This window comes from Culicoides brevitarsis, chromosome 3 (genome assembly GCF_036172545.1).
Source record: "Culicoides brevitarsis isolate CSIRO-B50_1 chromosome 3, AGI_CSIRO_Cbre_v1, whole genome shotgun sequence".
Lineage (NCBI taxonomy): Eukaryota > Metazoa > Arthropoda > Insecta > Diptera > Ceratopogonidae > Culicoides > Culicoides brevitarsis.
In genome coordinates, this window is record NC_087087.1 from 8324234 (window position 1) to 8427154 (window position 102921).

A 102921-nucleotide genomic window follows, 5' to 3' on the forward strand; every position below is an offset into this window, starting at 1 on the left:
AATAGAAAAAAAAATTAATAGACAAATATATTTTACTCATAAAATAAATTTAATTTAATTTTAAATAATTTTTTAATTTATTTTTATAATTTTTTTTTTTGTAATGTTTTGAATTGAAAAAAATATTTAAAATTATTAATTTAAAATATACAATAAAATTTATAAAAATAAAAAAATTTAAAAAATTATTATAAATAAGTTAATATTTTTTGTTTTTGAATTTTTTTCACAAATTTGTTTATTTTTATTTTTTTTTTTGAAATGAAAGTTTAAAATTTAAAAAAAAAAACGAAAAAAAATTAAAGTCTTAAGTTAATTAAAATTTTGAATTTTTTAAAAAAATATTTTCGAGTAAAAATTAAAAAATAAAATAAAGAAATTAAATTAAAAAAAATTGAGCCAAAAAATTTAAATGAATATTAAAAAATAATAATAAATGATTTAATTTAATAATTAAAAAAAAATAATTAAAAGTTGCTCTCCATATTTTATTAAAATTATTGTAAAACTAAAATTAAGATTTTTATTTTTTTTTTGTTTTTTTTAACTTTAAATTTCTATTTTAAATAAAAAAAATATGAATAAATCAAATATATGAAAAAATTCAAACCAAAAAAAAACATTAACTTTTCCAAAAAAAAAAAATAAAAAAAAATCACTCACCACGGAGACGACTAACAACAACAACGACCCCATCAAAAAAACACTCCCGAAAGAAAAAAATTGATGACAATTTTCCATTAATGCCTATATTTATAAGTGGAACATTTAATGGAGTTGTGACAATCTCGTCTCCGCTGTACATTTTCCACACACATGTATATTTTTGTTTTCATCGAGAGCACCGGGAACAACGACAAACACATCATTTTCGGCGTCATCGCAAATCACAAATGTTGAGTTTGTGTTTGTAAGCATCTCAATGTCCGTAGAGCACGTGACCGTCATAAATCACTGATTTAATGTTTTGTAAAATTGATTTTTATCAGTGCGCCGCCATACCCGCCGTACACGTCGAATGGATGCATGGTCCCTTGATTAGGTCATGAAAATCGGCTCGTTTTGTGGAAAATTATAACGACGAAAATCGATATTTTTAAAATATTCAAAAAAAAAAAGGCGATGGAAAAAAAGCCATTTTTATTTATTGCGATTGTACAAACACAGCGATGAATGCTCGCAAGACGAAACAATAGTAGTAATTATAATTTACGCGACGTGCATGCGAAAAAATTGTACAAGGAATGTAACTTGTTTGTTTGTAACGACGTCTCGTATGGCACTTTGAGCAAAATATTATTGGACATGACAGGTAACTCCCCGCGTACCTCCCACATACATGTGTGGCGTGCAAAAAGACGTATGCGCGCGATGATATATGTATTCTTGAATTCATCACAACAACATGGGCATCATCTGCGTCATTTTTATCGACAACGACGACATTCCACAATTTTTTTTCGAGTGCATTTTTCATGTGCTAAATTGTTTTTATCGCAATTTCGGGTCTAAAGATGGTCTGAAAATATTAAAAAAATTGTAAAAATTAATTTAAAATATGAATAATTAAAATTTTTTAAAAAATTATTAATTTAATTAATTAAAATTTTATTAATTTTATTTTAATTTTATTAATTTTTTTTTTTATTGATTTTATAAATTTTTTTTTATGGATTTTCTCTTATAAAATTTTTATTTTTTCATAGAATATTTTAATTTTAATTTTTTTAGTCAATATTATTTTATTTTTATTAAAAATGATTATTTAAAATTATTTATTATTTTTTTTAAATAATTTACTTTAATTTATTTTTTTTTCAAATTATTTTTTAAAAAATATTTCAAATGAAGAAAATATTTTTAATATAATTTTTTTTATTTTTATATAAAATTGATAAATTTTTTTTAAATAAATGAATCAATTGATTTAAATAAAAAATATTAAATAATTAAATTTGTAATAAAAATAAAATTAAATTAAATTTAATACAAATATTAATTAATTTTAATTTAAATTATTTTTATTTTTTATTAAAATAATTTTATTAAATTTGATAAAAATTTTATATTTAATTTTCTTATAAAATAAATTATTGGTAGCAAAAATATACCATAAAAAATATTTCTTGTTAATTCAAAATATTTTTTTTTTGATTGATACCTTCACGTGTTAATGATTACCGTTGCATGTATGGGTCACGCTTCTGTGTTGTGTGCCTAATAAAGTGCAATAAAATTTATTAGTTGTCTCTCACGAAGCGGAAGAAAATTCTCAGATAAAAAAAATATTTTTTGGTTTTGATTTATTTGCAGCCTTGAATTTTTTTTATTATCATCTTTTATTACTACGAGAGACGCGTTACACTTCCAAAAGTGAAACAAATTCCGACGTCGTACAAAAAGTTGGTCTGGGTGTAATAAATATAATTTTTGTGTGTCATCCCTTTTTCTTTATTTTCTTCCATATTATATTTTTTTTCCTGAGTTCAACTTCGTCGACACCGAAAATTTGTTTTTTTTTTGCGTACGCACGAAGTAATAACAGTAACAATAACAATAATAATATGGTTTTGACAACACAACACAAGAGAGTGCGGGGCATCATGAATAAAAAAATAGACGAGGAAAATTCCAAAATGATACACTTCTTCGTTTTTTTTCGCATATTTTTATGATATGAGCGCGCACATGTGATGGAAATGATTTGATGGTTATCAAGGGTATTCGTTACCTTTGTGAGCGGAGGAGGAATGAGAAGCGCGCAAGAAAGTAATTGGGAGGCATTATATTTATTTTTTTATGAATTTTTATTGCAAATAACATATTTAATATGAATGACATGATTTTCATCTTTTTTTTTGAGTACCTTTAAGAAATGAAAAAAGTTGAAATCGGTCTTTGTCTTTTGAAAATTTTTAATAAATCTCGCGTTGAGTTTATATTGGCTTTGGAGCCACAGGAGGTCCTCATTATTGAAATTTCTGTGCAAATTAGCTCTGCTCGAAGGCAAAATTATGATTATTGTTATTAACAAGGCAATAAAAGCCATAAAAATATTTACATTTTTAAATGTTAGGTTGGAACAATTTGGAAATATGTTTTAATTTTTTATTTTAAGAAATCTTAAAAAAATTAATTTAAATTTTTTTTTAAATAACTTAATACATTTAAGATTTTTTTTTTAATTATATTTTTAATTATTTTATTTAATAATTTTTTTTTTATTTTTTTATTTAAAAAATAAATTTTTAAATTATTTTCAAATTAATATTAAAAAAAAAATTATTTTAAAATTTACTTGAAATTTTTTGAATTGATTTGAGAATTTCATTAGATTTTGACAACTTTTGTTCATTTTTTTTTTCATTTTTTCATTATGAAAAAAAATGTGATATGAATTAGCGAAATGGCGATTTTCAAATTTTTAACCGTCAAAATTTGAATTGACTTTTTTGTTTAAAATTTTCAAAGTTTTAAATATTTTTTAATTTTTTCTAACACATTTTGGTAAATTTTAACTTTTATTCTAATTGACTCACGTAAAATGTTGAATTTTTTTAAAATAAATTATTCTAACCTCAAAATTTTTTTAAAAAATAAATTAATAAAAATTCGTTAAGATGAAATGCGAAATTTTTTGAACTTTAAATAAAATGAAATTTTAAAACAAATCAACTAATAAAATTTTTTCTTAAATATTTTCAGGTCGATGGTGTCGGAGAGACTGGAGTTCGCCCCCTGATCCGCGGGCAGTCGAACAATCTAGGCGAATTTACTCTTCTGTGTTCTTAGGTAGTCCAGGTAAGTCCATCTTCAATTACTTATTTTTTTGCATTACCATAATCCAACGACAACAATTATCTTCATATCTTACCATTTTCGCGACTAAAAATATTTGCACGTCTCGCGGTTCAGCTTTAAATCACTTTATCATACCATAAAATTACCCGGTGAAAGCCATATTCTGCTCCCCGCGAGTAAATTAAATGCTGTTACATATTTATTTGAATACCATCAAGTTATTTTCTCATGATATGATATGAGAGATGACACAAAAAAGGCTACCATATAAGTTGTTTGCATCGAGATTGGCAGAAAATAATATCAATGCCAATAATGGGTTTAATGACTATTTAGCCGCTATAGTAGATCAAACAATGTAGCTAATGATAAATTTTCATCTTAAATGAACTAAATAGTATCACAATTTTTAATTTGAAAAAGGAATAAAGCCAGATAATAATAATAAGATAAATTTATAAATGCGGCTTTGTAAGAAAAAAAAGCAAAAAAAAACGGAAAAAAACTTCTCGACCATCATCATTATTATTAATATGATATTAAAGACAAGACTGTCATTTTTCTGGTTGTTATTCTTCTGTTTTTATCCGTTTCGATTTTTTTCTGTGCTTTTTTCCTCAACTACTGGACATTTATTGTACTTATGTGATCAGCAAAAAGTGTGTGCATACAATGTTTTTTTTCTGCTTATTTATTATTTTGTTTTAATGTTCGCTGGAGGAAGGCAGAGGGAGAGAAAGAGAGCGAAAGCGAGCAAAACATATGAATAAACACAACAAAACTATAACGATATGTCTGCGCCTGTTTTGAAGGTATATAAATTACATGGTTATTATTGTGTGTGCAACTTTATCTCTCTGGCATGGCATCGCAAAGTAAGCAGAGATACAAAAAAAAAGTCCTAAATAAAAAAAATCTTATTATTATTACGATTATAAAGTATATTATTATTATTATTGTTGTTGTTGTTATTATTAAAGCAATATTAAACATGAGCAGAAATATATTTATTTAAAAAAATAAATGAAAAAAAAAACGCGGAGAGTAAAGAGATGAAACAAAACCTGTTGGCTCTGCTTCGTTTTGGATTAACTCAAATTCCTTTCAGTATGGGGCAAAAGCTAAAGGCAGAAATTGATGAAAAAATCGATACTTCGAAGATATGCAACGAAAAAAAAAATTATTTATATAAATTACTGAAAAAAAGTAATGAGATATTTTTTTTTCATCAAAAAATTTTTAAACGAATTTTTTAAATGAAAAAAAAAAAAAATCTCGTAGGTAGAAAAATTCTCCAGTTAAAAAAATCAGCATGACATGAGAATAAATTAGCTCTGTCGCGCGACGTCCTCATAATGCACTGAAAAAAAATTATTTAAAAAAATACACAAAAAAAATTGTATCACAAGGTGATATTGAGCACATGCCGACGGGACATCCATTTGCATTGGACAGATTGATCATTAATAAAAAAAATATTTTTTTTCGCAAAAAAAAAAAAAAAATTAAAAAAACCTGATTTACTTTTCAGCAGAAATTTTTTTGAAAAAATCGATAAAACTCAGATTTAATTCACCTTTAATTTGTGAGCCAAAATTTTGCCAATGATCATGAAAATTTGTTGATGATGGAAAATTAAAGGGATTAAAGTTGTTGACACACAAACAGCTTGTAGCTGGCTCCGTCGGTCGATTTTTCATGTGCCGAGGTACCCAGTAGTGATTCAGCATAAAATTTATCAATTTATCAAATTTTGCGTCACTCTCATTTTTTGATGTATTATTATCATAGTTATTTTATTCTAAAGTGGTGCTAGACATGATGATGATTATTATTATTGCTACACGCACTAAAAAGTACATTCACCGCGCGCTTCCTTGTTTATATTTACGTCGTCGCAACGCCGCGCCGGTGATGAGGATGACACCGCACCCCTCTTTGTGTTGTGTGTCCTCTGGATGTGTTATTTTTATTTATTTTCATTTTTTTTTTGAGCATTCTGTACGGAATATAGGGAAGGAACAGACACATAAAAGTGACGTCGACAATGAATTATTAGTGCTAATATATATTGTTATTATTTTTTTGCTTTAAAAACATCAACATCCTTGTTGATACTTGATGGGTTGTTGCGCTGTCAAATGAAAAATGATCCGATTGATGTGCCAAAAACACACATTTTTAAAGCCTTGTGACAAAGTTGACCCAAAACTGTCGCTTTAATTTTTTTATGATTTAAAAAAAAAGTTTTTCTAATTTAATGAAAGTTATCGAAAAATAAGATTAATTAGTTGAATCATTAAAATTGCAACAAAAGCTTTTTTTGTGCAAAAGCAAAACGTATATATCCAGCCTCAATTGGATTGGAGAAAAAGAATAAGATTTTTTTTTGTACATTTTGACATTCATGCACTTATGTACATATATGTACATGCAGCATCCATAGAAACATTCCAAAGGGCATCATCTTTTCAAGCGCGTCGTCGTCGTCAACATCATCGTCATCATCATACATGATAAATACGAAATAAAATCCAATCAGAATAGAATGCAATTGCTATATGTCATACATTTATAGATGTATGTCTTCTTACACGTACAGCCCGTACCTCTATATACACATATAGCCTATACGTGTATGGAAAAAAATCATACGTAAGAAAGAGACCTAATAAAAATAATACATGTACCCCATAAAGACAGAGATGATAAATATCGCTCTGCTTTTTTTTCCTCTGTGTACTTTTTCTGTACAGCTACGTGTATACGACATACACGTATATGTACAGAAAAAATACCATTGAGTTGTAGAAACCAGCTGTTTGAACAATAAAACTGAAAAATAACTACAAAAACAAACCATTTATATTGATAACTACTTCTCGAAATGTGTCTGTATGTCTGTCATGCTTTGTCGTACGTCACACATGTGTATCTATAGGCGTATGATACTTCATAACGTACGTACGTACAAACAAAAAGAGATGCAAAATCTATTAAACTCTATGAAATGGAAAGAGAAAGCTATAAAAGTAAGAAACTGTTATACTTGGCAAGTACGGGTAACTATGGAAACGCATGAAATGAACAATTCCCCTTACAATTTATTTTTTTGTATATGAAAGGCACACATGTAACGCTGGAGTATGCGCTTTATACAACCAAAAAATATTTTTTGCTCATTTCGAGAGTTATTTCGACGTAAAATGTTACAAAAAAGTCTTCCAAGCTCCGTCGGATGAATTTTTTTCGAAATCCGACGCATGAAATTTTTTAAAAACACGTTAATTGCTCCACACGGAGAAATTTCTGTCTGTTTAATTTTAATTTTTTTTTCTTTAAATATGTGTTTAATGTTAAAAAAAAAAACAGTTCCGATAGAGAAACTCTAATTTAACCAGACCAATTACCATTTCATTGAGCATGCATGCGATGATGGGCACAGAGGGAGGTCTAACTTTTACAAACGCACGATTTTCCGCATATACTTTAATATTTATTACATCGCGCCATCCATCCACAAACGAATAATTATTACCATTAGTACACATATTTAATTGGATTGATTAAAATATTCAAATGTTTTGCATTTAAATTAAAATATCAAAATACAATTAAAATATTTTTTTTTTCGTATTTAGAATTCGATTTTATTTTTTTTTCTTGTTGTCATTTTTCTCATACTTCAAGAGAGGAAAAAAAAATATAAACATAACATCATGATACAAATAAATGTCATGAAATGACAAGTCATTGCTTATGTTGTATTTTTCATACAATTTATATTATTTATTTATTACATGGAACAACGAGTAAACAATAAATGCTGCACTTTTTGAGGAGAAACAAAGAAATATGATGAAAAAAAAATTCTCATATATTTTTATGAAATTCATTGAATGGATGGCGGTCTCGCTTGCTTTAATGATGATAACTTTTCTGTCGATATAATATGATATGATAAGAAAAAAAAAATATATAAAATAAATAAATGAATAATTTCGAATTGATTCATAAAAGGGACCTCGATCCGTATGAGGTACGATATAAAAAAATGAAAAAAAAATCAATTTAATGCAGAAAGAGTTGCAATTCAAAAGAAAAAGCCGCCCAACCGTTTATGAATCGCTTCGTTTATAGAATTTTTGTAACAAATTATTATTATTATTATTAAAGCAGCAAGAAAAAAAATACAAGTTTAATTATTTTTTTCATTTAAAAATCATTTAAAAAATTTTATTTTATTTTATTTATTTTTTTATTAAATACTTACAAGCCAAAAACGGAAAAAATATAAATTCTCCCTTGAAGCAAAAAAAAAAAAAAAAAATACAAAACAAACTTTTACAACGAACGCCGTCCGTATATATCATTAAACGCCTGTCAAATCCAGAAATGTCTGATAATGACATCATATTGTACAAAAAAAAAAAAAAAAAATCTACGAGAATGAAAAAAAAAATTTTTTTTTTACGCGAGTTATTTTTTTTAACTTATTTTTTTTATTTCAAGGGTAAAAGTTGAAAAAAAAAAATAAAAAAAAAAAATTATTGCGGTTGAAAACGATAAATTTTCACCAAAAATAGTGATTGACATTCCATCAATCCAAGTTCATCCTAGACAAGTGACTTACTTTGAATTAAAAAAAAAATAAAAAAAAAATACGGTGACAGAATTACAAATAAACAACACACATAAACAACATTTGGATTTAAATAATTTACAAATTTGTCACACGAATTGCAAATTGCAATTTTATTCTCATAACGGCCACACTCGTACCATTATATTATTTTATTGCAAAAAGGCAATAAATAAATTGAACATTTTTTTTTTTCAATTTTTTTTTAGTCGACTCTTCGTCGTCGTCGATTTTTGTCGTTGTCGTCGTCGTCATAGAGCAGCAAAATAATATAATAACAATATTTAATAATATTAAAATTCAATAATATGATTCGTGCAAGTAATTCGCTGCTAACCGCGTGTTTTGAATTTGTTAATATTGTTTCGAAAAAAAAAAAAATAAATTTTCTGTTTTTTGAGAAGAGAGTTGCATGCGAATTGTGAAATAATAATATTATAAAATGAAATGAAATGAAGTGAAATATAAAATTGTTTATTTATTTTGCTGTATCTACATTTATTTCATGTGCAAACACCGAGCAAAAGGTGAATTTCAGCACGGCGCACTTTTCTAGTTAGTTTGGTATTTTATAACAACGTCACAGAGACGACATGCAGGTTGGAGTGCATTTTTTATTTGCATGTGTTTTTGAAAACTATACAAAATATGATTACACTTCTTCTTCTCCTCACACACAGGGCAAAAACTATTTAGCTAGAGTGTTTTCTGCCATGTGAAATTAAATGAATAAAAATTTAATCAGAAATAGGGTGATGCAAATTCTTTTGCGCCAAAGTTCAGAAATTCGCGAGACAGCCTTGTGAATTTTGTACCGCGTGATTATTTTCAGTATATTTCCAATTTAAATTCAAAAATAGTCTCGAGAATATTAACTTTACGTTTTTTTTTTCGTTTTATTTTATTTTATTTTATTTCATCAACGAGTGCGAGTAATAACTGATAAACTTGCATGTCTACCTCCAGTTCGGAGAGCGAATGTTTTTCCTTATTATTATTCCTTCGCATTACGAATGCATTAAAATTGCATTTTATTTCCCTCGCTTCACTTCAATTCATGGCTTGAGTGTTTGCTGCTGCTATCCTGATGGTTTTTTTTTTGAATTAAATAAAATGTGAGGTTTAAAGATTATTTTTTGTTGAAGGTTTGAGTTGAAAAAATTTTTTTAATAGATAAAATTTTTGATGTTTGAGAAATTTTTAATAAAATTTCAAATTTTAAGAGGATTTAAAATTATTTTTTTTTTTTAATTTTTTAATTAAATTTATATTTTTTAATTTTTATAAATATTTTTTTTTTGGCGGGAAAATTTAATTTTAATTTATTTAACGATATTTTTTTTGTTTTATTTTATTTAATAATTTTTTCTTTTATTTTATTGAAATTTTTATTTTATTAAAAAAAAAAATAAATTTCTCTTAAATTAACTTAAATTATTTCTGACAAAAATTTGAATATTTTTTATTTTTATTAACTTTTATTTAATTAAATTCAATTGTTTTAATTTTATAAAATTTTATTTAAAATAATTAATTAAAATAATTATTTTCAACATAAAAAATGTTTAACAATAATTTTAAAAAAAATGAATATTAATAAAATTTTTTCTTTATTTATATTCTAATTTCAAAACAAATTTTTAAATGTTTTTACTTCAGTTTTAAATATAATAAATTATTTTATTCAAAAATAAAATTTAAATAAATTAAAAATTAAATTAAATTTATATAATAAATTATTTATTTATAATTTTATTTTTATATTAAATATTTTAATTAAATTTAATTATTTATATTAAAATAATAATTATTAACAAAAAAAAAAAAAATATAAAAAAATTTAAAATCAAAAATTTTTCTATTAATTTATTTTTTTTTAAATTTTTATATTATTTAAAAAATATAAATAAAAAATTTATTAAATAAATTATTCATAGAAAAATTAATTTAAAATAAATTTTTTAATATTTTAAATTTAATTAAAATTTTACACAATTTTTTTTTCCTCGTTAGTGATTTTTTAAAACAAATATAATGAAAAAAAAATCTTAAAAAAATTAAACAAACAAAAGTTATTTTTGGGCAAGCCGCCATCATCGTCATCACCATCATCAACACATTTACTTACACATCAACGTGCAAAATGCAATATATCATAAACTTGTATGCGCCTAATTAAATTGATTAGACATGAATTATGAGCAAACACTTAATGAGTAATTTACACCCATGAAGACACGCAAAAAAAAAGTAACAAAGCAAGAACGAACGAGAGAGACACGATGATGACATGCCCATGTGTCGTCTTTCGGGTACACAAAAAAAAAATGGCACGCGATGTAAAAATAATAATTGTTCGTTACAGGATTCTTCGGTAGTGTGACATGAGAGGAGATATTAATTGCATCTGAAATTCGATCGGGTGTTGTAAAATTATGAATTTTTTGTGCGGTCCTCGAAATTTTTTTTTTTTTTTGCTCAAACGTGTCATGTTACGCAACGTAAATTACTATTCACGGCAAATTAGTCGCCAAGAATTTCGTGTTAAATATTTACAAATTTTCTAATTGTTCGTCGTGCAAGATTTATTGCTCGCTTGTAAGATTTTTCCTCGCAAAATTTCTCGGTAAATATTATAATAAATTAAAATCTCGTTGAAAAATTATTTTTTTTTGTTTTTCGCGAAAAATGAAGGAAATCGCGACTCATGTGTGCATTATTTATTAGCGACATTTTCTAAATCTTGAGTGATTTCTCCGGAATTCTCGAGTCCTGTCCGCAAATTTAATCGTGAAATAATCGCGCGTCGCATAATTAAAATATATCCCGCGCTAAATACAGACATCAAGATGAAAAATGTTGCATCCGTGTCAGGTCTAAACATTTGTACGACGACATTAAACATGACGTAAAATGAAAATTTTCATGCATCTTGTCTCATCGTTTATAAATAAATAAAAAAGTTACGTTTTTTTTTGTCTTCACACGAAAAGTGACACATTCAGGCAGCAACGGCAGCAGCTGATGACGACAAATAATAACAACACAGCGCAAAAAAAAATTAAAATATTAATTTTAACATGTAACGAGTGAGCTTAAGATTTATTTTCATGTCATTTTAATCACAATATTTACGTCTCACGCGTAATTACAAGAAAATTTCATTCATCATTCGTGCTGCGATGATAAATTTCGTTTAAAAATTCAACATTTTTTTTTTGTGTTTTAAACTGGAGAAATGACGCGTCAAGGGCATTAAATTGTATCGTTCGAATTATCTCTAATTGTGTGTCTGGTCAATTGTTGGTTTCTACAATTCGATTACATTCGTATAAATATTTTTTTAATTGTTATTATTTTCTGTTATAGTCAGTTATTAGACATGTGTTGTGAAGATTTTGTGTTTCTCAGTAAAAAATAAAAAAAAATTTTTTTTTAATTAATTAAAAAATTTGAATTAAAATTATTTAAAAATTTCAATTAAAATAAATTAAAAAAATTAATTAATTTAATTTAAATTTTAATTTAATAAATTTATTTTTTTTTTAATTTGAACATTAATCTAAAAATTAAAAAAATAAATAAATAATTAAATTAAAAATTTAAAATAAATAAATAATAAAATTAAATAAAAAATCATTTAAAAAATATTTTTTTTTAAAAAAAATTAAATAAATTTTTTCAAGTTTGAAAAAAAAATAATAATAAATTCAATAAAAATTTTTAATAATAATTTTCTATTAATTCAATTAATATTTAAATAATTTTTTTAAATTTATAATAATTAATTTTTTTAATTAATTTTTAATAATTTCATTAATTTATTTTAAAATTTTATTTTTAATTTTTTCATAAAATAATGAAAAATTTTAATTAATTATTTTTAAAAAAAATATTTAATTGATAAAATTTTATTATTTTTAATAAAAAATAAAAAAAAATTAACCAATAAAAAATTAATAATTTTAAAAAATGTATTTTTTCATTTTTTGTATAAAATGATAAATCATTAAAAATTAAAAAAAAATAAATTTCTTAATTTATTTATTTTTTAAAAATAAATTTTTTATTAAAAAAAATAATTTTTTATTTAATTTTATGTATCTTTAAATTTTATTAGAAAATAAATAATAAATTAAAAAAAATAAATTTAATTTATTTAAATTAAAAAAAATAAACAAATTTAAATTTAAATGAATTAAGTTTTTTAAATTAATTTTTTAATTTTTTTTTTTTTAATAAATAATATAAAAGTAAAATAAAATAAAATAAAATAAATAAAATTTTTTATTAAAAAATTAAAAAAATATTTAATTTAAAATTTAAAAAAAAAAAATCACTTCGAAACACATTTCCATCACAATCCCACATAAAAAGACAGACACTCACCATTTACATCAACGCAGCAATTAAAAAATTTTCATTTCAATCATTAAATGGAACACTACTGAACTGATAACAAAATTTATGGGGTAACAATCACTTTTCCAGTCAATTATGAACATTCACATTAAAATGCATCTTCCTCCATAAGAACTTTCAAAACCCCGAGACAGACGCATAAATCTTGAATTAAATCATGTGAGAATGAATTAAAACACCAAAAATAAAAAATCCCAGATAATCACTTGAATCATTATCGCGATTATTGTGCCTTGCCAGATAAGCCTGCCAAATTTGCGACTGCATAAATTTCTTGCAAAGGCATGCAAATTATTTATTTTTGGCAAATTTTGTTTTTTTTTTATCACTCGCGCGATGCAAAAAAGGTCTTTAAAACAGTTGCACAGAAAATTAAGCAACATTTATCCGATAAATTATGTGAGTTTTTGATGATTTTAGCGTTTTATTGCCGCGATTTCATAATAACTGCCACATAATCGAACAAAAGAATCAAGAAACATAAATCATTGTAACTTGTTATTATGTGTTAGAGACTCTCTTTGGACTTGGAGATAAACAAGTGAGCAACACAAAAAAAAATAATAGGCACGATTATCCACTTTTCTATCTTTTTTTTTCTTCAGTGGTCGACGAGAGACCTTCTCATTTTAAAAACTGATCTAATTACATCTCGAGTTATTTTTTTTTGCTTCATGTCTGTTGCTGGCGATATATTATTACACATTACGTCGTCGCGTCTTCGAGTAAAATTAACTCAATTTAGATCGAAATCCAATTCCGTTCCCTATTATTTTTATTTTTTTTTTATTGCTGTGTAAGCGACTTTTAACAGTTTTCTGATTTATCTCGAGACGAACGTAATAATTTTGAAAAAAGTTCATGTTCCGCCTTTATCTCGACTTGCGAGGAGAATTTCTTCGGAACATAAATAATGAGCGATTGGTCAAATGCTGGGCTAGATTTTCCTTTTGTCACGACGACGACAGACAAAAGCGCTCTTCACAGGAGGTATTTTTTTTATGTGTTTCAACAAAATGCATTGACCTTTGTTGTTTGCAAAGAAAAAGTAACAAACAAGAAGAAAAAAGCTAAACAACAACAACAAAAAAGAAAACCGCAAAAAAAGTCTCTCTATCCGCATGTTTTTATTATGATTGATGATCAATCAATTCATGTTTCATTTCATTTTTTGCTCTAAAGCATTTTTTTTAAAAGGATCACGGAAAATTATTATTGAGACGACGTCGTCGAGTCAAATGTCAGACACACACACACAAAATACCGACAAGACATTAAAATAAATAGACAAAAATCAATAAATTTTATGTTAATTAAATTGAACAAAAGGTCTCTCTCTCTCTTTAAAATATTGTGGGAAAAATATTTGCAACGACAATAAATCTCATTTTTGGTCAATTTTTTTTTTCGTTTGTCGTTTATGAGTGCAGAACAGAGAGAACAAACAGAACAAAGTGTGCCACTTGCTAATAAATTAGTTGGTTCGGACATAAGTGAGACACGACACACATCTTTTTTGTGAGTCATAAATAATTCGCGCTATCATTAAATGTCAAAATATTTGTTTGTTTTTGTCGTGGAAGTTGATTGAATATTCATGGGAGTTCAATGACTTTATTAGTTTGGTGAAATTAAAAGGGATTTTTTAATTAATATTAATGTTAATAAATAAAAAAAAATATTTTATTTAATTAAATTTTTATTATTTTTAAATAAAATTATTTAAATTTTTTAAATTATCATTTTTTTATTTTTTTTTATTAAAAATAATTTAATTAATTTTATTTTATTTTAATTTAAAAAATTTATTTAAATTTTTTTTTTTTTGAATTTATATAAAAAAAAAAAATATTTTGAATTTTTTTTTAAATAAATTTAATTAATTTTATTTTATTTGTTAAAATAATTTTTTAAAAATTATTAATTTTATTTAAATTTTTTTTTCTTTTTTTTTTTTAAAATAAAATTATTATAATTTTTTAAATGAATTGAATAATTTTTATGGAATTTAAATTAAAAAGTTAAAAATTAAATAAATTATTATTAATTAAAATTAAAAAATTTTTAATGGAATTAAATTCAAAAATTAAAGTTTCAATAATTTATTTGAATTTTTTTTTTAATAAATTTATATTTTTTAATTAAAAATAATTTATTGGAATTTTTTTTAATATAAATTATTTTTTTTAATTTTTTTTATAAATTTTTTTATTTTATGAAAAATTTCAATTTGAATTAAATAAAAATATAAATAAAATTAATTAAAATTTATTTTAAAATTATTTAAAATTAAATTAAAATTAAATTATAATTTTTTATTAAATATTATTTTTAATTAATTAAAACATTTTTTAAATATACATTTTTTTTAAAAAAAAATATTTTGATTCTAAATTAAATTTTTAAAATTAAATAATTTATTTTTTTTTAAAGAAATAATTAAAAAAAATACAAAAAATTATTTTGTATGATTTTTATCACAAGAAATTTTTTTAAAACTCGAAATTGTTTAAAAATTAAAATTTTAAAAAATTATTTTAAATAATTTAATAATTTTTCTTTAAAATATTCGCAGAGAAATTCAAATGACCGAATAATTAAACACAAATCCACCCGAAAATTATACAAAATAATATTTTACGACCAATAAGATTATTGTTATTATTAGCAATATTCACTGTTTTATGGGACAATATCTTCCATACAGTCACACAGTCACACACATTGCCCCATAATACGCCATTTAATGACCTGTCTCGTTTCATGTCATCATTTACTGCGGTGTACTTGTTGGTACTTATTTCCAGCGAAATTATTGTTCGTGCGGCGCACGCTAGATTTATGCACTTTAATGAGCCTTAATTATTATTTATTGTTAATTGAATTTGAAGATTTTCGCTTTTTCTTCTCCGTCTTCTTGCATGCGAATTTGTGCCGTACTCGATAATAATCTCTCTTAAATTGCGATATTTACGATTTTCTTCTGATATTCGCTAATTTCCTCTTTTGTAACATGTCGTAATTTTTGTCATTTTTTTCTGTGACAATTTAAATTAACAAAAAAAAAAGTTTCTCGTGAAGAAGACGAGAAAAAAAAGAGAGACATCGATTCTCTTTCAAGTTGTGCGCCATGTCATGTTTTTATTCATTTTTTGTGTGCGCTGTGATGCTGAGACAATACAATGCACCAAAAAAGCAAGAAAAAAAGTCGAGAGAAACAACAAAAAGTAACATCCAACAATAAACGAGTCAATTTAATGCCCACTTTTAATGCACTCTCGAACATGAAGGAAACACAATTTTACGACGTTGTACAAGGAAAAAAGGTACAAAAGTTGCGGTTGAGCCCTTGCACGACAGATATGGAGCAAGCTGTACCAATTAGACGTGAATTTCAAATGTTTTCTTAATAATAAATAAATAAATAATTGATTTTAATATAAATGTTCGTCGTCTCGTCCGGCAAAATGAAGAGAGATATGGAGATAGCAGAGAGAGAGTGGCGGCATGTTAAAAGACTTGCACAACATTGTAGAGCAAAAAAAATGTATCAGAAGCAGAACAACGAAGAAACAATTAATCGAGCAGCTACTATTACATTGCTAAATACAATCAGTTAAGCATGAATAATGCAAGCGCAGGGCAGGGATGGGTTAATTTTTTTTTTAAATTAAAAAAAATTATAAAAATATTTTAAAAATTTTGAATTTAATGCAAAAATATTTTAAGTTAAAAAAAAAAATTTTTGACTTAAGCTTGAATAAAAATAATTTTATTTTAATTATTTGACTTAATTTACATTTTTTTTGAAACATATAAAAAAAAATATTTTAAATTAAAAGAAATTAATTTATCTATTTGTTTGTTTTTTTTTATTTTATTTATTATTTAATTATTTTTTTAAAATTAATTTATTAATATTTTATTTAATTTTTTTTTATTTTTTTTTTAGAATATTTTATTTAAATTAAATTTTATATGCTTTTAATTTAAAAAAAAATATTAAAAATTATTTGAAAACTGTTTCAAATTTAAAAATAAAATTTTAATGTTTAAAAAGTCTAAAATGTTTGATTTATTTCAAGCTAAAGATTTTTTTATTTTTTTTTTTTACCAAATTTTAAGAAATAATTATTTTTTCTGAAAATTTGGTCAAAAAGCCAAAATTTTTATTTTATTTATTTTTTTTTAAATCAAAATATGAGAAAAAATATTTTATTAAAAAAAATTACATAAATTAAAAAAAAAAAAAATTAAACAATAAATAAAAATAAAAAAAACAATCAAATAAAAAAATTAATTAATTTTTTAAATAAAAATGTTTTTTTTAATTTTTTAAAAAATAAAAAAAAAAATAAATTAATGAAAAAATATTAATTAAAAATATTATTTTTCTTTTACTAAAAATTAAATTTAAATTTTTAAAATTAATTTTCATAAATGAATTTATTTTTTTTTATTTCATAAAATTTTTTTACCTTTTTTGAACAATTTCACTCCATCAAATCCCAAATAATTCCGTCACTGCACTGCACAAGGAAACAGAACCGTTAAATATTAATTTCGTTCTGTAAACGCATTTTCATTTAATTTTGACGAGATCCGTTTGTTTGTTCGTTGTCCATATATTTTCACTGACATGCCATAATTGGAAATTAATCAAATGCATGCGTAATTAGTGAAATTTTACCCCGAAAATCCCTCAAACATCGACATGATGTTGAAATGATAAGAGACGGAGATGGAAGTCGTCCATTTACAAAGCGCATGTAGGCGTAAACATTTAATTTTGCTTGTATCGACATTCGTTTTTTTTCCTCAATGGCATCAAACTACAAGACGCACAAATGCTTCCTCTTCTTCTCTGCTCTAAAACGCATACGCGAAAAATTAAAAAATGCAAGAAAAGAATATGCGCGCAACAAAAAGATAATTATTTCACTACAAATTAAATTGAATGTCGACCATCATCATCATGAGAGTTGTTATTATTTCCTTGCCTCGTAGCTTGCGAAATGCAGAGTGCAGCAAGAAAGCGAAAAATAAGATGAAGAAGAACAAAAAAAAAGAAGATTTGCGTACCATCGTTTCGTATATTAAATGGTTATTATTATGATTATTGCTACAGTGCATGCATGTTAAATTATATTTTTTTCTTGTTTTCTTGCATTTTTCTCTTTTTTTTATTTAAACGTATTTAATTTCAAAAAAAAAAAATGAAATAAAAGAATAAGGTGTATCTCAACGCACACCCGAGAGATGCGAGTGCGTGGGATTAATCATTATTGTTAAATTAGCAAGAGCAAGAAAAAATAATATTAAAAAAAAAATAAAATTATATTCAAGTGCTTGCTTGATTAGGCTTATAAGCATACCTACTTATCGCTAGAAGGTTTATGGAAATGAGCGGTCAATCACTGACTGTTTCACTGTTGGTTGCTAAAAAATAAATAAAAGTATAATAATGTGCTCGAAATATTTTTTCATTTGAAATTTGTTTGAAAATTATTTTTTTTATTTAAAAAATTTAAAATTTTTAATTATAAATTTAAATTTTGAAATTTAAAAAAAAATTAAATTTTTTTTTTAAATTCTTTTAAAGTAATTAATTATTTTAAAATAAAATTATTAAAATTTATTTTTTGAAAACTTTGAAAATTTTTTATTATTTTTTTTAAAATTAAAATTAAATTTTATTAAAAATTAATAATTAAAATTTTTTTATTGATTAATTTATTTTTTTTTTTAAAATTTAATTAATTTTTTAAATGAAATTTTAATTTTTAATTAAAATATTTAAAAAAATTTAAAAAAATAATTTTTTTTTAAAAAAATAATTTTAAAATTTAAATATTTTAAAAAATTTGTAAACATTTAAATTTTATGTTTATTAAAAAATTAATATAAATTTTTATTTTTAATTTTAATTAATTTTTTAACTTTTAATTTATTATTTTATTTTTATTGAACAATATTTTATGTTTAAAAAAAATATTTTAATAAAATAATAATTTTATTTTAAAATTTATTAATTAAAATTAATTGATTTGTATTAAATAAAATTATTTAAAAATATTTCTCAATTAAAAATATTTAAAAGTTCAGATTTTCGTGCAAATTTAAAAAATTCTCAAAATAATACATTTTTTTTAAATATTTTTTTTTCATCCAAACCAGATGCTTCCCTCTTCCATTCCCATAATTTTCCCGTAAAATACTAAAAAATATATTATTACGATTATTATGAAGAAATAAGACTGCATGCGCATAGCAAAATGCATCGCATCGTTGAATAAATAATAAAAATAATAATAAACAAAAATGCCAATTTAGCACTTCTTTATAAATAAATAGGTATATAAAGTATACACAATGAAAATAAAATATACTTTTTTGCATGGCGGAACCATTTTTGTCTGTTTAATGTTGGAAATTTTCATTACCTTAACAAAACATTAATAAAATGTATTTTTTTTTTTGCTATTTTCGCACAAATTTTGCCATTAAAAATTATAATGTTCCTAAAAGTTTTTTAATAGTTGTCACAAAAAAAAAAAAAATAAAAAAGTTGGTAATAAAAAATAAGAAATTTTACTACTTAGAAAAAAATTTTATTTAAAAAAATTAACAAACAATGATTTTTTTTCAACATAAAGCGAAATGATGGGTGATTCGAGATAATTAATTATTTAACCTGATTTAATTTAATTTTTCTTTAAACAAAGCCTTTTTAGTTGCGAGAATTAATCTTCATCATCACCTAACTGGAAATCAGCTAATCTTGATATATTTATCCGATGTTAGATCATTTTATATGCAAATATCGTGTGTTAATTGTTTCTCTCATTATTCACTTAAAAAATAAACAATAATTATATTGTCTTGAACTATTGTTGTTGAACTGTGTTGTCTTTATTATTCGCGCACTTAATTATTCGCTCCAAGAATGCGAACAATCCGGAAGTCTTTAAATTAATCGGCATCGCCGTAATAACGGGTCTGCTATATAATTTCACAATTTTTATTTTTTCTGCCAGAATTCGCAACAGAAAAAATTATTTTTTGCTCTTAACTTGGAGTGGAGAGGAGCCTAAACATCAAAAATACATTTAAGACCTATTTTACTTGAAGAAGGCAACTCAATAAAATGACAGAATTTACGAGCATTCGATTTCTATCCATACTGCTTTTCGCGCAGGAAAGATAGAGAAGGACAAGTTAATGCAAAAATGTTCATTTAAAATAATAATATTAATATAAAATACTGAACGACTTGTTAAAAGTAATATTAAATGACAATATTTTAGATAATAATACTGATTTAAGTGACATTTTGCGATATTTTGCTAGACAAACTTAGGCACCTAAATACTTACTTACTCGAAGCTGTGAGAAAATTATTTTTTTTTAAAATTGTTTCGTTAAAAAGACGTTTCAACGAAAAGTAAAAAAATGATTTTTTTTTGAGCGTGACCAAATTTTCATGCCAATTTCCTGTGGCTGCTAAAAACTTAATTATATGCAAATTTTTGTGCACATTTGCATAATTTATTCATGAATCGCATCATCGAAAGGAAATTGTATTAACACGAAACAATCATTACATTTTTACATTTGTAACGAATTTTTAATTTTTTTTTGGTTGGTTTTCAATTGAAGAAGTTTCTTTGAATTTTTTGTTACTCAATAATTTCTTGGTTTAAAAATTATTGAATTTTTGTAACAAACTTTGAAACGCTTTAACTTAAATTTCTGCTCTTCAAATCTCTTAAAGGTTTATTTCAAATTATTAAAAAAATATTTTAGAAGGTTTATGAGGAGAAAAAAGTAAAAAAAGACGAAAAAATTAATTAAAAATTAAGAAAATATGAAATGATGTTCATTGCATATTTAAGGGGTTCATATTTAACTCCTTAAGATATGCAATGAACATCAAATCATATTTTCTTAATTTTTCGAGGGCTCAAAAGTCTTTTTTTACTTTTTTCTTCTCAGAAACCTTCTGGTTGATATTCTGAACCTTTTTGAATAAACCTTTAAGTGATTTGAAGAACAAATTTCAAGTTAAAGCGTTACAAAGTTCGTATAGACTTAGGCTCTTTAAAGAGCTTAAGTTGAATTTTTAAAAAATATTTTTTAAAATCATAAAATCAACTTTTTAGATCTTAAACTTAATTTTTAAAGAAAATTTAAAGATCTCTTAGAGGAAAATTTTTACTCTTAAAGAACAATTTTGGCAGTAAAAGTCAATAAAAATGTTCAAACTCCCATTTGAGGAGTAAAATTCATCAAATTTTTAACTCAAGAGTAACTTTTCAACCACTCGACTCTTGAAAGTCCTCTTAACTCAAGAGTATCTCAACTTACAATAGACCCAACCAACATATCAATGATCAAATTCACTCCTTCATGTGATAAAGAAAGACCCGTTTTCCGAGATTAACGACATCTTGTCACACATCAACTTTCGTTCGTATCGTATATACCGAAAAGGAGACAGATGACATATTTTTGCGTTACGTTGCATATTATTACATTATTATCTCTTTTCTCAAAATATTCTGCTGCAGAAGAAAGACATAAATTTGATAACCTTTTACTGCATAACGCATAGAGAGGCGGAGAGGATCATAAACCTCAACAGCAACAAGGCAACACAGAAACAACTAACTTGCATAAAATAACACAAAGTAACCAACAATGTGTTTCTCTCTCCTCGCAAGTGATTATGTATCTTTGTTCATATTGCGTCGTCGTATCTCTCATGTGAAATGCAGAAATATGGTTAGTTAGGTGTTAAGTGAACTTCCTGGTTATAATAAATCAAATTGATAATGGTTTATTATTTGCTTACACAAGCTAACTCTTGGCAGGCAGGCAGCAACCCGACTCTCGTCTTTGGGTCATGTTTCTCCCTCGTGGCATGCGTTTGTGGTCATTGTCGTGAAAGTTATTAATTATCGTTGAAGCAGATCGTTAAGCCATGCGATGCAATAAAACGAACCAATTATCACCTGTTTGGGCTTGATGTCGACAAAAAAAAAACAAACTTTATTGGTCCAATAAAAAAATGGCAATCAACTACTTAACAGTGATGGTCTACACACCACACGAATCAACATCCATCATTTTAGTGTATCATCATCGTAAAATTGATTGACACACGCTATTTACACGTTGTCTGACTCGTTTGAATGATGAATATGTCAGAAAGTCGCCAAAACATTTGCTCACTTTTTTATTGTTATTATTATTTTGATTATCATCTTCTTCTTCTCCATTCATCTCGAGTTTGTTTTGTGTAAATCCTTTCGACACAAAAAGAGCCCCTAATTTGACTGAAAACAGTGACACGAGAATTTTACGACTTTTTTACGATCGAGAAGAGTTTAACTCGACAAGAGGAAGGAGGGAGGAACAACAAAAAGGATCACCTGTTGCTGTCTATCATGGATGCTTTTGTGATAAATGTTTTACGACGATGATTACTTAAAGAGACCAATTTTGGAGATACTGAAAACAATTTTCATGATGAGCGAGTTTACGACCAAATAAAAATAGAATGAAGAGATTACGAGGTTAACGGGAAAGAGACTTGGTTTGTGAAAGGCGACGAAACATGAAATGAACCGAAAATTTCTTATTGAGAGATTTTGAAGAAATGAACTGCTTTTGAAGAGTTAAGAATTTTCAAGAGCTGAAAATGTTCAAGAGCTAAAAAAGTTCAAGAGCTGAAAATGTTCAAGAGCTGAAAATGTTCAAGAGCTGAAAAAGTTCAAGAGCTGAAAATGTTCAAGAGCTGAAAATGTTCAAGAGCTGAAAATGTTCAAGAGCTGAAAATGTTCAAGAGCTGAAAACTTTCAAGAGCTGAAAATGTTCAAGAGCTAAAAAAATTCAAGAGCTGAAAAAGTTCAAGAGCTGAAAATGTTCAAGAGCTGAAAATGTTCAAAAGCTGAAAATGTTCAAGAGCTAAAAAAATTCAAGAGCTGAAAATGTTCAAGAGCTAAAAAAGTTTCAAGAGCTGAAAATGTTCAAGAGCTGAAAATGTTCAAGAGCTGAAAATGTTCAAGAGCTGAAAATGTTCAAGAGCTAAAAATGTTCAAGAGCTGAAAAAGTTCAAGAGCTGAAAATGTTCAAGAGCTGAAAATGTTCAAGAGCTAAAAAGGTTCAAAAGCTGAAAATGTTCAAGAGCTGAAAATGTTCAAGAGCTGAAAATGTTCAAGAGCTGAAAAGTTTCAAGAGCTGAAAATGTTCAAGAGCTGAAAATGTTCAAGAGCTGAAAATGTTCAAGAGCTAAAAAAAAGTTTAAGAGCTGAAAATGTTCAAGAGCTGAAAATGTTCAAGAGCTGAAAATGTTCAAGAGCTGAAAATGTTCAAGAGCTGAAAATGTTCAAGATCTGAAAATGTTCAAGAGCTGAAAAGTTTCTTTCAAGAGCTGAGAGTTTTAAAAGCTGAAAAAAATATTCCTTAGCTTCAAAAAATATTTCTTAAACACTTAACATGCCTTCCAGCAATTTCTCAGTTCAATTTTTCATCAAACATTTTTTTTTTGTCAACTACTGGTTTCCTTCATTGTCTCCATGCGATGTGACTCTTGACTGCCGCTTAGCTCACCCATCGTAATACAATTATTAACGTCATTATTCATACGCTTTCCTCTTTAGTTGTCGCTTGTTCTTCCTTCTGGTTAACGTTGTAACCCATAAATTTTATTGTCTTCTCTCGGTGTGTGCGTCTGTAATACAGCGAAATAATCAACATAACAATGTCTTTGCAGATATCCAACAGAGTTATCTAAGATGACATTTGTTGATTGTGTGTTGTACTTCTGTTTCTCTTTTAAATATTTTATACTTTTTATTATTTTTTTTTCTCGGTTACTTTTGGCTTGAACAATAATCAGCTTAATACGGTAGCCTCGAGAATGCACTTTATGTCAATCAAATTTAAGACTAACATCATGAAGTTGCTCTCTGGATGGACTTTAATGCCGTGCAATATCAAGATTTTTATTTTAATTCTCGTTTTTAATTAAAAATAAATTTTAAATAATAATTATTTAGACCACTAACTGGCAGTAATTTGAAGCAAAAAAAAATAGATTACCTTTTTTTTCGTTAATTACTTCAAAGGAAACGAAGAAGAATCAAGAAATACAGAAAAAAATGACTGACCAACGATTCTCGTTTTGAATTTTAAATTAAATTATATTTAGATTTTTTTGTCCATTTAAAATTTATAAACAAACGAGAACAGGTTCCATTTGAAAAAAAAAACTGAAATAATTTAAGAGATGCCTCTATTTTGATAATATTGTGTGTAAAATACCTGTTTACTACATTTTTAACATTTTTTATTTTTTTAAAATGATCACGATACAAATCAAATTTGAAATTATGAATATTTATGTCGGGCAAGTTATAATTCAAAAATTATTCATATTTTTACCGCATGAGTCTCGGATTTTTATTTTCCAAGCAGATAAGAGATCAGTTTATTGAAATTAAATTAAAATGCAATAAAAATTTGGAGGCTCTCTCATCAAATGACGATTAAAAAGTTAAATGCGTAACTAAAATAAAAAAATATTTTTTGTTTGATATCTTTCGACGATCTCCCACAGTTTTTGCCTATTAATTGCGGTTTAATTGTTAATTCGTGTTTTAAAACACTTTCATAGTGGCAGGCAATAAAGTCATGGATTTACTGCCCTTTCACCTGCGTTAAAAGCTTTTAATTTGTGCGCAAATGTTTTAATGTGTATTTGGAGCAAAATGTATCAAATTACGATATATGCAATAAATTGTGAGATTTGTCAGGTTTTTACTACTGTTTACGCTATTTTGAGTGACTCAGTTGTTTTTGTAATAAAATTGATAAAAAAATATTAAAAATGTCGAATAATAATAAAAAAAAATGTTTAAAAAAATTAATGGAGTATTTTTTATATCATTTAATTAATTATTTAAATTAATTCAAAAATTATAATAAATTAATTAAAAAAAAAAATAATAAAATAAAATAAAATTAAAAATTAAGTTAAATTAAATTAAATAATTAAATAAATAAAAAAGTATTAAATATTATAAATAAAATTAAAATTCTTCAAATTGAACAAAAAATACGAAAATTTTATTTGAATGTCAATTTATTTAATTTTTTTTTATTTTATTATTTTATTTTATATTATATTTTATTTATTTATTTATTTAATTATTTATTTAATTATTTATTTATTTATTTTATTTTATTTTTAATTAAATATAATATTTTAATAATGAAAATAATTTAATTGAAATATTAATAAAATTTTAAAAAAATAAATTAAATTTAAAATTAAAAAATAAATTTAAATTAAATAAATAAAAAAATTCTTAATATTTTTATTTATTTATTTTAATTTTTTTATTATTTATTTTTATTTATTTATTTTTTTTTTATTTAATTTTTTTTTTAATTTAAAATAAATATTTAAAAATCGTTAAAATACATTTTATCAAAAAGTTTATTTAATTTAATGTTAAAAATATTTTAAAAGCACCTGTTTCTAATATATACCGAATTAAATAAAATTTAAAAAAATCAACAAAAATTGTTAAAATGTAACAAAAAAAATCAAGTTGAATGCACTTTTACCAAAAAAAAATCTTTTCCTGTTTCTCCATAATAATTTAATTTTTTTCATGTTATTTTTTCGTTTTTTAATTTTCTCCCAAACGAACCTTGTACAAACCTTCAACTCCATCACCGAACATTTTATTATTGTTATTATTATTTAATCATTTAATCGTTCCCTGTTCAATTCAGTTTAGTTCATCATCATCGTGCCTTACAATCGAGGGCATATTTCGCCATTTTTTCTCTCTCGCTCATTCGTTCACTCTGGCTCAATTACTTGCATATGTAATAATACATAATTACAGAGTTTTACATTTATTTTTGCAATCTTGTTACAAAAACTCTTTATTTTTTTTTCTTTTTGGTTCGTAACATTATTATTATTTTTTTTTTGCAAGAACGCGAAGAACGGAAAACGATTAACTCGAAAAAAAGCCTAAAGTATGAATATTCCGCCATTTTAATGGGTTTTGGAATGGCTTTTGGAACAGCTGATGGTTTTAGTTTCATTCAAAACGAACCAGAAAAAAATACCATCATAAACTAACATTGTATCAGATAATATCCAATTTCTTTCGTTTTTTTTCTCTTCTCCGTTTTTATTTCAAGAAATTTATTTAATTTTGATCAGTTAATATCGTAATTTAGGTGATTGTTGACCAAAAAAGTGCTTGAGTTATGGCGGAGATTAAATATCAAATATTTTTCTTCTTTACAAAAATAACTGAAGAACGAGTTTTATTTAAAAATACATTTTTTTTTTGTTATAAAAGGGAACACCTACCTATATGATGTGTGTCTCCCTCGAAGTCGTCTCGTGGCTTAAATCAAAAAAACAAAAAAAAACTGCTTTTTCGATACGATCTTGAGACGACAAACGTCATTGTTTCTCGATATTTTTCGCTTTCGTTGTTTATTTGTTTGTTATTCGCCAAAAAAAAAAAATTTATCCCGAAATTTCAGATGAATATCGCATGATGGATATTGTCTACTTTCGGCGCGGCGAGATTTTTCCCGGAATTGTCATCATTATTCGGGCAAATGTTCGAAAAAGTCTATTGTTCAAATTTTTACGAAGAAATCATTTGAATTTGAATTTTGTCCCTTCGGAGAGTTTATTGGCATTAACACGCATTAAATGCCAAACGTTAATATTTTAATATGTTGTTCAAACAGAAATCTGATCTATCTATGAGTAAACATCAACATCCCTCATTGCGCACTGATTTATGCTGAATTTTAATAAGTTAAGGGGTTCTAATCTTATCTGGCGTTTCATGAACATGAAAATTTTTGGGAAAAATTGAAAGTTGTCGTTGGAAGAAACGATTAATGTTGATATCGGGTTTTAAAATTTAAACGTAGACATTTTGAATTGTGCACTGGGACAAATTTTTAAATGTTAATTGGGTTAAAAATTTTTAAATAATTTTCATTAAGCTGAAAAATTGAAATAATAACAAGTAAATGGAGTTAAATATTGCAATTTGGAATAAAAATTTTAAATGTTGCATTAGGGATAACATTTTAAAATGTGCATTGGGATTAAAGTTAAAAATTTACATTGGGGAAAAAATTTAAATTTTGCATTTGGATTAAAAAATTAAAAATTAAAATAAAAATAAGTTTATTGGTTCTAAAAATGTGCACTGAGAATAAAAATTTTAAAATGTGTATTGGGACAAATTATTTAAATGTGTATTGGGATTAAATTCAGATAAAAAAATGAATGTACATTGGGTCAAAAAAAATTTTTTGAAACAAAATTCCCAAGTCACATTCTTCATTTAATCTGAATTTAATCCCAATGCACATTTTAATAATTTGCCCCAATGAACATTTTAAAAATTTTCCAGCTGTCTTTTAAACCAAATATTTTTTAAAAAATGCGTTAAAAGTTTAAAATTGTACAGACGTTTGCATTTTAATGTCATCCTCGCCCTTTTTCGTCGTCCTGCGCGACAGTAAATGAACAACAGGTCCATTATGTTGTCGTATTGTACAATTAACTGTCATATGACGTTTTATGGTTTGTTTTGGCTGGCTGCGATCTTAAATCATGTACAGTAGCAGCAGCTACCATTAAAATCTCTCTCTCACTCGTTTTCTCCCCGTTTATAATTTTTCCATTATCCGATAATATTATGGACAATAAAATTTGCATTTTATAGCTTTTTGTCTTTGGAAGCATTTCTGAATGTGAAAAAGAAGAAAGGGGGAGTTGTCACGTGTGCTTATCTCCGCTCACATTCTTTTTTACGACGCTGAGACAAATTACGATAACTTTTGACGATGATGATGACAACAAAACATCAAAACAACGACAACCTTGACCCATTTGTTCCTTTTTTTTAATTCCATTTTATTGTTATTATTATGAGGTTTATTATTATTATTATTTTTGTCGCACTCGTCAACTCAACTCAAAATTCATTCACCCGAAACCCGGTCGATAAATTAGACGATGATAATAACAATAATCGTAAAAATGTTAAAATTTTTTTCGTCTACGCGACGTTCTAGACAAGTTGTCGTCTGGCATTCTTTTTTTTTTATTTATTTGATTGTTAATTTTTGTTTTTTTTTTGTCTTTACAGGTGATGCAAGTAATGCTAGTATTGGTAGTGGGGAAGGAACGGGGGAAGAAGACGACGATCCAAACGGTAAAAAGAACCAAAAGAAACGTGGTATATTTCCTAAAGTGGCAACAAATATCCTTAGAGCGTGGCTGTTTCAACATCTAACGGTAAGTGGATTTTTTATTTTTAATTTTATGAATTTCTAAAAAGAGTGAATTTAACATATTTAAGATTTCAGAAAAATTAAATAAAAAAAATATTTTTTATTTAAAATTAAAAAATAATTATTTTTAATAGTTGAAAAAATTATTAAAAATTGAATTTTATTAATTAAATTTATTTTAATAATTTTATTCACTTTTTTAATTAAAAAATATTTTTTTTTTTAAATAAAAAATAAATTATTTTAAAAATAAAAATTAAATTAAATTTAAAAATAATTCAATATTTAATTTAAAAATATTTTTTAATAAAAATGAAATATTTTAAATGTTATTTAAAAAAATAAAATTAAATTTTTTTATTTAAATAAATTTTTTGAATTAAAAAATAAATCGAATTAAATTTAATAAATTATTTTATTTATTAATTAAATATTTTTTAAATTAATAAATAATTCTATATTGAATTTATTTTCGTTAAATTTTTAATTCTTAAATATTATTAAAATAAATTATTTTTTTTATATAATTTTTTTAATTAAATAAAAATAAATAAAATATTTTAAATATTATTTTAAAGAAAATTAATTTTTTTTTATTGAATTAAAATTTAAAAATATTTCACTGAAAAAAAATCAAAAAATTGTATAATTATTATTCATTTTATTAAATTAAATTAAAAAATATTTTTTAATTAATTTTTATTTCATTAATTATTTCAATTTTATTCAATAAATTAAAAATAAATTAATAAAAATTTTATTTCTTAACTTTTTTATTAATTTATTATTTAAAAATGTTAAATTCACCCTTTTTTAAATTCATAAAATTTTTATTTGAAATTTTTCTCTTTGAACTGAGTACAAAATCGAGTATAAAATCGAGAAATAAATCATCGGACTGGATTATTGCCGTTACAAAAGGTGACAAGTAACATGCTCTCCATTTAATTTTAAACAAGAATTTCGACTTCAAGGGTAGCTGCGCGAGCAAAATTGCGACAAAAGACTCTTTGCAAAAAAAAAAAAATGATATATGCGAAAAACTATCTTGCTACACAGCTCGTTAAGTTAAAAGACATTCATGCGAAGTTAGGTCTATGACCATCCTCCTCTCTCGGTTCGGCAAACGAACACATTTTAATGATCTTGTTGAAACACAAAAATGATATATGGCAATTTATTTTTGCGCGAGTGTATTATTAGAACGACAAGCGACGCCGTTCTCATGCGACGACGACGACACTTCATAATGATATCTTTATTAGATTTGTACTTTTTTCTGTCGATTAACGCAAAAAAATCCGTAAAAGTAACATTTAAATGGCGTTAAACACGGGCCAAGAGCGAATAAATCAATGGCATGACACGGCGCTGCCGTACTTTGTGTGGGAGACTTGCCAATGCGTGTTATGACATCAATGCCCCAGTTATTTTTAATGCAGTAAATCATTCGCGGAGCTTTTAAAAAGTATTATTTTTTTATAGATTTGGTCCATCCAACAGGCACAAAAAAGCCATCAGACAAGAATTTTCATTAAATTTTTCCCTCCTATCGTCCCTCCGCCGCCGCACAAACGACGACGACGACATCGCAAAACGACTGACGAAATTAAATCCAGTTGAAAAAAAAAAGTATTTTTTGTCATTTCTCTGTGAAAATTCGCTCTACTCTACACGAGTGTATACAATTTCATTAAAATCTAACACCCTCCATAAATCACTCAGACGACACTATTCGTTGTTGCTGCTGCTGCTGCTCCGTTCTCGGTGTATTTACAACCAACTCGCATTTATGGGGACATGAAATTGAATCAGAAGAGTGAATTTTCATATGTGGCTCGTTCATCGTACATTTACTTACCCAAAGTCCGTGTGTGTCGTGTGTGTGTTTTTGCGAATTCCTGACGTTGTTCGAGGTGCTAGAGATGACAATTTTAACAACGCAACGCCATAATACAGAGATATTTTCCCAATTTGGGAGATTTCGTAAGGCATAAAAAAATGAAAAAAAGGGTAAACTTCCATCATAATACTCGTTTGTTGGATCATTGTCAAAATTTTGTGTGAGATTCGAACGAGATCTGAAGCGAGAAAAAATTTATTTTAATTATTTATTAAAAATTAATTAAAAAAAATATTTTTTTTAATTTTAAAAATTTTTAAATAATTTTTTTATTAATTTTTTTTTATTAAAATTAAAATAAATTTAATAAAAATATTTAAAATTAAAATAAAAATATTTAATAAAAAAATTATTTAAAATTTTTCAAAATTTAAATTTTTCGATTTTTAAATTTTAATTAAATTTTCCATAAAAAAAAATATTTTAAATTAATAAATTAAAAAAAATAGTTGAATAAATTATTTAAATTAAATTAAATGTGTAAAAATTATTTAAAAATTATTTGTAATTTTTGAAAAAAAAAATTTAAATATTTTTTTTCAGTTCTAATTTAGTTTAATATTATCAATAAATTTATTATAAGAAATTAAATAAAAATTAATCAAAACGAAAAAAAAAATATTTAAAATTTTATTTAAAAAAATTTCATAAATTTTAAAAATATTAAAAATTATTAAAATAATAATGATTTATAATTTTTTAATCATTTAACAAAAATTTTAAAAAAAATATTAATATTATTTTAATTTTTTTAATAATATTAATATAAGAAAAAAAAATTAAAAAATAAAAAAATACAAATTTACTTCATTTTACGAAAATTTTGATAAAAATTTATCAATTAAAAAAATGTTCATTTTTAATTTAATTTAAAAATTATATTAATTTAATTATTTTATTAAAAATTTTAATTTAATTAATTTTAATTTTATTTTAATATTTAATTTTATTAAATGAAAAAATTAAGGGAAATAATATTTTTTTAAATTTTAAAACTCAAATGCGAAATATGAATTTTTTACAACTCCAAGAGAGGCTTTAAATTGTTCATCATCGCATGAATGAAAACGATGGGAACATCAGACGTTCTTTCTCCGGCTCCGTTCTCTGGCATGTCATGTCACAGGGAAAAACTATTTTCATATAAAATAAAATAAAATAACAGACAAAAGCAAATATGTACATGATATTGCTAGTCGCTTGCTCTGTTATTGTACTTAAATATAATGTCTGGTATTCCATCATACGACTCTCTCTATTCTACATGCGAAATAACAAGAGCTTTGTAATAATATGGCAAAACGTGTAAAATTTTCCTATTAAACGCAAAAGACCGTATATAAATAAGTATCATGACGTGCTTTATGCCGCTCTTGCCAGAGTACAGGCGGACAACAAATGAAAATGGAGGAATTGATGAAATGTGCACCATTTTGATGTGTTTTCTACTTTCCGACTAAAGTTATATCATTACCCGGGGTAGTATTTGCGCCGAGTATTTTGTTTTGGTCGTACACATAAAATGAAACGACAACGTCTATCATGCCATGATTTTTTTTTTGTATTTTTGCACAGGCAACGCGCAGTAGGCACGTGGAGTTATTTTGGAATGTGAATACGACTTCAGGAAATTTTAAATTACGCTTTAGATAAAAATAAATTATATTTTTCCCTTTAAAAAGTGCTTATTTTTCCATTATTTTACATGCTTTTGATCATCGTTCACGTGAGCGGGTTAACGGGGAAAATTGAATTTTTGTACGAATTTTTAGCGAAAAATAATTTTGACAATAGAAAATTTGTCAATTTTTTTTTAAATTAGAGAAAAAAAAATAATGTTTGATATTTTAAAAAAAAAATATGAATTTAATTGTTAAAATTTTATTTCAAAAAAATTTTAAAAAATTTTTTGATACTTTTTATATTATTTAATTAAAAATTATTAAACAAATATAAAATATTTTTTCTTTATTTTTTTTTATTTATTTTATTATTTAATATTTATTAAATATTTAAATTAAAGAAAACAAATAGCTTAATTGTTCAAATTAATTTAATTTTAATGAAAATATTTTTTCATTATTTTTAAATAAATGAAATTACAAAAAAAAAATTTAAAATAATTTTTTTAATTAAATTAAAATATTTAAAATATGTAATTTAATAAACTAAAAAAAAAAAATTAAATTAAATAAATTTTAATTAATTTTTAAAATTATTTAAATTTTTTAAAATTAAAATTGAAGAATAACACGAAATTAATTTTTATAAAATATTAAAAAAAAATAAATTATAAAAAAATAATTTTTAATTAATTAAATAATTTTTTATTTTCTTATAAAAAAAATCTAAGAAAATTAATAAAAAAATATTTCCCGTAAAAAAAAAATAATAATGACAATAATAATAACAACAAAAAACCTTCTAAAAACGTAAAATCAGCAAAACGACAGAAAACCACTCGAAAAAATATTTATTGCTGAGATTTTCTAAAAAGCGACAACAACATGAACACACAAACACACAACTAGACGACTCAACATAAAATAATAATTCAACAAACAATAAATAAATTGCGAAAAAACAAGCTCGAGATAAATAAATATCAACGTGGATAATCATAAATATGGTTCGTTGCTCAAAATTTAATGAGCTCAATTGTGTGTGTGTGTGGATTACATTTGCTGATCGCTTATTTTTCGGATCCGTTGCAATTATTGCCCTGCAGCAAGGCGCGATTGGATACCGAAAAATTCGAAATTGCAATCGACGACGACGATGACTGTGACAGCACCGTATTAAAATGCTATAAAATGTCCGATTCTAAAAGATAAATTTGACATTCGACAAGTGATTTACAACGTTGGCAATATTTTTGTGCACAGAGAGAGAGAGCGTTTTTTTTGCCAATTTATTGTTATTAAAGGATTACAATTATTAACGATAAAAATTTCGACCGATAAATACTTCATGTTGTTATTTGCGGTGGTTTGACAATTTTCTAACAAACTAACTGAAAAATCGTGATGCGTCGGTTTTGTGGTTGGAAATGCATCGAAATAACTTTTCCCGGGCAAAATGCTGGACAATAAAAATGGATTACAAGCCAATTGATGCGAAATAGTTGCAAATCTCGTAAAGTAAGGAAAATCTCTCACATGACAGATACAAATCAACAATTCATTCGTAAAATATTCATCATATTTTTTTTTTGTTTGTGCAAAACTCCCTCCATATGTGATGAGGCGAATGATGATGGACAACGTTCTTTTGCATTGTCATGATAAAGATTACATTTTTCCGTACAAATTTATTCATGTGTGGATTTTTCTCCGTATTTTGCGAGGGATGTGAACGGAAATGTAGTCATTTTTGCGACAGGAAATGGACTTGTGGGTTGACATTTCCGATCTAGATGCTGCGTTTGAGAAATATGAGACGAGATGAGATCATGAAATTTAATTACTGAAAGGAAAAAAATAATATTATTAAAAAAGTATTGTTTTTAGGTTTAAAAAAAATAAAAAAAAATAATTAAAAAAAATTAAAATAACATTTTTTAATTTTTTCGTTCGTTTTTTTATAAAAATTTGTTGAAAAATAAATTAAAATATTTTTTTCTTAAAAATTTGTAAATTTTTGACAATAACGAGTCAAAAATTTGTAGATGTCAATTCAAAAAATGACCGTTAAAAATTTGAAAATCGTTTTTTGCTAATTCAAACTTGAAATATTAATATTTTTTTGTTAAAAAGGCGTCTAATTCAAAATTTATTTTTTTAAAATCCACAAAAAAAAAAATTTACACGAAATTTCAAACAAAGAACTCTTAAAAATTTAAAAATCGTATTGAATTATTATTTAAATTATTTTTTAATTAATTTATTTATTTTAAAAACTTTATTTAACACAATTTTTTTTAAATATTTTATTAATTAATATTTAAATAAAAAAAAATATTTTTAATAAAATAAAATTAATAATTAAAATTAAATAAATTAAATTAAATATTAAAAAATTTAAATTTTTTTATTATTAAAATAATTAAAATAAATAAAAATTTTTTAAATTTAAATTCAAAAATAAATCTTTAATTTAACTAAATAAAATTTAAATAAATTAATTTTAATTTAATTTTTTATTTCAATATGTTTTATTATTTTTTTAAACATGATCAAATAAATTTTAATAAATAAATAAATTAAATAATAATTAAATAAATAAATTTATTTAAAATTAAAATAATTAAAAAAAAAATATTTTTTAAGCTTTAAAATTATTTTCACAGAATTTAAAATTTTTCACAGAATTTTAACTTTTTTACAAAATAAAAAAAAATAACATTCCTGTTTACTCGCCATGACAGTCATTTCCCACTCTCTCTCTCGACATCCATCTACTCAAACAATAGTTTTGCATTTTTGCGCTTATCTACCAACCATCCCGACAACACAAAAACGCAAACAAACACGAACGACGGCGATGTGACATGAATACAATGAATTTTCGGGGAAAATCTAATTTTGCAAGTAACCGATCTGAAAGCTGAAACTTGTATTTTTAGTGTGAATTGCAGTTGCTGTAATTTGTAATTATCTGGATTTTGAGCTTTTGTGTGTGGAAAAGTAACAGAAATAAACAATTGAAAACAAAAGAGCGCGCGCTTGGGAAAATATTCCGCCTTTTGTTGCGTTCCCATGCTCATCTTCAAAAATTTTATCTGATAAACGCGCAAGAGAGAGAAACAAACATGTTTGTTGGGTTTTTTTCGTTACATGACTGGCATCCAAAGTTGTTTGTATCAAAAAATGTGTCCAAGCCAAATCAGTTAGAGAGGCGCGCGCGACAGGGAATCCATATCTCCCGCAATGTTAACACACCATTTACATTGCATCGCGCTACTCTCGGCCCCGATGCGATATCATCACACACACACACGGAACACTGATTATTAACGAACAATAACAAAACACACAACATAAATTGGCTGGTTACTTGTTTTACACGTCAGTCCGTGCCTTTCATTTTTTCTCGCTTGTACGGGCGATATCTGATCAATTTTTTTCCGAACAAATCTTAGAAATAACAAAAAATACAGATTTGAGAGAAGTGAAGAGAAGAAATTAAGTCACAGCTGGAAATATCTTTCGAAACGAAAAAAAAAATCGCTTTTAATTATAATTATTGCCTTGCGTTATTTTCTCCCTCCTCGAAATAACGAAAGCCCTTCATTTTCATAATTTTCCATGTTTTTCCTCATGAACGTTGCAAACATGCATGTTACTGGCAGAGAACGTTGGAGGCCCCAGGTGTTTTTCCCAGCTTAAGATAAAGCCTTTTTGAACAAATATACAAACAAACAAACAAATGTATGATGTGTGTATTTGTGTGCGTATGTACAAGTCATCATCATCAACAAACACACAAAAATAAAACCTTGAGCTTAGTTACAATAATACTTTTTTGTGCTTCATTTTTATTTTTTGTGAGGATTTTTTTTTTGTTTTAAGACGAGATTTTCGTTTTTTTATTTAGAGGAGTATATAAAAATATTTTTTGACAGATGACAGACGTCAAAATTTTACTGACAATTGAATTTTTTAAAGTTCTGAATAAAAAATTTGTAAAATAAAAAATTCTTAACGAATGGTTTTTAACAAAAAACTTTAAAATTCCTGAAAAATTGAAATTTTTTAGAATTTAATTAAAAAAGTCAATTTTGACAGATGTCAAGTGTCAAAATTTTTCAAAAACTGATTCAAATGATAAAATTTGAATAAAAATTGCAAAAATTTCTTTAAATTTGCTTTAAAAAATTATTATTTAATAAAAAAGTTTCAACTGTCATTTTTGACAGGTGTCAAAATTTTTAATTAGTTAAATTTTAAATAATTTTTTTAATTTAATTAAATTTATTACAAAATTATTTTTTAATTAAATTAAATTAATTTAATTATTTTTTTAAATTTTTATAATAAATAAAAAAAATAAATTTAATTTTTTTCAGATATTTTTCTATTCAAAAAATTATTTAAGTGTCAAAATTGACAGCTGTCAAAATTTTGTTAAAAATATTTTTCTTGAACTTTTAGAAAACTTTGAAAAATAAAATTTTTATTTTTAATAAAGCAAAATAATTCTTAAAAATTTTTTGTATTTTAAATGTCATAATTTTGACATCTGTCAAATGTCAAATTTTTTTAAATGTCAAATTAAATTAAAAATTTTTAGAAAAAATTTCTATTATTAATTTTTCGATGAAAATTTATTATTTTTAGATAAATTTTCTTATTTTAAACTTTTGAAGGTTCAAAAAAAATTTTTTTTGACAGCTGTCATCTGTCAAATAATTTTTTTTATTTTTTTTTTTCATAAAATTGCGCAAATCACGTCACTGCAAGAGACACAAAACTTTCAAATCTATCAAAAATTTCCTTAGAAAGTTTCAATCAAATGACTTAATTGCCGACATACTTTTTTTTTTGTCTTATAAATGACACTCATTAACACTTTTTTTTTCGCTTTTTCTTTTTTTTTTCTGCATATTCACACCAATTTAAATGTGTTTTTATTTATTTTTACGCGACGCCATAAATTTTCTTCTGTGACAAATTAAAATTATTCACTTTTCACTTTCGATGTGAGTGATTGCCTCACGACGACAAAGGTTTCGCTCGTTGTTGGACAGGTAAAATTTGCAATCTAACAAATCAACCGCCAGCATGACAATTTTTTTTCGTGTCTTAGTCATGTCAGTCACTCACGTGAGTCTTTCGTGTAATTTATGCATTTTTAAACCTTTTTTTCGGACATGAACGTCGAGCTTTAATGAAGACGACAACCTGCTGGGCGGCATTGCCTGATACGACGTAATAATAAACGTCCCTAAATTTTTTTTTCTTATCTGTCGCTGCGACGATTTTTCCGACACACTCTATTAAATTTTCTTATTAATGTCTTTCCACTGCCGCCGATGACGAAGAAAACTTCATTTTCGAGAGAATTGATGTCCCGCAGAACATCCTTATGCTATTTGCAGCCCATAAATGATCGTTTTACTGTTTGTTTATATGCAATAACGGCGTAATAACAGAAGCAGAAAAAAAAACAAACAAACCATTTAAAGGCCGACTTTAATTACATTTATTTTTTGTGTCGATCTCTTTTTTTGTTGGTCCCTTATGGAAAATCCTTCAGGCCATTAAAAAGGGACATTTTTCCTCATACACCCGGTATACGTCATGCGTGTGCGGCAATATGGATGAAAAATATAAAAAGAAGGACTAAAGAAGGGTGTTTAATGCTTAAAAACAGATTAAGTATGATTTTGAAACGTTTTTAAATTAAATGGGAGAAAAAAATGAACTTTTTTTTTGCTCTATGTGCTAAATATGTAAATAAATGACAAAAAACGAGAGAAAATAGAAGGAGAAGAAGAAGGAGGCTGGGTTCTTGTTCGTCGTCGTCGTTAGGCGATAAATTTAATTGAGGTACCTTTTTTGCGTTTGAAAATGTCTGAAAATGAGAACATCGAAAACGAAACTCTGAATATTTGACCGAAAATAAATTTTAAATGTGAATTTCTTGTCATTCAGGAGTTTCGTAGACCAACATAATTTTGGTCTGTGACCACTACAGTTATTCATAACAAAATAACATTGTACCAAAAGTGCATGTTAGATATTTTTAGAGGGTGCTTTTTGTTAAAATTTTCTATTTCAGATTGTTTGAATAAAAATTTAAAATTAATTAAAATTTGTTTCGAAATTTATTTTTATTAATTTCGAAATTAGTTTAAAAAATTTTTAATTAATATTTCGAATATCGAACAGTTTCGAAAATTATTTTCGAATAATTTTTAAAATTGCTTAAGATTTATTTAAATTTTTTAAAGAAGTTTAAAAAAATTTTTTTACTTTAAAAACTTTGTATAAAATTATTTCGAATTTTTAAAATATATTTTTTCGAACTTTCGTATGATTTTCGAAAAATTTCGAAATTCGAAAATTTGTAAAACATAATTTTGAATTTTGATAAAATAATTAGTATGGATTATTATTTTTTTTAAAATATTCAAAAAATATTAAAATTTTCGAAAAAATTTTCATTTTTATTTAGAATTTTCAAAAAAAAAAAAAAAATTAAATATTTTGAATTTTCGAAATTATTTATATAATTATAATAATTATTATTATTAAAATTATTTTGGAAGTGCAAAAAAATTTTTTAAATTATTTTAAAATAATTAAATATTCAAGAAAAAATATTTAACAAAATTATAAAAAAAAATTATTTGGAAAAATTCAAATTTTTTTCAAGAATGTTCGAAAATAATTTCGAAAATTTAAAATTTGTTCAAAAATGTTCGAAAACAATTTCGAAAAATTAAAATTTCTTTAAGAATATTCGAAGATTATTTCGAAAAATTGAAATTTGTTCAAGAATAATCGAAAATTATTTCGAAAATTATTCAAAATTTTTTTCAAATTGAAAAAAAAAAATATTTTTTAAAAATGAAAAAATAATTTAAAAATTCCGAAAATATTTAAAAGAATTTTTTTCTTAATATTTTTTTTTCGAAAAAAAAAACTAAACTCAGACAAGAATTCTATACATGCAACTTTGTCCATCTAATGGCGTTCTCTTGTTTTTTTTCAAAAATATTTCCTTGTCCGAAACACGAGGGATAGTCTCTTGTACTTTTACAGAAAAACAAAAAAACAAGACAAGAGAGCCGGAGAAAACATCAGAGAAAGATTTTTGGGTTAAGTAAATAATGTGGTTACAACAAAATGGCACATCATATCCTTTTCTCCGCCGCAAAATGAGCTATTTCTACGTTTGTTAGTGTCGAGTCAGCAGCAAGTCGGGTCAGTTTTCTCCCGCACTTGACCGCAACACAGGATAACTTGCAGCACAACTAACTTCACAAATTTTATTTAAAATCATCATGATGAAAAATAAAATGGTGCCAGATCATCTCTCTGCTTGTTGTTGGTTGTTTGTTTGTTATTTTTGCAACAACAACGACAGCAATTTCCTCTCGTTTCTCTGGAAAAACATACTTTTAAAATATTTACACGTAGCACATGCCTAAATAGCTGAAATAGTTAAAAAAATTGTAAATGGACGATAAAATACAAGCAAGTCACATCTGGTTCATGTCCACTTTTTGTTTTTCGGGGCACAAAATTTTAGACTGGTTAAATTTCTGACATGCCAGCTTCGTGTTCGTCGTTTTTCGAGGCAAATTGTTATTAGGGTGATGAGAATTAAAGGGATTATTTCAATTAAAACTGTTCTGGTCCGAGTTTTTATTGTGTCGTGTGACACATCTGGCCTCGTGTATCTCGACGACGCTTGTTTATTTTCGCATTTTATCTCGAGGAAATGTTTTTCCATTCAATTTATGCAAGCAATAGACATCAACGGAATTTATAAAAGTTTCCGTAACTCAATTCTGCTTCCTTTTTCATTCAAATTTCACAATTTTTTTTGCGATTGAAAATGCGTCGTGTCGAGACAGAGACTGCCATTTCCTCTGAAAATGCTTGGAATTCATAAATAAATGTCACTTTTCATATGAAAGGGATTCTTTCAAGCGTTTTGTATTTTATTTTATTTATTTATTTGTGCGAATGTTTCCTCTTTCATGTGTCTCTTTTTCCGAGGAAAATGGAACTAAAGTGACACATATTTTGTAATAAATTTCCCGTAAGAAGCTACGAAATTTATTCAGAGACACAACTTCCCCATCCTCCAATTTTCGTTTCGGGCCGTAATTGAATATGTGACTTACTTATGTTTGATCACACACGCAACGCAAAAAAGCAAAATAAATACAGATTTCATCACATTTTCTATTCAGATCACAAAAACAATCACTTTCTTTCGTTTTTTCTGTCACGTGTGTGAATCCATCCAAAAAAGTCAAAGGTGAAATATAAGATTTAATCAAAAATTTCGTTCGAATCCCTTTCGTCGCAGAATTATTTAAAATAAAACAAAAATGCGATTTGAATCACCAATATTTCATTTTTCGGGAGTTTCGAGGTAATTTATTGCTCTGGAAATCTTCCGTTCAGTGATTCATTGAATCCGTTTTCAGTCAAGGAGCAACACGAAACACAAAAAAAAAATACAATAAAGACGGAACAAATGACAAATTTTCTCGGCATAAATGACACCCAAAGGTGAAATTTAAGCTTTCAACAGCATATTGAAATGAGATTCCCCTTATTTTTGTTATTTTTATTTTGTGTTAAAATATCTGAGAGAAAAAAAAGTCGTAAAATTGTAATTTTTTGTTTAGGAAAATGAAGTGTTTTGGGATGAAATAAAAAAAATCTCATTTTTGTGGTTGAATTGCTTTATTTTTTGTTGTTGTAATTTTTTTCGAATAATTTTAACGGGATTGGAAGGGTAATGGCGTGAAAGGATTTTTTTTGTAAAGAATTAATTTTAACAAATTTATTTTTTTTTTGTTTTTTTTTCAATTTTCTAAATATTTAATAAAAATAATGATTCAAACTTGAAATTTTATTTTAAATTAATTTTTATTATTTTTTTTTCTAATTTGCTTGCTAATTGTATTTTTTATTTTTTTTAAAATTTATTTTTTTTTCAAAAAAAATTTTAAAAATAAAATTTATTAAAAAAATTATAATTTAAAAAAAAAATAAAATTTAATTAGCAAATAATAAAAAATAAATAAAATTAATTTAAAATAAAATTTCAAGTTTAAATCATAATTTTTTATCAAATATTTGAAAAAAATAAAAAAAATTTGGATAAAAAAAAATTTATTTAAAAATGAAAATAAAATAAATAAACAATAAATTTAATAAAAATATTAATTAATTAATAATTTTATTTAATTGATTTTTTAATATTTTCTATTTTTTTATTTTTTTTTTAAGTTTGAAAATGAGCATTTTTCATGAATTAAATTTACAAAAGCTACTCTCGATTAATTTTTAATTGAAATAATTCATTATTTTATCGATTAAACCCATCATGAGCACCTTTTAAGTCTCAGATTTTTCCATTTTTGACATCTTTGAGAATTTCATCGAATGTAAATGGCGGCTTTTCCTCCTCAAAATCCTTGAATTAATCAATTTAAAGAATTCAAGGTCATAATTTTGTATAAAACTCGGATTTTATTCGAATTTCTTTCAGTTTTTGTTCAGATTTTTCACTCAACCAATCAAAATGGAAGCAATTTTCCGCAAATGTGAAAAAGCTCTTGCCGTTTTCGGCATGAATTTCTTCAACACTCAAGACGAGACGAAAAATCACGCCGCTCGTCGTCACATTTTGTACACTATTGGCTGCGTTTGGAACACAATTGTCGGAATTCACTCTTGTTTCGTACTTGGCAACTCCATCCCTTACAACGTGATCATCTTGATCTACGTCACTGGCTTCGTTTTTACCGAAATTTACGTTCAATACGTCTGGTATCATCGCCTGCTTTATCGCAAGTTGAAAGCTTTCGTTATGGGCTTTTATGAGAAGCGGGGGCATCCGTATGTCGATGAGGAGGTCAAATTGGCGAACGAGAAATGCTTCAAAGTGGTTGATAAAGTCACGAAAATGATCACAGTTTATTACGGATGTTCCGTTACCGGCTTCGCTTTGTCATTTTTAACAACTCCGTACAAGATGTCAGTGCCAATGAGCGTCCCGGGTCTCGATACGGAAAAACAATCGACTTATTTTATCAATTATTTCTCGCAATCGATCCCGTTATGTTGCGTTTTTTGCTTTTTCGGATGCGATTTGACGGTTTTTGCGATTTTTATGTTTCACATCATCTACGAGTCGCGTCTAATTGGCAAGATTTGCTTGAAACTCGGCGAAAAGGAGGCTTGCGATTACATCGATCACGCTTTGAAGTACTCCCAATTCCAAATATGGCGTTCGCAGGGCTTCATTAAGGACGAATTCAAGGAGGAACGAAGATTGCTGGATAACAGAAATAATTCGCGCGATTTGATAAAGATCATCATGCATTACCACGTAAAATTGTTAGAAGCCATTAACGACGTCTCGAAATTGTATCTTTTCACGGGTTTCATGTGGGAAGTGCTGCTCGTTCTCGCGATGGTTGGAAATCTCATCATGATGCACATGAGCACGGAAATGATTGTCGTAATTGGTCCGACGCTCGTCATGGAAGTTTCGCAATATTTTATCGTTTCGTGGGTAAGTCAAGCAATTAAACAGGCAAATGAGGATATCTCGAACTCCATTTGGGCTTCGAAGTGGTATTGGTTGACGGCAGATGACAAAAGAGATGTTTTGATGATTTTGACGTTGGCGACGCAACCAAAGTCGTTTTGCATTGGCGGCTTAATTGAAGCGAATTTGGAACGTTTTACGGATATGTCAAAGTTTAATTATAATTTGGGGCTTTTTACGAATTTGTTGTTGAATTCAGCGGATTTGCATTAAATTATTTAAAAAAAAAATTTTTTTGAGCACTTGTAATTACACATTTTAATATTTTAATAAAATAAAAAGACACAAAGCACCAAAAATTAATTTTTTAAAAATTAAAAAAAAAATAATAATTTTAATTCCTTGATTTAAAATTTTTTTTTAGAATTATTCTTATTTAATTAGAAAATTTTAATTTATTTAATTAATTAAAAATTAATTTTTTAATTAATTTGTTTATTTAATTATTTATTAATTAATTAAATTATTTTTTATTTATTTTATTTTGTCATAATTTGAAAACTTTAGTTTATTATTTATAAAAAAAAACTCATAAAAATTGTCGCCACGTGAATTTCCTCCAAAGTAAAACAAAATCCATTTAAGCAAACTTCATGTTGTTCATTCACAAATCATTTTGTTCTCTCAAATGGGAAATGTCTTAAATTAAACTACAGCAACTTGCTACGAATGACGACGACGACGAACGACACGACAATATATGAATAGGAACAAGGAAGTAAAAGGTATTAAAAGCTATCAGAGAATATTGTTCTTGTCTTGTTTAGGAATTTAATTTTGTGTGTTTCTCCTCCTTTGCCGATGGAAAATTTATTTATAACAAAACATGTTTAATGCAAATTAGATGAAATATGTTGTTGTTGTTGTATTTTGTCATTTTCCTTCATTTTACTTTGTCTTCAAACCCATGAGACTTAAAAAGTAGCTTTTGTCGCATTTTGAAGAAAAAAGAATTTTTGAAATGTGCATTGGGTTGAAATTTTTTGAATGTTCTATGGAATGAAAATTTAAAATGTGCCTTGGGTCAAAAATTTAAATGTTAACTGAATGAAAATGTTAAAAATGCTTCAAAATGTTCATTGGGTTAATTAAAAATTTCAATAAAAAAAATTCAAAATATGCATTAGGTCAAAATTTTAAATTAATTTATTTAAATTTAATAAATTAAAAAATTAAAATAAATTAATTTAAAAAAAATAAAAATATGCAAATTAATTGAAAATAGGTATAAAAGAAAATTTAAAATGTTAACTGGGTCAAAATTAAAAAAAAAATTAAATTTTTAAAAAATGTGCATTGGGATGATAAAAATTTAATTGAAGAAAAATTAAAATATCTGACGTCAATTTCAAATATTTTTACATTTCTCCGAAAAAATTAGAATTCAACAAAATTTATTATCAGCGGAAAAACTAATTTGCCTTATCACACATCCAAAATCAATGACCAGATCCCGCCTGCCAGCAATGTAATTAAAATTCTAACCACCACATAATAATGCCAATGTGTCATTATTTTATTCCGAATGTCTCGTATTTTTGTTATAAATAATTTTAAATTGCCATTATTATTAGAATTCATTAGTACTGGCACACACAACTCTCGTACCGCCATGGATATGAAAAAAAAGACAATGCCTGGTTAAATAAATGTAAAACCGATTACGTGTACCATTTGTTATCAATTTTTGTTTATATTTTAATTGCATTTATTTATCTCATTAATTACGTGTCTCTGTGCCGCCGATATTGACCAAAAATAATGAGTTTCAAATCAGAAATCTATGATTTTGTGTGGGCGAGAGCAGAGCAAAGCAAAGCAAAGGCGAGTCGAGTGCATACATGCGAAAACGAGATAAGCCGATATTTTGCCTGCGTCCATTTAGAGGTTATGAGTTAATTAAACTGACTTGGCGAGCTGTACGGCGAAACTGACTGTGTTTCCTTTCTTGCTGCACGATTCCTATATTTGGGCTGCAAGTAATTTATTTTCCGTTTCAAAGAGTTTGTTCTTGTGTGTGCGAAAAGTAAATAAAGTGCTACGGATAGTATCAACAACATTAACATCATATTTCACGATGGAATTCTTTCGGTTTTTGTTCTAAGAGAGGGAATTGAAAATGTGAAAAATTCAAGTTTCGCAAAAAATTTAAAATTTTTTTGAAGTTTTTAACGAACAAAATTCAATTTTTGAAAATTTTCTCAAAAATTGGTAAATATTTTAGTAAAATTTTAGATTTTTTGAAAAAAAAAAAAAATAATAAAAATTCAAAAAAAAGTTAAAAAATTGAAAAATATGACATCTGTCAGTTTAAAAATTTGTCCGTTAAATTTAAAAAAATATAAAAAATTATAAAAATTATAAAAAAATAATTTTTATGAAAAAAATGTGGCATTTATTAATTTAAATTTATTAATTGATAATTAAATTTAAAAAAAAATTAAATAAATTGAAAAAATATAAAAAAATACATCTGTCAATTCAAAAACTGTCCGTTAAAATTAATTAACAATTTAATTATTTTAAAAAATTTTAAATTCAAATTAAATAATTATAAAAATAAAATAAAAAATTAAATTATTTTTAAGAAAATTCAACATTTTTATTAACAAAATTTTTTAAAATAAATTTTAAATAAATAGTTAAAAAATTAAAAATTTTGACAACTGTCAGTTTAAATTTTAACAGTTACATTTAAAAAAATAAAATTTTTTAAGGATTTATTTTTTTTTATTTTTTTAAAAAATAAATCTTAAAAATTTTCGAAAACTTAGCAAATAATTTTTTTTTGACATCTGTCAATTCAAAAAAATTTTCGTTAAAATCAAATTTTTTATTTTCGCAAATTTTTCATAAATTTCTTACATTGCAAAAATTCAATTCTCACAATTTTCGTATCTACCTGTGCAAACGAGTATGTTCCAACAAATCACGATATTATAATAATAATTTTAATTCAAATCATGACTAATCAATTTGCTGCAAAAGTGCATTTATAAGCGCGCTGCACAAACAAACAAACAAAATTCAACACAATAATAATACCCTGGAGGGCCAGTCAGCATATCTTGTGCATTAAAAATTTACATAGTTCATCATAATCCAATCAGTGAGTCGTAAAAAATATTTCCATACCTGTGCGAGCATTTCGGAGTAATTCAAATGCAATTATCGTTAAATTATTCATGATCTAATTGAAATTACTCTATTATGTGCCTTTGTTGGTGCTTACGAGCAGCCAGTTCGCTTGATTGGCAAGAAAATTGAAGCCTTTGATGGGAAACTTTTAAGACAGGTTTAATTTTCTGGATGAAATCCGGCAGATAATTTTTCATCACAAGCAAACGCAGCGTGAAACCACAAAATAATAATAAATGAAAACATCAAAAAAATATCGTTTCTTGTTATTTACCCTTCATCATTTTCACTTTTTTTCCTCGCAACTTTGCGTCTTAAAAGGCAGAAAAGACATCAAACAACTTTTCCTTCGTTTCAAATTTTTTCTCTTTTTCATAGATTGAAATTGCGCTCCTGTCGAGTTAAAGCAAGCAGCGCCACATACTGTTCCGATTTTTTTTTCGTCGTGAATGTTTAAATATCATTATTATGATACATTTTTTGCTCTTATCTCTCACTTGCCAGAGCAAATTTTAATCCTGTGTGTTATTTGGCACGCAGTTGGAGAGTTATTACATCGTTGGAGGTACAAAAAAAGAGGAAATGTAAAAAAATGGGCGCCATTTTGAATTTTTTTTAACGGCACATGTTGATTGAAAAATTTTTTGGGAGCTCATATTATGTCTCATTAATTGGGAAATTCATCAACAATTCATTATCAATCCATTTTGAGGAGGAAAAATGTTGGAAAAAATTTAAGGAAAGAGAAAAAAAAATAAATAAACGTTAATTTGCCAAAAAGTTTGATTTATTGACGTGTCTGGGCGATTTCGGGACATGGTAATTAATTAATTTTGGTTTTTTTTCGTTACATTGGAAAAATTAAAAAAAAAAAAAATAAATATTAGGGTAACCAATTGTCTTAAAAAAAATAAATATAAAAGAATAAAATAAAACAAATAAATAAAAATATTTTTTTAAAAAAATTTAATTATTTAAATTAAAAAATTAAAATTATTTTTTATTTAAAAAAAATAATATAAAAATTTTTAATTATTTTTCATTAAAATATAAATTAACATTTAATTATTTATTAAATTAATTTTTAATTAAAATTTTATTAAAATTTAAAAATAAATAATTAAAATTTATTTATTATTTAAATTAAATAAAATAATAAAAAATAAAAATAAATAATTTTTTTATTAAATTGAAAAGAATAAAATTTAAATTTATTTATTTTAAAGAAAAAAATAATTAATCCTTAAAAAAATATTTTTTTTTGTCCCAAAATAATACACAAAAAAATAAATTTCACTCCCAGCCAATTTTTTGTAATAATAAAAAAATAAACAAAAAAAAATATAATTAAATCAATAAACGCATCATTTTTTTGCTGCAACTCCACGCGATGCACATACACGTAGTTAGTCATTATCAGCCATTACATGTCTCTTTTTGTGCCCATCACAAAAAATAAACAAATTAAAAAGTTCACCCAATGATAAAATACAACAAAAAAAAAAGCCGAGCAAAAAAATAATATAAAATGCATTGGTTTTAATTATAATTTTTCAATTTATTCATACATTATTAATTTTCGATTACATCATCACACGATATCATGCCGTTTGCTGTAAAAAGCGCGGCGCATCCCCACAGAGAATTCCGCGTGTGTGTGTCGGTATTGACAACATGATTGCATTAATTTGATACTCTCCGTTCGTCCTCTGTGGCTGTGCCAATGGGAGTCTCACAGCACACAAAAAAAAAGTTATTATTAAGTTTATCATTTGCAGCAAGCAAGCGGTTATTTGCCGAAAATTAATAGTGTGAGTCGTTGTTGCATTCGAGGATTGTTGCAAAAGTAGGAAAATTTTTCGCCTCATCAATTATGAATATTTTCATTATTATATCAATACTAATTACTATTGGTCACGACGAGTAACGAGTTTCGTAATTTATTTTTTTAATATATTTATTTAAAAAAAATCTTCTTTAATGAAATTTAATATTTCAAAAAATTAAATTAAATATTTTTTTAAAAACTTAAATTCTTAAAATTTAAAAAATTTTTAATTTTTTTTTAATAATTTTTATTTTTTATAAAAAATAATTTTGTAATTAATTATTTAAAAAAATTTTTTTATTTAAATAAAAATAATTTTTTTAATATTTAATTTAATTTAAAAAAAATTTAAAAAATTTATTTTTTTTATAAAAAAAAAAATTAAAATAATTTTAAAATTTATTTTTAATTTATTTTATTTAACTTTAAAAATTTTTAAATAAAATAAAAAAAAAAATTTTTTTTTATTTTAAAAATTTAAAAAAATAAAATTAAATTAAATAAAAATAAATTAAATAAAATTTAATATTATTTTTTTTAATTTAAATAAAATTTAATTTAAAATTATTTTTTTTTTAATTTATTAAAATTAAATTGAATGAAATATTTTTAAAATTTTATTTTTATTTAAAATATATAAAAAAAATTTTTTCGGAAAAAAAAAAAATCAAGAAACCAACTGATAACAGATTTTTATGTAAGTTTTATGATAATGCCCCCGAAAACTCGACACAAAAGACCAATTTCTGTTCATTTTCATCCCAATGGCACTACAACAACAACAACAATAATCATAATACAAACGACAGAGGAAAAAAGGGATTTTTGGCATTGGATTACCTGTGATTTATGGCATAATTTAAGGGATTGAACCTTTTTTAGATTAAAATGGACCAAACTGGTCAATCCCGGACCATTTTACAATTCGATACGGCGTGCAAATTATTATCACTGCCATTTTTGCAACAAATCCCGACTCACAAAAAAAAAGAAATTTTTTTACACGAAAAAAAAAGTTCTTGACATCTTTTGTGAAAATGTGTGACTTGACTTTTGACAGACATGATGCGAGTTTTTAACTTTTTGAACATTCCTTCCTCTGTTTTTTTTTGCCGTACGTCGTGTTGAAGGAAAAAAAGTGTGTCAGCACTTCTGTCAACCCATCTAATAATGTGATGAGCAATTTTTTTTAATAAAACGAAGAGAAATGAGACAAGGAACGACATTTTGTTGTTTTATTATTTATTTAAAACAAATAATATTACAAGACTTGACATGACAACTGCGTAAAAATAAAAGAAGAAAAATTAAAAAAAAAATTGTATGAAAGAAATTCAACTGATTTAATTGTCACTTTTGTTTTTTTTCGCGTCTTTTGACGTTTTTTATTGTTTAAAAAAAATTAAAAATGATGCGACACGTGCTTGTGTCCATCAGACGTCAATTAAAGAGTGATAGAAGTCATTCAAGTTAATTTTTTATTTTTTTCGATTTTTTTTTTTATTTTTAGATATTTTTTTTCCATTAATTCATTAATCATCATTGAAAAAAGTGACGATTTACGAAATCTCGAGGCACTCCCCAAACTAAAAAAAAACAATTAAAGCAATAAATTACCTCGCATTAGATTTATCAGCTTAAATCCCACTGGTTGGCGAATGGCAACGACGCGACGATGATGCTCCATTGTTTATCTTTTTTTTTCGAAAAATATTCACATTCGAGTTGTGCGAACGAGTTATCATCAAACATAAGCGGGTTTATTATTACTATTTACATTTTTCTCTGTCGCTTCGTCGTCGTGCGAATGAACGAGTCACAATCGGATTACTTTTTGATTTTTCCTCATAAAATAGCGCTCGAGCACACACAAAAACGGTATTTTGACATTTATTGTTTGTCTTTCTGCTGCCATGGCCTCTCTCTCGTGACATGCGAATGTGTGAAGCACACACACAAAACTAAATATCATTTATCTCGACATTTTTCGCATTACGCGAGTTTTCTTTGTGACTTGACTCATTACTTTACAGCGAGCGACGAGATAACCGTCATCATCACACAAAAACAGAAAAGTCACCACCGAAAATTATGACGGCATTGTTTTGTGTGTGTGTAAAGAGAAAATGTAATATTTTGTTGCAACAAACAGCAAAAAAAAAACGAGGCGAAATCATCGTGATGCATCTCTCGCATCGCTGTCGCTCGTCCATTGTTCTCTTCTCGAATGAACGACAAACAAACAAATGCTCGGAATGCAAATGTTGTTTGAAAACTATTTTCGAGGAACAATGTGAACATGCAAACATCAGTTGTCAGGTTTTTAGAGGAAGAACTGAAGCGCTTTTATTTGATTTTGAGTGAATTTTTTAACCACGTGATCATTTTTGCTTTAGATCTTATAAACCGCGCGATTTTTATACCAAAAGATCTTTTCAAACTTTTCTTTGACCTAAAAGATCTTTTCAAATCACGTGATTTTTTTAGATCTAAAAGATCTTTTCAAACCACGTGACTTATAGATCCAAAAGATCTTTTCAAATCACGTGATTTTTTTTAGATCTAAAAGATCTTTGCAAACCACGTGATTTTTTAGATCCAAAAGATCTTTTCAAATCACGTGACTTTTTTAGATCTAAAAGATCTTTTCAAACCACGTGATTTTTTAGATCCAAAAGATCTTTTCAAATCACGTGATTTTTTTAGATCCAAAAGATCTTTTCAAATCACGTGATTTTTTTAGATCTAAAAGATCTTTTCAAGCCACGTGATTTTTTTTAGATCTAAAAGATCTTTTCAAACCACGTGATTTTTTTTAGATCTAAAAGATCTTTTCAAACCACGTGGCTTTTTTTAGATCCAAAAGATCTTTCTAACCTCAAAAACGATCTAAAACGCATTTTTATCTTTTCTAAAGCAAAATGCAGTTTAAAAAAAAGTAAAAAATAGTTTTCAAAATGAAATGAAATGAAATTCAGTCACATTCATATCAAAAGTCATTTATTTTGTTACTTTTTTGTGTGTTTTGTCAAGCAAGGAGCAAACTCATCGCATGACACAAGCACTCTCTGTGTGAGATTTCCATTGTTGTTTTCAGCAAAGCGACGACGACGCTCCAGAGATATAAATTCGTAAAATGGCGGAATTCGATGACGGACTAGATAAACTTTTGAATTCTCCCGTGCTCCAGCTGAATTATAAATAAAGTACACAGGAGAATCCTTTAAACGAAATGCATTTAAGGTCTCACCTCTCGAGCTTAATGGAAACTAATATAATATTATTAATGAACATGGAACAATAATCAAATACAAGTACAATTTTATGTCTCATGTTGCTTGTTTGGGGCATCTGAGCAAACAACGAACATTATTATCATTATAATAATAATAAACACAGTGAGTGGGTTGGACATCTAACAAATTCGTCCTTTAAATTATAGATTTCCTTCGTGCGTAACAAACATACAGAAGAAACTAACAAGAAAGCAATAATATTAATAGAGATCAAAATGTCACGTGACATAATGGGAGTTGCTTTACATGACAAGAAATTTTCATTATTATCGTTCATTATTTTCTTTGCTGCCTGTGCGTGTACTTTCGGATAAAGTTATCACATAAATTATTCAGAGAGTACAAGGTATTCTCATTTATGCAATGTTTTCTCCGACACTCTTCACGACGAATGATAACTAGCAAAGGTTAATTTAGGGCCCATGCAATGATATGTAAATCGCCGCTGCCGTCGCTCGAGTCACCTTACTTACAAAACTTACACGTGTTCACATCAACGCAAACACACACACGAAAAAAAAACACGGATCCGGAAACGCCTTTACACACGTTAGACGTGCTTTATTTATTTATATTTGAACGTAGATGATGAGGTGCGTTGTCATCATTAACTACTACTGAATCAACAATTTTTTTTATTGTACATTAGGCAGGAGCTTTGATTGAAAATTTTTATTAATTTTACGATTTTTCACTTATTTTTAACTTTTTTTTTATTTATTTTTGCCTTTAAAATGGAATTAAAAATTTTTATTTATTTATTTTTAATTACTTTTATTTTAAATTATTTTTCTTTAATTAATTTATTTGAAAAAAAAAATAAATAAAAAAGAATAATAAAAAAATGTTTTAAAAAATTATTTTAAATAAAATAATATATTTTGATATAAAATATTAATTTTAATAAAATAATTAGCATGCAATTTATTTTTCTAATTTTTATCAAATTATTTTAATTTTTTTTTAAAAATAATTGTTTTATTTTTTTATAAAAAAAATATTTATTAAAAAAATATTTGAGAAAAAAAAAAATTCACGTAAAAAAATATTTTAAAATTTAAAAAAAATATTTTTTTTTAAAATAAAAAAAATATTTTGCTTCGCTTTAAAAATTGTATTAAAGAAATAATAAGAAAAATATATTAAAAATATAATAAAAAATAATAAAAAAAAAAAATTAAAAAAAAATAAAAAATATTATTAAAATTAAATTATTTAATATTTAAATTTAATTTAATTTTTTTTATTTAAAATTTTACTTTAAAAAAATAATAATTTAATTTTATTATTTACCTTAAAATTAAAAAAAAATAGAAAATTTTGGAAAAATTATTTAAAATGAAGATTCACCAAAAATTTTAAAAGAAATAAAAATTGTAAAAAATTTAAAAATTTTCCCAAACTCTCTCCTGCCTCATGATTATTATTATAACTAACAACTATCATCATCATCAACGTCGTAAAACGACCAATTTTTTGTGTCAAACATTTTTTTATTATTATTATTATTTGGTGTGCGTTTTGTTTGTTTGGGCGATGCTCGACAAGCAGCAACAACAAAAAAAAAACACACACTTTTTGGAACACATAAAAATATGTCTCAAGGGCAAAACAAAGACAAAAAAGTCAAATCCTCCCATCGATTACGCCCAATATTGTTGTTCAAGAACACTGTTCTTTTTTTATTATTAGTTGTTTACCTTTCTGATTTTTTTTTTATTTACTTGAAAATTCGAACTTCCCCTCGCCATTTAAAATTTTTCAGGAAAGAATTTCTTCTCATGGCTTTTATTTTATTTTTATTGTGATTACCCTGATAAGCGATTATTTTTGCATCGAACAAAAAAAAAACTGTAAAATGCGTGATGCGTGCAATCCTTGAATGTTGAATGAATGAATAATAATGATGAGAAAAAATGGGCGTACTTCAATCATTTTCAGTACAAAAAAATATACAAAAAATTTTTGTAAGGGAGAGCGAGGTAATTATAGAGTGAAAATGTTTTATAAACAACGTTGGAGGATGGCGATTTAGTCAAGTGCGTCAAGTCACACGAAATCCGAGATCAAAATTAGAGTAATTGAGTTATAATAACATATTATTAAAATTTTGAGGGAAAAGTTTGAGCGTGTGACGATTTTTCTTGATATTTTTTTGCTATGTTTAATTTTAAAAAATTGAATAAATTTATAAAGTGAAAAAAAATAAATAAAAATATTTTTAAATAAAATTAAAAAAAAATATTTTTAAATAAAAAAAATTTAAAATAAATATTTTTAAATAAATTTTTATTTAAATAATAAATTCAAAGAAAATTAATTAAAATAAAAAAAAATAAAACTTTAAATAAAATTATTTTTTTAATTTTAATTTTAAAATTAATTTAAAAAAAAATTAATTAATTTAATTTAAAAAATTTTAAAAATTTCAAAAAATATTTTTAAAAAATTAAAAAAAAAAAAATAAAAAAATAAATTTTAAATTTAAAAATAAAAAATTTAGAAAAATATATTTTAAATTTTAAAAAAAAAAAATTAAAAATTTGAAATTTTTAATTTATAAAAAATAAATATTCAAAAAATAAAATTTATTATTAATTAATTAAATAATTTAATTATTTTATTTAATTTAAAAAATAAAATTTAAAAAAAACTTTAAATAAAAAATCAAACGACTTGCATCTAAATTTTTAATTGCTTATGTCATTTTAATGACATTTTTCTCATTACAAAAAAAAATAATAATAAAAAAAACTCGTAACCAGAGACATAATAAAAAGGGTTTCATTCCCTCTTTTGTGCGGATCCCGCCTACATCTGGCGGAAATTAATTGATGAAGAAAATGATTCTAATATTATTTGCATTCACATTTTTTTTGCCATTGAAACCGGATAAAATATCCATTAAAAATAAAAATTATTTTTTTACTCTCGTTCATTTATATTATTGTCCTCTCTTCGTTCATTTACCGGTATCGCCATTAAAAAGGGTTTTTTTTTCAGTAAAAAGGACATTTCATTTCCGGTCTTGTGATGATGATGACGTGCGTCGATGTTGTTGTCGTTCGTTCGTTTTTTTTTATGCAAAGACCCTCAGAATAAATCACGACCGAAATTTTTCTCGTTGGCTCAAAGAACTCAATTTACTTGCAATAAAGGATCAAACAAGGAAATGGGAAATAGATTTAAATCTCAACAACCATTATTTCAGTTTGGTACCTTTTTTCGTCTCTTCAAAGCTCCTCAAAAAAGCAAAAAAGTCGCAACCTTATCATTTTAATCGTTTTTGCTCCCTTTTTTGTGTGCGAAGGTAACCGCCCAATTTACAGCTGAAGCTAAAAAAAAGAGAAAAAAGAAACATTTTCAAAACATTTTAAATAAAAAAAAGAAAATCAAGATTAAGAAAATGGAAGAAAGAGAGAAAAAAGGCATAAAGCAACCAAAAATAGAAATAGAAATTGTCATTCAAATCTGTTTCCTTTATTTATATTACTTTTTTATGGACTTTGAATGTGTCTTATGTGCCATTGAATGTTCCCGCTCCCCAAAAAAAGCAAAAAAAAAATAACACTATCGCACCATTTTATGTGTTTGTTCATTGACTCTCCATGCCCGACGACATATCTCGCAGCAGCATCAACGTCATAAAAGCGATAAAAGGCGATAAAATAAAACTAAACTATTTAAAGAACAAGAAATGACGCAAAATTGTGTGGAAAATAGTTTCGAAGAAGATGTAAATAAAGTTTCTTCCGGCAATTTGCATCACTTTTCTCTTGATGTCTATAAATGACCTTACAAACTGTTTGTGGCTCATTTCACTTCACTTTTATGTGAGTGTTTACTGCCGCCGCCGCCGTCATCATTTGCATAACGACTCGATATCTTCGCGAGATATTTTTTTTTTTTGAGACAAGAAAGAAAAAGGGGATTGATGATTTTTTTTAAAAAATAAAACTTTAAGTGGAATAGACAACAATGGTTGTCAACGCAGCAAAACCACAAAACTGACTTTTATATTTTAATCAAACCGACTCTATTTTTATTCCGTAAAGCCAGCTACTTTGAACAATAGAGCACGTGGTTTCCATTGTTCATTGACGCTTCTATTGTTTATTATTTTTTTTTATATGAAAAAATTTTATTCAGTCCGTGAAATTCGATATTTACTCAATTCAATAGTTTTTTTTTGAAGAGTTGAACAATTGTGATAATTTATATTTTTTTTTTTTTTTTGCAGCATCCTTATCCATCAGAGGATCAGAAAAAACAATTAGCACAAGATACAGGTTTAACAATATTACAAGTAAATAATTGGTAAGTAGATTTTTTTCATTAATTTTATTTATTTATTTTTTTTTTGTGAAATAAAAGCTCATTGTGTCATATTTAATGATTCAAATTAATTTTGAAAATTAAAAAAAAAATATTTTTAAAAATATCGAAAATAAATAATTATTTTTTTATTGATCTTAATTATAAAAATTTTTAAATTAAATTTTATTTAAAAAAATTAAATCAAATTATTTTATTTATTTTTTTAATAATTAAAATTAAATTATTTAATTTATTAATTTAGATCCAAAAGAAAATTTTTTAAAAAAAAATATTTTTTTTTAATTAATTTATTTATTAAATAAAAATAAAATAATATAATCAAGTTTAATTCTTTAAATTAATAAATTTAAAAAAATATTTTAAATAAATATTTTTAATTAAAAATTTAATTAATTTAAATCTAATGAACTAAAATTAAATTTTTAAATAAATATTAATTATTTTTAATTTCAAAAATTAATAATTCAAAATATTTTTTTTCAATATTTAGTTTTATTTTAATTTAAAATTAATTTAATTTTGTTCAATTTAATTTAAAAAAAAATAAAAATAATTCGAATTTTAATTAATTTAATTAAATTAAATTTAATTTTAATTCATTTTATATTACTGAAATTTTTTTTCAATTATTTATAAAAAAATCAACAAAATTTAAAGCTTGAACTTTCAAAAATAATTTTAAATTTTTTTTAAATTTTTAATTATTTGATGAATAAAAATCTCATTAAATTTTATGAAAAATTTTAATATTTTATATATTAATTTTAATCAAAATACCGAAAAAATCACTTCCAAAGCGTTAATTAACTCTTCAACGTCTCAATTACGCTTTAAAAACAACATTGTTTGCCGATCTATTATTACAACAACATCCAGTTGTCTGACTCGAGGGAAAAATTATGAAAAATATCACATTCCAACTGCAATTTAATCCTTTTTTCTCTACTCCAACAAAGCATCGAGACAAAAGTCGAGGCCAAACAACGATTAATTTCACTGCAAACAAAAACAAATTTTCCGTAAGTCCATCTCCTGGACAACAATTTTCGTCATAATCGACAAAGGGGGCGAGGATGTGACGTGATACGATTAAAACAACACTAATAAACACAAAACACATGATTTCACTCACATTAGCTAATAAATCAAAAGAATATCAAATTATTAAAGGGTTAGAAATGTACAATAATTACATCAAGCACCCTTTCCTTTAATTTCGCATCTTGAGCTGCCTCCCCCTTCTTTTTAATCGTCGGATTCATCCTACAACTCTTTTAATTCATTTATGTGTCGTTCCCGCTAAATATGACGGCATTTCGAGTTATTAAAGGCACAAAAGTTGCAGATGTGACTCGGAAAAGTTTTCTCTCGCGCACTCGCTTGATATGAGAGAAAATAAAATATAAAAAATGCCAATTTAATCAAGACACATCTGTGTCAGAGTTAATATTATTTTAACACCCAAATAACAATATGAACATGGAATTTAACAGCGGCTGGCAAGTGTTACAGCTAAATTACTTTTTTTTCAGTCGTACATTGTTCTGTTGTTATTTTGCTTTGAATTGTGAATAAATATGTGTATCGAATTGAGGAACATTATTATTCAAAATATTTTTTTATTTATTTTTTTTTTGAGAAATTTTATTTAGGAAATTTCAATAAATAAGAAAAAATAAATAAAATTAAAAAAAAAATAAAATATTTTATTTTTAATAAATTTATTTTATTTTTATAAATTTATTTATTTAAATTTAAAAAATAATTTTTAATTTTTTTTTTTTAAAATAAAATAAATAAATAAATTTAAATAATTAAAAATATAATTATACAAATACTGAAAATTATAATTTTTTTTAAATAAAATAAAATTTTTAATAAAAAGTAATAAATTTTATCATTTACAAAAATTATTTAAATAATTACAAAAAATTGATGCAAATAATTATTTATTTTTTTTAATTAAAAAAAAAAAAAAAAAATTTAATCAAAATTAAAAATATTTTAAAATTTTTTTTTTTTCAAGAAAAAAAAAAAATTTTTTTTTTATAAAAAATTGTTTAAATTAATTAAGTTATTAAAAATTTTTCTCTACCAAATTTTTAAATGCAAATAATTATTTTTTTTCTTTTAATTAAAATTAATAAATTTAATTAAAATAAAAAATATTTTAAAATTAAATATTTTTTTTTCAAGAAAAAAATAAAATGAAATCTTCAAATAAAAACCATTTAAATAAATTAAATTATTAAAAATTTCTATACAAAATTTTTAAAGACTTTCCTCTAAAAAAATCGATAAAAATCATTTTTTTCCCGAAAAAAAAAATTCCATTAAAATTATCATTATTTTCCGTTTGACATGAGACTATTAACGAGCTTACCTGAAAGAAGTTGCCTTAAAAATAGAAGAGGATGAAAATATTGTCACGTATCTCATCTACTTCATTTTTTCTGCTGCTGCCTACAACTTATGTGTGAAAAAAATGTCATGTTTCCATTTTGTAATCATAAAAGTGTCTTACGTGTGATGCAATCTAGTTAAAATAAAATAAAAAAAAATGTAAGAGGCACTTTTTGGAATTAAATGAAAGACGAGCAAGCGAGGGTGACATCACTAAGGGGCAAAAATGATAAATGATCTTTTCCTGATCTTCTTTTTTTATCAATTTCGTTCTCTTGTGTTACGTTAATGATGTTGTTGCGACCAAATTACTTGTGAAAAAATGGAAACGTGAAGTAATTAACTTTAAAAAAATATTTTTTCTTTAAAAAAATTAAAATAATGCACTTTACATATGAAAAAATAAATATTTTACATATTTTTTCATTTTTTTAAGAAAAATAAGAAAAAAAAAAATAAAAACTGCCAAAAAGGATGTGTCTCGTGAGATTTACGAACTCTCGTAAGAGTGTGTGACTTGTCAAAAATTGTTGAAAAAAATAAATAAGTGAGATGAACATTATTATTAAATTTTTTCCCTTCCAACTCGCAAGTTCATACGAGGGTTTTCCCACATGAATTTCGCCAACATTTTAACGGCAATGCAGCTTGCTTCACATAATAATTCAAAACGAGCACAGATCTCGATATAAACCTTCTTTTCACACTTTTTATTATTTTTTCTTTTATTTTTTTTTCGAGTTTTGGGGAAAAAAAACAACATTAACATAACAACCTGCATCACACATAAATCCGCATATCATATGAATATGTGGCAAAAATAATAATAATAGGTTTTCTATCTTCGCATATTTTTTTTCTGGGTATTTTTCCACGAAGGAATAAAAAGAAAACGAGAGAAAGACACCTGAATAATGCCATGAAAATAACACATATGTCACTTTACACACATAAATTTCGAGTTTCTTATTCTTTTTTCGCTCCTTCGCCTCGTATAGTAGTTATGCATTAGGCAGTCATAAATAATAAATAAATAAAAAAAAAATACAAATTCCACATTTTTTCGTTTTTCTTCTCGCTCGGTTCTTAGGCGAATTTGTCGGTAGCGGTGGAAAAACAAATTCCGCGAAAAATAAACCGCCTCATGATGACACACGATCACACATTCAGCTCGTCGTGTGTGTTACAATGAATTATTGCAAAGTGTATTGCAAAATTTTTTTTTTGTTTTTTTTTTATTATTTTATTGTTGTGTTGTATTTCATGTGCTGCTTAGTTATGTATATGATGTGATGAAATGAAAAATGTTGGAAAACTAAATAAATATTACACGCGTGTATATTATTATTTTTATTTTGTAATCAAGGAATATGTTGAATTTTTTTTATTTTCGTGAGTTAAAATTTCGCGAATTTTATTGGAGGGAAAATTGAGTTTTTATTTTTTTGAAAAGTTGGATAAAAATTTAAAGTATTTAAATTTAAAAAGAATTCATAAATATTTTTAAAAATATTTTTTTTAAATAAAAATATTATTTTAGCATTTTGAGATATTAAATAAATTTTTAAAAATATTTTAATTTATTTAAAGCAAATAAAAAAAATTAAAAATACCTTCCTTATTTTTTTTAAATAAATTTAAATAATTTAAAATAATTTAAAAAATTTTTAAATATTAAAAAAAATTAAAATAAAATAATATTTAAAAACAAAAATATTTATATAAATTTTTTTAGTATATTTTTCCAATATTTTTAAATTATTTTTTGTTATTTTTTTACTTTATTTCAAATTAATTTTAAATTTGATTCTTGCTTAATGAATTTAAAAAAAAATAATAACAAAATTAAATTAAATTTAAAATATAAAAAATTACATTTTTTAATTATTTTGATTGAAATACAAATTAAATAATAAATTAAAAAAAATAGTTTAAAATTCAATTGTTAAAAAAATGAAATTTATTTTTTTATGGTTGAAAATATTTATTCATTATTTTAACAAAATTATTAATATTTAAAAATTATTAAATCTCTTAATTTTATTATAATTAAAAATATTTTTTTAAAATAAAAAAAATTTTAAATAATTTTTAATTAAATTAAATTAATTGAATATATAAATTTATTAAATAAAATTTATTAAATTTAATTGAAAAATTAATTTATTAAATTAATTGAAAAAAAAATAAACTTACTAAATTAATTTAAAAAAATTTAAATTTATTTTATAATTTTAATTAAAATTTTTTTTTAATTGCATATTTTTAATTATTTATTAAATAACCTCAAAACTTTCATCATTTTCTCATCTCATAATTTTCACTCCATTCCCAACCAAAATTTTAATCTGTAATTTAAATTGTCATTCAAACTTCCAAAATTGCTCAAAAATTACCATAAGAAAACTTTCCTTCAATAATAAACGTAATTTCAAAAGCCGCCCTGGATGGCGGCAATCCATTAAGAACGCCAATGTTTTCTTAATTGCTACCACCCGGAAGTGTGAGTCAAGTCGTTTGCGGTTTATTTGCCGTTCGCTCGCTGCTCTCGGAAAATTCTAATTACGAAACCACAATTATTTCTATTTATCTAGCGCCTGAGACTCGCTACGAAGAAAAACGACACGAGGAAAATATTTAATAATAAAGCATAAAATTAGGGATCATGAAAATTATATCAACTTTCCTCATATCATGGAAGAAACTCGTCTCTATATCTCTTACATGGGGTATCATATGTCGTTCGAAGTAATTTACTAATTGTTTTATGAGAGTCGTTAGTTATGATGATGATGATGATGATGACTTGTCAAGAAAAGCCTCGGCGCTAAAATATTTTTCCCACTGTTTGATTAACATGTTTCGTCATTTTTGTTTAAACAAAACATTCCGCCGACATGTCCGACAAATAGAAACTTGTCTGATCTCAATCATAAACCGTTTACATTTACATATTTATTCAATTTTTCAACTATCCAATTTGCCCCGGACTGACTTACAATATCGCTTCATACGCGTCGAACGAGAAATTATATAAACATTAGTCGTATTTTTTGTATAAATTTACTTTGCGATGGCGCCAATTCAGCGCTGACAGCTATCTAATTTGTTTAGTTTTTGACCCATGCATGGAAAATTTTTGCTCCTGTTGCCATGAATTTTTTTTTTCGTCGTTGATAATTTTCCATCCTCCTTCCAAAAGTCAAATATTAACACTATGTCTATATTTTACCACAAAAAAAAAATATAAGAAACACAAAAAAAGCTATTAGACATCCACAAAATTGGTCCTTTGAGACCAATATTATTGCGCTATTAACTGCCATAAGATGTGCTAAGATGTGTGTGGAAATGGACATGAAATGCAAACGGGAAAAAAATGTCTTTTCTCTAAATTATCTGCTACGTTCATGATAAATTATATGGACTAATTAATGTCTTGAGGCTGCAAATTTTTTTTTGCGTTTTGCTCTTTTGGTAGTTGCGTTAAAATAAGTCGTTAAGATATCGTCATCACATTTTTTTTTTCGACGGTACATTTTTTCGTATAGTTGATGTGACAATTGCTTTTTTTTTGCTGTCTTGTAATTTTGTGGAAAAATTATATTTCGCAATTTAATGTGTTCGATTTGCTTGAAAGATCTAGAAATAAATTAATAAATAAATAAATATGAGAAAAATATTAAATTAAATATTAAAATAAATAAATAAATTTAAATAATTTTTTTTATAAAAATAAATACATAAGTAAATAATTAAATAAATTCAAAAAATTTTATAAATTAAAAAATTATGAATTTAGGATTTTTTTTTTAATTTTTCCTAAAATAAAAAAATATTTTATATTTTTTTATATATATTTTTTTTCAAATAATTAATTAATTAATAAAATTATATTTTACTTTTTTAATTTTAATATTTTTTTCCCAACATTTAGAAGGTTTTTTTTTAAATAATATTAATTTTTTTTTAAATTTTTTAATTTAATTTTTTTTAAACAACTGATTTTTTTATTGATCTCAGTTGTTTAAAAAAAAAATAAAAAAAAATATTTTTTTTTTAAATTTTGTGGCTTTTTATGTCATTATGGCGAAGTCATTATTTCAATATTTTTCCTATATATTTTTAATTAAATTAATTTAAAGCCATTTATTTGCTTATTATGATATTTTTTACTTTTGGCGCCTTTTTTAGAATTTCGCGCCATTTTCTAGATCTTAATTTTTAACATAATATACAAACTTTTTTATAATATTTAATTTGTATATTATTGATAATATTTTTAATTTTGATAAAATTCAACTATAAAGCATTTTGCCTCAAAAAAATTAAAACTTTGAAAAATATGAGATCTTTTAAAAATTTTGAACCGAGAGACACAAACTCCCCACAACTTCTTATTTCTATATTAAAACACTCCTTTTTCATAAAGTCCTGAATTTAATGTTGGGGAGCTCCTGACCTTTTTCTGCCAACTCACGATGATTTTACAGAATTTTTTAAAAGGCTCGCGCGGCAAAATCAATATTTTCGTGTAACGTTGTAACGATGATGATGAAAATATTCTAAATTGTCGAGTCATTTCATGCTTTAATGTTATTAAATGCAGTCTCGTGCTTTTTTTCTCGTTTCATGAAGTCGATCGATAAAAAAAAGAATGAATGAGGTGTGTCGATTTTTTTTTTCATTCAAAGATTCATTTAAAAAAAAAATTAAGAATTAAAAAAAATCAGCTGATGTGATGATTCATAATCCGATCCTTCGAAATTAACGAATTTTTTGCACTAATACAAGCGAAAAAATCCAGTTTTTACCTGTTTTGGTCTATTTTTCCATCATTTTCTGCAGTATTAGTAATTCGCAGGTACTTTAAGTTCTTATCAATAACCGTTTTAGGGTTCAGTTACTTTTAGAATTTCATCGCGTTCGTGTCTTAAAATAGTTTTTCCGTTAAAAAAGTTTCCAATATGGATCCCAATTGGAAGCGCATTTGTCGCGGTTGCTGCAATGTCGTCGATTTTCGTCAACTAAAGCCAATTTTCAACACTCCTGAAATAAATATCATCATGGTGACGATGTTTCCTTTAAAAATTGCTGAAAACGACGCTTTACCGAAGAATATTTGCTCCGAATGTCACGTAAAAGTATCAGAAACCTACAAATTCCTTCAACAATGTTTGAATTCGGAAAAAATGCTGCGAGATCACGTATCTCGAACTCAAATTCCCGAGGAAAAACCTCTCCCGGTCATCAGCGAAAGTATTTACGAACAAGATGCTTCGATGATTGAAACTCGAAAGATTCAAGAAAAAAAATCTCAAAGCAGCGGAAAACGAGGAATTGTCTCTCGGGTCAAAGATTTCTTTGAATCGCGTTCCAGCAAAAAAGCATCAAAGGAAAGTGTTTCACGAGTTCTTGATTTCGACCAAAAAATGTCGTGGGAAGAAAGTCCGATGAAAATTCAACAAGATGCTACCATCAACAGTACAGTGACCATCACAGATTTGGATGAAACAATCGAAATTGAGGAAAAACCCATCCCGATTCCCAAACCGACTCCAGTTTTGCGACGCACTTCAAGTCGACGTCAATTCAAGTGTTTGTACCAATCGTGCTGCTTGAAATTTGAAACAAAACTTGAGCGTCGCAAACACTTGGAATCCCATCTCGGAGCCTCAGTAAGTGTCATTCGGTCCAAAAGTGTCTGGAAATGCAAACATTGCGACGCAAAATTCACAAATCCTGAACTTTTGATCGCCCATGAGAAGCAACATGCGGTCCAAGTACTTCATGAGTGCGACAAATGCCAAAAAAAGTTCAAAACAAAGTCAAATCTGGTCAATCATCAACGAATTCATTCGAATGGCTCGCGTCAAAAGAACAAATGCACCATTTGCTTGAAGGAATTTACGCATATTTCGACGCTTTACGTTCATCAAATAATCCACAAGCCAGATGTGCAGCAAGCTTTGGTCCAAATGCGAGCGTCTTAAAAGAAGAAATTTCATGAAAAGACTTTTGCAATAAATTTTGATAAACTTCAACGAGCACTTTTCTTTTTCGGATAAAATAAGATACGTATCAGGATCAGGAAAAATAGGCAACTGTTCTTCTTCGTCGTTTCTCGTCTTTCGCCGCCTTTTTTGCCGTAACACAACAACAACAACAAACACGAGAATAAACAGGAATATTAGGTGTAAATTGGATTATTGTATTAAAATGTAATGTGATTTATTGCCTATTTTTTGCACTTGTTAATATAAAAGAGATCACGGCGAAGGAAAAAAAAAGAAATTTTTCGGATAATAAAATAAAAAAGAAGAAGAAGCAGATTTAGCTGTCGTGTGTTTTCTTTCATCGTGCAGGTTTTGTGAGTTGAGCGAGGTGCGTATGCAAATCATATCCATTACAAAAGCAACAAACAATGTGAAGTAAGGGTGGATTTTCAGAGATGTAGAATATTTTTTTGAAAAAAAGGCGCCAAATTTATTAAATTATTTTTTAAAAATTATTTAAAATTTTTAAATATTTTTTTTTTAAATTTTTTAATAATTCTTTAAAAAAATTTTTTTTATTTTAAATTTATTTAAAAATTTTAAATTATTTATTATTATTTAAAAAATGGCGCGAAATTTCAATATAGCATTATTTAAGACAAAAATTATTAAATTTTCTTGATTTTTTTTGATTTTAAGAATTTTTAGACAATTTTTAATTTTGTATGTTTTTTAATTTTTATAATTCTTGTAAAATTTTGTAATTATTTGATAATTTTTATAAAATGGCGCCAAATATTAAAAAAAGGCGCGAAAATCTAAAGTTGATCAAAATACAATTTTTCTTCGAGTATTATTTGTTTTGTTTAATTATATAGACTATATTAAAGAAATATTTGATCTACTTACTTGAAATCCTTGAAAAACTTACTTAAACCAAAAAGTATAAGCAGATCAAAATGGCGCCAAAATCAATGTTGATAAAAAAGTTAATTTTTTCGAATATATTCAACTTTTTTTAAAAATATTTTTAAATATAATTTTGCTAATTTAGAGATCTATCTTTGATCTATAAAATACTACAAAATTTTTAATTAATTCAAAAATGGCGGGAAGTTTCACAAAATATTAAAAAATGGCGCGAAATTCATTTTTTTTTAAATATTTAAAAAAAAATAATAAATAAATAAAAGAAAATAAAACTCCAATAAAATTTTAAATTTTATAACTTTTTAACTATTTTTTATTTTTGTTTTTAAATCAAAAAGGGCGCCATTTCCCGCCATTTTTCAACAATCCACCCCTGTTTAAAATCCTTATTCATATTCACCGAACATCTCATCTCCGCGTTAGTTGATTGAATTATGGCCCGCAAGAATCCAAAAAGTGCATAAATTTCAATTACAATGTCTGTTTCATGTTCAATTATTATTTTTTCGCGTTTCTTCCATGAGAAAAAGAATTCTTACTCGCTTTTATAAGAAATATGTTGTATTATATTAATAAAATTACACAAATGGACCACCAAGCAAGGCAACAATATCTCACCGCGCAGCTTTAAAAGTCGGCAGTTAAGTTAATGACATTAAGTCATGTTACAAAAATGACACAATTTATCAAATTATCTCGTGGCGGAATCGACAAAAAGAATTGCATCGTTGAAAAATTGCAATTTTTCGCATTTTTTCGTGAATTTCAAGACAAAATTTATATTTTTCGAAAAGGTAGAAACCACCAAGTCTTTAGTAGAACTGGATGATTAATGAGTCAAATACACCGAGAAATGTGTCACAATCATTCACAAACAATAATATCGAAAGGAGAAGGAGAGTATTTTAGGCATTAAAATAAACGTGACAATACAAACAAATGTCGCTATCAAAACTAATTTCTAAATATCAAACATTTTAATTGCATAAATTAATAATGACGACAACGACGACGATGAATGAGGAACAACGATAATAAACTAATTGCTTTATATTTCCTTCGAGAAGTTGAATTTTGTATTTATTTATTCATTGGAAGACACGTATTTTCGTGTAAAAAGGCAAGAAAAGCTCGATTCAACTCTTCCTGAAGTGGATTTTAATCCAAGTTTATACATTTTTGGAGCGATTTTTATCGGCATGAGTCTCCCGATTGATATACCGCCCCTTTTTATATCGTTTTCAACACCCATTTATTGAAGTTTTTCCCGTTTTTCGTGTGCTTACATTTTTTTTTTCTCCGTAAGTACTGTGGAAGTTTTTCACGCGATCAGATATCATTTGTGAGTATATGTGTAAGTTATGGTAATGAGTTTCGATTTATTCGAACGAATAACAAGTCACATTAAACATGCATGAAAAATAAAATATATTGTCGGGTGATGTGATTCCGATGTGTTTTTTTCCTTGTTGTTGTTCTTCTTTCATGAGGAGAAAAAAATTACGAAGGACTGTAAAAGTTTTATGTTTTACGAAGTAGTTTTATTTCATTAAAATTTAAGAAAAAATATTTAAAAAATTATAAATTTTAAATTAAAATAATTTTTTTAAATGATTTTTAAATAAATAAAATTTAAACAAATTTTTAAAATTTTTTTTTTTAATAATTTGATTTAATAAATTATTTTAAAAAAATAATTTTTTATTATTTAATTAAAATATTCAAAATTTTTAAAATAAATAAAAACCTGCTCATAAAAAAATTGTTTAATTTAATTTTTTAAATTAATTTATAATTTTTAATTTTTTTCATTAATTTAACAATTAAATTATAAATTTAAAATATTTTAAGCAATCATATATTTTTATATATTTTTTAAATTTTTTATTGTGAAAAATTATCAAAATTAAAAAATCAATATTTAAAAAAAAATAATTTTGTAAAATTTAAAAAAAAAAATTTATTTATTTTATTTTTAATTATAATTTTAATAAAATAATAAATAATTTTAAAAATTTATTCTATTAATTATTTTTTTATTAATTAAATAAAATAATTTTAATAAAATTGTAAAAAAATAAATTAATTTTTTTATTAATAATATTAAATTAAAGATGAAGCAAAAAAACTTCAAAAAAATTTTTAATTATATTTTAAAATTATTTCTTTTAATTTATTTTAATTTTAAAATAATTTACTTTTAAATTAAAAAAAAAAATATAAAAAATTAGAGAAACGTCAATTCCTCACATTCCTTAACTTTTTGCTTGCTCCAGATACCAAACGATCTCTCAAGCAAATTTCTTCGCATCGAAATGTCAATGAAACGGAAAATATAAAGAAAATCCATTTGAAAAGTAATAATAAACTTTTCTTTTCCAATTCCTGCAAATAACTCTGGGTAACTCGGCAAATGCATGGCAGACACAAACTCACAATGATTTATGATATGCACTGTCTTTTTTCCAATTTTATAGATTGAAAGTAGTCGTCTAGTTATTCGATTGGGTGTCGTATTACACTCGTATTGCATTTCCCTCACATGAACATGAAATGAAAAATAAATAAATAAAACTACTCAAGAAATGTGGAAATGTAATCAAAAAGTGTCTGCATGAATTTTATTTTAAATTTTTTTTGACTCTTGAATGACTTAAAAAAAAATTTTAAAAAATATTCTTAATTAAGAGGAAAAAGTTGATCATTAAAAAGCAACTTGATACCGTTAAAAAGGCAGATGCCGAGGTGATTTTTAACAAAAGTGTAACAAAAGGCGGCTCGTTAGAAAAAAAACGAAATTTAACACTTTTGATGACTCCAAGTTGTCTCTTTAATAATTTTTCTTTAAAAAAAAAAAAAAAAAATTAAAATTAAAAAAAAAATTGACATGAACTTCTTCAGAAGAAGATAATCCTTTATTTTTTTTTTTTTTTTTATTTTTTAAAAAATTTTTTATTTTTTAAAAAAAAAAAAAAAAAAAATATTTTTCTTAAATTAAAGTGACAGATGAGCAAAAATTACACAAAATCGCAAAGAAAAAAGGAATTTTTCTCACATTCATCAAATTTTTGTGCCTAACCGGGAGAAGAGTCCTGTCGGAAATTAAGCAATTTCTACTCGAAAAAGGCACAAAAACGACGAAAACGCAACACAAAGCGTCATGAAATATGATATTTGGGTGTTGCTCAACAAAAGCAAAGACCATAAAAGACGCGTTCGAGTTCTTTGTGCTTCGCTCGTTGAACTTTTCATGCCGGGAACATGTTTGTTGTAACAGATGCGAGCCATTTTCTTTGTCATTGTCGCCCCTTTTCTGCGTTTTTTTTGTTAAATTTTACAAAAAAAAAGCTTCCGAGAGATAAATGTGAGAAAATTATTTATTTTTATCATTTCCACACACATGTGCTGTCACCCATTTTATTACTGAATCATTATTCTATGGCACAATATGCAAATATTTCTCGAGCTTTATATCATCACATTATGAATCATTTTTACTAAACCCCTTTTTTCTCTTTTTTTTTTCTTTCTTTTTAGGTAAGTTCACGTTTTCTGTAAAAAAAAATTTTTTTTTGAATGGATTTCAACTCGTAAGTACTGACACACGCTTCGGTCTTTACCAAAATCATCAAATTATTACCGGAATTAAATATTTATGTCTCAGGGAAAAATATTTGTGGTCGGTTTGCGTGTCGCAAGAAGTGATTTCTCCTCACAAAAGCCTCGATTATCGAAAATTACAGGCAATTACGTGAAGGGCGAAGGGCGACTTTGCTGTCATTACTCGTTCTTCGTCGTTGCGTTGCGGTTTCGTCCGCGTCATCCCTCGTTTTACAATAAATTATTGATAAAACTACAAAAATATTATGACGGGAGCTGTTAATACGCTGCACGCTTTGAACCACGAACGACAGGTCTCTGTCAGGTGTTTGATAGGAAAATCACAGACGACGCTTAATCTTCGGGGAGTTACTCTAAAACTTTTTGCCGCACATTGCACATAAATCACCGCGACTATTTTTGTTATTTAAATATTTAACATCAGAAAAAAAAATTAAAAAAAAAAGACATGGGCGCAAAATATCGAAAAAAAAAAACAAAAATGCATTGAATGCATGCGGGAAAAATTTCTGCATCATGGTGATATGATAGCTATTAAAATATTTACAAGAACATTCGTAACAAACAAATGAAAACGTGGCTGCTGCTGCTGCAAAAACATTCGAAAAAATGTTGGAATGACATGCTTGATTGCGTTCGCGTAGATGACTGCCATATGCCGTTCGCGTTTCGTATATGAGAAACAGTAACGAACATGATGAGGAACAACATGAAATAACAGAAAAAAAAATTAAAAAAATAAACGCCGAATATAAAAATGGTAGATTGATGATTGAAGCAAGCGTTCGATTCATGATGTATCTCTTGTTTGGGTTTTTATGCATTTTTTTGGCAGAATAATGGCGCAGTTTTGTTCTATAAGAATTTTTTTTATGTTAGAAAAATTTTATTTTTGACTAAAAGTTTTATTTTTTGAAAAATTTTCGAGCTAAAAAATTTTTTTGATTAAAAATAGGTATTTAATTTTTAATAAATTTTCAAAATAAAAAAAAATAAAATAAAATTAGTTAATTAAAAAAATTAAATAAAATAAAAAATAAATAAAAAAAATAATTTAAATAAATATTTTTTATTTATTTTAAATAAAATTTTTATTTTATTTTTTTATTTTTTTTTAAATTTATTTTTTTTTAATTATTTTTTTTTTATTTATTTTTTTTATTTATTTTGTTTTATTTTAATTTTATTCATAAATGACTTAAATTTAAAATTTTATTTCATATTCACAAAAATTAAAATTTTCAAAATTTTTTCATATTTTTCTTTGAAAAAAAAATAATTTTTAATTAATTTTAAAAAATTTTTTATTTGAAAAATTTTTTAGTTTAGATTAAAATAATTTAAATTTCTGTTAAAAAATGGCAAAAAATATTCGACTGTTAATATTTTTGAAAAATTTTAATAGAATTCAAAAACTATCAGAAAATAAATTAAAAATTATTCAAAAAATTTGTTTTAATGGAATAAAATTAAACGTCAAACTTTTCCCGCCAAAACTTGTTTACTTAACCTAAAAAAGAGATCTTATCACTTTTAAATCTAAAAACAAATATTTTTTCATCAGAAAAAAAAATGTTCATCAGAAAAATGTTTAATTTTTTGACGTACTTGCCTGAAAAACATTCCAATCGTGCTCTAAAGTTTTTTTTTCATCCAACAAAAAAAAAATTACTGCGAGACAATTTTTTTTTTGTTAATTTCAACTTAATTGCAATAATTTACTTTTGCCCTATTCATAAATTTCCTCGTAGTCTCCAACTCCATTAATTGGTTATTACATATTTTATGTGCGGTTTTTTTTCGTCGTCATTAAACAAAAAAAATCTGATTTTTTCATAAAAAAAAAATTAAAAATTAAATGAGGGAAGAATCTCACGGACGAGCGAACGTCGCCGATGACGAATTCGAATATTATTACTGACTAATAGCAGTAATAAAAGTCATAATTTATAGCATCCAAGCCTTGATTGGGGTCACGTATTTTTTTTGTGTTTATTTTTGTTGAACTTTTACCCAAAAACTATCTCATAGATCATTAAAAGCCGCCCAAAAACCGGTTTTTGTGATCGCAAGCAGCGCACAATTTGTAGTAAATCCATAATTTTTTCATGTTAATCGGGTGTCGTGTGCATTTTTTTTTTTTGACAAAAGTATTAACAAACAATAAAAAAAATAACATAACATTTTGTGAAGTAAGCCATTGACACCAACCTCCAATTATGGGCATATCTTAAGTACCCACGAAATTTGAGGAGCGTCGACCGAGCGTTAGATGGGAATAGATTCATCATGTTTTGATTTTTTTTTTCGCAATATAATAAAAGCCGCACCAATCAAAAGTGCTGCCCTATATTTTTGCGCGCGATTGTTTGACAACTCGAATGAAAGAAACATTTGTGGCTTTATTATTGATGTCTTGCGTTGTTTTGCAATATTTTTGTTGTAATTTCTTGAAGAGGTGTGTAATCCCATGAACATCTAATCCAAAAAGTTCGTATGTGATGTCTTGTAGTAATTTTTATTATGTTAGATAATACGCGAAAAAAAAAAATTTTGTCGACATATATCGACTAAGGTCAGGTGATTGTTTTGTCTGCGCTCGTCATATATGGATGATTTGTTTTGGGTGGAAATGCCGGTCTCTATATAACCCATTGTTCGAAAATGAATGGCAGTCAGTCACAAGTCAGCAAGCGTTTGGAAAAGACGCATTTCTACCTTTAAAAAAATAATTAAAAAAATTGCGATGAAATTTTTTGTGGTAAAAAATCCTTAAGAGAAATTTTAAACAACAAAAAAATAATTTCCCAATTTTTTAGATCCTTTCATTTGTTGCTGTAGCAACAGCACGCCCTCAAGTCTATGGACCTCCAAGCCATCCTCAAGTCTTTGAGCATCATTCTTCCTCTTTCCGTGTTCCAATTCGCTCTCAAGCTCCCGTTGAAGTTTCCATCCAACCCTCCTTAGGATATACTTTGCCAACGCAAAACTTGGGAAGTTTCAATCAAGCTCCTCAAACTTTCGTTCAACGTACTTACCAAGCTCCTCAGCAAGTTCAACAAGTTCATCATGTATCCCAAAGTTACGGAGCTCCCCAACAACAAACTCAACAATTTGTCTCAAGCGGTCCATCGTTTGTCTCAAGCGGTCCATCAAGCTCCTTTGTCTCAAGCGGTCCATCAAACTTTGTATCGACTTCAAACTTCGCGCCCTCTACCGGCGGAAATTTCGTTTCTAATGCTCCAACTCAATCTTTCGTCTCACACTCTTCCGGTCCAGCATTCTCTTCAGCTCCCGCTAAAACTATTGTCACCAAAGACGTTTATGTTCATGAAGCTCCCGAAGATCCAGAAGAGCACATTACTCATACCATCAATACTCCTCAAGTCAACCAAAAACATTACAAAATCTTGTTCATTAAAGCGCCATCTGCCAATCTTAAGAGTACCATTCGTGTTCAACAACCGGGACAAAATGAAGAAAAGACAATTGTCTACGTTTTGGTTAAGAAACCCGAAGTTAATACGCAAATCTTGCAACAAGAAGCAGCAGCTGCTCCCCAACACAAACCCGAAGTTTACTTCATCAAGTACAAGAATCCCAAAAAGGCGGGAAATGTCGTTGGAGATGCCCCAGTTGTTGGTCAATCTCATGGAACAACAGGCTCCGGGACCTGTTCTTGTTAATGTTGGCGGTAACAATGGCGTCAATGATGGTACTTTGGGAGACTCTTACTCCTCAGCTTTGGGAGGCATTGAACATGCTGGCGGCATCTACCCTGAAGAAAAACGTACTCGCAAGAGTCCTTCAAGCCCCTATGGACCTGCTAACTACAGTCCAGCTGCTCCTTTAGGCTAAAAAAAAGTCATTTATTGTTGAATTTTGTTACATATTTTTTTACTCATTGCTCAAATTTACTCTGATCCGAAAATAAATCGAATTTTTTGTCGAAATTTATTTTTTAGAAGGGACTTATACTGTCAATTATACTTTTATCTGTATCTCTCGTATTCACTCAAAAATTCGAGACGACTAAAACAAATTGTAATCAATTTAAAACATCCTGCTTATTACATTTAAAACATTGTCATTATTCCGTCTCCAGATTCAAAGCGGAGGTAATTGAATATTGTCGTATTTATTGCAAACGCAATTGTTAGTGATGCCGATATCGACATGATACAGAAGACTTCAGCATAGGCAGTAATTGCTCATTGAATGACAAAAGAGGAAGCACTTAGTGAAGATTTTTTTTTTCGTTTCGTTTTTGTTTTGTTTGAATTCACTAACGGAGTAATTGAGGAGGAGGAAGGGAATCCGGATTTTTATGTACTTTAAACTAATTTACTTGATATTCGTTTGAATTTGATGTGAAAAATTCATGTTTCTCTCGATTATTTTTTGAAGGCATGATATTTATTGTCTCGTAACGATATTTGGCGTAATTCGGCATAATATATTTTGGTTTGTAAGAAATTTGTGTTTTATAATCGATTTTTTTGGCAAGAAATCGGCGAATTATTAAATTTTAAAGTTGAATTGATATTTTTGGCGGGAAATTTGCTCAACGTCTAAAAATTTAAATTGACAGATGTCAAAAAAATGTTAAAAATTTTTGGATATTTTTTAATCACTTTTTAACCAAATTTATACTCTTTGAGTCTAAAATTGGTTCCAAAATTTAACTTTAAACAAAAATTTTGACATCTGTCAATTCAAATTTTTAAACGTTAATTCAAATTTCCCGCCAAAAAATCAATTTATTTCAAAATTTCATAATTCGCTCATTTCTTGCCAAAAATAAATCGATTACAAAACACAAATTCCTCACAAACCAAAAGATATCATGCCGAATTACGCCAAATGACTTGATGTGACAATAAATATCTTTCGCTTATTCATGTGTTGTCTTGCGTTTATTTAATTTCATTCCAAATCAATTTAGCGCGATGCGAAGTCGGGAATGGAATGATACATGCGTGGGATGACAAAATTGTCTGCATTCATGACTCACATCGTCATCGTTTTCGAAACAACGACTAAAAAAATGCATTGCAAAAGGGCAAAGTACGCGCAATATTTTAACCTTGCATTGAATAAGTAATTAAATTTGGTCGCGAAACGGAGAAAGAACAACGACGAGATCAAAGATTTGAATGCAATATGGATAAAGTTGCACCTAAAGTTGCCATTTCTGTTGTAAAACACATGATTTTACAATACAATTTAGCTACCTAGACAAAGAACGTACAAACAAAATGCACAGAAGCAACAACAAAACACCTGAATGCCCATATTTGGGATTCTCTACGTTTTATCGGAAAGTATTTTGCAAAATATTTACAAACAACAACAACAACAAATATCTCGCAGAGATTCATTCACTCAGATACACCTGAGTGTCACGACAACCTTTTGGAGCTTCTGTTTACTGTTCGCTACTACATTTGTCGTTTTGTGTCGTTCGTTTGCCGGCTCGACTTTTGCTGTTTGCCGGCTTGATGCTTGTCGCACATGAAACACTCACGAATCACGCGTTTTGCCTTCTACTCTTGCCTCGAACAACAATAATGATGATGATGATTATAATTGTTTGTTTCTGCTCTTTTTTAGGTAAATCAGCATTGCACGAAATTTCCCATTGTTTTCAACTTTTGTCCCCAAAACGAGCAAAATTTGTCTCAAAAATTGATCTTCGCACGAACCTCATTAAAAAAATGCTGAGATCGAATTTTTCGTTTTGTTTATCGAACACGCCCCCCTTTATTATTATTAGTGAACGAACACAACCCAGCGAGTGACATGACACGAGAAATCTGTCAAAAACTGACGACATGACATTATTGCGAAAAAAAAATTGTTATTCGGAAGCCCGCTCATTATCCGCTCGTGATTTCTTTTTTTTGCACAAAGAATCATTGTTATTATTATGTTTTTACGATTAAGCCAACAATGTAGTGTTGACGCGGGAGCTATTATTATTATTATTTGTTGTTCTTCATCATCAACATCATCGAAAGACACGTGGCAACCCCTTTTCCCTCCATTTGTAATATAAAGCATGAACAAGCGTGAGATGACTTTTGAATGGAATCCGCAAATAAAGGGTGCACTTTTGTGCATGATTGAAAAATTATTTGTTTTGTGGTGATTTTCTCCCCAATATCGCATCAAATTTCGTTTAGTTAAGAAAATATTTATTGTAAAAACATACTTCAAGGGTTTTTGAGTGATTAGCGGCATATGTTTTTTGAACTTTATCCTGAAAGAAAAAAAAAATAATAAATAAAAATTCTGCCTTATCTCGCATTTGCCTGACCTGCTCTCGCATATCATTAAATTATAATAAATTTTTGGATAATCATTAATTATCGTTTTTCCACAGTCAGCGCGTAATTTACTTCCATTCCCTTTTTCATGAAATATATATGAATTTTTTTTGTAACCCATTTCATATTATGCATGTGGATTTATATGGTTTCATCGAATAATTACTTTTGAAAAGTTGATTATTATCTCGGCTGCCATCCTCGTCGTATATATTCTACAATGACTCACTTTGTGTTAAAAATAACTCTGTGCGGCGGCATTCAGTTGTTATTATTCAAATTCATTCCATTAATAATTTTGCATCCATGGATTTTAATCTGATTTTAAAAATTATTATTATATTACGTGCGATACATCTCTTTGTTGGATGGTTTGCTGTACGACGAACTCATACGTAGAGCTGTAGATACAAGTGTAGGGCATATAATAAATAATTTATTTGATTATGATGATTATATGGCATTAATGCAGTCCTCCAATTCCTCCATTAAGTCCCATCCTCGTTGGAAAAAATGTCAGCGAGATCATAAATCGTAATTTGTGGTTTTTGGCGGGAAAATTTTAATTTTGACGGATGTCATGGGATATGGTCTAAATTTTTCAATAATTTAAAGGATATATTAATTTTTTTCAATAATATAATTTTAAAATTGATTAAAAATCAAAATTTTTCTAACCTCAAAAATTTCGCGCCATTTCTGTGATCAAAGAGTTTTTCAAAATAAATTAATTTTAAATATTATTTTTAAAGAAAATTAAAAATTTAAATTTAATATTATTCATTTTTCGACTAAATTAAAATTAATTTAATTCTTTTAACTAAAAGTTGTTTAAAAAATTTTCCCGCCTTTTTTTAAATTTCGCGCCAAAACTAAGATCTGTTATTTTTTTAACTGAAATTCTTTATATTTTTAGAATTTTTGTCAATTTTTAAACAAAATTTCCCTTAATCTCAGTTTCCCGCCCTTTTTCACGCAATTTCGCGCCAAAACCCAGCAACACGCCAATTCGATGTCCATTTTTATCGCCATTTTTACAGCTTATGAAAATTTCATAATAAAATATTTAATATACGCGACCTAATGAATAAATGTACCTTTTAATTAGGAAATTCTCACAGTAAATTTCGGTATGATGACCATATTGTCAAAGGATCGCATGTTCACGATACATCATTATTCGCGCGCGCTTTGAACTTGAATTTTTTTTTCAAGTAAAGAACTAACAGCAGGAGTCATTACACGACAATAAATTTACATGACTACCGAAAAAAAAATTAAACAACATTTTTCTCTCCTGTTTTTTTCTGTGTTTTACGATTTATTAGTGCAGACTGGCGTGTAAAATGTCTACAAGCTGTCTGATTGCCTGGTCACACACAAAAAACACATTAAAATTATTAAAATAAAAAAAAATTAAGTTCGACGGACTCTCATGGGAGAGAATTAGAATGTACATGAAAAAAATCCGCGTGAACAAATCAATTCATTAAATAAAAATTTTTTTACTGACAGTTAGTTGCGATCATCTCGCGCAAATGGATATTTATATGCAAAGCCTTACCTTTTGCCAATGAAACGACGCGACCCGAACGACGACTTTCTTATCAAAACTGAATTTAAATTAACAATTTAAGCGATTTAGCGATTGGATAAAAACTCATTAACGTTAACTAAATTGAATCTATAATTGCCAAGAACTTTTTTTTTCGTCTTTCTTTCATTTATTTTGCTTTTCCTTGCCTCCATACAAGTCAACACTCCGCAAATGGTCGATTGCTATGTGCAGAAGGAAAAAAAGATTTAAACGACGTCTTATCGCTTTACTATCGTTGCCTTGCTTTATAGTTAATATGGCTTCATAGACTACAGAAAATGGTTTTTCAGTCATTATTTCAACGGGCGGCGATAAGGAATTTCGTCTCTTTTCTTTGATTGCCTTTGCGACTTGCTTAAAACGCCTCCAACGAAAAAAAGCGAAAAAAAAACAAACCTGAAAAAATACAAAAAAAAATAATCAGTTGATCCGATCAGCACCATGTTTATTTCAGTTGAATTTTCCACCTTGATAAAGGACGCTTTTAAAAAAAATTTTTTTTTCGTTGCTTTGTTTATCATCATCGCAGGTTATGTGCGTCGTCCCCTTTTTCCGTTGATAAAAACTAAAATAAAAAAATATTCATTACTCGGAAAAAAAGAAAAGAAAAAAAACGAATTTTCGTCTTATAAATAATCTTAAAAAAAACCCTTATATGATGTACTGCCATGGATGCAAAGGCAAGACGACGACAAACAAACAACGAAATCGGATAAAATGTTGCGAGCCGAAGAATATACGCAGCAGCACACACGCGTCTATTAGATAAGAGAATTGTTCTGTCAAACCAGAATGATATATTACACGAAAATTTCCATAATAATGCCCAATTTAATACGGCTGATAATAATAACAATAATACGAGAAAAGAAAAAAAAGGAGAGGAAAAAAACAAAAAAAAAAAAAACGAATCGGATGATTTGGTATCGGATGAGTCGATGCGAGATTAAAGTTCTTTTTTTTTCTTCGTTTTCATCAAAAATTTATTTTTTTCTTCTTGGGCAAGAAAAAGTCCTTAAAGGCATCCAAGAAAAAAAAAATTAGAAAAAAAAAGAAAAAAAAAGTTTATCTCGTCCGATAGCATCAAGCTCAAGATTTTTTCTGGTTGAGCAATTCCTTTAATGGAAAAATAATAAATGTCTGAAGTCTTGTTGTTCTTATTATTATTTTTTTAAGCTGTACTTTAGCAAGTCAAGCTGAGGAAAAAATTGAGATAAGGCTGAAAATTTTTTGATAAAAATATTTTTCGTCTTTTAAAAAGCTTTAATTTAAAAAAATATTTTTTTTTAATAAAAAAAAAATAAAAAAAATTAACTTAAAATAAAATAATAAAATTAAATTAATTTAAAAAAAAAAAATAAATAATTGAAAAAAAAAAATAAAATTTATTCAATATTATTATTTTTTTTATTTTTCAATAGAAATTATTTAAAAAAATTTTTTTTTTCTAATTTTGATAACGGACAATTTTTATTTAATTTTTCTATTTGATTTCGTTTTTTTAGCAATAATTTTTGTTAATAAACCTAAATTTAATTTAAGTATTTTTAAAAATATTTTTTAAATTAATTTATTTAAATCAAAAATTAAAAAAATAATATTAATTGAACGAATAATAAATTTTAAAAATATTAAATTACTAAAAAATTAAATTATATTAAAAAAATAATTAAAAATTAAATAAAAAAAAAATTAATTTTTAAAAAAATTAATTAATTTAATTAATTTAATTTTTTTTTATTAAAAAAAAAATTATTTTTTTATTTAAAAAAAAAAAATTATTTTTTTATTTAAAAAAATTAATTAAAATAATTTTTTTTTTAAATTTTTTTTGTATAAAAAAAATTTTTTTTTTAAATTTAAATGAAAAAAATTTATTTTTTTTGAAAATTTTTTCAGCAAATAATTTGTTTCCCTTTAATAAATGCCATAAATGACGTCATCAGAGAAGCCATTTTCTCAAATTTGCAACAAACAAAAAAAAATTGACAATAAAAGTCCATAACACAACCAGATGAGATCAACACTCACTCCTTCATTCCGTTTATATTTGTTTGTTTGTCTATCTATTTTCAATACTTGCAATGCAAATTTCCCGATATGAGGATAGTTTATGCAAAATCATGCACACAATAGCGAGCAACAAAAGATAGATAGAACGCGTTGTTCCAAAAGTCATTTCTCTCTCCTGCGTTGTCTTGTTTAACTTGTTTTGTTGTCTATTTAGTTTTGAAAGGCAGCAACATGAAAAAAGGAATAAATTTCAATTTGTATTCATTCAAGTTTTTTTTTTGTTTTATAGACAAGACATCCCGAGGCAGGACTCGTTTCTCCTTTCTCGCCGCATTTCCCTCCTGTGTGTAAATTCTCTCCGTTCAGAGTGAGATGAGACAATGAAAAGTCTTTTGTTTATTGTTTGATGTGTTGTTGTTGTTGTTGCCTGCGATGAATAAATTTCATGCGAAAAAAGACAAACAAAAGCGTATCTTTGAACAATCTAATTACCTTCCAATTTTGAGCGAACAAAAGATGACGCCATTCATGCGAGATTCGAGACTAATTTAATTCCCTGGAGTGACTTTTCGGGATGCTGCAAGTTTTAGTTTTGTTTTTAGAGAAACACGTTGCGGAAGAATTTTTCTGGATTGGTCTCTTTTTTTAGGAAGGACTAACAGATGTTGTTGAACAAAAAAAAGTTTCTTGTTTTCAGGTTTTGTTATTTATGGACTTGATACAAGAGAGTGTTAGTCAATAACAAAAAAAAAAATTAAACGAAATTTTTCGTCAAAAGAAAAACTTTAGCGCATTTTGAATATTTTCTATTAAAATTTTGCAATATAAAAAAATTTTTTTTAATTAATTTTTTTTTTTAAAATTAGTTAAAAATAAATGAAAGTTCTTAAAAAAATTTAAGCAAAATAAAAAAAAAATAAATAATTAAACAAAATTATTTCAAAAAAATTAATAAATTTGCTTAAATTTTGAATATTCAAAAATTTAATTTTTAACTTTTTAGGGCCCAAAATAAAAAAGCATCTTTTTAAAAAATTTTTTATTTTAATTTTTTATTAAATACTTTTTAGTTATTACAAAAGATGTAATTTTTTCTTAAAATTTTATCAAATTTTAAAAAATTTAAAATTTTAAAAAAAAAAAACATTAAATTAAAGCTAAAAAATTAAGTTTTCAATCTTTAAAAAAAATTAAATTTTAATTTTAAAATAAAAAAAAGTTTTCGAAGTTTCTAGAAAATTTATCTTTTTAAAAATAAAAAAAAAATTTTAAAAATAAAATGAATTTTTTTTTCATAAATTTATTATAAATTTTTAAAGTTTTAAAATAAATAAAATTTTAATTTAATAAAAATAATTATTTATAAATATTAAAAAAAATTTATTAAAACATAAAATTTAAATTTTTTTTTAATTTTTTACCTATAAATAATTTCGAATCCATCAGAAAGACATCAAAACGTGTAAAATTTTTTTTTTCATAAAAACTTTTAAAAAATGCTCGTTAAATGACAATGAAGTTTTCGAAGCTTCCATGAAATCGCAACCCTTTCATTTTGAAGTTGCAAGTAAAAAATCCATCATTCTCATGGGATTTTTTAACATGCTTCGTAAGTCCTCTCGATTATTTAAAGTTTTATCGTTGAATCACGAAAATAAAATAAATTTAAAAATTTATTGGCATTTCAAACAAAACCCCTTTTTTGAAACTGACGAGCTCAAACTAATCATAAAGCAAATTGCATGACAATAACAATGTTTCCTTGTGCCTTGAAATGTGTGTGTGCACATTCTGAAGCGTCAATGCCACTGTACTTTGACCCTTGATTGTCTTGAAACCGCAATTCGAACAACGAGACAAAAGGGAATTTCGCCGAAGACGAGCAGCAAATTTAATGTACTTTTAATGTAATTTATCTAAAACAAAATTTAAATTACATTTACAAGTTTCGCAATCATCATTTTAAAACTTTCAAAATTTTGGATTTTTAAAATGGTACGAGCAATTTTTTGAGTACATTTCACATGTTAATAATGGCGCTCATCTTGTGAAAATTTATGGGAATTTGCGGTCACACATAAAAAAATTTTTGTGAATTTTAAAAAAGACAATAAAAATTTTTGAATTTTCATTTAAATTAATATGAAATTTCTTTAATTTAAAAAATTTAAAATCAAAATGAAATAAAAAAAATTAATAGGTAATTAAACAAAAAATATTTTGTCAGATGTCAAAAATTTATTAATTTTTCAAAATAATTTTTTACAAATTTATGGCTATTTCTGATGTTTAGCTTAAAATTTAATTTAAAAATTTAATTTTTACATTTTTAATAATATTTGAAAATTTCAGATATATTATTAAATTAAAAAAAAAAATTATTTTAATATTTTTAAAATTATTAATCAAATTAAATAAATAAATTTCATTTTAAAATAAAAAAAATCAAACTTTATTAAATAATTTAAAATTTTTAAAATAATTAATTATTAAATATATTAAATGAAATTTAGTAAATAAATTTAATTTTAAATCTTAAAAAAAAATTAAATTTTCATTTTAAAAAAAAATTTAGAACAGAAAAATTGCTTTTTAAAAATAAAAAAAAAAAATTAAAAATAAAATAATTATTTTTTTTTGTCATAAATTTATTATAAATTTTTAAATTAAAATAAATAAAATTAAATTTAATAATAATAATTATTTTTTTAAAATTAAATAAATATTAAAAAAATTTTATTAAAACATTAAATTTAAATTTTTTTTTTTAATTTTTTACCTATAAATAATTTTGAAACCATCAAAAAGACATCAAAACGTACAAAAAATTTTTTTTTCACAAAAACTTTTAAAAAATTCTCGTTAAATGACAACAACCTTTCATTCCATGAGAATCGCAACCCTTTCATTTCATGTGTGGATGTGTGTGAATGCGAGTAAAACACTCTTCTCTATCATCCATCATTCTCATGGGATTTTTTACACACTGCCTCGTAAGTCCTCTCGATTATTATTATGTTGTTATCGTTGTTGTGTCACGAGAAATGGCGAAAAAAGGGCTCATTTTATCTAAATTTAATTGGAAATTATTTATTGGCATTATCATAATTGTTGTTCATTCCGTCTCACGCGCATTCACCCCTTTTTTAATTACTGACGAGCTCAAACTAATCATAAAGCATTTTGTTGCCAATTGCATGACAAAACATGTGTTCCCGTATGTCTTCCATGTGCCTTGATTAATGTGTGTGTGCAAGAAGCGTCACCTGCCACTGACTACTCTGACCCTTGATTGTCTTGAAACCGCATTCGAACAGCTCTCTGCTTTGGCACGAGACACGAGAAAGGGAGGCATTTTGCCGAAGACGAGCAGCAATATGTTGTTTATTTTATGTACTTTTAATGTAATTTATTGCTTCTAAAACAAAATTTAAATTACATTTACATCCAGTTTCGCATCATCATGAGCTTAGAACTCGTTCATTTTGTTTATTTTGGATTTTTATGTCGTTGTACGAGCAATTTTTTGAGTACATTTCACATGTTGATGAATGGCGTTTCTCGAATTCTTCTCGAAAATTTATGGGAATTTGCTCGGTCACACATAAAAGAGTTTTTTTTCTGTGACTTGGCGAACTGAACAAGACAATGCCACGCCAAATCTTTTGTCCTTTCATTTCATCAATATGCAAATTTCTTTGCTTCTCCGACATGTAAATGTAATCAACTGCGATGAAATGATTTTTTTTTTCTCGTTCAAACAATGCTTGCATTCAATGCCAAAAATGGAAGATTACTTGCAATAATTCATGTTGACCAGCAGATTATCTGAAATTGAAGAAAATAAAGAGAATTTAATCAAAAAACACAAACCACGTGACCACTTAACTTCGAGATCCTCCCATTTCAGGATTTTTTCTTAAAAGGACGAAAAAAAAAGAATTTATGGGGGTAACACATGAACCGTAAACAGAAAGAAATTCATCAATTTATGCTGATACATGAAATTTCAATAAAAGTTCACTTGCAGCAAATTGATTCTTTCATTAAACTCATGAGACGAACGTTTCGGCGCGCAATGAAAAATTACTCCGACATTAAGGTAATGAGATGCGACGGATTTCGGAGTGTTACTTAGAAATTTTTTGAAAGGCGTGTCTCTGCAAAGCAAAAAAAAAAATAAAATGCAAGAAATATAAAGAATAAAAGCCGTGAAACAAAAACGATGTAAAATCATTAAAAATTAATTTGCCCGCCAATGAGAGACAATTAATCACGAACTCGTAATGCGAACGAGACGCTGGATCGTCTTGCAAACACATGTGAAAGAAGGCTTTTTCTTGTTCTTATAAATAAAATAATAATTAAGTGCCGTTTTTTTGCTGCTTTTGAAAAGATGAAGGAATTTTTATGAAGGAACAAGACAAAGTGACGCGGATTTTTTTTTTGTTAAAAAATATTTTTTTTTTAATATGAAATTATTAGGAAATTATTTTACGAAAAAATCTAACGTTTTTTTATATTTTAAATTTTTTATTTTTTTCTCTTAACTTATTTTTGATTTTTTTATAATTATTTAATTAATTACAATAATATTATAAAAATTAATTTAATTTTTTGAAATATTTTTTAACAAAATTATTTTTTTTATAAATTTTGAAAATGCTTAAGATTTTTTTTAGAGATTTAAATTTTTTATAATGATTTTATTTTGAAAATTATTTTTTTTTTGTATATGTTTCGAAAATTATATATTATTGTTAATTTTCGAATAATTTTCTTTTATTTTGATTTTTTTTTAAATTTTTTTATGATATTCGATTTAAATTTTTCGATAGGTATTACCTTAATAAATGATATTTTTACGAAAAAAATAATTGGCGAAAATTTGAATTTCGAATTATTTTCGAAAATGTGAATATCGAATCATTTTCGAAAATTTTAAAATAAAAATTTGAATTTCGAGTATTGAATCTTTTTTAAAAAATTTTAAAATAAGAATTTGAAAGAAAATTTGAATTTCGAATTATTTTCGAAAATTTGAAATTCGAATTATTTTCGAAAATTAATGCAATTTTTGTAAAAAAAATAACTTTCGAAGTAATTGTTTTTTTTTTCAAATTTTCGAAAATAATTCGAAATTAAAATTAAATAAAATAATTTTTTTTTCGAAAATTAAAAAAACAATTACTTCGAAAATTATTATTTTACAAAAACTTCAGCAAATATCATTAAATGACGTTTAACAAAAAAATTACATCTGAACAAACAAACAAAGCGCAAGAAGAAAGAAAAAAGGACAAAATCTCTTTTCGAGACTACTTTGCATATCATAATCCAAAATCATTAGGTTGATAAATGAGCAAAGTCTTATCAGCAATGAATAAATTAAACCGTCGTTTTTTTTTCGTTTTCGAAGGGAATTGTCTCTTAAGCTTTTCTTGACTTGTATTTTTTTTTTTTGATGCGAAGCACGTGGCATCTTGTCCGATATTTTGCGTTTGTCAGGTATGAAAATTAAATTAATTTCCAATATTACTAATGCATGCGATCATCTCTCTCTGACGATTTCGCAAGCATCAACCATCAAAACCATTCCCATTTATATTCCGAACGTCTTCGATTCGCTCCAATTCACTTCTTAGTTGCTCCTCGATATTGTCGTCGTCGTCGGTTGTCGGTTGGAGAGTGAATTAATTCCCAGAACAGAAATTATGTGGCCATATATAACTGTGCGGAGCGGAGCAAAAGCGAAGCAGATACAGAATGCATAACAAATTACAGTAAATTTAAGGCAAACAGGCGAATTGAATTTAAGTCACTTTTAGTCAGGCAATATCGGGAAAACACGAAACACACAGGCAGAAACTCTCGGTATAAATATTTTATGAAACAAAATTGAAATAAAATTCTGATAAATTTTTTTCCTTGCCTTTATCGACAACCAAACGTTTATGAATAATTTATTTCATGTAATTTCCTTCACTTTTTCCTCTTTTTTCCTTTTTTCTCTATGTCTCTGTGTTTTATTTTGAATTTTTTTTTTCGTCGTAGAAATATTAGGTCGAGTGACTCGCCAACTAAAAACGATCGATTTCAATTCAAAAAAAAAGTTTTTTTTTTAAGTAATTGACTTTCCTTTGTCGAAGGCACTCAATCACTCAACCACGTGTCGTTGTCATCTAAACAACGAAAAAAAAAAATGCAAAATCAAAATAAATAAAGTAATAAATAAAAACATCATGTTTAATTTCGTTGAAAAAGAGTAGAAGTGATACTCTTGAGAGCAACGCCAGATTATATTTATTTATTTATTAAGCAAATAATCGTGTGTGTTGTTGTGCTCCATCATCATCATCGTCGTCGTCGTCGACATCGTCCCACTCCTGTAATTTTTATTATTTTAGTCGATTGACTCTCGCTCATGTTGCATGACAATTGTGAAATTGATGTCATTACTTTTCTTCTTACTTACTGCGGTACAACGTGTTAATCAAGTGCTTCCGATTTTGACTGCTTTTTATTGAAAGTAATTTAATTTGTGTCTATTTGTTGTGTTTTTATGTTTTTTGAGTAAAGTGAACGGATTTCAGGGAAGCAGGAATTTGAAAAATTTATATTTTTACATTTTTTTTTATTTGGCGCCTTTTTTAAGATCAGATCAGATCAATATTATAAACAAAAGAAATTGGCGCGAAAAAGGCGTCAAGTAATTAAAATCATAAAAAATTTACTTTTTCGCGCTAATTTCAAGTTTATATTATTCGATCTGATATGATCTTAAAAATGGCGCGAAAAATTTTTTTATAGAAATATCTTTTTTTTAAATATTTAAAATGTACAAAAATGAAAAGAAAAAAAATTAAGTAGTATAAAATTCAAAAATTGGCGCGAAAATTAAAATTATTGGCGCCAAATTAAAAAAATGGCGCGCAAACTGTTAAAAGTAAACAAAAAATGGCGCCAAATATCAATAAATTCGAATTTTCAAACATTTTCAATTGTTTCAAGTAAAATATCACGTGAAAATAGACAATATTCGGATTATTCCAGTCACTTAACCCCCAAAAACAACATAACATCCCAAAACGGCGTCAATTACTGGCGACTTGACTTTATAATCCGCTTTTATTTTATTATCTGTTATTCGCAACAACTTGCAACAATTACTTTTGTGTACCTTCTATTACTTTCCGCCGTAATTACACGCAATATGACGCACACAGACAGAGCATTTATAGTAATCCGATTACGAAACGTCCTTATTTTTAATCAAGTCTGTGCGCCGTTTTTGTGACAGTAGAAACGCAGCATCACTCAAATCAGGAATTTCTTTGCATTTTAATCCGATATTGTAACATTGTGAATGAATAAATGCAAAAAAAAAGAACATTAGAAATGTTTTATTATGTGACCCCTCTTGTTTTTCTAGACAATTTGTTCGACACCCATTAATCACCCGAGTGACAATATTCTTATGCATGAACGAATGCTTTATTTTAGTTTTGCTGCTACTGCTACTGTTTGCGCTTGATTTTCAACGAGGGTTTCGTCACAACACAGAAAATATTCGCCGAAGGGGGAAAGAAAATGGACCGGTAGTTTATTTTTTTCTGATGAAAACGAGATTTATGTGAGAGTCGAAGCAGCAGCTTCGTTACATTTTACTTTTGGAATCGTTTTAGACACCACAAATGAAAATTCGACGACGTCGACGACGACGAAAACTCTCAACAACGAAGAGATACAAAATTTATTTTCTTGATTCGGAAATTGGATGCATTTTCAACAGGAAGTTTGTTCATAACTTTTGTCCGAAGAAATGTTTCCTCTGCAAGTAGATTGCAATTTTCTTCTGTTCAATTTTTTAAAATATTTTTAAAGGAAAAGACATTAAAATGAGTTTTATTCGACATTTGTGAAAAAAGGTCAGTTTTCTTATCAAAAAAAATCATTAAAATGTAATTTACTGAACAATTTTGACGCTGAATTATCAAAGCGTCATTTTACTAATTTTGGCGGGAAAATATTAAAAATGGCGCGAAAATATTAAAAATGGCGTAAAAATTATAAGGAAAAAATTATTGAGGAAGTTAAAATTACTCGAGAAAAAAATTAGAAAAATTTAATATTTAAAAAATAATATTATATTAATAATAAATTATTTAAAAATTTAAAATAAATAAAATTTAAAAAAAAAATAAATTAATTAAATTTTTAATAATTTTTTTCATTGATATTTTAATAACAGATATTTAATAAAAATTTAAATTAAATTTAAAAAATTATTAAAATATCAAATAAAAAAAAATAAAAATATAATTAAATATCAATTAAAAATTTGTATTGAATAAAAATTATTTTTTAATAAAAATAAAAAAAATTTTTCAATAATTTAATTAAATTAAAAAAAATAAAATGAAAAAAATCTTAAAAAAAGAACCAAAAAGAGCAAAAAAAAATATACAAAAAATCAATTTTGAGACATTTTTCTGCAAATAATTAAATTTAATATCGCCATTTAAAGAAAAAATCTTTTTACACAAATTTTTCCATTATCACTCCCCAAATCGATCAATTTCCTTTCCAAAAAAAAATCTATTTAACTCAATAATGACGAAAAGGACGTCAATTGTTCTGTCTATATTACTTTTCCTCGCAATAATAATTTCAGACTTGACCGTAACAGTTGCGCTATCGATTTGACCTCTCTCTTTAGACTCCGTTGATTTTTTTTTGTGAATATTTGATTTGATATTTTACGGCAAATTTGTAATAAAAGTGTCAAAGTGCAAGCAAATATCTACCAAATGTTGCCACATTCCCCTCGCAGCATCTCAGCAAGTAATTGACATGAAACACTTGCTGCTTGTCCTTGCTCAGTTTCTCGTTCTCGTGACAAGCTGTGTTCCATTATTTATGAAGTAATAACTTAAAATATTAGAACGAGTCACATATTGAGTTGTATATCCCTTTTTAAACGCCCGCCGTATATATTCTCCGATGTATGTTTGTGTTTATTACACCATTATGCCAATTATTTAATCCTTTTGTTCTGTTTTGTGCCATTTTCCCATTTTGGGCGTCTGTCAAGAACACACATGTACGCGCTCGCTGTGTGCATTAAGAAAATTACATGGTTATGAATTTATTTATAAACACCGAAGTTTAGGGGAGAGTGGGGATTAAAACGGGTTAATTCCCATTGCCGTTACATTACAAGGTGTTTAAAACTTTTAAATTATTCATTTTCTGCGACTTTGTCGGATAATTAAAGAAAATTATCTAGAAACGCACAAAAATACTCAAAAAACTCGATTTTAATTTACATTGTTGCCATTTCTTCCGCCATGCCACGCTGAAAAAGTCACGATAATACAATTTTGATTAATGTTCAAATGCAAATTTCGAAATGATAAACATTTAAAATAATTAAAATTACAAAAAGTAAAGATAAAAACTGCGCCCCTCTCGTTTTATTTCGTATTGTTCGAGCGTCAATGCGAAACAACCGGCAAAAAGAATGCCTAATCTAGCTTAAATCTCGAATAATATCAAAATGTGTGTGTGTATAAAAAGGCTCAGTTGTGCATAATTTCAAGCTGATACTAATTTTAGATATTCCGAAGCGCGTTCGGTTCGTCACCGCCGCACCGCACGCTTCGCCTTTGTCACACAAAAGAGCGCATTAAGGGAGATGGATGGAGGAGGAGACGAGGGTAGAATTGTTTTATGGTGTGATAAGCGTTTTTTTTTCTGTGTTTGCCTTCGTTTTTGGATCATTAAAAATGTCTCAAGGAAATGCAAGAAGAGATAAGAAAAAGTTAATTCAAGTAAAATACTTCAGTAAATGGAGAAAAGTTTGGTTCTGAGTAATGGGCATTCAATCGGAACTTGGATGTCCCTTTTAAATGGGTTTTAATGGATTTTTGTTGAAAATTTACTTTATATGGACATTTAATTGTGAGGTTCTTTTATTTTAAAAATTTAAAAAAATATTAAATTAAAATAAAAAAAAAACAAAAATTCATGAGAAGTTTTAAAATATTTTTAGAATATTTTTTTTTTTATTAATTATTCAAAATTAATTAATTAATTAATAAAAAAATTTTAAAAAGTGAAATTAAAATTTTTTTTTAAATAATTTTTTTAAAATTTAATTTTTATTAATTAAAAAAAAATATTAAAAATTTTTATTTGGTTCAAAAAATAATAAAATAATATTACATATAAAATATATTTTTTTTTAATTAATATTTATTTTTTTAATATTATCACATAATATTTTTATTTTTTTTTAATGAAAAAATATTTTTATAATTATTTTTTTTTTTATTAATGAAGAAAAATTAAATTTTATAAAATATTAAAAAATCATAAAATGAAATAAAATTCCATAAAAAAATTTTTAATTTTTAATAAAATTTATTTTCTAAAATTAAAAAAAATTAATTAAATTCATATAATAAATTATAATTTTTTAATTATTCTAAAAAAATAAATTAAAAAAAAAAAAATAAAAAAATTACTAAAAAATTAAAATTTAGCTCGATTTTTTAAAAATAAATTGAAAAATTTATTTATTAAAATACTTTAAAAAACAGAAAATATTAAATAAAAATATATTTTAAAAATTATTAAAAATAGAACGCACTAAAAATATGAAAAAAAAACAATAATTTTCTTACGACAACTTTCACATTTTTTCCTTCCTTTCTTCATTACAACACAAAACCCGAAAAATGAACAATAACATTTGCCGGTCATCCCATTTTTCCATCCTAAAAGTAATTTCCATGCCCATTCAAACCAAAAATAGTCTATGGCGCCATTCATTTACGGCGTCGGATAAAAATGGACATTATTTGACCCCCACCCCCCCTATAATCGGAAACCGTCGTAATTTAAAGACCCCCCCTAATTTACGACGTACTTTTTAGTAAAATAACCCCCCCCCCCTTTTTCAAGAAAAATTGTTAAAAATTAGCTCAAATTTATATGGAAATTTTGTGAAAAATTGTACATGTTTACTCAGTAAGTTAAAAAACAGATCGAAAAAGTTTGAAGCGCTTAAATATATTTCTGACAAATTGAAACAAAAAATCTTCAATTTTTATCCTTCGTATTTACTTATTACCCCCCCAACACCCTACGTCGAAATCCATCGAAAATAACATTTGACCCCCACCCCCCCTAAAAAATTTCCACGCCATTCAAAATGGATGGCGCCTATATCGTTTTTTGATTATTCTCCTCAAATAAATATATATTTTTTTCTCTAAAAAAAAGCAATTTTTATATTATTATGTCTCGTTTTCGACTATTCGCCATTAAATGTCATTATTTTCGTATGGCGAAGATTGACTCCAGAAATTGCGTTTTTATTCGTTTTTTCTCCATTCAAAAGAAAGCATCGACTCGGACAACGATTACCATAAAGAAGCTTTAAATGCAGATAAAATTTTATACGAAAAAAAGGGGATTTTTGAGTTGACCAGGATTATTTTTATGAAATAAAATAAAATTATATAAAAATTGCTCGAAGATTGTTACCTCAGCAATTATTATGATGATGATGATGATAGGTCTCGACTTTCCGCACATATGGTTAATTGTCCTTTTTGGTCTAACGAAGTTACAGAGAAGGAAAAAAAGGAGACAACGTTAATCTGTTTACCATAATTTGCGCATTTCTATGCAACTTGCGGATAAAATAACATTTTTTGTGCGAAATTTCCTTGATTGAGTCATTTTTCGGGATTATTATTAAAGGGACGGCCATAAAAGTAATTGGAGAATGGCGATCTAATTAAAAGCCGGAGTCAAGTCGGAGTCGGAAGAGCTGAAATTGACAACATATAAATAAATTAATGCCGAAAGTGGGATAATAAATCTTGGCAAAGGTGTCACAACCTCCAAATAAATCCAATAATTTTGTTTGTTTGTCTCTCGTTTTGCGATATTTAACTTCAACAAAGATTATTATTAACTGAAATTTACTAGAGAAATCCTCCCCTTTTCATGTTTCATGCCATCCCGAGCGAAGAAGCAACAAACATTCATTAGTTAGTTTCTTCTTACGACGAACTTGTTACCTCGCTCGTTGTCTCGTGTTCCGTTTCTGCCATCTTGTCATGTTGCTCCTACTTCAAAAGCATACGGTTAATTTGTCACCTCTCTCTCGCTCCATTCCACTGCAAGATAATTTATTGCATTTCATTCGATATGTTTATACGATACAAGGCACCTTTCTTTGTTTGCTGCCTTGCCTCTTGCCTTCGCTCCTGTTGATGATGGCAAGTAACGCACACAGAAACGAATCTACGCAAAAGTAGGAAAGTAATTAGCTCTCGTGCTTCAATTATTTTACGTTTCGTTCCCTGCTGATGATGAGGAATTTTATGCTGTTTGCGCAAATAAATAAATTTTCGAGACGAGAAATTTTCGGGTGAAGAGAGACGTTTTTTTTTTTTGCTTTTGAGCGTCATGCGAGGAGGCAATGAGTCGTTTCGAGTGATGTTATGCTCTAATGAGTTTTCTTATCTTTGGGTTTTTGGCGAAACTTTCTTTAAAAAAATATTTATTAAAAATGCCTTTAAAAATATTTATAATAAAAAAAATAATTAAAAATAATATAATAAAAAAATAATTAAAAAAAATAATAATTAAAAATATAAATAATTTTTATATATTTTTTTAAACAAATAAATTTGAACTTTTATTCATTTTTATTTTTAATTTCTTTTTAATTATTTTAATTAAATTAAAATAATTTAAAAATTCAATGAAAATAATATTTTTTTTAAATTTTTAAAAATAAATAAAAAATATTTTAATACCAATTTTTTAATTTATTTTTAAGAGTTTAAAAATATTTTTTAAATTTTTATTGAATTATTAAAAAAAAAATTAAAAATAAATTAAAATAAATAAAAAATTAAATAAATATTTAGAAAATTTTACAAGAAAATTATTTTTTTTATTTCTTGACATTTTATTTATTTTTTCATTTTTTTTAAGATTATATGAATTAAGTAAAACTTAATTTAATATTTATTTATTTAAAAATAAAATTAAAATTTTTGCATATCATGAGTAAAATATTCAAAAAAAAAAAAAAAAAAAAATAAATAAAATTTTTAAATTTAATATAAAATAAAAAAATAGGAAAATTTAATGTAATAAAAAAAATTAAAATAATTATTGAAAATAATTTTATTAAAATTTAATTATTAAAAAGTATTTATTACGAATATTTTTATTGAAATATTTTATTAAAATATTTATTTTATTTAATTTATTAATTAAAAAAAATAAATTATTTTTAGTAAGTTTTTAAATTAATTTAATTTTTCGCAAAAAATCTCAAAAATTCAGCAAAACAAATTATTTTTACAATTCTCGAACAATTAAAAGCTTCGATATAAAAATTCTTTCACTCCTCATCTCATTCATTCCCCTTTTCTGAACAAAAAAACTCCGACATCACGTAATCTATTATTCGTAATAACGTAATATACAAACAAATCCCCATCTTGAAGATTAGCTGGCTTTACATTCGTCTAACATAATTTGGAATTTTTGGCAAACAATGCTGGAAAAATGCACCCTATCGATGTTTTTATTTTTTTCGGGATCATGTTCTCTCACATACGCATCTTTTCTTTCGCAAATAATCAAAAACGAAGGGAAATCTCGTTTGCTTTTGTAAATGAGATGATTTATTACCAGCAAATGATATTGATGCACTGTGCGGATTAATTTCTTTTTTTCTTTCGATGGGGACACGAATTGAATTTTCATTAAATCTCGCAAATTGAAAGAATTTTTTCTGGAATAACTTAACTTAAGAGTCCTCGTGCGACCTTTTAATCATTAATAAACCACAAGCGATTTTTTTTTTCTTTCGCGAATAATTTTTTTCACACACATTCCGACACTTCTGAGGCAAAATCTCAAGTAAAATCCGTTTAAAGTGCGTTGTTGAGTCACTTGTGTATCTAATCACCTGTCTGTCAAACGAGTATCATTAATTAAAAAAAAAAGCAAGGAACGATTATATGCATGTCGAGATCGTGATGCTGTAATTTGAGATGGATTGTCGGTTTTTGCCGCAAAGAAAAAGATCGTTCGACGTTCAAAAGATCACAATCGAATTTTTTTTTCATCCTACTCATATTTTTTTTTTTTTTTGTTAAAAATAATTGGGTCCCATAACCTGTCGAATTTTGTGTCAATTACCTGAAATTTTGCCATTAAATTCAACAGTTTATTTGTCATATTTTAGTTTTCTTCCAATTAGGCCTCCCTCAAGTTCCTACCTTCGCTTTGTGCCTCACGGGAATTCAAATCACGATTTGCGCTTAAAATATCTGAAAAAAATCTTATTATTTTTTTTTTTGCGATACTAAACTAGAAAGTGTATCGATGACATCTAAAAACAAAAAAAAATATTTTTTCCCTTTTTTTCTTTTAACAAATTTTTTTGTTGACCATTTTTGTACCAATTTAATGATAACAACCTGATTTTTTGAGAAAGAATAATTTTTCGGTCATATTTTGATGATAATAGGAGATAAAGTTATGGAACGGAGGTGAACTCACATGAACGGCACAGCATCAAAAATAATAATAAAGAGGCTTTCCCTTATACATTTAAATGATGTATTTAATGTTTTCTGCCACAATATACGGGTTACGACGTAGGAAAAAAAATAATTTTCTTCTGTTTTTCTTTATCTCGTCATCTCGTTGGCAAAAAGAAAGAAAAAAATTCGGAATCCTCCCCATATTATTATTAGTAGTATTATATTGCAAAAGATATGAGGGATTTTCCCATTCACGAGAAAGTTACATGAAAATATTAGTATTTATGGCTTATTAGATTGGTTTTTGAGCAAAATAGGCTGAAGGAACTTGAGCTGCGTGTTGTGTATGGCAGGCACGTTTCGTTTCATGCGAAATGGAAAGGCATCTCGTGAATTCCTAAAATCTTATTGATTGATTTTAGGAATCTGCATTTAATGGGTACATTGTTGTAATGGACTGTGCGACAATTTTTACGGGTCATGAAGTGAAAATTTAGCGAAAAAAGTCGTTGAAGGCAAAAATACGAAGAAATTCGTGGAAAAAATAGAAAATCGATAGGAAAAAGCGAGTGAAATCCATTCAATTTGACATAAAATATAAATAAGTGCTAAAAATTAATGATAGATGAGGATTTTTTTTAGCTGAAATGACAAATTTTGACATTCTTTTTATTTTTTTTAATATTAAATTTATTAAAAAGAATATTTTAATAAATTTTTATTTTTATTATTTCATTATTAATTTAATAATTTATTTAATTTTTATTTATTTAAATTGAATTTATTAAAAAAAAAATATTAAAAAATAATTAAAAATATTTTTTTTAATTTTTTTTGACAAGTTTAGGTTGAATAAATAAATAAATAAAAATTAAATTATATATTTTTTTTTAATTTTACCTAATTAATTTTTTAAAGAAAATATTTTTTAATTACTAAATTAAAATAAAAAAAACTAAATAATAAATTAAAATAAAAATTTTATTAATTTTTTGAGAAAATTTATAAATAAATAAAGAAAAATAAATAATTTTTTAGGTTTTTAATTTTCAATTAATTTTTAATAAAATTAAATTAATTAAAATTATTTAAATTTTTGACAATTTTAACAAATAAAAATTTAATTATATTTTTTTTAATATTTTTAATTTTAATTTATTTTTTAAAGAAAATAAAATAGAAAATAAAAAAAAATTAATTAATTATTTAAATAAAAAAAAAATAAAATTCATAAATAAATTGAAAAAAAGCTAAAAAAATAAAATTTAAAAAATAATTCAAAATTTCTAAAATTTAAACAAAAATTAATAATTTATTTATTTTTTTTCTTTGCAGGTTTATCAATGCTAGACGGCGAATAGTGCAACCAATGATCGATCAGTCAAATAGGGCAGGTGAGTGTCGTCTCTTAGACCATAAGTCATAGCAATAAGTGTTCACACAGAACTGAAATGACTTCACCGTAACTTTTACATCATCATGCGGTGACGCCATTTCTCATGCAAACAATTTTTATAATCATAAGAATTCTGACATTCGTTGAAAAAGCAAAAAAAAAATAAAAATGGCTCCAAACCGACATGAAAAAACGAACAGAAAAAAAGAACATTTAAATAAAATCCACAAATGCTTCAACTTTTTTAATTAAAAATTTATTCTTCGTCTTCGACGGGAAAAATATTTTCCATGTGCGAACCGGGTGATTTTGAGATATTTATGTGCCCGACTAATTGCCTGCAATTTTAATTTTGGGGGTATTTTATTTTCCACTTTTGCCATGCTTGTTTGTTGTTTTTGTTTGGGAAAAATTATAAAATAAAATAAAATGGCCTCGTCGTCGTGAATGTGTATCGTTTTCGCATAATTTCTTCTCTCCTTCATTTCAACGCAATAAAAATGTTGCTCAGAAATTCCAGTAGCAGCAGCAGCATCAAATTTATCTAATTATCCCTCATTTAAATTTGTTTCGGGGAAAAATAACAAAAAAAAAAAGTTTGTAATGAAAATTATGTTTAACTTCATGTCATAAAGAGGTAAAAATCCGCACAAGGCACACTCATGCACAGGTAGCAGGTGTCTGCAACAAACGAAACCTTCATCATCGTGTTCTCGCAAAACAGTCCTCTTCTAATCTGGCGACGCAGAGAAAATTTTTTGTTCAAAAAAAAAAAAGTTACTCCACGGCAACATTTAAATACCTAAAAAATAAAATATAATGAAAAAGTTTTTCTGAATTAAATCCTTAATTTACCCTTTTTTAGTCGTTTTTTTTTCTCTTTCTCATTTCCATCACATGCGACTTACTCATTTATTGTTTATTTATATTTTTTTTTTGTCTTTAAGTGAGGCACTAATTTTAACGAAAAAATGTTACTTGAGCGTTTTTTCATTGAGAAATAATGAGAAACTTTTCTAAAAGACAAAAAATACCTTTTTTCAGTAAGAAATGTCAGTCGCTCGTATTTCGAGAAAAAGGTCCTGCTAAATATTTATGTCTTAACGAGAGATCCGAACTTTTATTTGACACTTTTTATCTACTGAAAATAGAGAAAAAATTGTGTTTCGCAAATTTTTTTCAAGTTGCGATGTTAAAAATAATCAATTTTTAATTTTTAAACATTTAGTTTAAAGAAACTCAATTTAAGACTTAAAAAAAATTAAAAATAATTTAAATTAATTTTTAAAAAATTAGTAAGTAACCTTCAAACATACGTTTTTATGAATTTTTCAAAAAATTAATAATTATTTTTTTTTTAATTTTTATTTTCAATGAATTAATTTTTAAAAATATTTTTTAATTAAATTTATTTTTTTAATAAATAATTAAAATATAAAATAAAGAAATAAATATTTATTTTTTTTATAAAAAAATGTAAAAAAAAATTTTATTTTGATTATATGTTTATCTATTATAAAAAAAAATTAAAAAAAAATTAAAGAAAAATGCAAAAAATTGGTTGAAAATTAAATTACACTTTTGAAAAAAAATAATTTAAAATTAAAAAATAAAAAAAAAATTTAAGGTTAAAAAATCTTAATTTGTTAAAAAAAAATATTTTATAAAAACAAGTAAATAATTATTTTTTATTAAAATTTAATATTATTTTAATAATTTAAAAATAATTAAAAAATAAAATAAAAATTTGAAATTATTATTAAAATATAAATTAAAATTATTTTAAAAAAATAATAATTTAAAATTATTAAAAAATATTATTTTAAAATTATTAAAAAAAAATGAAAATTGTTAAAAATATTATTTTAAAAATTTTCATTTATTTTTTTTTTAATAATTTTTATTTTGCGAAACACAAATTTCTCACAATTCCCATATTAAAGTTACCTTTGTCGAGTAATTTGGCATCAACTTCCCTTTTTTCCTCCGTCTCTGTCGCACACCAAACTAATCGAATTTCTTTAATTATTGCCATTAAACAGACAGAGAGAAAGCAAAACTCCGACAACATCTAGAGATATTGACTTAGGTAAAATAATAACAATAAAACGATGATCATGACTTAATTTATTATATCCTAATATTCAACCCGCAAACATTTCTGTGTGTGTTTTCGCACCAAAACGAAGAAAATTACTTCCAAAATATTTTATTACCAATGTGTGTGCAATTATTGTAATGTATCTTCTCTTCTCCGTCTATTTCTCGTTAACTAACGGCGCAAAACACCTTCCGATGGCACAAGTCCTTTAATAAGATAAATAAACATTCACACACGAGTGACTGTGCATGTCGCTCTCGGAAAATGACACATTTCGAATTAAAATGTGGAGTAAAAGTGATTGGACGATCTTCTCTCATCTTCATGAATATTTGTGATTAAGTTAATGGCCATTAAGGGGTACAAAATTGCAATATTATTAAACTCACTGCCACACACACACATGAAATTGATACGGAAAGTGTAATAAATTTATTATGTCTCTCGCTCTTTCCATGCCGCCGCACGCAAAATATAGATGGGTGTAATATGGTTTGTGGTTGATTTCGGATGTTGGGTGTCTGAAATTTCACAAAGGTGTTGGATTGTGTGGTCACAATTTTCGAAATTACTCGAATCCATCATGTAATAAAATATGTTTCGTTGAAATTGGAGATTTTTTGCGATGTTTAAAAAACAAGAAGGAACGAGAAGCGAAATACTTGAGACGCATTTTAATTGTTTTATTAAACGCCCACAAATTTCAATTTTCCCTTCGTCTTACGCGCGGAATTCTAATTTGATACTAATAATAATAATAAAAATAATTAAAAACCACGCCGTCGTCCTTTACTTGAAATTAATTTAGAAAACGAATTTTAAAATGCGTAATTTTCATTATTTTCATTATCATTGGCATTCATAGGCGTTTTCGGGCAAACAGGTGAACGAAGTTATTGAAAAGTAGCCAGTTAAAAATATTTTTGTAAAAAATAAATTTTATAAAAATTAAAATAAATTTTATTAATATTAAAAATAATTTTTTTAATAAGTTAAATTTTAATTTTTAAATTTAATTTAATTTTTTTTAAAGAAATTTCTGTAAAATTATTTTTATTTGTCAATTTTAGTTTAAAGAAGGTTTATGTTTAAAAAAAATTCAGAAAATTTATGTTAATTTTTTTTTATTTTAAATTTTTTTTAATTATTTTTCAATAAAATATTCTCTTAAATTAAATAATTTTTTTAACAAATTTAATGCTGCAAAAAATTAATTTAATTTATTTAATTAATTTTATTTATTTTAATTTTTTTTTTCATTATTCAAAAAAATGTATTGATTAATTTTGAAAAAAAAAATAATTTATGAATAGTAAAAAATTTTTATTAAAATAATAATTAAAAATAAAAAAATATTTTTTAATTAAATAATTAATTTAAATAATTTAAAATAAAAAAATATTTATTACCCTTTGAGCAATTTAATTTATTTAAAATTTTTAATTAAATTAAATTATTTTAATTTATTATTTTTAATTAATTAAATTTTTAAAATTTAATTAAAAAATCAAAAGTTTTATTTTATTTAAATTTTAAAATATTTATTTTTCCGTCACATTTTATAAAACAAAAATTTTTTAACTGGGCAAAAGTTATTCCGTAGGTATCGCGATATTTTCCAATGTAATATAAAAGCAAAAATGGGAAAAGTTTGAATTTATATTTCGAAACCCTTTTTTCTCTCTCCCTTTGCCTCTGTGCAATTTATACGAAAAAAGGCACGGCAAATAAAGAAATAAAGGTGTAAGACCCGTAAATCTTTTTTAATTCTTGATTGTTGCCTCGGTTGCTTGATAAGGTCCACAAAGAAGGAAAAAAAAACAAGTTATTTTCCCGAACAACAAACAAAGGCAGCGAACGGCAGCGAGAAAAACAAAAGAAACGCAGATTGATATCAAAAAAGAGCGTATCTAGCAACGCAGGATAAAATTGGAACAAAACATTGTTGTAATTCATTCCTCTTCTCTCGTTTTGCGCTGCGCTGCGTCAACAATAACAAACAAAAACAAAAAAAAAACGAGCGAAAGTTGCCTGCGCTGCTATCAGAACAACATGTTGTAATATATGAATATCATAAACAATTGACTTTCGGAAAAACAATGAAAGTTTTCGTTTTCTCTGCAATGACTTTCTATTTTTTTTTTCTTTTTCTTTTCGGTAAATAGAAAAAGAAATGTCTGTCGATTGGAAAAGCAATAAGAATTTTAATGTTTACCGAAAATGAGACCGAAAAACGGCAAACAAACAAGGAAACAAGTAATACGACAGTTTTGGGAGTAATTAAGACTCCCCAAGTAATTTATCATTTTCTATGAGATTTCTCGTTTTATAGGGAAATAATTTCCTTGTTGCTCGTTTTTTGACTCAACAAATAAAAAAAAAATAATATTAAAGTCTGAAATTTAAAAAAAAAATATTATTTTAATTTTCATTTTTTTTAAATTTTTTAATAAAAAATTCTCTTGATTTACAATTTTGTCGATTTTTAGCGAGATTTATTCAACAAAATATATTTTTTTATGATTTATTAAATTTAATTAAATTTGTAATTATTTTAATATTTAATTTTAAAAATAAATTAAAATATTAAAAATTAATTAAATTAATTAATTAAAAATAAATTAAAATTAAAATTTAATAATTTAATTATTAAAAAAATTATTAAAACTAAATAAATTATATAATTAATTAAATAATTTTTAAATATTTTATTTATTTATTTTTTTTTAATATGAATGAAAAAATAAAACCAAATTATTTTAATTTTAATGATTTTTTTAAAATTTAATTATAATAAATAAAAAATAATTTCCTTCTTGTCGATTTTTGACTCAACAAATAAAAAAAAATATTATTAAAAACTGAAAAAAAAAATTAAATTTTTAATAAAGTTGATCCGCAGCAAAACTTTTTGATGCCATGCCAAAAATGTTGTCAGATCCGAGAAAGGAAAGAAATTCTGCAGCAAACGTCTTTCAGTTAACATTTCCTTTCACACGAAAATTTAAAAAAAAACTTTTCCAAAAGTTAATTTTGCGCGTTTTTTCATGTCACGAATGTCAAATCTAAATATTTTTTCGCGTCAAAAATATATCAAGCAAAAATTTTTTGATGTGAAAAAATATTTTTTCCCGCACCCCCCATTTGCACCCAACAAAAAAAATCACACAAAATAAATTTATGAATATGAATAAAATGTTTGCATCTTCTGCATTTTCTTCTATGTTATTGTTTTTTGTACAGTTTATACACACCCAGGTCCATCGGCTGGCTACCCAGATGCAATGAGCTACATGATGGATGGTCAAGCGCAAATGATGCATCGTCCGCCGGATGCGGGATTCCATCAAGGCTACCATTACCCACCTGCCGAATACTATGGTCATCATTTGTAATATTAATTGGCAATATAAGAAGCAGAGACGAAGACAAAGAGCATGAAAAAAAATTAAAAAAAAACACACAACAACCCCTTTTGTAGCAATTTGTTAACTAATTTCGTGAAAAAAAGCGATGAATGAAACACATGGCAATTTATTAAGGTAAATTTTTAATTTTTTTTTTTTTGAATTAAAATTAATTATTTTTTTTTATTTAATTTCAGTGTCTATATTGCAATCAACTTCAAAACAAACAAGCCCCCAGTGATCATTTTATTTAAAAAAAAAAAACAGGGTCTCGCTCAGTGTTGTACTAACAACGTCCCATTATAGAAGAAGAAAGAAGAAAAGTATCAAAAGGAAACCAAAACTACGTTAATTTTATTATATTAAAAAAATTATTATTATTATGATATTACTTAATAAGTTGTCACCAATTCATAAATCCTAAAAAATAACCGCCATCTTGCATCTAATCAACAATATTTTTTTTTATTTAAAGTTTCTTGTTTTTTAAAAAATACTTTTTTAGGTCAAATTTATTTAAAAATATTTTTTTAATATCCTGTTTTTTTATTTCTTTTAAATTTTGACGAAAAAAAAGTTCCTTAGTTGATTGATGCTCCCAAATATTTTTTTAAAAATAAATAATAAAATAAATATTCACAAAAAAAAATAAACACATAGAATGGCACAAAAATAGATTTTTCACATAAAAAAAAATAGAAAAATAATTAAAATAATATTTACAAGCACATTCAAGAAGAAAAAAAAAGAAAACAGGCAACTTATAGATTTTTAAAAGAAAATTTTGTTATTTTTAATATTTTATTTTAGTTATAAAATATCTTACACGAAAAAGAAAAAAGAGAAAAAAATATACAGGGCTGAACCTGTAAGAAATATATATATAAATATTTGTACAGTTAAAGAATTTGTAATTTAATGAAAAAAAAAATATAAATATAAAAGGATCAAACTAGGAAAAAAAACTAAAAAAAAATACTTAAAAAAATAATTTAATATAATTAAATAAAAAAACGATATATAAATGTGTAATGTAATAATTATAATAAATAATAATAAATTTTTAGACAGTAAATTTTTATTATAAATTATATATATATATAAAAATAAATATATATATAAATATGATAATGATTGAGTAAGAAAGTAATATAATATAAAGAAAAATGATTATTACTATCAAACATTGTGTAACATATATAAAAAATTTGTTTTTAATCATATTAGCTATTATTATATAATTAATTATAATATTAATATTAATGATATGTAATGATAGCTGCTAAAGAAAAATTATTAAGGAATACACTATAAGACTATAAATGATAATTAAATAAAATAAAAAATAAATACAGATGGTTTATAGTGAAAATGAAGTAAAATTATAAATAAATAATATTAATAAATGAATGAACTTTGTAAAAAAAAAACACACACATTATTATTATTAATTATTATTATTATTATAAACAGACAGAAAAATTAAAAATTGGAAAACTATGATAAAAATATTCAAAATATATTGAATAAAAATACACAAAAACGGTAATAATTGTGAAAAAAATTAAAATTTATTTTTTTTATTATTTATTATTATTAATTTTTATTTGCTTCAAAAGATTTTTTATTTTTTTTATAAAAAAAAAGGTATGTTATATTTTTTTATTTTTTTACTTATTTATTTTTTTATTATTTAGGCATCACCAACTAGCTTTACACTAAAAAAGTTTATTTATATTACATTATAAATAACTAAAAAAAACACGATATACGTAATCACGAATTGGAACAATTTTGCTATACGATACTTACTTAAAGAAACCACACACAGTGAAAAATGTAGTAATTAATATAATTAAAAAAAAAAATATGAGAAAATTAAATTATTTTTAAAAAAACGAGGAAGATATAAAATATTAGTATGAATGACGAAAAAAAAATGTATACTGAAACTCATGAATTTTCACAAATTTTTCTTATTTTTATTTGTTAAAATTTAAAAATAAAAAAAAATCATCTAAATGTTGCTTATTTGTACCAAAGAAAATTTTTGTTGCTAAAAAATTTAATTTTTTCATGCATTTTCATAATTAATTAATTAATTAAATAATATTGTGTAGTTTTCATTGAACATACATATTTTAAAATAATGGGAAACAGGGTTTAATTCCAATCAAATCATCAACACAGACACAAAAAATGCTTAAAATATTTAATGAAAAAAAAAACTTAAATTTATTGAATAACTGGTGGATCAATGGAATGTATACGAAAAAAAAAATATAAATAAAAAAAACAAAAAATTATAGTAAAAACGTTTAATTTTTAATACAAAAAATTCCGTTTCTCAAAAAAAATTGAAAAAAATTATTTTTTGTAATTTTCTCATAAAAAAGGTGAGTATTTTTTGCTATTTTTCGCCTTTTTGAGTACTACGTAACATTTTCGCCTTGCACAAGTATACGAAAAAATCAGCTTGGAAAATTTTTTAAACAAAAAAAAATTAAAACATATCTTTCTGACAAACAAATTGCATAATGATCATCATCTTCGTGAAAAATAAAAAATAATTGAGAAGTGTAGTGCAATAAATTAGAAACTATTAATTCATAATTATTACATTATTATAGCATAAAGTAATAAAAATACGAGAAAAATGGATTTGTAAACGTGAATTTATTTGAAATACTAAATGTTGTTTATTATTTTTCAATTGACATTTAATTAAAAGAAAAAAATAAATTTTTACATAAATAAAATTGAATGTAATACAAAAAAAAAATTGTGAGAATTTATAAAAATAATAATAAAATATTATCAGTAAAGAAACGTGTATAAAAAGTAATAAACACTAATAAAATATTGTACGAAAAAAAATAAATTATATGTTTAAGGTCAAAATTGTAAAAAAAACAACAGTATGGATGATACAAAAAAAAATTATAAAATAAATAAATTTTTTGAATGACGAATCAGAAAAGGCATTAAAAATGCTAATCTTGTGTAAAAAAATAAAATTTCGTTTTTTATTTATTTTTTTAGATTTGATATCATCCAAGGCTTCACGAAAAAAAAAAATTGTATGACGAAGAAAATTTACGTGACATTTTTTCGCACACATTCTCGCAAACACACATAAATAATTTTTTCTATTTCCCAAATGCTATTTTTCTTTTCTTTTTAAATCTAACTGTCATCATATATTTTGCGGAATAGACACCATTTTTGAATTTGTAATGTCTTCGCTGCTGCTGCTGCAAGATTTCCTTTTTCTTCTCACATCCAGTCCAATTTGTTGTAAGAATTTTTTCTTTCTTGAAACGACAAAAAATATATGAGTTGTAAAAAAAATGACAAAAATGGGAAAACATGGCTTGGAATTTGAAATCATATTGAACTGAATTTATTTTTTTTTAAAGAAAAAAAATAAAAATTTTTTTTTTCTTGAAGAAAATTTAATAAAATGGACACCGCCTAAATTGCCCGATTTAATGTAAAAATTATGCAAACATTAAATAATTAAATTGAAAATATTGAAATGGGCGAGTTAATGAAAAGAAAGACAT

At 25.3% G+C, this 102921-nt stretch overlaps 2 protein-coding genes across 2 annotated transcripts; both read left to right on the forward strand.

Annotated features, from left to right (window-relative positions):
* The first annotated feature begins 1305 nt into the window (after positions 1–1305).
* Positions 1306–99784, forward strand: LOC134835157 (homeobox protein homothorax-like). The gene is made up of 7 exons (XM_063850027.1): positions 1306–1312; positions 3706–3801; positions 28081–28229; positions 54877–54953; positions 93787–93845; positions 99192–99490; positions 99553–99784. Exons 1-6 carry the CDS (start codon positions 1306–1308, stop codon positions 99341–99343), a joined length of 540 nt encoding a protein of 179 aa, XP_063706097.1. The 3' UTR covers positions 99344–99490; positions 99553–99784.
* On the forward strand, positions 70589–71782 carry LOC134833272 (uncharacterized). Its single transcript, XM_063847539.1, has 3 exons — positions 70589–70609; positions 70744–71599; positions 71667–71782. The coding sequence occupies exons 1-3, from the start codon at positions 70589–70591 to the stop codon at positions 71780–71782; spliced, it is 993 nt and encodes a 330-aa protein (XP_063703609.1).
* Positions 99785–102921: the final 3137 nt, after the last annotated feature.

Bases quoted from the DNA above. Each gene is read 5' to 3' on its own strand.
- LOC134835157 (XM_063850027.1), top strand. The intron at 28,230-54,876 runs GTAAGTGGATTT...TTTTTTTTGCAG, and splicing joins GGCTGTTTCAACATCTAACG to CATCCTTATCCATCAGAGGA. The intron at 54,954-93,786 runs GTAAGTAGATTT...TTTTCTTTGCAG, and splicing joins ATATTACAAGTAAATAATTG to GTTTATCAATGCTAGACGGC.
- LOC134833272 (XM_063847539.1), top strand. From the start codon at position 70,589: ATGAATGGCAGTCAGTCACAA. The intron at 70,610-70,743 runs GTCAGCAAGCGT...CCAATTTTTTAG, and splicing joins TGAATGGCAGTCAGTCACAA to ATCCTTTCATTTGTTGCTGT. The intron at 71,600-71,666 runs GTTCTTGTTAAT...CTTACTCCTCAG, and splicing joins AACAACAGGCTCCGGGACCT to CTTTGGGAGGCATTGAACAT.